The sequence below is a fragment of the Aulostomus chinensis genome, chromosome 20, assembly GCF_037954235.1.
Source record: "Aulostomus chinensis isolate RoL2024-O1b breed Wild chromosome 20, RoL_Achi_v1.0, whole genome shotgun sequence".
In the NCBI taxonomy this organism is placed as follows: domain Eukaryota; kingdom Metazoa; phylum Chordata; class Actinopteri; order Syngnathiformes; family Aulostomidae; genus Aulostomus; species Aulostomus chinensis.
Window position 1 is genome coordinate 3,545,350 of NC_141339.1, and position 144,179 is coordinate 3,689,528.

The 144,179-nt window shown below is 44.2% G+C and overlaps 8 protein-coding genes and 3 pseudogenes across 12 annotated transcripts; 9 read left to right on the forward strand and 2 right to left on the reverse strand.

Annotated features, from left to right (window-relative positions):
- Positions 1–3,914: 3,914 nt before the first annotated feature.
- Positions 3,915–36,086, reverse strand: LOC147242251 (adhesion G protein-coupled receptor F5-like). Of its 3 annotated transcripts, none has more exons than XR_015110674.1 (21): positions 36,015–36,086; positions 21,866–21,962; positions 19,321–19,369; positions 19,075–19,221; positions 18,808–18,981; positions 17,707–17,856; positions 17,461–17,628; positions 16,477–17,108; positions 16,305–16,366; positions 13,560–13,681; positions 13,217–13,432; positions 11,753–11,956; positions 11,467–11,595; positions 11,195–11,376; positions 10,084–10,260; positions 8,609–9,982; positions 8,364–8,405; positions 7,657–7,707; positions 7,506–7,569; positions 6,519–6,638; positions 3,915–5,884 (listed from the first exon to the last, which is right to left on the reverse strand). XR_015110674.1 is itself a non-coding variant. In XM_086189929.1 (21 exons), the coding sequence occupies exons 3-21, from the start codon at positions 21,959–21,961 to the stop codon at positions 6,580–6,582; spliced, it is 4,098 nt and encodes a 1,365-aa protein (XP_086046055.1). In that variant the 5' UTR covers position 21,962; positions 22,211–22,374; positions 36,015–36,045; the 3' UTR covers positions 3,915–6,579. The 3 variants fall into 3 exon arrangements, 2 of the variants coding, with proteins under 2 accessions (XP_086046055.1, XP_086046054.1); XM_086189929.1 differs by adding an exon at positions 22,211–22,374 and having other exon boundaries at positions 3,915–6,638; positions 36,015–36,045; XM_086189928.1 differs by having other exon boundaries at positions 3,915–6,638.
- Positions 36,087–43,960: 7,874 nt separating this feature from the next.
- LOC147242252 (trace amine-associated receptor 1-like) lies at positions 43,961–46,989 on the forward strand. Of its 2 annotated transcripts, XM_086189529.1 has the most exons (2): positions 43,961–43,988; positions 46,019–46,989. In XM_086189529.1, the coding sequence occupies exons 1-2, from the start codon at positions 43,961–43,963 to the stop codon at positions 46,987–46,989; spliced, it is 999 nt and encodes a 332-aa protein (XP_086045655.1). The 2 variants fall into 2 exon arrangements, with proteins under 2 accessions (XP_086045655.1, XP_086045657.1); XM_086189531.1 differs by lacking the exon at positions 43,961–43,988 and having other exon boundaries at positions 46,006–46,989.
- Positions 46,990–50,026: 3,037 nt separating this feature from the next.
- Positions 50,027–50,648, forward strand: LOC147242253 (trace amine-associated receptor 1-like; annotated as a pseudogene).
- An 11,224-nt stretch (positions 50,649–61,872) lies between these two features.
- Positions 61,873–62,859, reverse strand: LOC147242254 (trace amine-associated receptor 1-like). The gene has a single exon (XM_086189570.1). It carries the CDS (start codon positions 62,857–62,859, stop codon positions 61,873–61,875), a length of 987 nt encoding a protein of 328 aa, XP_086045696.1.
- A 21,507-nt stretch (positions 62,860–84,366) lies between these two features.
- LOC147242255 (trace amine-associated receptor 1-like) lies at positions 84,367–87,270 on the forward strand. 2 transcript variants are annotated; one of them, XM_086189527.1, is made up of 2 exons: positions 84,367–84,394; positions 86,300–87,270. In XM_086189527.1, exons 1-2 carry the CDS (start codon positions 84,367–84,369, stop codon positions 87,268–87,270), a joined length of 999 nt encoding a protein of 332 aa, XP_086045653.1. The 2 variants fall into 2 exon arrangements, with proteins under 2 accessions (XP_086045653.1, XP_086045654.1); XM_086189528.1 differs by lacking the exon at positions 84,367–84,394 and having other exon boundaries at positions 86,287–87,270.
- Positions 87,271–90,300: 3,030 nt separating this feature from the next.
- LOC147242256 (trace amine-associated receptor 1-like) lies at positions 90,301–90,927 on the forward strand (annotated as a pseudogene).
- Positions 90,928–105,085: 14,158 nt separating this feature from the next.
- On the forward strand, positions 105,086–106,069 carry LOC147242257 (trace amine-associated receptor 1-like). The gene has a single exon (XM_086189533.1). It carries the CDS (start codon positions 105,086–105,088, stop codon positions 106,067–106,069), a length of 984 nt encoding a protein of 327 aa, XP_086045659.1.
- A 6,249-nt stretch (positions 106,070–112,318) lies between these two features.
- On the forward strand, positions 112,319–113,305 carry LOC147242258 (trace amine-associated receptor 4-like). The gene has a single exon (XM_086189532.1). The coding sequence runs from the start codon at positions 112,319–112,321 to the stop codon at positions 113,303–113,305; it is 987 nt and encodes a 328-aa protein (XP_086045658.1).
- A 7,049-nt stretch (positions 113,306–120,354) lies between these two features.
- On the forward strand, positions 120,355–121,347 carry LOC147242259 (trace amine-associated receptor 1-like). The gene has a single exon (XM_086190476.1). The coding sequence runs from the start codon at positions 120,355–120,357 to the stop codon at positions 121,345–121,347; it is 993 nt and encodes a 330-aa protein (XP_086046602.1).
- Positions 121,348–128,317: 6,970 nt separating this feature from the next.
- Positions 128,318–129,304, forward strand: LOC147242260 (trace amine-associated receptor 1-like). Its single transcript, XM_086189534.1, has one exon. The coding sequence runs from the start codon at positions 128,318–128,320 to the stop codon at positions 129,302–129,304; it is 987 nt and encodes a 328-aa protein (XP_086045660.1).
- Positions 129,305–136,584: 7,280 nt separating this feature from the next.
- On the forward strand, positions 136,585–137,987 carry LOC147242261 (trace amine-associated receptor 4-like; annotated as a pseudogene).
- The last annotated feature ends 6,192 nt before the right edge of the window (positions 137,988–144,179 follow it).

Consider the following 144,179-nt stretch of genomic DNA (forward strand, 5'->3'; position numbering starts at 1 on the left):
TCAGACGTACATGACGAAGTTGTGTCGGGTTTACTTTGATGTATCGTAAGACAGAAGATAAGAAGTCCTTTTCAGATTCACTCAAAAAAGACTGCAGATGCACAGCTTGTGCACATCCCATCACCATCGACCATCAGGGGCGCCAGAGAGCTGAGACGTCTGAAGAGATCTGCGAGAAAGATCTGATCACTTTTGATTCCTTGTGTGAAAACACGTCTTTTTCTGTCACGATGAAAGGAAATTGGCAGGAGTTTTTCTGAGAAGCCAAGTGATCAAAAGTCCTTGTCAAGCTGTTGGAATTGTTACCGGTTAAACCACCAACAATTGCTCACTGCCTAGAAACCAGATCAAATCAAAAGCCAAACACATTTACTTCCTGAGATGATGTGACAGAGGTAAAGGATCTGTTTTTCCTGTTCAGCAGGTCATTGATGGAGGTCTGCCATCATCCGCTCTCTGCCCCATCCTCTTAACAAGGAGTCGCACACGGACTCTGACACAGTGATGCGGGAGACCCTTCCAGTGAGAAGCACATTGACGCGTCTTCTTCCACAAACTGAGCTGGACGGAGCAACACAAGTTGGAGGGATGCACATGACAAACAATCACTGAAGACAACACAAATAACAGTTTCTGGTATTTTCACCAGTTTGTCCAGGTTACAGAACCCAGCTGAAGCAAAGCAAGGTGGCGGCGTGGCTCAGAGGTAGAGCGACCGTCTGGTAACCCAAGGGTCACTGGTTTGACCCTCACTTCCCCCGGTGACCACGTCCAAGTGTCCTTGACCAAGATACTGAACCCCTCATTGCTTCTGATGGCCCTGCAATGGACTGGTGACCCGTCCAGGGTGAGCCCCGCCTCTCACCCAATGTCAGCTGGGATAGGCTCCAGTGAGGCCACAGTGCTGACCACTGCTCCACCGTGCTGACCACTGCTCCACCGTGCTGCCTTGAGTTGTTATTCGTAATTTAGAACAACTCAGCGCTTCTCTTAAGCATTAAAAAAATCATTCTAGAATAATGGAACTCTGTTAGAACAGCAAATGTTTACTGTACAACACTTCACGTGTCTCCGTTATACGCCCTCATCAGTGACAAGACAGAGCGCCAGCCGTCTTTGAAGGAAAGCCCAAACCCTGTTGATCTTATCTTAATTAATTGCACTCATCAAGAGTAGCACTGAAAACAAGCACTTAAAGGTTTGTACAAGAATGGCGTGTTAGAGGAGGTTTTTCTCGGGTTTATAGAGGAAAAACTCGGCATCTTTTCACATACCTTTTCTCATTAAATGTAAAAAAAACAGTCTCACCTCAGCTTTGCTAGACAGAGAGTTGATGACCAGCCTTTCAACCGGACTTCATTTAGCGACTAAATTTCTCCACATCGGCGAGGTGGAGTGGATGAGGGTAAGTGTGGCGATGGCGGCTGAGGATGAGGGCTGTTGATGAAGCACCATTTGCATTGATTGCGTTGATCCATGCAAGCTGAACCAGACTTACAGCCTTTCAGCTTTCCATACATATTTGTCTACCAAATCCACAGTTGTCCTTCAGAAGGTCACAGAGAAGCCGCCGCCTCATGGAACCAGTTGGGTTTTTGCACAAAGAACTGTGGGGAGCAGTCTTCCCTCCATCTCGGACCTCTACACCTCATGATGCAAGGGGAGGGCCCTACGCATCATGAAGGACTCCACCCATCCCGCACACAGTTTGTTTTGTCCTCTCCCCTCTGGCAGGCGGTTGAGGAGCATCCAGAGCATCCAGAGCAGGACCACCAGGCTCAGGAACAGTTCCTTCCCTGCAGCTGTCAGACTGCTGAACTTGAGCCGTGCTCTGTAGTCTCCCACCCTCTCCCATCCACAGTGCAATATCTCGCCCCTCGTCCTCTAAGTGCAGTATCCCTCAACTTGATACTTGTACATATACCTTCTTCTTTCTATTTATATATTTAATTCATATATATACATATATATTGTATATATATATATATACTCAATATATATATGTGTATATATATATATATATGTGTGTATATATATATATCTCCAAATTTTAGTGACTGGTTATGAAATGGTTAACGCCTGCAAAAGCACAGCGACAGTGATGGAACTGAAGCCTCAAACTACAATAAAGCATCAGAATGTGATGACCAACCTGTCGCTGGTAATCCACACCCGCGTTGTGTCCGTGACATCATCCGCGGGCTGTTCACGGAATTCACCTGAGCATCGCCAGGAGTCAAAATGATACTTTTGGGAGTATTTCTTACCTCTGTCCGCACAATGGAAACTTTTAAAATACTTTTTTTCTGAATTGAGATTGACACAGACAACAAGTTTTGTTGTAAGTTATTCAATAATGGACCAAGTGACTTTAATTATCTACAAAAAAAGTTTTTTATTCAGTTGCACTTGCAGATGTTCTTCAATTTGTACAAAAATAAAAACGAAGACCTCTCATGAAAAGAGAACTAACATTGTCTCATTCTTTCCCTGTCATCAGTTTGAGTTTGTAAAATGCCATGAGATCAGTTGAAGCTGTGACCACTCGTCATCGATGGGTTTTTTCCGTCTCTGTTTGTATCAAAAGTGAGTTGGGAAAGGTTGAAGACCTCAGACAGTTCAGAAAAAAAACCTATCAAACCTTTCACCTTTCTAATCCCTGGACAAGTCAGAGCACACAGAATCCTTCACTGATCATCATACAACTCATGTTATACTCTGTAGGTACAGCAGTGGCGTGGTTTCACCTCTCAGTCGTGTAGAGAGTCGATCATACCAACCACCTGTGACATCAAATGGCGTATTACAATCAAAAATACTAAATAATATGACTCATAAAGAAGAAATATACAGGCACTATTGTACACTGACATTTGTGACATTGAATTTTCTTAATTCTCTTCATATTTGCCACAGTTGGTTGGCAGGAGGTGAGACGGAGGAAAGCAAAGGCCTCCACGAGGCTCCCTAAACTGCAGCTGAACGCCGATGAGCAAATCTGAAGGTACGCGTAGCAGATAATCTGACAAATCTAGCACTTCATGGTTCACACTACAAATTAGCACAATCCACAATCATAAAAGGCCACAGGGCTGCTGGTCCGATGTAATCTGGATACCCTGAGGCCTCGACGGGCCTCATAGCGTCCTATCTGAGAGCGGCAGGCTAAAAACACGGCTTTGGGGTTGTTTTTCTAAACAACTTTATTAACATGTCGCCCAACATTCCATCGGCACGAGGGAGAGTCGATAATGAATGCATTTTCATTTGTGGTCTTGGCAGAGGCGGCAAGAACGAGTACAACCTGAAATTCCAGCTGCCATCAGTAAACTGCAGGAGCAACACTGAAGAGAGGAAGGACGCTGTGACGTTTCCATGTGGAGGATGAAGGCCAGACTGTTGTGGAGGAAGCAGAGGAAGGCTCGCGCTGAACTGGAAACATGCATGGATGAGGGCTCAGGGTCTGGGTGAGTACTGGGTGAGTAGTGTGTGTGTGTCTCTCTCTCTCTCTCTCTCTCTCTCAGGGTATGAGGGTCACGGGCGAGAGGCGGGTTCACCCTGGACAGGTCGCCAGTCCATCACAGGACCAACACATATAGACAGACAACCATTGGCTCTCCCAGCCACGCCTACGGTCAATTTAGAGTCTGGATTAACCTGATCCCCTCTTGATGTCTTTGGACTGTGGAGGAAGCTGGAGTACCAGAGAGAACCCAGCAGGAACAGGGAGAACATGGAGACTCACCCAGAAAGACCCTGAGCTGGAGCCGGGGCTCCACCCACAACCTTCTTGCTGGGGGGCCACAGTGCTGACCACTGCTCCACCGTGCCGCCCACATACAAACTGAAACACTGAAATTTTAAAAAGCCTTTACGGCAGTTTTGCACAAATTTGTACTTCGACTAATCACGTTAGCAAAGTACATTTATTTGCATAGAGAACAATTCAGCCACACAACTGTGCATTACATGGAACGTCAGTTGTGAAAGCAATACAAGGCAGTAGGGAATGACATCTATACAACTAAAGGAGTCAAGTAGCAATGAAGATAAGCTGAAACAGGACAAGGATGATCAAACCAGGCAGCGGCAGCAGGACACGTCTTCAGATTGGATTGAAGAAAACTGAGAGTTCCAGCTGAGTGTTGAAATAACTGCCAAGTAAAATCTCAATGTTTAGAAAACAAAAACTCAACGGTCAGCAGGACATTGAACTGAGTTTGCAGTGCATTGCATTTGAATTTGAATTGGAGGAGCATTATTGTGAATCATTTGCCTACTTCTATATCATTTATTGTAATTATTTTATAATTTGTGCAGAAAAAAATCTGTGTGTAAAATTACTCAACGGTCCCACAAAGCGTTATGTGTCATTGATACCTCCCAACGGTAGAAGTCAAGGGAGGCAGTCTTTTTGTTGAAATTCTATTAATAAGCAATTTTAATGAAGTTTTCAATCATTTCTGGTTCGTTTAAGCATGTAGATTTGCAATCAGTCAATATAAATCCAGTCAAGGCTGTCAGACAGGACAACCTGCTCTCACACTGCTGAGGACAACACCGGTGATGAACTGACACTAGCTGGAACAAGCGTGGTGCGTTTTGGAGACACAATCCTTTCATCCATGGTCTGTACCTGTGGGGGGGCTCAGCTGACATCAGGTGAGAGGCGGGGTCACCTCTCGCATAAGGAGACGGACAACCACTCACACATCTATGGATAATTTAGAGTCTCCAGTTAACCTAACGAGCATGTTTTTGGAGTGTGGGAGGAACCAGGAGAGAACCCAACAAGGTTCATGCAGGGACCACGTCAGATCTGAACCAGGACCTTCACTGCTTACCAGTCCAACACTGGGGCACCCATGTAGACCCTTTTAACATGAACGGTCCAATAATTTCCCCTCTAGGTGGTGCAAAATGCATTTTTCTGTTCAGTTCCAGGTCACCAGTCTGCCAGCAGTAGTGGATTATGAGGCTGTGAGGTGTACGTGGTGCGTGAGTAGGCTGGAGGTGTCTAACGCAGCAGCAGTGTGTGAGGGAGGAGCTGGTGGGACCAGATCCGCCTCGTTTTCCAATCAAACACGGATTCTTGGAGATCTGCTGACTTCTTCCTGAACAGAACACTCACTGTATTGACTGGATTTGACCTGGTTACCTGACCTGGTCACCCCACCTGGTTACCTGACCTGGTCACTCGACCTGGTTACCTGACCTGGTCACCCCACCTGGTTACCTGACCTGGTCACTCGACCTGGTTACCTGACCTGGTCACCCGACCTGGTTACCCGACCTGGCTACCTGACCTGGTTACCCGACCTGGCTACCTGACCTGGTTACCCGACCTGGCTACCTGACCTGGTCACCCGACCTGGCTACCTGACCTGGTCACTCGACCTGGTGACCTGACCTGGCAAATAAATAACAAGTAAAGCATCTGCGGGCTTTGAGCCGTGTGAAAGTGCTCTTTCTTTTAGTTTCACTCTTGAACAGAAATCATTTTATGTTGATAAAACAAAGTGCATAAAACAACTTACGTACAGATCGACTCTATGCTGTAATATACTGTACAGATAATATCAAATACAAATATACATTTTTTTACACTTGCTGATTTGTAAGTATTAAGTACTTACTGGTATTACATCATCATGTCACAGTGGAAAACAACAACAACAACACAAGCAATGAATAAACAGAATGCATTCCATGACTGTAGTTGTCCTCTGCCTGTCACGGCACATCGCACGGTGGACGCTCGATGAGGTTCTGCCAGTCGTAACTGATCCTGCGATGAAATCAGGCTGCTGCGAAAGCCTGCACCAGCAGTAAAAGCGGATTCTGATGGTTTGTCATTCTTGCTCTGATTTGCCTGATGGGAATTCTATTTGCACAAGGCAATTTGTCAGTGTTATAAGTTCACTGATCTGTGGGAGGCAGCCTTGCCAGTCAAACTGCTTTGATTGGCAAAGTAAACCCAAACAAGTTTTGCATTCCGCATGTACTTTTGTTAGAGGACAGAGATGGAATGACACACACACACAATGGAGCTATCATGTGTTCAGGTCTCAGTCTTGAGACCGTATCTCAGGAGTGCCGTGAGGAATGTTCATAACACCTGGCAAATAATTCAACTGCTGAAGATAATTCATGATTTTGTGGCAGGCAGAGACTGCATTGTAAGATACTATACGTCCTGAGACATCAGGCCTAATTAAAAAGACCTTGTTAAAAAGACAAATTCTTATTTAGCTAAATCTACATATTAATTACATTAGGACAGACGTCACAGAGGCATCAACCATGGTGCAGGATTTGTAGTTTTATAGGAAATACTGAAAAAGCCAAACTAAGTTACATTTTTATTTGGTGAATTGCAGTTACTGCAAAAAATATAGTAAACACTTCACATCCACCACAGTCTAAGTCCGACTCAAGAGAAGCTTTGGATTATATCGCAGAAGTCCAGCATGTTTCTCCCCCGGATGTTTCATGATGTGCTACAGGGTACATCTCACCTTCATGCATGGAAAGTGCCACCGCAGCAGTGGAGACAGCGTTTGCTGTGTGCACCGATCATCAAGTGTTGCTGAAGGACTGAGCTTCTCTGGACATATTAGATGACACATTGTAACCATCTGAAAAACACGTCAGAGAGAAAGTAAATTTACCCTCAGACTGTAAGCTGAGCGCTCTGGTTGGCGGTGGATTCACTGATTAGCAAGTTGCTAAAAGTAGCGAAGCTTGACAGTTTCATTGTGGGTTTCCAAAGTCATGAGCAACAAGTTTCTTGTGGCACATAAACACTCTTGACCTGACTTCCACTTTTGGTTGAACTTTTCTGTCTCTCTTTTGTGTTGTTGACTGTGAGTTCTGACGGTGTGGTGAACAGAAGCTGGAAGCGGTAACAAAATGCCAGAAAGAGTCTTGTTTCAGTTTCTACGCGGTCAAGTCACGTGGCGGTTTAAATGTGAGATGTTACCAGAGGTGTTAGCTACTGCTAGCAGGACCAGCTCAGCTAACCACCGCGCCCGAAGGGCTGTAGGGCATGACCGCTAAGACGACACTGTCCACGGGCAACTGTCCAATCCAGCATCAGCAAATTTCAAGCATCATCTAGATTAAAAAAGCACAGAGTAAATTTGGAAACAAATGCAGCACTGCTGTTACCCACTTACCAGTTGACCGATGCAAAAGTAAAAGGGCTTTGGAACCACCGTGGCGTACACTCGCACAATAAGCGTCAAGCAAGAGTAACGGAGAGTAAATTCATTATCAGTGGCTGTGAGTGTTCGTGTGCATAAAGATGTAGGGAACAATCTGCCTGGTTGGGGTTGTGATATTCATGTTGTGTCATTAAGAGCCTCTGTACAGACGTGGAACTGAATTTCCTGAACAGGCCAACCAAGTCATTCATTTAACACATCTGGCGGGTGGGTGGGTGCTCATGTCAAGCCCTGCGCACGTGTTAAGAATGTCGGCATGGAATTTGTTTCCTCATTTACCTCTTCTTCTTTTCAAGTTCTGCAAAAAACCCAATCCACTCGATGATGCGTTTCCACTGGTGGTCTAAAGAGAGGCAAAAAGTAACACAGTAATTGAAGAAGAGTTCACGAGTACAAGTACGAGACCATTACAGTAGATAATTCCACGTACCCTTGTCCCCGCACCAGAGCTCTGTGACATCATTGCGATTTCTGACCGCACCTGAAAAGTTCACTCTCAAATATTAGCGCACTGTTACACAGCATTTTTATATCCTATCAGGGTAGTTTGTTCATACCAAAGACTTCATGTAGGAATTCTCATCAAAATTCTGACCTCTACAAACAACTTTTTCATTACTAACAGGGAGAGATGGCAAACTGCAGCGACAGCACGATTTAGTAGCCACCGACTAAACAGTTGCCTACATCCATTAAAACAGAAGCACCTGAGCATATTCACCAACGCATGGCGGCATGCTCCTGCCGCAAGATTATAATCCAGTTATTCAGCATTTAAAAGAAATCACAAGCAGACAACGAAGCTAAATGTTATTAACTGTAATTATAAGTAAAAGGCAGACTCCTGACTCAGGTTGGAGAACCTGAGCATGGCTCAGGAAGCCTGTGTTCAATTTTCTTCTGTAAACACATCATTTTTTGGGAGATAATCCATTATGTGAAAGTACACATTCTTGGTAGAGTGCTCTTTACGATGAGTGCAGTAAATCTGAGATACATTTTAAATTGTGTATTTAATTTTATTCTACTAAGGCCAAGAATAGAAGATTTGTAGAGAAATGACAAAGAATAATTGTAATTAAGGTGGATTTTTCTTTCAATAGGCCATTTAAAATATCGGTCTTTAGACAAACATACCTTTCTGTCCAACAGTGTTCCAAAAACTAAGATGAAGAAACCCTATATGAAGACAAAGATAAGCTTCAAGTAAGGCAGCAAAAGTTATAACTCACATTCAAAACTAACCTAGCATTCTCATGTCCATTTCTATATTTCTGAGTTCACCTCATGTGTCATCAATCAGTACAGATTCCAGTACTTTGGGAGGTCTAACTTGAACTGAAGTCAACATCGTTAAAAACTATAAGAACAGAAAAAAATACCTGCAGTGAATTGAAGAATGCAAATGCAATATGGATTCCTCTATCATTCGGGTTGGTCATGGTTCCCACTCCGAGACCCCACGTTAATCCAAAGAACGGCGTGAGGACGGCCAAGCTTCTTGCTATGACCACAAGTGCGTGCTTCTGCTCTGACTGTGCAGCATCTGACACCACTCTACTCCTCAGCATCTTATACAGGACCACCAGGAGGATCAGGAAGTTTATCACCACTATCAGCAGTGCAGGGATCACAAATGCCAGGAGGGCTTTGGACTTGTCCAAGTTCAGCCAGCAGACCCCACTTTCTCGGGTGTAGCTGTCAGTGGGAGCAGTGACGGCTATCGTTATGACTGCGATGATTAGGGGAACTCCATAGCCGAGAGAGAATCCAATAGCCATCATTGAAGCTTTGGACAAACCTCCATCAAAGACGCTGACTGTGCGGTAGAGCAAGAGCAGAGCCGAGGCAAACATCCAGAAGAAGAGTGCCAAGTAGAAAAAATGGATGAAAAAAGTAGCCGCGGTACAGGCTGGTGGGTTTTCTTCCTTTGCATCTGAGATCGCTGCTCCAATAATAAACCAAATGTCTGCGATCAGGAGTGACACTGCAATGTTCACAATGGAAACATGGCGCAAATATGATGTCTTGTTCTTTCTTATTTTTCTCCAGATGACAGCTTCAATGATGAGACATATGACCAATGAGCCCATGGATATGCCAACACCAATGTAGGTTATAAAATCCAACACCGGGTCTCTACGACTGTTGGGGGACATCAGGATGGAGAACGAGGTCAGATGGTTGCATTGGCAGGAGGCAGTGTCATTTACCAAGGATACCAGTTGGCAGCCCTCATCGTCCCATCCTCCAAGACCGTTGAAGAGGCTGAAGTTCCAGAAGACGCAATGAGAGTTCCCCGTATTATTATTCAAAATGTCGAAGGTGAAGGAGACATTATTGACGCGGTCACTCGACTGAACCAGAACGACTCTTCCACCGATGACTCTGAGGGTTGAATTGTTTTCATCCCTTGGAGGCAGAACGTTGTCCATTGAGGCAAATGTCATCAGGGAAATGCTCTTGATCCCTCCAGCAGCCTCCAGTATGTCTATCTCAACTGATGAATTCAAGTCAGCATTGAAAGTGTCTTCAAATGTAGTTTTATTCAAAAGAATAAACGGTGTGCCAATGTTAAAAGAGCCATTGGTAAGACTACGCGTTAGAGCCTCCAGTGAAAACAATAAGGATGAGCTGGCAGCTTTGGGTTGGACACTCTTGGCATCTGACATCGCCATGCTGTTTTTAAAATTCAGAATGTCCCACGACTCCTTCGCATCATCTGTGGTCAGGACACCCGCAGTGAAGAGAATATTCTACATGAAAATAAAAGACAGGTATCAGATTATTAGAGAAGCAGTCCATGTTTTTAAGCAACATGTATTGTTTTAAATAGGGGGGAGCCCAAAGGCCGTACCTCCATAGATGCTGGATTTATTATAATTGACAGGGAGGATGACGCGTTTGCTACATTGCTGAGAATTTCAACAATGGCGTTGATGTTGTTGGAGGAGTTCACCACCTGATCAGCTAAACTGACAGTGGTATCATTCAGTTCCTTCAAGAAGTCTGGCAATGTATTGTTGCTCAGTGACTGTGAAATTAAAACAAAAAAACAGCGTTAGCATTTCGAGATGTACATATAGAAAGAGACAGGAATATATTGTTCCCAAACCTGTGCTCTGTTGTCAAATTCGTGTGTACGTTTACAGACCGGCACAAATTTGTAGTCCAACCTCATTGAAATCCAAGTCTCCCACAGCACCCAATCTATGGTTATGAGTTTGCAATCTGGTTTTGCAAGCGTTGTGAACAGTACGCATGTCCATGCAATAAAAGATGGCAACCGTACCAATAAAACGCATTCAGTTTACCAAGATTTAAGGTTAGAATTACTGTTTCATTGGGGTTTGTTTTGGATGTTCACAAAAAAATTCAAGCAATCTTAGTGAAATATGTTCCACTGAATTCCAGTGAAGAAGTACACGGGTGTGACAAACTCGGCTTTGATGGCCCTGTTAACCTTCAGTGCGAATCGGTGTGAGAGCAAGCACACAGTGTGATACAGCCTTTCTCATCCACCTCTTAAATAAACCAATTACATTTCACAAAAGGACCAATGAAAGTGTCTTGAAGAAAAATGTCCAGGCAAAAAAACAACAACAAAAAAACAGCTTGAATGCATGATTGCTGTCGGAACTCTTTCATTTCACTCATTGAAAAAATCCACAATCTCAAATGCAAAGTCCACTGTGTATGAACCGCGAGTGCCTCGAACTTGTGATGTCACAAACCGAGTCCTAAATATCAGCAGATTCTGTCTTGTTCCAAAGCCCCCATGAGAGGCCTGGCGGTGCAACAAGCACCGAAGCTGTGGAACATTTATGACGCGCAGGCATGACCAATGGAATGGAGCCAAAGGAAAAAAAGATGAAAAAATAGAAGATTTTTCACGTTGAACTTTTTAAATGTTACGCACACACACACACACACACACACACACACAAAATGTCTTCTATGTTCATCACCTGAGACTGGCTGAGCAGATCCTGGACCACCTGCAGGATGCACGTGTCGGTTTGATTCACCCATTCGCCGCTCTCGGCACAGTCTGCCGTCTTCTCTCCCACCTCGTCCGATCCACAGGGAGCTCTGCCCTTATCGCCCACGAAGCCACTGCCAAAGACTTCATCATCCACACATCTGAAACCTGGAGACAATGTAGATTCTGATCTTAGTAGTGACGCAGAAACATCCTCAGTTGTACTACGTATTGTTTCACATGTGGATTGACACTTACTGTCTGTAGATAATGACAGTGTAATAATTTTGTTGAATCGCCTCTGGTTTATCACTTGACAAGTGACAGTTACTGTTGTTGTTGTTGCTGCACAGTTGTTGATTTGGAAGTTATATGTGACATTATTACCTGTAAAAAACAAAAAAACAAATCAGAACATAAAAGCAACCAGTCAACCTGGTGAAAGAGTATCACAATGCAGCAATGACCTGGAATCCACATTAGGGCTAAGCCATACATACCAAAACAGCTGCTGGAGCTGTGGGGCTGGTTGGTGCTGTCTTACCTTCAGCGTCACTGTCCGTAAACTCAACCTTGTAGGGGCTTTGGACTGAGCACTTCAGTGCAACTGTTTTGCCAACTTCACACTCGACACTCCGATGGAGCGGTTCCACTTCAATCCGGGGGGCTTCCTTCAAACTGAATATGCCATCAGATGTCTGTCGGAAAACTGATTTGGTTTCTGAAATCAGTTTGCAATCGTAACGCCCTGTAATTGAAAAGCAATCATGAATTGAGACATGAAGCCATGCTGTCAAACATATACACTGACATGATGTGTCTACGATGATGAGGCTACTAAATTGGTTGGGCCAGGGAAGCCACCAGCAGGTGATAGAGAGGGCAAAACTTAAACCACATCTTGGGTTTGTGTTAGAACCCCACCCACACACACCCACCTACCCACCCCACATTGTCCAGTTACCAGATCCCAATGCAGTAAGGGATCATTACAGCCTCCACAGAGGTCATGTGACTGTGACATTTTTTTCTTGTCTATTAACAGAAGTATGTAAGAACTATGAGGCCAACTTTCCCCAAACTTGGGGGAAGAGTGGAGCTGGGGCCTCGTACCTTAAAAGAGGAGAAGGAGGAAGAAGAAGAAGGAGAAGAAGAAGAAGAGCTCATAACGAGCCCAGATCTGTTTTGGAAAAATCACATTTGTTAAAAGTAACTCCCACGTTAGCATACCAAGTCATCAACCTCACTAGGGTTGAATACGTCCATGGACTGGAAAACACAAACATTGTGTAGAATGTGTACTTTTATTTTTGATACTGAAGTAAACTCAAAAACAAATATTTTCACTTTAGTTAAATTTTTGAATGGAGACATTTACCAGAGTACTATTTCATCTGGGTATTTGTACATTTACTTAAGCAAAGGAACTGTGTACTTTTCCAGCCACTGCATGAAGCGCCATGTGCTGAACAGTGGTAAAGGTTCCCACAGGAGAGGGCTCAGGGGCTGGTGACCTGCCTGACAACAGGATCAGCCCCAGGATTACAGTACTGCTCTGCCCCTGGCTGTTACAGGGGAGAAAAAAAGCCCCAATTTAAAAAAATTAAGTTGCTTTGTCAGCGTTCAGCAGTGTCTACCTATGAATACTGGACTTCAAGCAAACAGGCTGCACTGTCGTAAGGTCTATTGAGGCCTTTGCCAGTAGAGAAAGACTACAAGTTTTAATTTTATCCAGGCCTTTATGCCGCTGATCAAGTTAGACCGCGTCTGTCTCCTATGGTTGAATGACACACCAAGGTCACGTACATTTTACGGTATTGGTGTATCACCCCCCCCCCCAAAAAAAACCCCAAAACAAAACATAGTGCATAGTGTTTCTGCCACTGTGAGACATTTTTTCCCCTCCTTTCAAGCTGAACTCTATTCAGTCACACAACGTCCTGCACAGCGCCAACACGTAAACCAACATGATTGAGACTGGGATCGCAGCACCAGTAGAGTGTCTTACCGTTGTCAGTGGTAAAGAACCTCGACACCGTGAGCACTGACTTATTCAACTCAGCTGTGATATCGTGGTCGCTGTCAGGCAATATTGACTTGCTGTCACGTCTCCACTCCGCACTCACCACTGCAAAACTGAGGTCTCCTGGTGGGGGTCCACACGTTACAGTCACTTTGTCCCCCAAAAACACTTCATTTGGTGCAAAGTTTAGGAAAGTTGAGCCTTAAAAAAAAAAAAACGGCAAAAAAATCCGATGATTAATACACAACCATGTCTGTACAGTGACAGCCTTTGCAAATATGAATGTGAAAATTAGAAAATAAACCACTTGAAAGTGAAACTGTCTTACTATCGTATATCATTGGGTAGAATTTCTCCAGCTGTGTGAATATCCCTGATTTCACTGCTCGAACGTCCTCGTCGTTAAAAGACAGTGCTGAGACAGAGTAGTCTACAATGGTGCTGCCGGACCTGTGAAGTAACATCTAATCCAGATCAACATGCGGACGAAGTGCAGTAGCCTCAGCAGTGACAGTAGAGGAAGAAAAGGAAATTTTCGATATCTTAAATAAACTTTAAAACAAAACATCTACTGACCACAAAGAAGTTGAATTAAAACTGGTGACCAAAGGTCATCGAGGGGATCTCAGAGCCACTCACACACATTCATTGTTTTCACATTTCAAACCACGACATTTTTAAACAAAATGAAAACAGCTGAAGTTGTACTTCTGTGTAAGACGACACAAATTACTGGCCTGTTTTCTCTACTTCCAAAATTCTCCAAAATTCTGGAAAGACTATTAAACAACAGATTTATCAAGTTCTTAGATAAGCATTAATTACTTTCTGCACGGTGGTGCAGTGGTCAGCACTGTCACTTCACTGCTAGAAGGTTTCGGGTTCAAGTCCCAGCTCGGGCGTGGGATCTTTCTGTGTGGAGGCTCCATGTTTTCCCTGTACCTGCGTGGGTTCTCTCTGGTACTCAGGCTTGCTCCCACAATTGGGGACGAGGCTGATTGATACTCTTAATTGACTGTAGGTGTGACTGAGTGTGAATGGTTGACTGTCTATATGTGTTGGTCCTGTGATGGACTGGTGACCTGTCCAGGGGGAACCCCGCCTCTTGCCTGTAGACGCTGGGATAGGCTCCACCCCCCGTGACCCTTAACAGGACTAAGTGGAAGAAAATGGATGGTCTTTCTGACAGTCAGTCAGGCTTTAGATCAGTCAGTTCAACATTAGTGGGACTGACTGATTGAATTGAGGAGATCACAAATGCGGCTGGAGTATTCTTCCATATTTAACAAGTCACTAAATATTATTGACTGTATGGGGGAAATCTGCTCTGGGTGAAAAATGTAGGAATTGACTTAATAGATAGGTCAGAGGTCAGAGGTAGTAGTCTCAGGAAGTATTTTATGAGTTCCTGTGGCCACCCTGACCTCAAGGCACAAAAGGGCAATAGACCAGGATGAAGAGGGGAGCTGAGAAGCAAATATTTAACAGGTGTTATTTCCTATACCCTATAGTCATTGCTTTGATGTGGAAATCATCTGCCCCTTTGTTGTTAATGGTATAAAAGGTTGGGTCATTGTACATATCGAGAGAGAACAGTCAGCAGTCTTCTCTCCATGCTGCATGCACTAAAGAGACTTGCTTCATCACACAGAGTCTGTAATTCTTCAGAGAATTAGCAACTCTCAACGGTCTACAAGGATTATTTCCCTTTCAAAAACTACTTAAGACAGAGGAAACAATTTGTGGAGTTGGGACTGCACGTAGGGCGGCACGGTTCTACAGTGGTTAGCACTGTCTCCTCACAGCAAGAAGGTTCCAGGTTTGAGCCCCGGCTGGAGCACGGGGTCTTTCTGGGTGAGTCTGCATGTTCTCCCTGTTCCTGCGTGGGTTCTCTCTGGTACTCCAGTTTCCTCCCACAGTCCAAAGACATCAAGAGGGGACCAGGTTAATCCAGACTCTAAATTGACCGTAGGCGTGGCTGGGAGAGCCAGTGGTTGTCTGTCTATATGTGTTGGCCCTGCCATGGACTGAACCCCGCCTCTCACCTGAAGGCTGCTGGGATAGGCTCCACACCCACCACCTTTAACAGGATAAGAAGAAGAAAATGGATGGTGTCCTGTCTCCTGTTCGGTGTAATTATTACTGACTCCTTGTGGAAATTTCTAGTGTTGCTTCTTTTCTGCCAGTACTTTTCCACTCATTTCTGTCAGTAGTGTTCAATTAGTTCTACACAGCTTGTGCTCATTAGTGCAGTGGGCACCAAGCACTGTACATGTCAAGACGTTTTCTCCAGTAAAGCCATGCTCTTTGGAAGAAAATGGTTTGCTGGAGTTTGTTGTTAGCTATCTGTCAAGCTGTTGTCCGGCTACACAACCGCGATGACAGAATAGATGGATGGGACTATATGTAATGTCATGCTTGGACATCGCTTGTGGTGTCCCCCAGGGGACAGTTTTGGGTCTAAAAATGTTCATTCATTCTGGGGTGAATTTAAGGGAGCAACTGGAGATGGTTACTCCAGACACATGCAAATTAAAAATGTGAATTGACGGAAACTAATTATAATTTAAATTCACTTTAAAATCACTTTATTTTATAATTGTAAAAGAACTAACATAAGTAGATGGTGTGGACATTATAAGAGTTGACGGAAGCAAGTTTCTTGCTGTGACACCAGATGATAGAATACGCTGGAAATCTCACAGAAATCATTGACACACATTCAAGAGGCATTTCAGTCGTGGGTAAGGTGAAGCGAGCTCGCCACCATAAACCACTCCTCCTTCTCCACTGGTTTACCCTGCTTAGCTTACTGTGCAGGACCTATAAATGGACTTTATCATCAATATTCCCCCAAAAAAAAAAAGAAAAAAAGAGCCACTACGATAATTCATTATGCTGGTTGTGGGGATGACACAAATAAATTATTCTTAAAATCAACCTCTGCAAAACACACACACACACACACACACACTTAAAGTGTACATATGAAAGTACGTTTCCAATTGACAACTGCTGTCAGTAGACATGAAATAATGCAAGAACAAATCACAGCAAATCAAATGTAACTCACCTGATGTTAATGATTTCTGCTGATATTAGATTTTTGATGTGTTTCTTACATTGTTCCTGGATCTGTTTGACACACATAATGACCTGTTATTATTTTCACAGTCAAATCAAGATCAAATATTACATCCTTCGATAAGACAGACAGACAGACAGACCAAAGACCCAAGACTTACGGCCTCACGACAGTTTTGGTAAACGGGGTTGTCTGTGTCATTGTATGAAGAATTAAAAACAATGTCCATGGAAAAATGGAGGTTCCTCTTTAGTTGTGTTTGAGTTGCTGGACTTCGAGTTGTTGTCACAGCTGGAGCTAATGTCACTTTTGTTACTTTTTTTGTTGAAGTTGGAGGTGATGTCACTTTTGCTGTCACAGCTGGAGCTAATGTCACTTTTGTTACTTTTGTTGTCACAGCTGGAGTTGATGTCACTTTTGTTGTCACAGCTGGAGTTGATGTCACTATTTCTGTCACAGCTGGAGTTGATGTCACTATTTCTGTCACAGCTGGAGTTGATGTCACTATTTCTGTCACAGCTGGAGTTGATGTCACTATTTCTGTCACAGCTGGAGTTGATGTCACTATTTCTGTCACAGCTGGAGTTGATGTCACTATTTCTGTCACAGCTGGAGTTGATGTCACTATTTCTGTCACAGCTGGAGTTGATGTCACTATTTCTGTCACAGCTGGAGTTGATGTCACTTTTGTTGTCACAGCTGGAGTTGATGTCACTTTTATTGCCAGGGTTGGTGTTGATGTCACTTTTGTTGCCAGGGTTGGTGTTGATGTTGGAGGTAGAGTTGATGTCCCTGTGAGGAGAACAAAGTCCACGTCACTAATTCATCAGTAACCTTTGTACTTCCCACAGCAGCGCTGGTAGTTTCTACAGAATCTGTCCAAGTTGAAGCAGTTGTCCTCCTTTACTGGATGGTGTCGGACAATGCAGGATACCTGGGGTGGAGAACTGGAGACTCAATAAAACAACCGTGGTTTTCAGTTAAACAGCATCTGATCAAGTGATGAAGTCACGATGAGATTAAGATCTGACTGAAAGTGAGACCTGACTACACACACACACACACATATTTTTTACACTGCCATCCCCCAACGGTTAGTATTGAACACAGTTTGGATGTGGATGTGTTGCTACTACACACTTACTTGTGATTGGTGTACAGAACTGTCCATCAGGAGGAAGTCCATTTATGCAGCTGCAGGCTCGTGTGCTAGCATTGCTGCACGAACCATAGGTGGAACACTTGTCACTTGACCATTCAAAGTCCTCCTCACACTGACACTGAAGAATTCCAGTGGCGTTCGGTCGACACTCTTGAATGAACGTACAACATGTTACAACATGACGACAGCGTTGGAAGTTGGCTAGAGAAGGAGACAAGAACTCCTCACCTGTGGTCAGACTTATGCTGTGCACCATCAGTGTTTCAGTGATGGCAGTTGGGAAGGCGATATTTCCGAGAGTCTCCCTTAATAGATCCATGATGTCTGTCAGGACACTGCCAGCTAGAAAGCGCACCTCGATGACTAAATCGATGTCCACTGTGGAGCAGCACAGGAGAGTCGGTCACACTCACAGAACTGAGGGTGTTCATATTTCCAGACCCCGGCTATCATAAATGACATCACATCCTTTTCTGAGTTTTTAATTTGTGGGCATGCAGCAAGTGTGTGTGTATAGAGAAACTAACTGATTAGAATTAATGCAAAAGTATCTGAGTGTGATCGTTAATAAGTTAGTGGGAGATGGGTCAAGGCTTAATACTGACAAACACGCAGACGCTCAGACAAGTACAGACACACACACACACAATCAGACACAGACAGACACAAACACCCACACGCTCAGACACAGACACTCACTCACACTCAAGCAGACAGACACAAACACACACCCACACCCACGCTCAGACACTTTTGCCTGTCAAATGTTTCTCCTTTCATATCTCTAGAATCTGTGACTTGTCATTTACCAGGTGAATTATCTGACTCTCCTTTCATCAAGTTGCCACAATTGGATGATTAAAAATGGCTGAATGGACCCAATAATTTCTTATTTAAAAAAAAAAAAAAGGAATTAAAAAAAAAAAGTTTCCATAATGAAACTGCCGCTCATAGCACGCATGGTTGGAGGAGCTGATGGATGCAAACACCACCTGCTGGTAGAATAATGCCATTACCATAAAATTGTTTCACTAACAGACGCAGTCCTGCTGAACTCAGCCTCGTCAGTTCTTCATTCATACTAGGATGGAGATTGAGAAGTCAGCTACGAGGCACTAAAGCACATCCAGACTGTTGCAGCTGGATTGCAGGTCATGAATAAACGTCTCGTCTTCTTAATGTTGGTTGCGTAGTAGAAGCCTCTGAGCTCTGTATTTTCTGTTATTCACTGACTGTTTCCATCAGAAACATTGCGTGTGTGGGATAATGAACAGCATTTGCACAGTATTAGAAAACTAACTTCCCACTGGGGATCGGATGATGACCCACCTGCCCTACTGGTTTGTAACTGACAGTGCTGGTTCCCAGTTGGACGAGCATTAATGCAACCGCATGTGTCGTCAACGATGGCATCACAGTTCTCATACGTGATACAGCTGGATTTCGGCCAAGCAAAGCCCTCCTCACATCTGCACTGGTAGCCAGTCTCCTGTGGTGAACACACTGTGGCACAACACATTGACTCTCACAAAAAAAAAAAAAAAACAACAACACACGTTTGACTGTGGATGACTTCTGGTAAACGGCGGGTCCGACCTGTCGTGATCAAGACGCTTTGGATGTCAAGACCGTTGCTGTTGACTGGGAAGTTGTCCTCAATTATGCTTGTGAGCATTTGGCGCTCCTCAGTGGTAGAGATTTCTACTTCAACCTCGATGATGTATTCTGTAGGACTGATGGCAGCTGTGAAGACATAGAGCACAGTTAACCCTTGACCCTTTCACAGCAAGACACATGTGACTACATATGTACGTGGTTAGAAACGGCGTAGTCTTGTCTCACCCTCACTTAGAACGTTAGAAACATACGGTGGAAGTGTACCCATGGAATCCTGGGGGGGGAAGCACAACAATTATATTTAAATTATTTCTAGATGATTTATAATGATGTGTATCAGACATGTTATTAATCATCACTGTAAATGTCATGAACTGATCAGTTAGCTTACTGTAACATCTGATTAATGATGCAGTCAAATCCCAGCTGATGTCCTACATACAGAAGGGCCCTGCTGATCATGGATTTTTGGGCCTGAGATTGATTGAGGAAAAAAATCACCAATACAGTGAATTTTTGTCCCGGTCTGATAAAAGACCTTTTCTATGTTCACTGTGCACTGGTTTTGAATCACTATGGCAATGTAATATGAACAGAGCAGCGTTTATCCCACACACGTAACACCCTCATCCAGTTATCTGTATTCACCCTTCCTAGCACGCCTCAACATGCTAGCAGGGATTAGCATACCTCGGCAAATCATCTCGATATTTGCAGCGAGATCAAATATCATAGCATGATTTTATTGCAATAACATTTCAAAGATTTGAAAGCATAACTACACTTAGTACTCTTTATTTTGCGACTGAATACCCATTTAAACTGAGGTTAAAGACCCCCAGGACACAGACCGCTGTGCTGTCTTCAGTCCAGTCCAAAGTAAATACATCCTTCTCAGAAGCTGCCTGACTTTAGTTCCTTAGGAGCTGACCAGACGACTACGCTTCCAGGATGCAGGGTTACTTGTAGTCTCTAAAAGTAGAATACATTTAAGAGTAGGCTTAAAACCTTCCTTTTTGATAAAGCTTATAGTTCAGGCCGGTCGGGCTGATCCTGGACCAGCTCCTAGTTTATGATGCTCTAGACTTAGACTACCGGTGGACTCCCATGATGCACTGAGCTTTCTCCTCCTCTCTGTTTCTATCAATCTTTATCCACAACATCCACATGTATCAGTGTATCCATTAATCCCAACTTCTTTCCTGGAGTTGTCTGTGCTCTCTCAGCCAGCAGGTCACCTGGGGCTGTAGATGTTGGGGCTGTAGATGTTGGGTTGAGTTCTTCCTGTCCTGGACTACCCTCTCTCTCTTTTCAACTTCCACAGTTCTCTCTCCTCTTATCCCCCTGCTCCCCTAACCCACCCCTTTCTCTACCCTCCACCCCAGCCCCATCTCTCTCCTCTCCCTGTCAACCTCCAACCGGTAAAGGTGGACGGCCGCCCACTCCGAGCCTGGTTCTGCCTGAGGTTTCTTCCTGTTAAAAGGATATTTTTTTCTCACCACCATGGCCGAGTGCTGGCTCACGTGGGAATGTTGGGTCTCTTTCATCTGAGTTAAAGAGGAAGGTTCTCGACCTGCTCTTTGTGAAAAGTGCCCTGAGATGGCGTTTGTTGTGATTTGTGTCCAAGGGAGGACGTGCTTGTGCCTCCTTTTCGGGCTGGGCCCAGCTGGGCCCCACGAACCAAGGCCCGGCCACCAGGCGCCTGCCATCAAGCCCCTACCCCAGGCCTGGCTCCAGGGCGGGGCTCCGGTGCCCCTCTGGGCAGGGTACACATCGCACTTGCTGCTTTTTCCATGAGGGGTCTGTTGAACCGTTCTTTGTCTGGCCCTTCGCCTAGGACCAGTCTGCCTTGGGTGACCCTACCAGGGGCAAAATGCCCCCGACAGCATAGCTCCTAGGGTCACTAGGGCACTCAAACTCCTCCACCACGATAAGGTGATGGAATCAGCACCTCCAAGTCTGAGGCCATGGTCCTCAGCCGGAAAAGGGTGGTTTGCCCACTCCGGGTCGGGGGGGAGGTCTTTCCTCAGGTGGAGGAATTTAAGTATCTAGGGGGAGATTGTCAGGCAGATTGGGGCAGCATCTACAGTGATGCGGGTGCTAAACCAGTCTGTTGTGGTGAAGAGGGAGCTTAGCCAAAAGGCGAGGCTCTTGATTTACCGGTCAATCTAGGTTCCAACCCTCACCTACGGTCATGAGCTCTGGGTAATGACCGAAAGAACAACATCGCGAATTCAAGCGGCCGAAATGAGTTTCCTCCTCAGGGTGGCTGGGCTCTCCCTTAGAGATACGGTGAGAAGCTCAGTCATTCGGGAGGGACTCAGAGTAGAACAGCTGCTCCTCCATGTAGAGGAGTCAGTTGAGGTGGTTCGGTCATCTGGTGAGGATGCCTCCTGGATGCCTCCCTCAGGAGGTTTTCCAGGCATGCCCAACCGGGAGGAGGCCCCGAGGCCGACCCAGGACACGCTGGAGGGATTATATCTCTCGGCTGGCCTGGGAATGCCTCGGGATCCCCCCCGGAAGAGCTGGTGGAAGTGGCTGGGGAGAGGACAGTCTGGGCTTCCTCGCTGAGGCTGCTGCCCCCACGACCCGGACCCACCGGATAATGCGGAGGAAGACGACGACAATTGATTGATAACAGCGGAAATTTGTCATTGACCTCTTAAATGGTAGGACAACATGTGTATATGTACAGTATGTGTACATATACATATACAAAATTACCCATCAGTGGTAATACTGCGTCTGCAACCACCATGTTCATTCTTACCTCTAGGAACACTCCTTCCTGACTGTATCCTACAGTCAGCAGAGACCAGCATACAACCAGAACACTGATGAATCTTGATGACTTTGGGAACACCATTCTGGACAGAGAGACAGAGAGAGAGCGAGCGAGAGAGAGAGAGAGACAGAGACAGAGACAGAGAGAATTACATCGGTGCAATATTTGTTCTCTAATGTTTTTTTTCAATCTGACTCTGCACAAAAAAATAAAAAATAAAAAACAGCATGTAAAAGTTCCTAATCCTTGACATTTCTCAGGCTGTTATTTTGCATTACACAGCAACATTGCCCTCTGGTGGAGATCAGGTAGTACTCAGGAGAAGCAGACCATTCCATGTCTGGGGTGGGGTGGGAGGGAGTCCAGGCAAGAGAGCCATCCTGATCATTCGGAACATCCGTCCCACCCATGTCATCCTGAGAGTTCAGAGTCTCCTGAGTGTCCTGAGGTTCCTCTTCCTCTCCATCACGTGGCACTGCGGGAAAAAGGTGATGCTGTTGAGAGAGGACAGATCGACGAGAGTTAACCGTGGTGGAAGTGAGAGAGGGCTGATCAGGGTTCTTCTGGTGAAAGTCAGCAATGAGTTGAGGGTCAACAATAAAAGAGGCAGGAACCCAAGACCTTTCTTCAGGGCCATAACCTTCCCAGTCAACCAAATACTGTATGCCTCGCCCTCGGCAGCGAGAACGAAGGAGGCGACGGACAGCATACACAGGGCCACCTTCAATGATGCGAGGAGGGGGAGGAGGACGTGTTGGAGGAACCAAGGGACTTTCTGGAGCAGGCTTGATTTTGGAAACATGGAAGGTGGGATGAATGCGCATAGACCGAGGGAGCGTAAGTCTCACTGCTACGGGGTTTATTATCCTTTCGATGGGGAATGGACCAATGAACCTGGGTGCCAACTTATTGGATTCGACACGGAGAGGCAGGTCTCTTGTGGAAAGCCAAACCTTTTGTCCAACCCGGTAAGCAGGGGCTTGTGATCGATGACGGTTGGCAGAAGTGGAGTAGCGATCGGCAGAGCGTTGGAGGGAACTGCGGGCTTGTGTCCAGGTGCGTTGGCAGCGCTGAATGAAAGTGGTCACAGAAGGGCAAGAAGCCTCTTTTTCAAGGGCAGGGAACAGAGGAGGCTGATACCCATATGAACATTGAAAAGGGGAGAGACCGGTGGCTGAACTGACCAGGGTGTTGTGGGCAAATTCTACCCAAACCAATTGTCTAGACCAGGATGAGGGATTTGATGACACCAGACAGCGGAGAGTGGTTTCCATATCTTGGTTCATTCGTTTGTATTGGCCATTAGACTGGGGGTGGAAACCTGAGGACAGGCTAACAGAGGCCCCCAACAAACTACAGAACTCTCGCCAAAAAATGGATGTGAACTGGGGGCCTCGATCAGAAACTACATCGGCAGGGATTCCGTGAAGGCGAACAACATGCTGAAGGAGGAGTTCCGCAGTCTCTTTAGCAGCGGGGAGTTTGGGAAGGGGAATGAAATGTGCCATCTTACTGAACCTATCAACTATGGTGAGGACGGTGGTGTTACCTTCAGAGGGAGGAAGACCAGTTACAAAATCCAGGGATATATGTGACCAGGGCCGATGGGGTATGGGGAGTGGATGAAGGTGACCAGCAGGAGCTTGATGAGATGGTTTGTGTTGATTACAAATAGGACAGGCTTTGACAAACTCACACACATCCTCATCCATAGTGGCCCACCAGAACCGTCGAGACAGGAACTCCTTGGTTCTGTGTGCCCCAGGGTGACAGGTGAGCTTGGATGCATGTGCCCACTGTAAGACCTCTGACCTTAATGTAGCGGGTACAAAAAGACGATCAGGGGGGCAAGCACTTGGTCCAGGTTGGTTGACTGAAGCGGCTTTGACTCTCTCTTCAATGTCCCAGGAAAGGGAGGCAACAAGACAGGAAGGGGGCAGAAGAGGGGCGGTCTCAACAGGGGAATTGTCTTTAGAAAATTGGCGGGACAGAGCATCGGGCTTGACATTTCTGGACCCTGGGCGGTAGGAGAGAGAAAAGTTGAAGCGTGTAAAAAAGAGTGACCAGCGGGCTTGACGTGAATTTAGGCGTTTGGCTGTGCGGATGTACTCCAGGTTTTTATGATCTGTCCAGACAAGGAACGGAACCTTGGTTCCCTCCAGCCAATGCCGCCATTCCTCCAAAGCTAGTTTTACTGCTAGCAATTCTCTGTTACCAATGTCGTAGTTCTGTTCTGCAGGGTTCAGTCGACGAGAGAAGAAGGCACATGGGTGGAGCTTCTGGTCAGATGCTGAGCGTTGAGACAACACTGCCCCCACTCCAACATCAGAGGCATCCACTTCAACCACAAACTGTCTTTCAGGGTCAGGGACATGCAGAATGGGAGCGGTGGTGAAGCGTGCCTTCAAAGCCCTATTGGCTGCAGGGGTCCAGGAGAATGGGATTTTGGATGAGGTAAGGGCTGTGAGGGGGGAAGCTACCGTGCTGTAACCACGAATGAAGCGACGATAAAAGTTAGCAAAACCCAGGAAGCGCTGTAGCTGTTTTCGATTCTCAGGGGCGGGCCAGGCTGTTACAGCTGAAATCTTATCGGGGTCCATTTGTAGACTACCCTGGGCCACAATGTACCCAAGGAAGGTGACCGAGGATTCATGGAACTCACACTTCTCAGCTTTGACAAACAAGGAGTTTTCCAGAAGTCGTCGCAAGACTGCCCTTACATGATGAATATACTCCTCCAAAGACTTGGAGAAAATCAAAATATCGTCTAGATAAACGAAAACAGAGTGGTTCAGCATATCTCTCAGGACATCATTAACTAAAGCCTGGAAGACAGCAGGGGCATTCGTTAAACCAAAAGGCATGACAAGATACTCATAATGGCCTGTGGGGGTGTTGAACGCTGTTTTCCACTCATCCCCCTCCCTGATGCGGACCAAATGGTATGCGTTGCGTAGATCCAGTTTAGTGAAGACCCTGGCCCCCTGGAGTATTTCGAAAGCTGATGACATGAGTGGCAAAGGGTACCTGTTCTTTATGGTTATCTCATTGAGGCCTCTGTAATCGATGCAAGGTCTGAGGGTTTTGTCCTTCTTTTCCACAAAAAAGAAGCCAGCGCCAGCAGGAGATGAAGATGGTCGAATGAGACCAGCTGCCAGGGAGTCCTTGATGTAGGTCTCCATGGCCCCCCTTTCAGGGCCAGAAAGGGGGTAGAGGCGCCCCTTGGGAGGGGTGGTGCCCGGCAGAAGGTCAATGGCGCAATCATAGGGATGATGAGGGGGTAGAGACATGGCTTTAACCTTGCTGAATACCTCACGAAGGTCATGATACTGGGCTGGGACCCCAGAGAGATCGGGCTGGCCACAGGGAGGTGGAGAGCGGAGCAGTGCAGCCGCCTGCTTCAGGCAGACCTGATGGCAGGCAGAACTCCAACCACGGATGACCCCTGCCGACCAGTCAATATGGGGGTTATGGTGGCGAAGCCATGAGTAGCCCAGTATAAGAGGGAGTCGAGGTGAGGGCAGGACATAAAACTGGATGGTTTCGTGGTGATTTCCAGACATGAGTAGGTGGACCGGTGTGGTCTGATGAGTGACCATCCCTAGCAGATGACCATCCAGAGCCCTGGCAGGCACAGAACAAGGAAGGGGTAACAAACTAATTCCCAGCTGAAGAGCTAACTCCTTGTCAATTATATTCACATCTGCTCCAGAATCAATAAAAGTGGACAGGACTTGAGAGGCTTCCGGCAGAAGGAGCTTGGCTATAAACAAGGGACGATCAAAAACAGAGGAGGCCTTAAAAGAGGATGGACTCACCAGTAACTCCTCCACTACTGATGAGCCCTCCCCTTTTACTCGACAGTGTGAGATGAAGTGGCCTGGTCGACCACAGTACAGACAGAGATTTGACTTGCGGCGCCGCTCACGTTCCTCAGGGGACAGACTGGTGCGGCCCAACTGCATGGGTTCAAGGCTGTTGGTTAAGGGCTCAGGAGTGGCTGTAGAGTGGGCCAAGTTGGAAGCAGAGCCTCGTGATGCATGAGCAGATACATGAGCGGGAGGTGTCTTTTGCTTCTCTCTCCTGCGAGCCTGGATGCGAAGGTCAATGTTTATAGCAAGAGCAATGACATCATCGAGAGAAAGGGGTAGGGGGTAAGACACAAGTTCATCCTTGATGTAATCAGCTAGCCCATGCAGAAAAGCATCACGAAGAGCACTCCCATTCCAGCCACTAGCATGGGCCTTCGTGCGGAAATCAATAGAAAAATCACACACAGACTGACCCTTCTGACATAGACTCAGGAGACCCCCTGCATCCGTTGAATGGACACCCTGCCCAAATACTTTCTTCGTTTTAACGTAGAAAACAGAGTGCCAGCTCATGCTAACCATGATTCTGCAGTCTCATCATCACTTGAGTGAGCGGGAACCAATGTGAAGCCTTAAATCCAGGCTAAATGTAGACACTGACCTCTGTTGGAATCACATGCAGTAACAAAACAGACTCACGCCAGCCATTCACCGAGAAATTCATGAAACCCTGAATTTGCACCAGACATCGGCTAGGCTGCATCGCACCAGTTCCTAGTTTGATTCAGCTTGAGTGACAGAGCGACTCTGTTTGGGTATAGTTTTCAACGCTTGGTTTGGATATGCGTTCATTTTGGAGGAAATGATCAAAAGCAACAGGGAAAAAAAACAACTTATGCTCAATCAGCCTGAGGTCGCTCGCATGGAGTCCAGATGGGAATCCATGTGAGCAGAAGGCAGCTATTCTAGAGGTGCTGTGGCGTGTTCCAGGGGAGGCTCTGCTCCATGGAGAAGATGTGTGATGTATATTAAGTGGAGGCCGCATCAAGCTGTACAGTTCAGACTGAACCCAGACTGTCCTGGCAATGTGAATTAGTGATGGGTCGGTCGCGAATGAGACGGCTTAAAGATCGAGAGAAGAAGAGAGAGAAGTGAACGACGGGAGCCGGCTCCTTGTTGGGAGCCGGCTCCTTGTTGGGAGCCGGCTCCTTGTTGGGAGCCGGCTCCTTGTTGGGAGCCGGCTCCTTTTTTCTCCGCTCTCTCTCTCTCTCTCTCTCTCTCTCTCTCTCTCACACACACACACTTTTTTTCTCTTTACGCAGCACGTGATTGGTCAATATGTGTATGTGTCTTGTGTTTGCGCTGAGCAGAGGGGGGAGGGGCGGTAGTTACACTCGCACCACAGCACACGAACAGAACACGAGGGAGAGAGAGAAAAAAGGCAACAGGACATAAAAAAAGGTAAAGAAAATGAGTGACACAAGGAAAAAGAGCAAAATCTGGAACCATTTCAATGTTATTGATAATACAAAGGCAGAGTGTCGACTCTGTAAGAAAAGAATATCCTATAGAGCCGGCTCCACAAATAACCTCCACAGGCACCTGAGAAGTGTCCACCCATCAGTACAATGGGAAGAAAAAACACAGTCAGTTGAGGGTGAGATTAATGAAGGTGCCAGTGTGTCTTCTCCAGCTGCTGCTGCTTCTGCTTCTGCTGCAGTTTCTACAGCATCACCACCACAACCACCTAAATCAACACAGAGCTCTATGAGACAGTTTTTGCATACAACTGTGACCCCAGCAAGACAGAGTTATATTGACGAAGAACTAGCAAAAATGATTGCACTGGATTTTCAGCCTTTTTCAGTCGTGGATGATAAAGGATTCAGCAAGTTCATTCATGCATTGAATCCTATGTATATAATTCCAAGCAGGAAAACATTCTCACAAAAAATCATCCCAGGCCTATATGACAGAGAACGTGCATCACTGCAAGAGAGGGTTAAAAAAGCCACAGCAGTCTGTCTCACAACTGACAGCTGGACATCCCAGACCACCACATCCTTCTTATCACGTACATGTCACTTCATCGAAAATTATCAAATGGTGTCCAGTCTTCTCGACTGTTTCGAGTTCAGTGATAGACACACGTCTGAGAACCTAGCAGAAGAGCTGCTCAAAGTGGCAAAAGAGTGGGGTGTGGAGGACAAAGTGGTTTGCCGACAATGCAGCCAACATGACTAAAGCAATAAAAATCCTGAAATGGACCCACCACCCATGTCTTGCTCATACAGTTAACCTAATTGTAAGAGATGGTTTGAAGATTATAAAGCCAGCTGTAGAAAAAGTGAAGACAATTGTGGAATTTTTCCACAGAAGTACCACAGCCACACACAAGCTGAAATCCACTCAACAACAAATGGGAATGCCTGAGCTAAAGCGTAAGCAAGAATGTGCGACAAGGTGGAACTCCACCTTTCATATGCTGAAGCGGATTTTGGATTCCAAGGATGCAGTAGTATCTACCTTGGCCATTGTCAATGCTCCAGTCGACCCTCTGAGCCAAGAGGACTGGGAGGTACTGCAGGAGGTGTGCACTGTTTTGTAGCCATTTGAGCAAGTCACTGTGGAAATCAGTGCAGACAGGCGAGTGTGCAAATGCTATTGCATTATTATTATTAGCAGTAGTAGGAATAGTAGTAGCAGTAGTTGTTGTTGTTACATTACTGGTATGAAAAGCAGATTAGACAGAATGTCAGCCATTTTTAGCTGCATATCTACAAAAATGGAGATTGGAAACATTGGTATATGGAGGATAGATTGTTCATGCTGCTTCAGCCTAGTTTATAAAGAGAGAAAAATCTGAACTTCAGCAAACAAGCACTGAATCTTAGACAGAAGAAGGTTGAGTCATCTTAGGTAAGCTGAAACTTGCTTGGTTTTGTTTTTGTGTTGTGGGTCGTTAGGTGCTTGGCACTGGAGTTTCTCTCTGCAACAATAGGTGAGGTCAGCTGACGCGGATCACACCCTCTGTTGCTTGCTTCCCAAGTGAGAGCTAATAGGGGCGGTTCAGCCGGGCGCGATTAGTCAAGCTGGAAACAGCTGTGACTGTGGTCAGGGATCTAACAGCACAGACTGCGCTTGAGCGTCAGCCCACAAAGCGTTTAAGACCACAAAAGGTAAAGACCTGCGAGTCTACCTGCGCGAGTCTATCGAGCTAGGACACCGACTACCGCTGCCGCCTGTCCGACTTAAGTTTATTGCACAATGTGTCTCACACACATCCCGGTCATTGTTGGCAATCGGAAAAAACGCACAGTCTACCGCAAACGCAATCCGCAAAACCTGTCTGCACTCCCAGAAAGTGGTCCCAGCCCACACTTGGTCACGTTTGGTCTTTGGAACTGTCAGTCCGCAGTCAATAAGACAGAATTAATCAGTTCACTGATGAAACTCTCAGACATTCATGTCCTAGCCCTGACTGAGACATGGATCCGCCCAGAAAACACAGCTACCCCAGCTGCACTCTTTGAGTCCGCCACACTAAGCCACACCCCTCGCTCTACTGGACGAGGAGGCGGTGCTGGCGTGCTCATTCCTGAGAACTGGTCTTTTTCTGCACTTTGCCCGTCGAACAGCGAGACAACATTTGAATATCATGCTTTAAGTGCCACTGCTCCCATCAAAGCATATGTTCTGGTTGTGTACCGCCCACCAGGAGGTAATCTGGATGGCTTTGTCTCTGAGATGGACATGTTACTCTCTGACATCCCTGACGATGGCACACCACTGATTGTCATGGGAGACATGAACATCCACCTTGACAGAACTCTGGCAAACGACTTCCTGGCACTCATCTCCTCCTTTGCACTTGAACTAGCTCCTTCTCCTCCCACCCACAAAGCTGGTCAAGTCCTTGACTTGGTGCTGACTCGTAACTGCTCCATAACAGATGTGACAGTTACCCCACTCCACCTGTCAGACCATTTCTAGGTCAAATTTGCGGCTGCCTTTGCGCAATTGCAGACACCCACACAGATGGTTTCCTTCCGCAGAAACCTGAAATTCCTCACAGCAGCACAGCTGTCTGATGAGGTGAACTCCGTCATGCCTGACCACTCGCACTACTCCTCACTTTCTGTTCATGAGGTTAAAAAAACACTCTGTTCCTCTCTGGCATCCTCTCTGGACAAACTCTGCCCCCTGGTGTCCAAACCAGCCAAGAAAAAACAACCAAGTCCATGGCTCTCTGAAGTTCTGAGAGAACAAAGAGCTGGACTCAGGGCAGCAGAAAGAAAGTGGCGTAAATCCCAAGAACCCACTGACTTGTCCTTATACAAACAGAAACTTGCTTCCTTCACCTCATGCTTACAGTCTGCTAAGAAAGCCTTCTATCAGAACAAGATCTGTGCCACTTCTGATTCCAGAAAACTGTTTATGGTGTTTAACTCCTTGCTTTCTCCTCCAGTTGCTCAGCCTTCCACTGCGCTGACTTCAGACATGTTTGCCTCCTTTTTTTCTGAAAAGGTTGCTGCAATCAGCAACCAGTTCTCTGAGCCTGACCAGTCCAGTCAGCAGCAACCTGCCACTGCTGCTTCACTCTTCTCCTTTGATCCCCTGAGCGAAGATGAAGTCTCCAGACTTCTCCTGAGCTCAAAACCGACAACTTGTCCTCTCGATCCAATACCCACCAGCATCCTGCAGACCATTTTGCCCACTATCAAACCTGCAGTCACACACATTGTCAATTCCTCCCTGGAAACCGGCATTTTTCCTGCTACTTTTAAGCAGGCCCGTGTCACCCCACTGCTCAAAAAGCCTAATCTCAACCCCGCCAAGGTTGAAAACTACAGGCCAGTATCACTTCTGCCATTCCTGTCAAAAATACTGGAGCGCTCCGTATTTAACCAGGTCTCTGAACATCTGCGGAACAACAACCAATTGACTCTTTTCGGTCTGGCTTCAGGTGTGAACACTCCACTGAGACTGCACTCCTGTCAGTCACTGAGTCACTGAGACGAGCTCGAGCTGCTGGTCAGTGCTCTGTCCTACTTCTGCTGGACCTGTCTGCTGCCTTCGACTCGGTGAACCATCACATTCTCCTCTCCACACTCTCTGAGCTCGGCATATCTGGTTCTGCCTTGTTGTGGTTCAAGTCCTACCTCACAGACAGATCCTTCAGAGTGTCATGGCGAGGAAAGGTGTCTAGGTCACACGGCCTATCGACTGGGGTTCCTCAGGGGTCAGTGCTTGGTCCCCTTCTCTTCTCTCTGTACGCCACCTCACTTGGTGCAGTGATCCGCTCCCATGGCTTCTGCTACCACTGTTATGCTGACGACACTCAGCTTTTTCTCTCTTTTCCACCTGATGACAGAACGGTCTGAGATTGTATATCAGCGTGTCTGGCTGATATCTCCACATGGATGAAGGAACACCACCTTCAACTGAATCTCTCTAAGACTGAACTTATGGTCTTTCCAGCTTGTCCATCTGTTCAGCCTCAGGTCACTGTCCAGCTTGACTCGAGCCTACTTGCGCCCACAAACTCAGCCAGAAACCTTGGTGTCATGATTGATGACCAGCTGACCTTTAAGGTTCATGTGGCCTCAGTTTCTCGGTCTTGCCGTTATGCCCTTTACAACATCAGGAAGATCAGACCCTTCCTGACCCAACAGACCACACAGCTTCTGGTTCAGGCTCTTGTCATCTCATGCATTGATTACTGCAACTCTCTTCTGGCAGGCCTCCCTGCATGCTCATTCAAGCCTCTGCAGATGATCCAGAATGCAGCAGCACGTCTGGTCTTCAACCAGCCCAAAAGGGCACATGTCACCCCGCTGCTGGTTTCTCTTCACTGGCTTCCAGTGGCAGCCAGGATCAAATTCAAGGCACTTCTCTTGGCTTACAAAACAATCACAAGAACGGCTCCAGCCTACCTGGAATCCCTGATCCAGGTCTACTCTCCTTCTCGCCCACTACGCTCTGCATGCGAAAGACGCCTGGTGCTTCCAGCCCAGCGCTGCTCCAAATCCCTAGCCAGACTCTTCTCTTCTGTTGTTCCCAAATGGTGGAACGAACTACCGAACTCTGTGCGTTCTGCTGAGTCCCTTTCTACTTTTAAGAGACAATTGAAGACAATTGTTCAGAGAGCACCGAGGCACTTAACCTGACTCTTCTCCTCTTTGTCCTGTGGGGTAGAATAAGTCAGAGGGTCCAAGACCCAGCACTTAGTGACTATGTAGCACTAACTGTGTTGTGTGATGTTGTATGTTTGTCAAAAAAAAAAAAAAAAAGGGGAGGGGGGGCGGCACTTCTTCTGCCACTAGATGGCAGTACCTGTGACCAAATCACAACTGAAGCACTTTTGCGCTTCCTATGGACTTTTCCTTAATTAAGTCTAAATTCTTGCTTGTGTTGTACGTCGCTTTGGACAAAAGCGTCTGCTAAATGGCTGGAGCCTATCCCAGCAGCCTTCCCCCTGGACGGGTCACCAGTCCATCACAGGGCCAACACATATAGACAGACAACCATTGGCTCTCCCAGTCACGCCTACGGTCAATTTAGAGTCTGGATTAACCTGGTCCCCTCTTGATGTCTTTGGACTGTGGAGGAAGCTGGAGTACCAGAGAGAACCCACACAGGAACAGGGAGAACATGGAGACTCCACCCAGAAAGACCCCGTGCTCCAGCCGGGGCTCCACCCACAACCTTCTTGCTGGGGGGCCACAGTGAGGGACCACTGCACCTCCGGGCCCAGTCAGGATTTAATGTGTTTATTCATGAACACACTAAATAAACACTTAAATCCTGACTGAGTGTGGATTATGTGCTGTGATTTTATCAAAGTAAATACAAGTGTGATTTTTTTTTTGTGGTAAAACCACAGCGCATGAGCGGCACTCAGTCAGGATTTAAGTGTTTATTCATGAGCCCTCTTTCTCCAAGACGAGGCTCACTGACGCAACCCAGGCTGTCAGCTGTGAATGAAAGTGTGTCTCTGCAGACTGACCCTACTGAGCAGCTCTTCTTTTCTCTTACTTTTTTGTTTTAAATTAATTCGTTAAAAATTCCTTACTTCAAACATTAGAAATAGATTTGAAAAATAACTATAAAGTTTGTGAAATGATTCATGGTGTCAAGAACTGGTTGTGTAAAAAAAAAATTAAAGAAAACATAAAATTATGTTTGGAAGCCATTTTTTTTTTAAACCTTACAGAGATATACTTTGTCTTGTCATGGATGTGATTGTGAGGCTGACAATTGGTGTACGACCATGAAAGCAGTCAAAGCTAGTAAGAATACGTGTGATACTGCTTTCTACCAGGTTCTTGTAGGCCTAAAGTACACAGGTCGACAGTAAGATTGTGGTTCTTTCAATAAATCTAAAATACTACTCATTTATCATTCTGTCAAAGGGCATAAAGAGTGCAAGGAGCAGGTGCTGGGAGTGGATAGAGATAGAGGGGAGTGGGTGGGAATGGGTGGCACTCAGGTGTGAAATTGGCTTAAAAGTCTTGCCAGAACTGTACGCATACGCACACGGGAGGAAGACAGAGTACCAGAGAGAACCCACGCAGGCACAGGGAGAACATGGAGACTCACACAGAAAGACCCCGTGCTCCAGCCGGGACTTGAACTCACAACCTTCTTGCTGTGAGGCGACAGTGCCACAGGCTGACGTGAAGCACCCCCTTGTGCACCCTCCGTTGGACTTGATGTCATAGAGAATTGTTTGTTTCAAATTAACAACAATGTTTTCTGGCGGCAGGATTCTACCTCAAGTTCATTACTGTGTAAAGAAGTTGTCCAGATGTGTTTTTTTTAGAACGGTTGACACATACAAGTTAAATGTATCTTTAGAAAATAAATGTATGTCCGTGGGTTTATTGGCTCCCAAAGAGCGTGACGATGGAAGAGATCCCCTTTTACAATCCTCCTACCCAAGGCCACTTCCTCTTTTTAAGATTACAGCGTCAGTGGCTGAAGTTCTCAGCCATAAACTTGACATTCTGCTATGACATACGAGGACAGATAGCAACAGTTTTTACATTTGAACCGATGTAAAGATTCAATCCTACTAAAGAAGTTAAAGTATGATAGAGGACCATCAAGCCCCGACTGAGGAGGCATGCTGCTGGGGAAAGGAGTTCTTTAATACCCTGGATATTCTCGACAAGGAACTAGACTGTAGTTTTCAGGGGAAGGATGACTCATCTCTGGTCTGCCCTGCCTCACCATCTGGAGTCGCTGGAGAGGTGACAGGAGTTCTCTGAGTCAGAGATGGTGGTCAGTTTTATGACGAGGAGGAAGAAAATGTCCCTGAACTCAAGGTCTTCTCCTCATCCTAAACTCCAGAACAACATGGCAGCTATGCTAAGCTACATGCCAGGACCATCAGCTCAGGACCAGATTTAGGGAAGACGGGTTCTCCCATGCCGCCATCTCTCAGAGAGACAAGCAAGGTCCTGGATACCTTCAGTCACATGACCAAGAGAAGAACTCTGGTTCCTCAAACCTGACTGAGCACCTCAGGGTGCAGCTCAGTCTCCTGACAGCATCGCCTGTGTAACTTTGTGTGGTTCATCAGGGGTCAGAGAGTTCATAGTTCCATGTGTTTTATTGCAGAGGTGCAGAAGTTAAACACGGAATCAAAATGTCTGATCTTAACCACAGTTTGAAAACGTTTCATTTGAAATATCTGACGTCTTAGGTGCCCCTTTTTACTGTTTTGGTCCCTCAAACATCTTCACTCTATCAGATGTGGAAATGCTTCGTCAGATATTTGGAAGAGAAACATCCCCTATTGACTGGCTGCATGGTGGTGCAGTGGTTAGCACTGTGGCCTCACAGCAAGAAGGTTCTGGGTTCGAGTTCCCCGTGTCTGCGTGGGTTCTCTCCGGGTACTCCGGCTTCCTCCCACAGTCCATGGCGATGGACTGGCGACCTGTCCAGGGTGTACCCTGCCTCTCGCCCGTTGACGCTGGGATAGACTCCAACCCCCCCGCAACCCTTAATGTGTAGGAATAAGCGGAAGATGATGATGGATGGACATCCCCTATTGTTTCTGGGTGAGGTCAGCAACACACAGCAGTATTGAGATAATTATCAAAAGCAGTATCAAGTAACACCAAGGCTTCAGGTTTCACAGCACTTCCAGTCAGAAACTCTACTCTTCCTAATACTCTGTCCTGCTGTCTATCAGGAGCGAAACACCAGAGCTTTGTTTTCCATCACTGCATCATCAGTGAGCGTGTAAAACAATGATCTCTGGGTTATTCTGGTGGTTTTTTTCTGCATTCTAAGTGAATCTCTTGCTTTGTTGTTATTTTTATTTATTTATTTAATTTTTTACATATCCTCTCTCAGTTTAGGTCCTGCTCACTGGACTGACTGGACCTGGATGCAAAACTTTTTAGATTAGCAACCAAAAACTTCTCAGTATCCAGTGTGGCTTTTTCACTCATTACCTGAAGAGTTTAAAAACTTTAAACTGATCACAAATTCATGAAAAGTGATTGCGGAGTGGAGTAATTTGCACAAAATCCTTCGTTTTTTTTTTTTTTTGGATCGCAGTGTGGAAAAGTGTGTTGCTCTGAAATCCGGGATTCACCTTGGAACTCAGAGGCGAGAACCGTGTGTGATGTCACAGATGAGTCAGTGTTACTGTTCTCTAATTTAGGAGCTGTGCTATACATCATTCAGGAGCGGGGCCACACACACGGTTTGGTTGCAACTGCAGTAACAATTAGGGTCCTGCAAATAGATATGAACAGATGAACTGCCTTCAGAATATATTAGTTTGAATTTGAAGAATGGGATTAAAGCTTAAAAAAAGTACTGAAACATTATAAATACTCAAATCTCCAGTTATTAGTTATCCATTCGTGTACTAAGTGCGTTATGAAGAGGATTCTGGCCTAAACATCTATAACTAGCGATAGGAGCTCGCTTATCTGACACTGGGACAATTTACAAAGAAAACAGACAGTGTTGTCTACCGAAAAAAGATTGATGAGTTAAGCAGGCAGTAATCAAAGGTGAGAATCGATGTATTGATAAGAAAATATTAAAATCAAGTTTCAGTTTTTTCTGGTTACACATATTAAGGTCCCAAGTATAAAGAGTTCATCATCAGCTGTTGTATCACATGAGAAAAGGCTACTGACCAAACTGTGGCTAATTTTTTTTCTAATTTTCTAATTTTTTTATGAAGCAATGAAGCAATTTTATTTTATCAGTGATTTTTTTTGTGTTAAATAACAATGAATTAACATGTCCATGGAATAAGTCAAAAGCAGGTTGTAAAGGAAGTTAATATCTACCTCTCATTGTTGTCTGGTATCCAAACCGAGCCGCTGTCACCAGGGACACTAATTTCACTGCACATCTACCAGGAGACAAAATACGCTAGCATTCAACAAGAACACTTCCTTGAGAGCTCCGTCTGAGTCACACACCCGTCTGGCAAGTTGCGCAGTGCACAATTGCAGATCCACATCTGATAGTTTTGCATCTGATAATCTTCCTGGTGCATGAAGATGTGTTTTAGTGGTTTTGGTTCAGCATCTAAGTGGTTGGGACAGATTGAAGAAGGTCATTATAATCGCCCATTTTTGTGGTGTTTTTGAGTAATTTTTTCCACACTGAAATTCATCTGGGAATTCACGTGTCCGAGTCCACAAACAAAATGTTGTGTTTCCTTCATTGTACGTGCCCACAAGCAATCTTCACGCTGTAAGACAGCACATAGCTCACATACTCCTCTGCAGACTTGTCTGTCATTTTTTTCTCTCGGTTCAGCTCTTTATCATCCCTCAAGGGGAAATTTGGTTTGCAGTGCAATTCAACGTACAATCAAGACAATGACATCAAGAGTCACAACCACAACAACCATGGATAAGATGGATAAACTAGATACAATAGATGAGATCAAGCAGTCGATAGAAAAATACATCTACAAAGGAATAAAAGACAGTTGAGTTTCAGGACCATGTGGAGTGCTTATAGAGTGCAGGCAACCTGAATCCATCAAGACGCAGTGCAAATTCAGAACGTTAATTCCACTTGGAATAAAAGACAATTTAAACTTTTTGCTTCGACTGTGCCTTGCGCCAGACTTATAGGTTGTAGATGTCTGACAGAGAAAGCTGCTGTGTTCCAGTTATCTCACTGGCTACCTTGACAATGTCAGGAAGACAGGGTTTTTTTTTGTTCTGCACTGTGAGGCTTCCATGCCAGCTAATAATAGAGAACGCTGAAATAGACTCAATAAAAGACTTGTAAAAAAAGACCATCAGTGTTTTGTCCACATTAAAAGCGTTCAGTCTGCAAAGAAAATAAAGTCTCTGGAGGCCCTTTTTGCAGATTGCAGCCATGCTGAGGTCACGATTCAAGTTTTACCCAGGTATTTATGTACCCAGGTTTTTATGTACCCAGGTATTTATGTACCCAGGTTTTTATGTACCCAGGTATTTATATACCCAGGGATTTATGTACCCAGGTTTTTATGTACTCAGGGATTCATGTACCCAGGTATTTATGTACCCAGGGATTTATGTACCCAGGGATTTATGTACCCAGGTTTTTATGTACCCAGGTATTTATGTACCCAGGTTTTTATGTACCCAGGTATTTATGTACCCAGGTTTTTATGTACCCAGGTATTCATGTACCCAGGTATTTATGTACCCAGGTATTTATATACCCAGGGATTTATGTACCCAGGTTTTTATGTACTCAGGTATTTATGTACCCAGGTTTTTATGTACCCAGGGATTCATGTACCCAGGTATTTATGTACCCAGGGATTTATGTACCCAGGGATTTATGTACCCAGGGATTTATGTACCCAGGGATTTATGTACCCAGGTACAGAGGGGAAACTCTGCCCTACTTCACTTTTAGCCGGGTGCTGAAGATGCTGAGAGAATGTCTGTGATGATGTCATATCAAATGTTCAGGGTTCATATCTATTTGAGTGACCAACAACAATTTAAATTGGCACAGATAAAAAAATTAACAAAATAAATTAGATCACAAAACACAGGCCACCAAGATGTGAAAACCCCAAACACGCACACTCACACACACACACACACACACACACACACACACACACACACACACACACACACACACACACACACACACACACAGGACTGTTTAATTAAACAACACACTGCAAAGATTTCCTCATGCTAAGACAATGCAACAATGCAAGATGTGACATAACACTTGACTCACAAGATTATAAAATCAGTTTCTGTTTGAGGTGATTGACAGGCAGGAGTGAGATATCTGTGGAGCAGCTCTGTCACTCAGGAGCTCATCCAAGACTTCTGAGTCAACCTGTACGGTGAATCATTCACATCACTACAGCTGGTCTTGCATTCAGGGGGATGCAGATGAACTCCCGAATGAAAGAATGAATGTCTGGAATGTCCTGGTGCAGTAAGACAGGGGTTGTTTGGTCAGGAGTGCTGAGAACACACAGCTAAAATCAAAAGTAACCTTGATGTGTTGAGTAAATGTTTTGGCTTGTAGTTACAGCCCCTCAACAGCAGGGGGTACTGCAGCCCCCTCAACGCCTCTACTTCTCCCTGACTGCTCCTGTTGCAACACATCACACATTCACAATATGACTCCTTTCACGATGAAGGTCTGGATCCAGTTGGTCTCATAACATTCCAAGTCTACTGGAGCCTCAGTCAGGACCGCAGAGGGCCAAGCAGGAGCACGCATACATGAACAGCATCCAGAGGAAAGTACAGAGATTCTCAGCCAGCATTGGGTTTGATGAGCATTGTGTGAGCTCATTTGGTGAGTGCCTGAATGTACAGGCTGCTCATCTGTATAAAAATGTGATCCACTTCAGCTTTAACATGTGATCTATAACCCAGAAGATGGTGACATTTCCTGCCAAACCGAGAAGAGTGAGTGAATTGACTGGTGCACTGCTGCAAGCTCACACATGAGGTTCACAGTCGACTCAGCTCAACTTTATCAATGTGGAAAAGAAGCAGCAAGTAAAACAAACATTACAGTGACAACAAGTAAAAACATGAAAATAAACTGGAGTTGAGAACTACAAGCAAAGGCATAAGAGGGTCGAAGAGTTCGATGCACACGTTCTAATTTTGTTGCACACACGTGTTAGGATTGACATGACGGGTCATGGTAACAGGAACAATGTGCAGTTTATCTTTCCTTGGTCATTCAGACAAACTGTGTGTGGTTTGAGCACCATTTGCCTCATGCAATGTAACACACCTCCTTCACATTGTTCCTTGTTGTTTGAGGCCTGTGAAAGGTTTGTCCGTTCCACCTTAACGGCAGTGCCAAATTCCAGATTAATTCCTGTGAACGCTGACACAGAGCAGACCTGACCTGCTCAGTGGCAGTCATGTCAGGTGAGCATGCAGCCATGCAACAACGAGCATGATTCCAGTTTGGAAAGATCCTTGCATCATGGATTACGATGCTGCAACATGGATTACCATGCAGGACATGGATTACCATGCTGCAACATGGATTACGATGCTGCAACATGGATTACGATGCTGCAACATGGATTATTATGCTGCAACATGGATTACGATGCTGCTGCATGGATTACTATGCGGTGACATGGATTACGATGCTGCTGCATGGATTACTATGCGGCGACATGGATTACGATGCTGCAACATGGATTATTATGCTGCAACATGGATTACAATGCTGCTGCATGGATTACTATGCTGCAACATGGATTGCGATGCTGCAACATGGATTACGATGTTGCAACATGGATTACGATGCTGCAGCATGGATTACGATGCTGCAACATGGATTACTATGCTGCAACATGGATTATGATGCTGCAACATGGATTATGATGCTGCAACATGGATTACGATGCTGCAACATGGATTACGATGCTGCAACATGGATTACGATGCTGCAACATGGATTATGACGCTGGACATGGATTACGATGCTGCAACATGGATTATGACGCTGGACATGGATTATGATGCTGCAACATGGATTATGATGCTGCAACATGGATTATGATGCTGCAACATGGATTACGATGCTGCAACATGGATTATGATGCTGCAACATGGATTATGATGCTGCAACATGGATTACGATGCTGCAACATGGATTATGACGCTGGACATGGATTATGATGCTGCAACATGGATTATGATGCTGCAACATGGATTACGATGCTACAACATGATGTGATGTCAAATGACACTCAGGATCTTGTCACTGCATCTGCAGGCCTTAAACTTGCCGTCAGTTAAATGTGGATGTGTTCTTTCTGCTTAGCTCTTGCCTGCATGGATCATTTTGTGTTCATGTTGACGAGGTACAGAAAAGACACCAGGAGACAGGAGCAACAAACCCAAGAGCCTGAGACCTGAAAAAATTCCACTTGTGTATAAGAATCCAGTGTATCATGTCACAGGTTCCCTTTTTTCAGACTGGGGATCTCGCAGGATCCCTGCAGGGTCTGTGCCTCCAAGAACTCACGTAGGTCCATTTAGGTACTATTTGAATGTTTGTGCACCTGGACTGCTGGTTCCTGTGTGGTGCTAGAGAGCGCATAACTATGTTCACGTGACTGAACTAATTGCACGAGCAAAGAAAAAAAAAATCATAAATAAGAACGATGTTTGATTTAATGGGAATGGCAAGACAAGGAAAGCACTGAACAGCTCAATTCTCCTGGTTTTCTTCCAATGCTGCATGTTTGTGAAAGGAAAGTTGCTTGAACGTGTGTTTGGTTAGCTAGCTAAAAGCAGCAGCCCGATGCCACAACATGTCAGAGACAGGTCTCATATCGCCAGATGAGGGGTCACGTTGGTTGTAGCTTTTCACAATAAAATAGAATCCTGATGGCAGCTGGCTGATTCGGCTTGATGTGCACTGTGTTATATCATTAAAAACACATGCAATCAATTTAATGTTAAATTTACTGACAAAACCAGCGCCTATCTTGGTGTTTACCTGCTGCCTGCCTGTGTTTACTTCTTTTCACGCTTGCCTGAATTTAGACAGCTAGATTATTTACCCAATACATAACTTTTTTACGCAGGTTACCAGTTGGGTACCGGACCTGCGGCAGGACTCTGAACTCGAGTCCCTCTGAGATGATTTTCCACCCTGCTGTGATTAAAATGGACAAAAGGAGTAGACAATGAATCTGAAGAGGCGTTTCTGAGCTTTAAAAGGTTTAATACATGAAATAGAGGATGTTTGGGTGCACTTTTGGATGTTTCTCTGTTACTTTCTTCTTGATGAAATGAAAGTTTAATCTTGCAGGATGATGACGATGATGATAGTTCAAACTTTTAAAAGAGTCACTTGAGTTTTGTTTGTTGTGTCATCATGGCAACGACATGAAACACTATGGTATTCAGAGACGACTCCATGAACACTACCTAGACTGTAACAAGGGCTACTCTCATGTTTGTTGCGTGTTCTTTGCTCCTCATTAACTGGATACTTTTTTACCAGAGGGCCTGATGTGTCAATTCTGAGATCATTAAATGCCCTTGTTTTGATCCATTTAATGGGAACAATGAAGCCCCAGGTTGAAGAAGTGAGATGATGCAGGCAGGGGAGTGTGTGTGTGTGTGTGTGTGTGTGTGTGTGTGTGACAGAGGTAGCACAGAGCCCAATAACCATGCTGTACTTTCACACTTCTATGTTAAGGCTCTTGCATCATGGCACTGCACTAATGAACACAAACATGTAGCAATACGACCTCAGAGTTAAGCAAATGTTAAAAGTCTTTGTAATATGATGAAGTGATGAAACCGAACCGGAGAAACAAATTGTGGAGTCTTACAATAAAATAGAAAACAAAAATACAAATAAAACAATAGCAGTAGATGTGAAGTTGCACGAATAAGGAAACATTTGTCACCCACTAGATGACATCATTTCATTTGTTTCTAGCTGAATGATCCCTTCAAACACACACCAATAAATATCGTCAAGTGTTTTTCAGGACGTGATGTTTCTGACAATCTTCAGCATGTTTCAGCTGTTTCAAATAGAAGTTGTCATTGAGTTCATAGCAGAATTAGGTTGAAAAAGATAGTTCTCTTCAAAGGAGTTCCATGCTCTCACACATGAAAATGAACTAAATTTTACTGAGCTTTGTGAGTCCATAGCCTTGATGGTGGTGCTACTCCAGTCGTCCATCCATCTATCCATTTTCTTCCGCGTATTCTTTTTCAGGGTCGTGGGGGGCTGGAGCCTTTCCCAGCGGCGACAGGCGTGAGGCGGGTGTCACCCTGGATCAGTCACCATTCCATCGCAGGGCCCACATCTCTAGACAGACAGCCATTCACACTCACTGCGTGGGTTGTCTTTGGGTGCTCCGGCTTCTTCCCGTCATCCAAAGACATGCAATTGGGGACTAGACTAATTTAATTCTCTAAATTGACTGTAGGTATTTTCACACCAGGAATAGCCAGGCACAGGGAGAACATGCAAACTCCACACAGAATGATCCTGTGCACAAGCTGGGACTTGAAGCCGGAACTTTCTTGCTGTGAGGCGACAATGCTAACCACTGCACCACCATGTCGCCCATATGTCACTGTGTATTTGACTAATATTTTTATGTCTGGTGCTTCATTGCTGCTTGACAATGCCGCCTACTCCAGTCGTATACATCTTAAATATGCATTTGCTTGATGACATGGACTTCCTCCCTTAGGTTCGCATGAGGATGGCATGTAGCTCAGGAGATAGTGCAGCTATCTGGTAATAAGAATTTCCCTGGTTCAGCTTCCCCAGGCTTTTTGTCTTCTGGTCGATGCAGAGAAAGATTTTCACCTCATAGATCCCAATAAATCCTCATTTATTCATTTGATTAATGTTGTGTATCCGGTTTTCATTCTTTTATTGAAATAAATCACCACACTGGCTTAAAGTCTGGTGTCAAATCTTGATAACTTGTACTGTGTGGCAAAGATTAAATACGATCATTTCAGTTGAGGCCTTGTGAAGAGACACAACCTCAAGGTTGAGTGATGACCAGCTCTGCTGATGGACCCTTCTCTAATTCACCTTTGACCTCTTCCTTCTTTTTGTTCCTCCTCCGAAAGTGACCACATATGGAAATGCCTGGTTATTGTGCATCTTTATTTCCATCCATCCGTCCGTCCATTTTCTACCGCTAATCCTGTTAAGGGTCGCAGGGGGTGGAGCCTATCCCAGCTGCCTTCGGGCGAGAGGTGGGGTTGAAGAGGGAGGGGGAGTGAGGTCGGGAGGGTGGGAGGTAGGGGGGTGGAGAGGGAGAGGGAGGTGGACGGTTTGGTACCTGGGATCTGCTGGCCTTGGACACTGCCTGCACCTCTGGGGGGTCTCGCCCACATTTGAGAGGGGTGCGCTTACCTTGGCCCTGTCCTCGGGCAGGCTGACCTCCTTTGTGCTGATCACACAGGGTGCCCTGACCATGGGCAACTGGCTGGGGGTCCCGCTGTGCACGGTGGGCCTGGGTCCTCCCTGCCCTTGCACGGCGGGGTGGTGGACCCTCTGCCCGGATCTCCGGACAGTGCCCCTTGGCACTCCAGTTTGGCCCCTGGACCAGGTAGGCTAGACTCCTTGTCGGCTGGTTGCAGCGGTGACGGGGGTGGTCAGCGGAGCTGGCCCCCTGCCTGTCTGGCCCATCGGCTCCCTGTGTCCTGAGGGTTTCTGGGTGCCCTGGTGGCTTGGTCCTGACCTGCCTGCTGTCCTGGACTGGGGGCGTGATGTTCTTGTCCCCCACATCAGCTACAGTCAGCTACCCACAGCATCCAAAGACAGACCGTAGCACACACATACACTCACATACACACGCGCATACACACAACTGATACATAATCACACACTCAGACATATATTCTAAAATTATATTAAACCAAATGTTCAATTTGCACTGGAAATTCTGCAACCAATTTTTTCTTTTTTTTCGTTTTTTTTTTTTTTGTTGCTATTGTTGTTTTTGATGAGAACGTTTTCTGCAACGTTCTCATCAATGGGATTTACGTCTTGGAGATACGCCGCGAGACACTGGAGACACTTGACATTCTTAAAATGCCTTTTAACGACATGATTGTGCTCATTGAGAACAAAGAAGAGCCCGCAGCCAAGCCCACAGCTGACTTGCCACCTGGCCCCAGGCCCGTCTGATGCAGCGAGACAAGCCTTCAACTATGCCCCCTCTCCCTCAGGGTCGGCGAACAACATGTCACTGGGACTACCGGGCGTGCCTGATGCCATGGAGCTGGCACTTATAGCTTCCATCAGTAGCGATGCTTCGGAGCTCTGCGCCATCTCCTGGTCCCTTCTTGCGCAGTAGATGGCAGCTGATGCCTGCCACTTGATTGCACATGAAGACAGAGTTGACATGGGAGACCCTGCCCTGGCGATTCTGTTGCCGGTCTTTGACTCTATCTCTGTGCAAGATGGTGTCCTGCTGTATGGCGACTGTGTTGTGGTTCCCCTGTCCTTTGGCACCTCCATGCAGCCCACCAGGGGGTCTTGCCAATGGAGCAGCATGCACGGGCCATAGTCAACTGCCCTTTGGTGTCAGAGGACATCCGTGCTGTCAGGCATGGGTGCGTGGACTGCAACCACAGTGCCCCGTCACGGCAGCCATTCCCCCACTGCCGTTTCCGTCACGGTCCACCCCATTTGAGGTGGTGACTGCTGACTTCTTTTACTATGGAGGCTGCCACTACCTGGTTGTTGGAGATCGTCTCTCAGGCAGGGTGGAGTTCCTGAGCTTCAGCTGGGACTGATGTGGGGGGGTGCGGCTGGCCTGTTTCGCCATCTGGGTTCATTCTTCCATCGCACCTTTGGCATACTAGAGGAGCTTTTGAGCGATGGTGGTCCGAAGTTCTTGCCGGGCCTCACTCAGGACTTCCTCTGCTTGTGACAGGTCAAGCATCGTGTGCCCATCGTGTTTCAGTTTCCCACAGTCAAACGGGAGGGCGAAGGTCACTTTCAAGAATACAAAGCACCTTCTCTTGTTCAACACTGGCCCGACTGGTGGTCTTGACGAGGACCGCTTTCTGTGCACGATGATACAGTTGTGCAACACACACGACCCGGACTGCAACCTCACACCAGCGCAGATCATCTTTGGTCGCCCCCTTCGAGGCTCGCTGTCTTTCATCAACAGACTTGAGAAGTTCTCGAACCCACATGTCCATCTGCTCTGGTGTCAGGTGTGGGTGGCAAAGGAGGATGCCCTTTGGACATGGATGTCCCATACTAGGAGTTTCTGAGGCCTCTGTGATGGACTGGTGACCCTATCCAGGGTGAACCCTTCCTCTCACCCCGATGCCAGCTGGGATAGGCTCCAGCCCCGCTCCTGTGACCCTTTTTGATAAGCGGTATAGAAAATATTATGTCATTAAAATCCATCATTCATCTCCAACATTGAGGAAATTTTAAATGTAAAGATTTATAAACTGAGGCATGCGTGTTTGTGCGCAGGCACTTGCATTTGCTGGGTTATTTCATTCATCCATTTTTTGGCCTAGTGAGCTGGCCCATGTAACTGGAGCACCAGTAAACACTGAACTGCTTTCAAATAAAACAATTTAATGAATTTAGTCTTTTAGAAGCAAAGGAACGATTTTTTTCTCATCAGTACTATGAATGTGAAACAAAGCCAAAAGCACAAATATGTAAAACACAGGTTTGCGCATGTCTCCTTTTAAGGAATTCCAATAACTTCCATTGATATGAACATCGTAACCCAAACCTTACTCTTAATCCTAACCCTAACCTTTGCCCAACCTCAATTCACACTTTAACTCTCACTTCAACCAGAAATTATGTTACACCGCATCAGGACCAGCCTTTGATCCTAATAAGGTCAGTGTATACCAGAAAAAGGTCTCCAATGGGTATCAAAAAACAGTTACACACACACACACATACACACACACACACACACACACACACACACACACACACACACACACACACACATACACTCACAAAGTCAATTTTTTTTGTGACCTTTTCCTGTGTCTTCTGCTTGCCAACAGGATGTTTTGTCACAATCCTGAGAAGATAAAAGTTGCGCTAAAGGGGAAACAGGCTGATAAATATCAAGGTTCTGCACAGAAGTGTGTGTGTGAGACGCGCATGGATGGACTTAAAGGCTCAACAGGTTTGTTTGTTTTTTTTTTCAAATGGAAAACCCTTGTTTTTAACATTGGATATTGCTTGTCTTTATATATTTTATACACGCAATTGTCTGTATTTTAATATTCATAGGATTTGTTTTGAGTTCTAGGAACCTGCAACATGAAAAGAGAAGTCAATGGGACGGCTGTTGTGACTGACATACATCCCTGCTACCAAATAGATCATTTCAGTTACATCCTGACAAGTACCCCTTCTTTCATATGTCTATCATTATATTCTTTCCTATTGTTATTATCTGTTGTCACAGTTTGTGGAAACCTCCTTGTAATAATGTCCATCATTTACTTCAAACAGCTCCATACTCCTACTAACTACCTTATCGTCTCTCTGGCTGGTGCTGACCTGCTGGTAGGGATGATAGTTTTTCCTTTCAGCATGGCGTTCTCTCTCAGCTCATGCATGTATCATGAAGATTTATTTTGCAAAATACGAGGAAGTTTGGACATATCATTAAGCACATGTTCTATTCTGAACCTTTGCTGTATCTCCATTGACAGATATTATGCAGTGTGTCAACCTTTGACTTACAGCTCTAAAATAAATCACTGTGTTGTTGTGATCATGATCATGGCAAGTTGGGGGGTTTCTGCTCTGATTGGAATTGGAGTCATAATTGCCGGATTGAATCAAGGCAAATGTGAGGAAATGTGTTTTATTGAGGTTCTCATGGCAAACACTCTTGGTCCTATTTTGTCTTTTTACCTCCCGGTGATCATAATCCTCTGTGTCTACCTGAAGATTTTCCTTGTTGCACAGAAGCAAGCACGCATCATCTACAATGCAACAAAGACTGGATCGACTGTCAGTAGAACTGAGAGGAAGGCCACTAAAACTTTGGCCACTGTTTTAGGAGTTTTTCTCATTTGCTGGACTCCCTTCTTTATTTGTATTACCTTTCTGCCTTTTAGCAAAGCTTTAGTACCATTTCATGTGATTGAAACACTAAACTGGCTTACACTGTCCAATTCAATGCTCAATCCATTTATTTATGCTTTCTTTTACAGCTGGTTTCGATCTGCTTTCAGAATGATAGTTTCTGGAAAGGTATTTCTGGGTGATTATGCTGACTCAGCATTGGCTTGATTTCCTGTTTTGTGCACAGAAACAGACTATAAAAATGTCGGTAATGTGATAGAGACATTGACACAATAAATCTGAACGTATCAAAACAGGTATTGCAGCAATGTGCTGGGCCTACTTAAGAGCTAACTACTCATCAGTAAAGGAACACATAAAAGAAGTGTGAGGTTTTTTTTTGTGCATATCGGGATGCTTTAACATTTCACTGAGCACAGCAAGTTAACAGCTCAAGACCATGTTGACATGTATTGTTTCCTTCCATCTACAGTCCACAGTGATAAAACCAGGCTGTTTAGCTAAATATGTTGTGATATCTTAGGAATTAGGAATTACCAGAATAAAGTCAGGTATCTTTCAAGTCCACTGTCCAAATTAGCTAGATTAGGTACATTAAAAATGATGTTTTCAGTCTTATTGCATTTTTATAGTGAGCTCTTCCCAAAAATGTTGAACTACTGTTGCAAAAATGATGATTGTCCTTTTAATATTTATTCCACACAATCAGGCTGTTGCAGATAGCCAGCCTGTTTTAGGTGAGAGGGGTGGTATAACATGATATCAACCCATTACCTGTTTGGCCCATCATCAAATCTCATTATCATGATCACCCGTTACGGATTTGTCACAGGCAATTATGTGAAATATTGGAGACAACCAGCTAGATGTCTCCCAGGAGTATAGCATTCAAAATCTGTCCAAGCTTTTCTGCAAAGCACTCCTGTCATCTACCACTTCATTTTACAATATCTCCAGAGACGAGACACTTAGGCCTTACTTAAACCATTTCAGGCACACAGTCTATGTGTGACCCGTGTGTCTGGGGTGTGTTGAGCCTCATTTTAGTATTTAGAGGGCATGTAATGAGTGGTGTCACCATGTGTGTTGTGCTATTTTGAAGCAACAGAAAACATTTGCATCATAGACCAAGACGAGGCTGGTCTTTGGTCAAAGCCGTTACGTGTGAAGTGCTTAAAGGGCTCGTCAGTCAGGCAAGCAGATGTGCAATGCTGCTATTGATGGCAGACAACATGAAAGCATTGGTTTCTTCCTCATCCCAGGCCTGCTTCATCTCTAACACTGCGGTGGGTGCCTGCTACTCCCATATACATTCAAGCATAAGACATGCGCACCCATCTTCACCTGGTGCATGAGAAGATCCACTTCTTCAGAGCAGAAGTGCTACCTTCTCCTGAGTTGGAATGCATGGGCCACTGAAATAGCAACATGCAAAGGCCTGGTGAACACTGGTCTTCAAAGGGGATGACATGAGGTAGTCTGATTGGTTTGTGATCTCACACCCAAAACATTCTCAAAAAATGAAATGCACCTGAAAAATGTCAACTACCTCTTTGCACCCTGGCCATGATTTATTTTGTTTGTGCTCGCCAGCTTGTGGAATTTGCACGATTGGGCCAATGCACTCTCTTTGTAAGGCACCAGTCTGGGGCAAATGTGGTGTGGTGGTCTACTTCCTCTCGGACACATTATTTGGAGAACACTCGATTAATTGTCACGGCTATGGAGACGACACGCAGCTGTACTTATTAATGCATTCACATGAAACGAATTAGCTGACTAAACTGGAGGCCTGTCTAAAGGAGATAAAAACTTGGATGACCCATAATTTCCTTTTATTAAACTCTGATAAAACTGAAGTCATTGTCCTGGGCCCAGAACATCTTAGAGACACCCTATCTACTGAGATAGGTACCCTGGAAGGCATTACTTTGGCCCCCAGCACGTAAGGAACCCAGGGGTTCTCTTTGATCAGGATCTGTCCTTTAACACCCACATTAAGCAAATTTCTAGGACTGCTTTCTTTCATTTATGAAACATTGCTAAGATTAGACACATCCTGTGTCAAAAAGATGGAGAAAAACTAGTCCATGCTTTTGTCTCTTCCAGGCTGGATTACTGCAATTCCCTCCTATCAGGCTGCACCAGTAGGTCCCTAAAGACTCTCCAGCTGATCCAAAGTGCTGCTGCCCGCATGTTGATGAGAACTAGTAGAAGAGACCATGTCTCTCATGTACTGGCCTCTCTGCATGGCTCCCTGTCAAATTCAAAACAGAATTCAAATTTCTCTTTCTAACATACAAAGTCCTCAACAGTCAGGCACCTTCATACCTGACAGAGCTCATAGTCCCCTATTACCCAGCTAGAACCCTTCGCTCCCAGGATTCAGGGTTACTGGTGGTTCCTGGAGTTTCTAAAAGTAGAATGGGAGCCAGAGCCTTCAGCTGTCAGGCTCCCCTCCTTTGGAACCGTCTCCCAGTTTCGGTCCGGGATGCAGACACCCTCTCCACCTTTAAGAGCAGACTAAAGACCTTCCTTTTTGATCAGGCTTATAGTTGGGCTGCTTAGGCTGGCCCTTAGATATGCTGCTATAGGCTTAGACTGCTGGGGGATCTCCCATGGTGGAATTGGGCTTCTCTCTCCTCCTCTCTTTCCTCTCTGTCCAATATGTGTCATACATAAATTTTACTCATACATATTACTAACTCCCCTTCTTCTCCGGAGCCGTCAGGCTCCCTGCTTCCTAGATCCCGGGTGCTGCTGGAGGAGGGAACAGACCTGAAGAGGCTCAAGCTGCCACCCCTAGCTCCACCTGCTCATGTCCCCATCTGTCCATCAGTCTCTTCCCTTTATCGCTCTCTTTCTCTCTGTCCCACTCTTTCCTTTTGTATATCTGTTGTCCTCCATTATCTAACCCTGTCTCTACCCGCTCTCCTGCTCTCTTTCCCCCCAACCGATCAAAGCAGAAGTCGGTCCCCATTGAGCCTGGATTTGCTCAGTGTTCCTGCCTGTTAAAGGAAGGTTTATGTTGCTGCTGTTGTAGGATGTGTTTGCTGATGGAGAATTGTTGGGTATAAATTCACTGAAGGAGTGTGGTACTAGACCTGCTCTACCTGTAACGTCATGAGATAACTTTTGTTGTGATTTGGCGCCGTACAAATAAAATTGACTTGACTTGATTTGGTAGAAAGTGCAGTTCAGGGACAAAATAAAAATAAAAACAATTCAAACAACATGTTATTTCATGCGAGAAATCTTTGACGTCGCTCTGATCACAGCTTCTATTTTGAATCTCTGTTGCATTTCCATTGAAAGATATTTTGTAGTGTGTCATCCTCTGAGATACAGAACTACAATCACTAGTAATGTGGTTGTGATCATGATCCTGGTCATCTGGAGTGTCTCTGCTCTAGTTGCCATTGGCTTTATACTTGCAGAGTTGGGCCGTGAACAATGTGGAGAAAAGTGTTACATTGATATTTTACTTGCAAATATTTCGGGACCTACCAGTGATCATCATGGTCTGCATGTGAAGATTTTCCTTGTGGCACAGAAACAGGCACGCAGCATCCAGGACACAACCAGGAAGTCTGGAGCGACGGTCAGTAAGAATGAGAGGAAGGCCACCAAAACTCTGGCTATAGTTATGTTTTTTTTTTTCTCATCATTGTTTTTATTTTCAATGTTAAAATCCTGTGACAGTACCACTGCCACTGTCTGAAGCTCTTATTTGGCTGGCCCTGTCAAATTCAATGCTCAATCCATTTATCTATGCTATCTTTTACAGTTGGTTCAGGTCTGCTTTTAGAATGATCATATGTGGAAAAATATTTATCAGTGATTATAAGAACACAAAACTTAAATAAAGTGTTTTTCTCACATTAAGCACCATCAATTTATGCAATCACATCCCACTCATTTCAGACATGTTCTTCTCCACATTTCTTTTCATATACTCTGGGACTGTTTTTAATCTTCATTTTTTTCCGTGAGGTAGGACAGAAAGATTACTTTTTTCCATCTCACCTTTGACATCAACATCTCTTTTCCCATTAAAGGTTTATCAAGCCAGGGTGAGGGCCCATTACTAGTGTTACAAATAGGCATCAGGCTTTGTTTCCTGTCTATAAACTAAATTTAAAGCAAGTGTAACAACCAATTTGCATGTTAGAACATTTCTTGAATGAGGCCCATATAATGTTAGTCTTTCAGCAGGTTTATCATTTTCCTGCTGTGTAGAGGAGATGGGGAGTAAACTAATACACAAATGGACATGAGTGTGTTGAAATGCATGAGAGGTAATGTAGCTACATAGCTAGCTGTGACCAGCCAGACCACCTGTTGACCGCTCCTACATGGGAGAGAGAGACTGCTTGGATCACAGTCCTCATCTGGCTGATTAAATTCTGGTAGGTTAGGACATCATATGTTGCTGTATAAATGACTAATATTTGTATGCCTAGTGCTTCATTGCTCCTGGAGCTATTAATTGGGTCGGTGCTAACAGCAGAGCTAATGCTGCTGTGTCTAAAAATAATGAAGTTATTATTTAAAATAATTTTGTTTTTAATCTTGTTTTTGTAAATGAAGAGGATTTTTATGGTAGTCAGTGTCTGGACAGTAAATGAAGGGTCACAATTACTGTTGTGAAAATGATGTCAGGGGACAGTTACTGTTTGGATAGCGCTAATGGTGGACATACCAGTCTGTATTAGAGAAATAAGTATATAAAACATTTAATTACTGCTGTATTTGTCTTTTTCAAATGTCCAAAAATAACACAGTTTCCTTGATAGACTACCAAGCCCCTCCATGTTTTATAAGATCAGAATAGAGTTCTTCAGAACCCTGCAGGACAATATTACAAGTAAGTCTGTTACAGAGAAGATAATAAAAGTAGCAAGACAGCGTGGGTGAAAGAAAAACTGAAAGAAAATTGGACACCATGGGAGTCACAATTTCCAGCTATGGTGCAGAAAGATTTGGCTTAAAACGCAAGGCACAGAGGCAGCAGACAGGCACTCCAAAACAGCCAAAGTCCGGGAGGCAGCGGAAAATAGAAAGGTTGGTGAAAGAAAGAAGGCAATTGAGACAACTGTGGAAAAAGGCTACAGAGACAGAAAGAGAGGGAACTGAAGTCCTGCAGGGTGAAATAAAGTAGCACCTGAAAAAGTTGCACAGAGCGGAGCACCTCAGATGACAACGCAAGAGGAAAGAATGCACAAGAACCCTCTTCTTTAGCTATCCCTACAGTTTTGTTCAAGCCCTTTTTGAACAAGAGAAGAGTGGTAGCCTCAAAGTGCTCATAAAAGACCTGGAAGAGCACCTGCGTCAGACCTACTCTGATGATCAGAAGCATGAACCAGTCACTATCCTGAATGACATGCCACCAATTCATGAACCTGAGCACCAAATGGACATAAGACCCCCCACGTGCAGAAAGCTGGGATCCAGGATTTCTCAGGATGTGTGGAGCACGCCAATTTGATCTGGCACCAGATACAAACTGCAAAGAAGGCACGGAGAGATCTACATGTGTTCTTCCTAAACCTCACCAATGCCTTTGGGTCAGTCCCTCACAAGATCTTGTGGATGGCCTTCAACTTCTTTGGCGTACCAAACCATTTACATTCCTCATCTGGCTGATTAAATTCTGGTAGGTTAGGACATCATATGTTGCTGTCCATCCATCCGTTTTCTTCCGCTTATCCTGTTAAGAGTCTTGGGGGGGGGGGGGGGCTGGAGCCTATCCCAGAGGCATTCGGGCGAGAGATGGGGGTACACCCTGGACAGGTCCCTAGTCCAACGCAGGGCCAACACAAATACACAGATGTGTATTTTTGTGTATATGTCCGGTGCTTCATTGCTGTTTGAGCTCTTAATAGGGTCGTGCTAGTTGCAGAGCTAACGTCACTGTGTCTGAAAATACTTAAGTTGTCATTTAAAATATTTTTTTATTTTTAGTCTTGTTTCTGTAAATAAAGAGGATTTTTACAGTCTCAGTGTCTGGCCAGCAAATTAAGTTAGTTCACAATTACTTTATTGAAAATGATGTCAGGGGACAGTTACTGTTTGGATTGCGCTAATTGTGGACATATTAGTCTTTATCAAATAAATAAGTATATAAAACATTGAATCACTGCTGTATTTATCTTTTGCAAATGTCCAAAAATAACACAGTTTCCTTGATAGACTACCAAGCCCCTTTGATGGTTTATAAGTTCAGAATAGAGTGCTTCAGGACCCTGCAGGACAATATTACAAGTAAGTCTGTTACAGAGAAGATAATAAAAGTAGCAAGACTGCGTGGCTGAGCGTAGAAAAGGTATGAGAAACTTAGGGGTTAATATCATGCACTTTGGTCTAAATGAAGAAGGTCTGGCAACATGGAAAACCCAAAAATCTGTTGTTGCTTGCATGCTATGCCCCGCTCTCAGTCCCACACACTCACACTGATTGAATCAATGAACTGAACCCATTTAATTTCCTTCAGGCAGGATACTGATATCACTGCAAGGAGGAAGGTCACTCCTACAGGTCTCATTCTCAATGTGGGAGAATTGCTGATATGATCAAAGAATCCCTGTTGAGGCAAAATTTTTTAAGTGTTTCGAATACACTGTATATTCCAAATATCCAAATTCACATCTATGAACAATTTCATCCATCCATCCATTTATCCAGTGTCTACCAATTGTCTTGTTAAGGGTCGCGGGGTGGGGGGGTGGAGCCTATCCCAGCAGCCTTCAGGTGAGAGGCGGGGTTCACCCTCGACAGGTCGCCAGTCCATGGCAGGGCCAACACATAGAGACAGACAACCATTGGCTCTCCCAGCCACGCCTACGGTCAATTTAGAGTCTGGATTAACCTGGTCTCCCCTTGATGTCTTTGGACTTTGGGAGAAAGCCTGAGTAACGGAAAGAACCTACACAGGAGCACGGAGAACATGCAGACTCACACAGAATAATGCCGTGCTCGAGCAGGGGCTTGAACCCAGAACCTTCTTGCTATGAGGCAAAAGCGCTAACCACTGCACCACTGTGCCGCCCGTACAGTTTCACTGATATCATTTTATCATGAGAATTATTGATGTATGTTTTCTGGCAGCCTCAGTCTGTGTGCAGTTCCTTCACCTCTCATTTCTTGCAATTCTCCACCAGAGGGCCTCATAGAGCAGCAGCCCTGCAGGAAGATGGACCTCGGCAGGTGTCTCCGACAAGGCCCTAAGATGGGCAGAGGCCCATTTCCAGGATCGTTCTAGCTTTGGTTACACCTTTAAGGAATTCATTTAAGAATACAAACAAACCTTGAGAGAGGATTCTAATCACACTGCCCTGTCCAGAAATCTTGGGGTGATTAAACAAGGTCAGAAAACTGTTTCTGAATTTTCCATTGAGTTTAGAACACCTGCTGCTGCATCTGGTTGGAACTCCCCTGCGCTTAAGAACACCTTTTTTCACACCCTCATTGACTTCTTGAAGGATGAATTAGCTCCCTTGGATGAACCTAAGACCCTCAATGAACTTATATCTTTGGCTATCTGCCTTGATAATCATCTGAGAGAGCGAAACAAGAAAAGAAGAAAACGACAGGTCATACACAGAACTAACTATTCATCTTCTCCTGGACCCTTTCAGAACAAGTACCTCACCCCGGTTCGTACTCCCTGCCACACTTATTTTCAACAATGACTCTCTAAGCCTCGAGCAAAACTTTATTGACCCCTCTCTAGTCCTACAATCCAACATTGAAACCATACCTCTGTCCACTCCATCGAATGTCTCTGCTGGGAACGGCAGAGCATTACCACAGATCACCCACAAAACCAAGCCCCTACAGTCAATAATTTCTGGAAACAAACCACCATGAACAAATCTCTTTCTATGTCTTCCCCATGCCTCACTCATCCATCGTCCTTGGTTTTGACTGGCTCCACCACCACAATCCGCATCTTAACTGGTCAGAACTCAAAATCGAATCCTGGTCTTCTAACTGCTTTTCTTGCTGCTTACAGAGTGTCCTCCCTCCAGCAAACCTTGAAGATGCCAACCCGGCTGATCTGTTTCTCATTCCTGAAGAATATCATGATTTCAGCCAAGTCTTTAGAAAGCACAAAGCTCTATCTCTACCATGTCACTGTCCCTATGATTTTGCAATAAATCTTCTCCCTGGTGCACCACTACTCTCCAGTGGGCTCTTTAATATCTCCCATCCAGAAAGGGAGGCCATGGAGAAGCACATTCATGAATCACTCTGTGCAGGTATTATTCGCCATTCATCATCTTCCCTGGTGGCAGGCTTCTTCTTTGTCAGCAGGAAAGACGGTTCTCTCCGACCTTTCAACAGCTACAGTTGATGTAACCAAATCACCATCAAAAATAAATATCCTTTACATTACTTCAGCTTTTGAACTTACTCAAGCGGCCACCATTTTTTTCCAAACTCGACCTCCGCAATGCCTACCATCTTGTCTGGATCCGCCAGGGAGATGAGTGGAAAACAGCCTTCAAAACCCCCATTGGACGTTTTGAATACCTAGTCATGCCTCTCACACTCTGCAATGCCCCAGCTGTGTTTCAAGCCCTGGTAAATGTTGTACTATGCGACTTCCTGAAAATCTTTTGTATTTGTTTACCTGGATGACATTCTTATTTAATCCAAGACCCTAGCTGACCATCAGAAACATGTCCACCTGGTCTTCCAATGGCTCTTGGAAAATCACTTCTACGTCAAAGCTGAAATGTAGTACCACAAGTCTTCTGTTTCATTCCACTGCACTAAGAGCTGGTTCTCAAATGGGGGTACGCGGGCCCCTGGTGGTACGTAGAGGTACTCCAGGGGGTACTTGAAGCTTTACAAATATATATATATTTTAAAAAAAGCAGTAATCCTAATAATAAAGTCTTGAGAAACAATTATATCATAAAAAGTTCTATAAAATACAAATGTATGTCCATACACTGAATTCTATATTCAGTATTGATTTTGATATCCTTAAAAAAAACGGACTCTCCCAAAGCCAGTTAGTTTGACCCAGTGATCCAGCATCACTCGTCAATAACCTGCCATTGCCATGACGATGTGCTGTAATGATGGAGATGTGGCTAAAGCGCAGCAGCGATGCTGCTGAAAATACGGAGAAACAAGTGAAAAAGAATGCGAAACCAGAGCCGACAAAGTATCGAAAGTAGGCACCCAAGGCACTGTGTTTTTTTGTGGGGAGAAATTAGCTTACACTAGCAGATCATTGATATAGATTGTTTAACTTTAATAAATCAGACACTGATGGCACAGCACTGTACCTCTTTATTTTCTTCCAAAATGTTTTGCATGTGTCAGGGAGTACTTGACTAAAAATTATTTCAAAGGGGGTACATCACTGAAAAAGATTGAGAACCACTGTCCTGGAGAGAGGACAGCTTCGTACAGATCCAGAGAAAATGAAAGCGCTCCTGGATTGCCAGTTCCACAAACACGCAAACAGCTCCAAAGATTCTTAGGTTTTGCTAACTCCTACCACCGTTTCATAAGAAATTACAGCCAGACTGCTTCCCCACTGACTGCTCTCCCCTCCACCAAAACCACCTTCTCATGGACCCCTGAAGCCAACTCAGCTTTCCTAGACCTAAAGAAGAGGTTCCACCAAGCACCCGTCCTCATCCAGCCCAACCCCCACAAACAGTTAAACGGGGGTTGGTGCCGTCCTATCACAACGCTCAGACCCTGATGAAAAAGTTCACCCTTGTATCCAGTATGAGCTGGGCCCGGGAGGGCCCCATAGGTAAAGGCCCGGCCACCAGGCATAGGTGCTTGCCCATGGGCCCCTACCCCAGGCCAGAGTAGGACCCTAACCCTCCAGGCTGGGTACTCTTCAGCTATTTCTCTGGTTAATCCAACACATAAACATTTTGAACTCCACAAAATATGTTTGATAATTATTCCAGCACTTCGGCAACTTTGTGAAAGTTATGTGAATGTTTTCTTTAATCAACTGTGTTCTTAAAATTGTTGTGTATTATACCTTTAAATGTGTATATGCGTTTGTGCTAAGACAGGATATGACAAAACATGGTAGGGTGCAGAAAAAAAGGTGGACATCCTAAAATCCTACCATCACTAATTGATTACATCGTCCAACAAATGTTGAACAATAATGACAATCTGAAAGAGTTTGAAAGTGGGGGGTAAAAGGAGCAATTTAGGTGAGAAATCATATTCTAATTTTATATTTCTTCATGTCTCTGAAAGAGGGATTTAACATAGTTATTGACATGTTAAATCTCTATGATGACATAGGAGCACTGTTAACATCAGGTTTTTGTTTTTGCTGTGCTCTACACTGAAAAACAACTGAATTAAGTCACAACCGGGAAGATGGAATTACATAAGAAAATCAAGTGCTACTGCATTAAGTTTATTTTAGTAGTATGGTTGTGTTCAGGAGTGACATGGTGGTGCGGTGACTGTTGGGAGATCTCCCACGGTGCAGTGGGATTCTCTCGCCTCCTCTTTTCCTCTCTGTCGTCCTGTATGTGTTATACATAAATCATACTCATATGTGTTACTAAGGCGGCACAGTGGTGCAGTGGTCAGCACTGTCTCCTCACAGCAAGAAGGTTCCGGGTTTGAGCCCAGGCTCGAGCACGGGGTCTTTCTGTGTGAATCTGCACGTTCTCCCTGTGCCTGCGTGTGTTCTCTCCAGGTACTACAGTTTCCTCCCACAGTCCAAAGACATCAAGAGGGGACCAGGTTAATCCAGACTCTAAATTGACCGTAGGCTGGATGTGAGTGTGAATGGTTGTCTGTCTATATGTGCTGGCCCTGTGATGGACTGGTGACCTGTCAAGGGTGAACCCTGCCTCTCACCTGAATGCTGCTGGGATATGATCAAGCCCTCGCGACCCTTCACAGGAAAAGAAGTACACAATGGATGGATGAAGTTGTCCATAGATGTGAATTTAGATAGTGTCTATTGAATATACAGGGTATTCGAAACACTTCAAAAATTTTGTCTCACCTGGGGCCTCATGTATCAACGCTGTTTATGCAAGAAACACTTGTGTACACCAGGATCGGCGCTCACGTATCAATGTATCAATGTGAAAATTCGACGATTCTTGCACTGTTTCACGCCAACACTGGAGGTGCCGTAGAAGTTGGCGGAAAGCCGATTCTTGCATTGACTGCACTTTGGTCCATTGGCGACACTGTGTGGCAGTGTTTGGTAACTGACTTTATTTGATAACTGCACATACATTGGGCACAAAAAAGCCATCAACACAAACACAAACACCTGTCGGCATTACGTAAGCGGTTATAAAAGAGCCTTCATGATTGTGCTGAATGTGCAACTTTCAACAATGGCAGACTTGCGCTGTTGGAGGACATGGCAAATGGTGCAATAAGACAGGAGCGACATTTCAGGGAGCGGGAGGACTTGCTCCACAATTCTGATGAGTGGCTGATGAGCCGGTTCCAGCTACCGCGGGCCATCCTCCTGCAAATTTGTGAGGAGCTGTGACCGGCCCTCCAGCGCAGAACTGCCAGGAGCTGAGCTGTGACATTGCCGACACTGGTGCTGAGCATGCTCGGCTTCTTGGCCACTGGCTCTATCCAGCGGGAGATGGCGGACAGTTATGGGGTGAGCCAGTCAACTCTCAGCCGGGCCACGCCCTTGTTGGTGGACCTGATCATCCGCCTCTCCCACAGGTACATTAAATTCCCTTACGGTGCAGTTGCACAGGCCAATATTAAAGCGCTATTTGCAGCAATAGCCGGATTCTCTAATGTAATCGGAGCCATTGCCTGCACTCATGTTGCCATAAAAGCGCCGTCCCATGAGGAATACACTTTTGTTAACTGTAAGGGTTTCCTCTCCATCAATGTGCTGATTCATCTGCGATGTGCAGATGAATTTGCTCAACATTGTTGCGAGGTGGCCTGGTTCAATGCACGACTCGCATATTTTGTACAGGTACAACAACCCCCACTCCCGCACTCGGTCAGTGGTGGAGAGGGCCATCGGCCAGCTGAAGGGTTGGTGGCCTGTCTGGACTGGAGTGGGTTCGGGCTGCTCTATTGCCCAGAAAAGGTGTGCCTCATTGTGATGATCCATCACAATGTGGCCAACCTTCATGGCGTCCCCCCAGGCCGAGCAGTATGTCCCCCCATGAGATGACCCAGAAGCTGGAGGGATGGATGCCGATCCCGGCAGGGCAGCCATCCTTGCACGCCAGAATTTCATTTCCATGATATGAATGGGGAAGAAGCGATTCCACGATTCATGAAGCCAGATTAATTTTTTTTGTCCACTAAAAGTTCCAGAACAATTCTCAGACGGTGGAACCACTCATTGATTACCGTTATTTCCCTAATAATGTCCTCCTGCAACTGCAGGACCGCCTGTGTGAGGACCCTCCATCTGGATCCATGTGGGTCATAAGATGCGCCGCTGGGTCCAGCTGGGCTGGAGGGCTATCCGCCGCTTTTCAACCTGGTGCTGGTGCTGGGGCCGGGGTACAGGCTGGCCCAACTGCCGCTGGTCCTGGCGGATGACTCTGAGCCAGTGGATGGGCTGGCGCAGGAGCCGGCAAGTTTGCTGCACGTCGGCGGTGTGGCTGTTGTATCAATTTCTGTTAAACATGAAAGATATTGGTTTATTTAAATGTCTGATTCTGTGTATTTGTTGCCTTTACATCTGTGGCAAAGCATGTGGACATGATGTGTAAGAAATGGAGTTGCCACTTACCCTCCAGGCTCTCGGAGTCAGCGTGGGTGGCGGCGACAATACCGCCCACAGAGGTGCTGCCCATGACTGCTGCCAACAGCTGATCAAATTCCGTCATGTGGACCTCTCCCTGACCCCCACCTGTCTGGCCGGCACTCCTCCAGGGGGCAGCTGTACGCCGCTTGACCTCCACCTTGAGGTGCGACCACTTTTTTTTAATCCCAGCGGGGGTGCGTTGCTCCGAACCCACCGCGTTCACCCTCTCACACACCTAATCCGACTCACCACTTTTTTTTTGTACTGATACCACTGGACAGGCTAGCAAAAAAAAAATCTGCTGTCTCTCCCCCCCCCCCACCTCTTTTTCTTTGAAATTGTTTTGCGAGCGCAGACAGCGGAGACCATATTTAAATACATTTGCGTATTTATAGGTTAGTGTAACAAGGGGGGGGGGGGGGTCCGGTCACTCCGACATCAGCGTTCAATTCCACGCTGATTGGGAGTATCAAGGAAACGTGCGTGGATTCCGGCGCTTGCACAGATTGAAACATCCGGATTTTTTTTCTGCGTGCGCAACTTTCGGGATTCTTACCGCCCTTTTTTTAGTATGAGATCCACGCAAATATTGATACAAGAGGCCCCAGGGATTCTTTGATCATATCAGCAATTCTCCCACATTGAGGATGAGACCTGTAGGAGTGACCTTCCTCCTTGCAGTGATATCAGTATCCTGCCTGAAGGAAATTAAATGGGTTCAGTTCATTGATTCAATCAGTGTGAGTGTGTGGGACTGAGAGCGGGGCATAGCATGCAAGCAACAACAGATTTTTGGGTTTTCCATGTTGCCAGACCTTCTTCATTTAGACCAAAGTGCATGATATTAACCCCTAAGTTTCTCATACCTTTTCTACGCTCAGCCACGCAGTCTTGCTACTTTTATTATCTTCTCTGTAACAGACTTACTTGTAATATTGTCCTGCAGGGTCCTGAAGCACTCTATTCTGAACTTATAAACCATCAAAGGGGCTTGGTAGTCTATCAAGGAAACTTTTTGGACATTTGCAAAAGATAAATACAGCAGTGATTAAATGTTTGATATATTATTTATTTAATAAAGACTGATATGTCCACCATTAGGGGGCTGCACGGTGGTACAGTGGTTAGCACTGTGGCCTCACAGCAAGAAGGTTCCGGGTTCGAGTCCCGGCTCGGGCGCGGGATCTTTCTGTGTGGAGTTTGCATGTTCTCCCCGTGCCTGCGTGGGTTCTCTCTGGGTACTCTGGCTTCCTCCCACCATCCAACAACGTGCAATTTGGGGACGAGGCTGATTGAATTCTCTAAATTGACCGTAGGTATGAATGTGAGTGTGTTGTTGAATGGTTGTTCATCTCTGTATGTTGGCCCTGCGATGGACTGGCGACCTGTCCAGGGTGAACCCCGCTTCTCGCCTGTAGATGCTGGGATAGGCTCCAGCCCCCCCGCGACCCTTACTAGTAAGGAATAAGCGGAAGACGATGAATGAATGAATGTCCACCATTTGTCCATCCAAACAGTAACTGTCCCCTGACATCATTTTCACAACAGTAATTGTGACCTAACTTAATTTAATTTCCAGCCAGTGACCACCGTTAAAATCCTCTTTATCTTACAGAAACAAGACTAAAAATAAGATTATTTTAAATAATAACTTCATTATTTTTAGACACAGCGGCATTAGCTCTGCTGTTAACAGCGACCCTATTAAGAGCTCCAGGAGCAATGAAGCACTAGACATACAAATATTAGTCATTTATACAGCAACATATGATGTCCGAACCTACCAGAATTTAATCAGCCAGATGAGGACTGTGATCCAAGCAGTCTCTCTCTCCCATGTAGGAGCGGTCAACAGGTGGTCTGGCTGGTCACAGCTAGCTATGTAGCTACATTACCTCTCATGCATTTCCACACACTCATGTCCATTTGTGTATTAGTTTACTCCCCATCTCCTCTACACTGCAGGAAAATGATAAACCTGCTGAAAGACTAACATTATATGGGCCTCATTCAAGAAATGTTCTAACATGCAAATTGGTTGTTACACTTGCTTTAAATTTAGTTTATAGACAGGAAACAAAGCCTGATGCCTATTTGTAACACTAGTAATGGGCCCTCACCCTGGCTTGATAAACCTTTAATGGGAAAAGAGATGTTGATGTCAAAGGTGAGATGGAAAAAAGTAATCTTTCTGTCCTACCTCACGGAAAAAAATGATGATTAAAAGCAGTCCCAGAGTATATGAAAAGAAATGTGTAGAAGAACATGTCTGAAATGAGTGGGATGTGATTGCATAAATTGATGGTGCTTAATGTGAGAAAAACACTTTATTTAAGTTTTGTGTTCTTATAATCACTGATAAATATTTTTCCACATATGATCATTCTAAAAGCAGACCTGAACCAACTGTAAAAGAAAGCATAGATAAATGGATTGAGCATTGAATTTGACAGTGCCAGCCAAATAAGAGCTTCAAACAGTGGCAGTGGTACTGTCACAGGATTAAGAAGTTGAAAATAAAAACATAGAAAGAAGGGGGTCCAACAGATGAGAAAAACCCCCATAACTATAGCCAGAGTTTTGGTGGCCTTCCTCTCACTCTTACTGACCGTCGCTCCAGACTTCCTGGTTGTGTTCTGGATGCTGCGTGCCTGTTTCTGTGCCACAAGGAAAATCTTCACATAGATACAGACCATGATGATCAAAGGTAGGTAAAAGGAGAAAACAGGTCCCACAGTATTTGCAAGTAAAACATCAATATTACACTTCTCTCCACATTGTTCACGGTCCAACTCTGCAATAATAAAGCCAATGGCAACTAGAACAGAAACACTCCAGATGACCAGGATCATGATCACAACCACATTACGAGTGATTGTAGTTCTGTATCTCAGAGGCTGACACACTACAAAATATCTGTCAATGGAAATACAGCAGAGATTCAAAACAGAAGCTGTGCTCAGAGTAACGTCAAAGATTTCTCGCACGTTACAAAAAACATCATATTTATACAAACAAGAACTTATTGTGAATTTCATGCCAACAGGAAAAGCTACAACACCAACCAGCAGATCAGTCACAGCCAGAGACAGAATAAGATAGTTAGTAGGAGTGTGGAGCTGTTTGAAGTAAATGATGGAGATTAATATCAGGAGGTTCCCACATACTGTGATAACAGATACTGAGCCAAGAAGAAGATTCAATAAAACACACATTGTGGAGGTGGTTCTTGTTACTACAGAGAAATGATCTGTTTTATAACAGGGATGTATGACACTGACATGAGTGTGGTTGAAAAAGACCTCTGCTGCCATGCTTTTGAGTTCCCGCAAATCAGTTTTCTGTAATTGATATGCAACATTAACAATACTAGAAATGTATTTGAAAACATTTTTGAATAGTTCACTGCGACAAGGAGTCTAAATATTTATCAGATATTTTCAGGTTTTCATACCTCAAATGCTGGATCACTTCAGGTATCAGTTGCGTTGCATTGTTCAAGATCTTGCCATGATGCACAGCCCTCATTATTTCAGTGTGTATCTAATTACCATATTCAAAACATTCTTTGGTCGTCCAATCAAACGTGAGATTTTAATTTGATGGTGCTGAACAGAGACCCTGACAAGCACATGAGAAATTCAGGTTTTGTTTTGTTTTTGTTTATTTGTTGTTGTTTTTTTTACCGGACAGTTTTTTTCCCCATCTATTCTGTGGATGGAATATTTGAGTGAAATAACATGGTGTTTAAATTGTCTTTCATTTTTATTTTGTTCCCTGAACTGGACTTTCTACCACATCTACCAGACTGGTGCATTACAAAAAGAATGCATTGGCCGAAATTACAAATGGCACAAGCTGCTGAGCACAAACCAAATAAATCACAGCCGGTTTGCAATGAGGCAGTTGACGATTTTCAGGTTTTTTTTTTTTTGGAATGTTTTGGGTGTGAGATCACAAACCAATCAGACTACCTCATGTCATCGTCTATGTCGTCCTCCTTCCCTGCTTATCCAGTTGGTCCGGGTCGTGGGGGCAGCAGCCTCAGCAAGGAAGCCCAGACTGTCCTCTCCCCAGCCACTTCCACCAGCTCTTTCGGGGGAATCCTGAGGTGTTCCCAGGCCAGCCGAGAGATATAATCCCTCCAGCGTGTCCTGGGTCAGCCTCGAGGCCTCCTCCTGGTCAGACTTGTCTGGAAATCCTCCCAAGGGAGGCATCCAGGAGGCATCCTAACCAGATACCCAAATCGCCTCAGCTGACTCCTCTTGACATGGAGGAGCAGCAGCTCTACTCTGAGCACCTCCCGAATGACCAAGCATCTCAGCCTTTCTCTAAGGGAGAGCCCAGCCACCCTGAGGAGGAAACTCATTTCGGCCGCTTGTATTATGATCTTGTTTTGGTCATTACCAAAAGCTCTTGACCATAGGTGAGGGCTGGAACCTAGATTGACCAGTAAAGCTCCCTCTTCACCACAACGGATTGGTTTAGTAGCCGCATCACTGCAGATGCCGCCCCAATCGCCCTGTCAATCTCCCGCTCCATCCTACCCTCAATCGTGAACAAGATCCCGAGATACTTACACTCCTCCACCTGAGGTAGGACCTGGAGTGGGCAGGCCACCCTTTTCTGGCTAAGAACCATGGCCTCAGACTTGGAGGTTCTGATTCTCATCCCAGCCGCTTCACATTAAACCGCAAACTGTCCCAGCTAGAGCTGGAGGTGGTGCCTTTATGGAGCTAAGATGACCACATCATCTGCAAAAAGCAGAGATGACATCCTCCCGCCACCAAACTCGACCCCATCCTCCAGCCAGCTGCATGGAGAAATTCAGTCCATAAAAGTTATGAACAGAACTGGTGACAAAGGGCAGCCTTGGCCGAGTGATGACCAGCTCTGATGATGGACCCTTCTCTAATTTGCCTTTGACCTATACCTTCTTTTTTTCCTCCTCCTAAAGTGACCACATATGCAAATGCCTGGTTATTGTGCATCTTTATTTCCATCCATTCATTCCTCCTCGCCCTCTACATTCAGGTGAGAGGTGGGGTTCACCCTGGACGGGTCGCAGGGCCAACACATATAGACAGACAACCACTGGCACTCACAGCCACACCTATGGTCAATTTCGAGTATCAATTAGCTTCGTCCCCTCTTGATGTCTTTGGATTGTGGGAGGAAGCTGGAGAACCAGAGAGAACCCATGCAGGCACAGGGAGAACATGGAGACTCCACACAGAAAGACCCTGTGCTCCAGCCGAGGCTCAAAACCGGAACCTTCCCACTGTGAGGCGACAGTGCTGACCACTGCTCCACCGTGCCGTCCCCATCTTTATTTCCATTGATATTGTATTTTATTATCTTTTTCTAGGGTGACAGCATGAGGTCATAGTTACTGACTCATGTCTGGGTCAGAGTCTTTCAGATTTGTGAATGCAAATGTATCCTGAGCCAGGTAAAAGGGCGGACAAGTATGTTCTGACCTGTGTGAGAACAGCTTGAGAAGACTATCTTTACATGGCACGTGAAAGATGAAACATTCCCGATGAGATATTTACACTTTGCCTGGAACATGTGAAGACGTAGACATAGGTTCAGACGTACACCAGCGCAGGACAGGCAGTCTGCAGAGAGATTATTAGAAGATATAAACACATATGTCATCAGATATAACACAGGGGTCGTGTTTGGCTGATATAAATATAAAGACTGCTCTACTTCATTTATTGATATTTTCTTTTTTCAAACTGGTTTATATTTGACATGCAGTTTTGTTTTTTGAGAAATGTGAAAAAAACTATTTCTATCCCTCCACAATGAGTGTCTGACATATTGACCTTTGATTATAATTTTTTTTGTTTTTGAAGACATTTTCCAAAGGTGTTACTGAGATATTGTGTTTAAGTGAGGTGACCTTGACCTTTCACAAATGCATACTTTTGCGGTCTTCCTTCTTTCAAAGGTTCAGGGGTCCGATGATCCCACCCACTCCAGGACAAGTTAGACCAGCCACATAGGTCATTCAAGTCAGGCCACTCAGACCACTGGATTACACACACACACACACACACACACACGCATGATCTCCTGAAAAACTTGTTGGTGCAGCTCAGTTAGGAAAAGCATTGTTAAGTGTGGGGGGGGGGGGGGGGAAGTAGACCCAAGGCGCAGACAATTAGGGTGGTGCACAAAAGGTTTTACTGGAGACGGGGAGACTTGAGTTGTGATGGGGAGGCTTGGCGATGTGACTTGTGACGGGGAGGCTTGGCGACGTGACTTGTGACGGGGAGGCTTGGCGACGTGACTTGTAACGGGGAGGCTTGGCGACGTGACTAGGTTTGTGCCAACTCTAACAAAGACATGCAACACACGACAACCTAAACGCACATCACAAAACTTAATGGAACCAGGAAGAACATGAGAAAACATAGGGGTTAAATACAAGAGGGGAACAAGACACAGGTGGTGCAATCACCCAGGTGAGACACATGAGGTAATCACAGGAGGGAGGACAGGAAGACAGAACATGACTACAAAATAAAACAGGAAGCACGAGACAGGGATCGTGACAAGCGTTGCATATTTGAAACTATTCAGTGTCAAGGGAGGATCCATTGTGATGACAGCTCTGGGCGTTCTTTGGATGATGCAGTTTGACTACAAACTACAAAATAAGACATGAAACAGCATACATGCCCAAAACTCTGACAAGTATTGTTAAAGAGAAATGAATGTGTTCTCGCTTGGAGCAGCATTTAGCTTCAGGAAAAGTTGCCCAGGATTTGTTCCTGTCTTTGAGGAGTGGAATCATCCTGGTCCAAACGGTCACTGCAGGCCTGAGGGGGGTACAGGGTATTGGCAGGAATGTTAGCATCCATTTGGAGCACAATTAGCAACAATGTCAGCATGTCCCTGTCAACAGCTCAACTCTCTCTGTGAGTGAGAACAATGTCCACTCCTTTCCAGTATCTTCTCAGACAATTCTAATAATCTCAGCCTGGAAAAAGGGCCTTTTACTGGGTGTTAGCTGACTGTAGCCAGTTGCCCGATTGGATTACATTATAGTTGCTGTGGGGCTGCAGGCGTCTCTGATCATCTCCACACTGGAGCCATGTGCCTTGGTTATTGACATCATTCACTCATTCACACGATAAAAGTGAAGAAAATTGGGTCCAGATTAAAAAGAACTGAGGTGACCCTTTAAGATGTCTCAACTGCTTGTCTGTCTGCTTGACTTCCATCACTGTCCCTTTAAATGTTCAGGCACCGTTTGCTACATATGTAAAGACAGATTTTTCTTTCCTAAAAAAATGAAGAGTTGAGTCTCATTTTTAGTGAATGTTTCTATGATTTGCATAAAAATCTGATCATGTTTTGGTTGTGTTCAGCCAACCAGGTAAAACCACATTTAAACACCCTGTACCCACCAAATCCCAACAGAAGTCACAATCACTTTTCTGAAGGAATAGGTGCTCTTTTATTAACTAAATTAAAGGCCTTTTGTATCTATTTCATGTATGTGCACGTTTGTGTTGCAGTCGTTTATATTTGCTCAGCTACTGCGACTCATTTGAGTTGCATTCAGAGTGCTAGCAGCTCTCCTGCTGTTGGTCCACACTGTTCGTTCTGACTGGAGGACTTAAGCTGCCAGATCTGCTGCTATTTGGTCAATGGTGAGGACTGGAATACGTATTTAACCAACAGAGTGAGGACACTTACTCATGGACTCTATGAAGCAAGTACAAGAACACACACACACACACACGCGCACACACACACACACACACACACACGCGCACACACACACACACACACACACACACACACACACACACACACTCCCGTCTGCATTATCTCATATATTCAACCTTGTTTTTTTCAAGCAATTACAGTGTGTGTATGTCTGTGTTTGTCTCTCACACACAAACACAAACACATACACACACACACGACTGTTTAATTAAAGAACACACTGCAAAGATTTCCTCATGCTAAGACAATACAACAATGCAAGATGTGACATAACACTTGACTCACAAGATTAAAAAATCAGTTCCTGTTTGAGGTGATTGACAGGCAGGAGTGAGATATCTGTGTAGCAGCTCTGTCACTCAGGAGCTCATCCAAGACTTCTGAGTCAACCTGTACGGTGAATCATTCCCATCACCACAGCTGGTCTTGCATTCAGGGGGATGCAGATGAACTCCCGAATGAAAGCATGAATGTCTGGAATGTCCTGGTGCAGTAAGACAGGGGTTGTTTGGTCAGGAGTGCTGAGAACACACAGCTAAAATCAAACCTAACCTTGATGTGTTGAGTAAATGTTTTGGCATGTAGTTACAGCCCCTCAACAGCAGGGGGTACTGCAGCCCCCTCAGCACCTCTACTTCTCCCTGACTGCTCCTGTTGCAACACATCACACATTCACAATATGACTCCTTTCACGATGAAGGTCTGGATCCAGTTGGTCTCATAACATTCCAAGTCTACTGGAGCCTCAGTCAGGACCGCAGAGGGCCAAGCAGGAGCACGCATACATGAACAGCATCCAGAGGAAAGTACAGAGATTCTCAGCCAGCATTGGGTTTGATGAGCATTGTGTGAGCTCATTTGGTGAGTGCCTGAATGTACAGGCTGCTCATCTGTATAAAAATGTGATCCACTTCAGCTTTAACATGTGATCTATAACCCAGAAGATGGTGACATTTCCTGCCAAACCGAGAAGAGTGAGTGAATTGACTGGTGCACTGCTGCAAGCTCACACATGAGGTTCACAGTCGACTCAGCTCAACTTTATCAATGTGGAAAAGAAGCAGCAAGTAAAACAAACATTACAGTGACAACAAGTAAAAACATGAAAAGAAACTGGAGTTGAGAACTACAAGCAAAGGCAGAAGAGGGTCGAAGAGTTCGATGCACACGTTCTAATTTTGTTGCACACACGTGTTAGAATTGACATGACGGGTCATGGTAACAGGAACAATGTGCAGTTTATCTTTCCTTGGTCATTCAGACAAACTGTGTGTGGTTTGAGCACCATTTGCCTCATGCAATGTAACACACCTCCTTCACATTGTTCCTTGTTGTTTGAGGCCTGTGAAAGGTTTGTCCGTTCCACCTTAACGGCAGTGCCAAATTCCAGATTAATTCCTGTGAACGCTGACACAGAGCAGACCTGACCTGCTCAGTGGCAGCCATGTCAGGTGAGCATGCAGTCATGCAACAACGAGCATGATTCCAGGTTGGAAAGATCCTTGCATCATGGATAACTATGCTGCAACATGGATTACCATGCAGGACATGGATTACCATTCTGCAACATGGATTGCGATACTTGACGTGGATTATGATGTTGCAACATGGTTTACTATGCTGCCAAATGGATTGTTATGCTGCAACATGGATTACGATGTTACGACATGGATTACAATGTCGCCACATGGATTACGATGCTGCAACATGGATTACAATGTTGCCACAAGGATTACGATGCTGCAACATGGATTACGATGCTGCAACATGGATTACAATGCTGCGAAATGGATTGTTATGCTGCAACATGGATTACGATGTTACGACATGGATTACAATGTCGCCACATGGATTACGATGCTGCAACATGGATTACAATGTTGCCACAAGGATTACGATGCTGCAACATGGATTACGATGCTGCAACATGGATTACTATGCTGCAACATGGATTACTTTGCTGCGACATTGATTACTATGATGAAAATAGGTTACGATGCTACAACATGGATTATTATGGTGCGACATGGATTGTTATGCTGCAACATGGATAACGATGATACAACATGAATTACAATGTCGCCAAATTGATTACTGTGCTGTGACATGGATTACGATGCTGCAACATGGATTACTACGTTGCATTGTGGATTCCAGTGCTGCAACATGGATTATGATGCTGTGACATGAATTACTATGCTGCAACATGGATTACGATGCTGCAACATGGATTATGACGCTGGACATGGATTATGATGCCGCAACATGGATTACTATGCTGCAACATGGATTACGATGCTGAAACATGGATAACGATGCTGCAACATGGATTATGACGCTGGACATGGATTATGACGCTGGACATGGATTATGATGCTGCAGCATGGATTACTATGCTGCAACATGGATTACGATGCTGCAACATGGATTATGACGCTGGACATGGATTATGATGCCGCAAAATGGATTACTATGCTGCAACATGGATTACGATGCTGAAACATGGATTACGATGCTGCAACATGGATTATGATGCTGTGACATGAATTACTATGCTGCAACATGGATTACGATGCTGCAACATGGATTATGACGCTGGACATGGATTATGATGCCGCAACATGGATTACTATGCTGCAACATGGATTACGATGCTGAAACATGGATAACGATGCTGCAACATGGATTATGACGCTGGACATGGATTATGATGCCGTAACATGGATTACTATGCTGCAACATGGATTACGATGCTGAAACATGGATAACGATGCTGCAACATGGATTATGACGCTGGACATGGATTATGACGCTGGACATGGATTATGATGCTGCAGCATGGATTACTATGCTGCAACATGGATTACGATGCTGCAACATGGATTATGACGCTGGACATGGATTATGATGCCGCAAAATGGATTACTATGCTGCAACATGGATTACGATGCTGAAACATGGATTACGATGCTGCAACATGGATTACGATGCTGCAACATGGATTATGTTGCTGCAACATGGATTATGACGCTGGATATGGATTACTATGATGCAACATGGATTACGATGCTGCGACATGGATTATGACGCTGGACAAGGATTATGACCATGGACATGGATTATGACGCTGCAACATGGATTATGATGCTGCAACATGGATTATGATGCTGGACATGGATTATGATGCTGCAACATGGATTATGATGCTGCAACATGGATTATGACGCTGGACATGGATTATGATGCCGCAACATGGATTACTATGCTGCAACATGGATTACGATGCTGAAACATGGATTACGATGCTGCAACATGGATTATGTTGCTGCAACATGGATTATGACGCTGGACATGGATTATGACGCTGGATATGGATTACTATGATGCAACATAGATTACGAAGCTGCAACATGTATTACTTTGCTGTGACATGGATTACGATGCTGCAACATGGATTACTACGTTGCATTGTGGATTCCAGTGCTGCAACATGGATTATGATGCTGTGACATGAATTACTATGCTGCAACATGGATTACGATGCTGCAACATGGATTATGACGCTGGACATGGATTATGATGCCGCAACATGGATTACTATGCTGCAACATGGATTACGATGCTGAAACATGGATAACGATGCTGCAACATGGATTATGACGCTGGACATGGATTATGACGCTGGACATGGATTATGATGCTGCAGCACGGATTACTATGCTGCAACATGGATTACGATGCTGCAACATGGATTATGACGCTGGACATGGATTATGATGCCGCAAAATGGATTACTATGCTGCAACATGGATTACGATGCTGAAACATGGATTACGATGCTGCAACATGGATTACGATGCTGCAACATGGATTATGTTGCTGCAACATGGATTATGACGCTGGATATGGATTACTATGATGCAACATGGATTACGATGCTGCAACATGGATTATGACGCTGGACAAGGATTATGACCATGGACATGGATTATGACGCTGCAACATGGATTATGATGCTGCAACATGGATTATGATGCTGGACATGGATTATGATGCTGCAACATGGATTATGATGCTGCAACATGGATTATGACGCTGGACATGGATTATGATGCCGCAACATGGATTACTATGCTGCAACATGGATTACGATGCTGAAACATGGATTACGATGCTGCAACATGGATTATGTTGCTGCAACATGGATTATGACGCTTGACATGGATTATGACGCTGGATATGGATTACTATGATGCAACATAGATTACGAAGCTGCAACATGTATTACTTTGCTGCGACATGGATTACTATGATGAACATAGATTCTGACACTGCAACATGGATTATTATGATACAACATGGATTACGATGCTGCATGGTGGATTCCATGCTGCGACATGGATTATGATACTGGATATGGAATCCTATGATGAACAAGGATAACAATACTGCAACACAAATTACGATGCTGCAACACGGATTATTATGCTGCAACATGGATTACGATGCTGCAACATGGATTATGACGCTGGACATGGATTATGATGCTGCAACATGGATTACTATGATGCAACATGGATTACGATGCTGCAACATGGATTATGACGCTGGACAAGGATTATGACGATGGACATGGATTATGACGCTGCAACATGGATTATGATGCTGCAACATGGATTATGATGCTGCAACATGGATTATGATGCTGCAACACGGATTATGACACTGGACATGGATTATAATGCTGGACATGGATTATGATGCTGCAACATGGATTATGATGCTGCAACATGGATTATGACACTGGACATGGATTATGATGCTGCAAAAAGGATTATGACGCTGGATATGGATTATGATGCTGCAACATGGATTATGACGCTTGACATGGATTATGATGCTACAACATGGATTATGACGCTGGACATGGATTATGACTCTTGACATGGATTATGATGCTGGACATGGATTACTATGCTGCAACATAGATTATGATGCTGCAACACGGATTATGACGCTGGACATGGATTATTATCTGGACATGGATTATGACGCTGGACATGGATTATGATGCTGAAACACGGATTATGACGCTGGACATGGATTATGACGCTGGACATGGATTACAATGCTTTAACATGGATTATGACGCCTGAAATGGATTATGATGCTGGAGAAGGATTACGATGCTGCAACATGGATTATGACACTGGACATGGATTATTACGCTGGACATGGATTATGATGCTGCAACATGGATTAAGATGCTGCAACATGGATTATGATGCTGCAACATAGATTATGATGCTGGACATGGATTATGATGCTGCATCATGGATTATGTTGCTGCAACATGGATTATGACGCTGGACATGGATAATGACGCTGGATATGCATTACTATGCTTCAACATAGATTACGATGCTGCAGAATGGATTACTTTGCTGCGACATGGATTACTATGATGAACATAGATTCTGATACTGCAACATGGATTATTATGATACAACATGGATTAGGATGCTGCATGGTGGATTCCATGCTGTGACATGGATTATAATACTAGACATGGATTCCTATGATTAACAAGGATAACAATACTGCAACACAAATGACGATGCTGCAACACGGATTACTATGCTGCGACATGGATTACAAAACTTTGACATGAATTACTATGCTGCAACATGGATTACGATGCTGCAACATGGATTATGACGCTGGACATGGATTATGATGCTGCAACATGGATTACTATGCTGCAAAATGGATTACGATGCTGCAACATGGATTATGACGCTGGACATGGATTATGACGATGGACATGGATTATGACACTGCAACATGGATTATGATGCTGCAACATGGATTATGACGCTGGACATGGATAATGACGCTGGATATGCATTACTATGCTTCAACATAGATTACGATGCTGCAGAATGGATTACTTTGCTGCGACATGGATTACTATGATGAACATAGATTCTGATACTGCAACATGGATTATTATGATACAACATGGATTACGATGCTGCATGGTGGATTCCATGCTGTGACATGGATTATAATACTGGACATGGATTCCTATGATTAACAAGGATAACAATACTGCAACACAAATGACGATGCTGCAACACGGATTACTATGCTGCGACATGGATTACAAAACTTTGACATGAATTACTATGCTGCAACATGGATTACGATGCTGCAACATGGATTATGACGCTGGACATGGATTATGATGCTGCAACATGGATTACTATGCTGCAAAATGGATTACGATGCTGCAACATGGATTATGACGCTGGACATGGATTATGACGATGGACATGGATTATGACGCTGCAACATGGATTATGATGCTGCAACATAGATTATGATGCTGCAACACGGATTATGACGCTGGACATGGATTATAATGCTGGACATGGATTATGATGCTGCAACATGGATTATGATGCTGCAACATGGATTATGATGCTGCAACATGGATTATGATGCTGCAACATGGATTATGACGCTGCAACATGGATTATGACGCTGCAACATGGATTATGATGCTGCAACATAGATTATGATGCTGCAACACGGATTATGACGCTGGACATGGATTATAATGCTGGACATGGATTATGATGCTGCAACATGGATTAAGATGCTGCAACATGGATTATGATGCTGCAACATGGATTATGACGCTGGACATAGATTATGATCCTGCAACATGGATTATGTTGCTGCAACATGGATTATGACGCTGGACATGGATTATGACGCTGGATATGGATTACTATGCTGCTACATAGATTACGATGCTGCAACATGGATTACTTTGCTGCGACAAGGATTACTATGATGAACATAGATTCTGATACTGCAACATGGATTATTATGATACAACATGGATTACGATGCTGCATGGTGGATTCCATGCTGCGACATGGATTATGATACTGGACATGGATTCCTATGATGAACAAGGATAACAATACTGCAACACAAATGACGATGCTGCAACACGGATTACTATGCTGCGATATGGATTACAAAACTTTGACACAAATTACTATGCTGCAACATGGATTACGATGCTGCAACATGGATTATGACGCTGGACATGGATTATGATGCTGCAACATGGATTATGACGCTGGACATGGATTATGACGATGGACATGGATTATGACGCTGCAACATGGATTATGATGCTGCAACATAGATTATGATGCTGCAACACGGATTATGACGCTGGACATGGATTATAATGCTGGACATGGATTATGATGCTGCAACATGGATTATGATGCTGCAACATGGATTATGACACTGGACATGGATTATGATGCTGCAACATGGATTATGACGCTGCAACATGGATTATGATGCTGCAACATGGATTATGATGCTGCAACATGGATTATGATGCTGCAACATTGATTATGACGCTGGACATGGATTATGACGCTGAACATTGATTATGATGCTGCAACATGGATTATGACTCTAGACATGGATTATGACGCTGAACATTGATTATGATGCTGCAACATGGATTATGACTCTGGACATGGATTATGACGCTGGACATGGATAACTATGCTGCAACATAGATTATGATGCTGCAACACGGATTATGACGCTGGACATGGATTATTACGCTGGACATGGATTATGACGCTGGACATGGATTATGATGCTGGACAAGGATTACGATGCTGCAACATGGATTAAGACGCTGGACATGGATTTTGACGCTGGACATGGATTATGATGCTGCAACATGCATTAAGATGCTGCAACATGGATTATGATGCTGCAACATGGATTATGACGCTGGACATGGATTATGATCCTGCAACATGGATTATGTTGCTGCAACATGGATTATGACGCTGGACATGGATTATGACGCTGGATATGGATTACTATGCTGCTACATAGATTACGATGCTGCAACATGGATTACTTTGCTGCGACAAGGATTACTATGATGAACATAGATTCTGATACTGCAACATGGATTATTATGATACAACATGGATTACGATGCTGCATGGTGGATTCCATGCTGTGACATGGATTATAATACTGGACATGGATTCCTATGATTAACAAGGATAACAATACTGCAACACAAATGACGATGCTGCAACACGGATTACTATGCTGCGACATGGATTACAAAACTTTGACATGAATTACTATGCTGCAACATGGATTACGATGCTGCAACATGGATTATGACGCTGGAAATGGATTATGATGCTGCAACATGGATTACTATGCTGCAAAATGGATTACGATGCTGCAACATGGATTATGACGCTGGACATGGATTATGACGATGGACATGGATTATGACGCTGCAACATGGATTATGATGCTGCAACATAGATTATGATGCTGCAACACGGATTATGACGCTGGACATGGATTATAATGCTGGACATGGATTATGATGCTGCAACATGGATTATGATGCTGCAACATGGATTATGACACTGGACATGGATTATGATGCTGCAACATGGATTATGACGCTGCAACATGGATTATGATGCTGCAACATGGATTATGACACTGGACATGGATTATGATGCTGCAACATGGATTATGACGCTGCAACATGGATTATGATGCTGCAACATTGATTATGACGCTGGACATGGATTATGACGCTGAACATTGATTATGATGCTGCAACATGGATTATGACTCTGGACATGGATTATGACGCTGGACATGGATTACTATGCTGCAACATAGATTATGATGCTGCAACACGGATTATGACGCTGGACATGGATTATTACGCTGGACATGGATTATGACGCTGGACATGGATTATGACGCTGGACATGGATTATGATGCTGGACAAGGATTACGATGCTGCAACATGGATTATGACGCTGGACATGGATTATGACGCTGGACATGGATTATGATGCTGCAACATGGATTAAGATGCTGCAACATGGATTATGATGCTGCAACATGGATTATGACGCTGGACATGGATTATGATCCTGCAACATGGATTATGTTGCTGCAACATGGATTATGACGCTGGACATGGATTATGACGCTGGATATGGATTACTATGCTGCTACATAGATTACGATGCTGCAACATGGATTACTTTGCTGCGACAAGGATTACTATGATGAACATAGATTCTGATACTGCAACATGGATTATTATGATACAACATGGATTACGATGCTGCATGGTGGATTCCATGCTGCGACATGGATTATGATACTGGACATGGATTCCTATGATGAACAAGGATAACAATAATGCAACACAAATGACGATGCTGCAACACGGATTACTATGCTGCGATATGGATTACAAAACTTTGACACAAATTACTATGCTGCAACATGGATTACGATGCTGCAACATGGATTATGACGCTGGACATGGATTATGATGCTGCAACATGGATTATGACGCTGGACATGGATTATGACGATGGACATGGATTATGACGCTGCAACATGGATTATGATGCTGCAACATAGATTATGATGCTGCAACACGGATTATGACGCTGGACATGGATTATAATGCTGGACATGGATTATGATGCTGCAACATGGATTATGATGCTGCAACATGGATTATGACACTGGACATGGATTATGATGCTGCAACATGGATTATGACGCTGCAACATGGATTATGATGCTGCAACATGGATTATGACACTGGACATGGATTATGATGCTGCAACATGGATTATGATGCTGCAACATGGATTATGATGCTGCAACATTGATTATGACGCTGGACATGGATTATGACGCTGAAAATTGATTATGATGCTGCAACATGGATTATGACTCTGGACATGGATTATGACGCTGAACATTGATTATGATGCTGCAACATGGATTATGACTCTGGACATGGATTATGACGCTGGACATGGATAACTATGCTGCAACATAGATTATGATGCTGCAACACGGATTATGACGCTGGACATGGATTATTACGCTGGACATGGATTATGACGCTGGACATGGATTATGATGCTGGACAAGGATTACGATGCTGCAACATGGATTAAGACGCTGGACATGGATTATGACGCTGGACATGGATTATGATGCTGCAACATGCATTAAGATGCTGCAACATGGATTATGATGCTGCAACATGGATTATGACGCTGGACATGGATTATGATCCTGCAACATGGATTATGTTGCTGCAACATGGATTATGACGCTGGACATGAATTATGACGCTGGATATGGATTACTATACTGCTACATAGATTATGATGCTGCAACATGGATTACTTTGCTGCGACAAGGATTACTATGATGAACATAGATTCTGATACTGCAACATGGATTATTATGATACAACATGGATTATGATGCTGCATGGTGGATTCCATGCTGCGACATGGATTGTGATACTGGACATGGATTCCTATGATGAACAAGGATAACAATACTGCAACACAAATGACGATGCTGCAACACGGATTACTATGCTGCGACATGGATTACAAAACTTTGACACAAATTACTATGCTGCAACATGGATTACGATGCTGCAACATGGATTATGACGCTGGACATGGATTATGATGCTGCAACATGGATAACTATGCTGCAACATGGATTACGATGCTGCAACATGGATTATGACGCTGGACATGGATTATGACGATGGACATGGATTATGACGCTGCAACATGGATTATGATGCTGCAACATAGATTATGATGCTGCAACATGGATTATGATGCTGCAACACGGATTATGACGCTGGACATGGATTATAACGCTGGACATGGATTATGATGCTGCAACATGGATTATGATGCTGCAACATGGATTATGACGCTGGACATGGATTTTGATGCTGCAACATGGATTATGATGCTGCAACATGGATTATGACGCTGGACATGTATTATGATGCTGCAACATGGATTACGATACTGCAACATGGATTATGACGCTGGACATGGATTATGACGCTGGACATGGATTACTATGCTGCAACATGGATTATGATGCTGGACATGGATTATGACGCTGGACATGGATTATGGTGCTGCAACATGGATTATGACGCTGAACATGGATTATGACGCTGGACATGGATTATGATGCTGCAACATGGATTATGATGCTGCAACATGGATTATGATGCTGCAACATGGATTATGACGCTGGACATGTATTATGATGCTGCAACATGGAATACGATACTGCAACATGGATTATGACGCTGGACATGGATTATGACGCTGGACATGGATTACTATGCTACAACATAGATTATGATGCTGCAACATGGATTATGACGCTGGACATGGATTATGACGCTGGACATGGATTATGATGCTGAAACATGGATTATGACGCTGGACATGGATGATGACGCTGGACATGGATGATGACGCTGGACATGGATTATAATGCTGGACATGGATTATGATGCTGCAACATGGATTACGATGCTGGACATGGATTATGACGCTGGACATGGATTATGACGCTGGACATGGATTACGATGCTGCAACATTGATTATGAAGCTGGACATGGATTACGATGCTCCAACATAGATTATGAAGCTGGACATGGATTATGATGCTGCAACATGAATTATGATGCTGCAACATGGATTACTCTCTTTCAACATTGATTATGATGCTGCAACATGTATTATGATGCTGCAACATGGATTACGATGCTACAACATAATGTGATGTCAAATGACACTCAGGATCTTGTCACTGCATCTGCAGGCCTTAAACTTGCCGTCAGTTAAATGTGGATGTGTTCTTTCTGCTTAGCTCTTGCCTGCATGGACCATTTTGTTTTCATGTTGACGAGGTACAGAAAAGACACCAGGAGACAGGAGCAAATAACCCAAGAGCCTGAGACCTGAAAAAATTCCACTTGTGTGTAAGAATCCAGTGTATCATGTCACAGGTTCCAATTTTTCAGACTGGGGATCTCGCAGGATCCTTGCAGGGTCTGTGCCTCCAAGAACTCACGTAGGTCCATTTAGGTACTATTTGAATGTTTGTGCACCTGGACTGCTGGTTCCTGTGTGGTGCTAGAGAGCGCACAACTATGTTCACGTGACTGAATGTCACTAATTGCACGAGCAAAGAAAAAAAAAATCATAAATAAGAACGATGTTTGATTTAATGGGAATGGCAAGACAAGGAAAGCACTGAACAGCTCAATTCTCCTGGTTTTCTTCCAATGCTGCATGTTTGTGAAAGGAAAATTGCTTGAACGTGTGTTTGGTTAGCTAGCTAAAAGCAGCAGCCCGATGCCACAACATGTCAGTGACAGGTCTCATATCGCCAGATGAGGGGTCACGTTGGTTGTAGCTTTTCACAATAAAATAGAATCCTGAAGGCAGCTGGCTGATTTGGCTTGATGTGCACTGTGTTATATCATTAAAAACACATGCAATCAATTTAATGTTAAAATTACTTACAAAACCAGCGCCTATCTTGGTGTTTACCTGCTGCCTGCCTGTATTTACTTCTTTTCATGCTTGCCTGAATTTAGACAGCTAGATTATTTACCCAATACATAACTTTTTTATGCAGGTTACCAGTTGGGTACCGGACCTGCGGCAGGACTCTGAACTCGAGTCCCTCTGAGATGATTTTCCACCCTGCTGTGATTAAAATGGACAAAAGGAGTAGACAATGAGTCTGAAGCAGCTCAGCCTCTGCTACCCAAACAGAAACAGCTATAATTGTACAACTTTGATGTGCTTCTCTTCTCTATCATAGGAGGATGCCTCAGAGTTCTTCACTCCACACCTGCATCGGTTTCCCCAGTCCAGGAGAAGAGAGAATTCAGATGCATCCAAACTATTACCTTCATGTATGTGAGCATGTACTTTGATACCTCAGTAACCTCCAATACCTTTAGATAGAAGAACACCACCTCATGGGGTGGGGACATCAAGATGGTTCTTTGTTTACTCCTGTTTTTCCCGATCACCTCCACCCCAGCTACTAAACCTGGACCACTTTAGCACTGTGACTGAAACCTGAAGTTAATGTTACTGCACGGGTTTAAACTCTGCTTCTCCTCCCAGTCAAAAGTATTTGAACAGAGGCATTTCTTAACTCTAAAAGGTTTAATACATGAAATAGAGGATGTTTGGGTGCACTTTTGGATGTTTCTGTTACTTTCCTCTTGATGAAATTAAAGTTTAATCTTGCAGGATGATGATGACGATGATGATAGATCAAACTTTTAAAAGAGTCACTTGAGTTTTGTTTGTTGTGTCATCATGGCAACGACATGAAACACTATGGTATTCAGAGACGACTCCATGAACACTACCTAGACTGTAACAAGGGCTACTCTCATGTTTGTTGCGTGTTCTTTGCTCCTCATTAACTGGATACTTTTTTACCAGAGGGCCTGATGTGTCAATTCTGAGATCATTAAATTTCCTTGTTTTGATCCATTTAATGGGAACAATGAAGCCCCAGGTTGAAGAAGTGAGATGATGCAGGCAGGGGAATGTGTGTGTGTGTGTGTGTGTGTGTGTGTGTGTGTGTGAGAGAGAGAGAGACAGAGGTAGCACAGAGACCAATAACCATGCTGTACTTTCACACCTCTATGTTAAGGCTCTTGCATCATGGCACTGCACTAATGAACACAAACATGTAGCAATACGACCTCAGAGTTAAGCAAATGTTAAAAGTCTTTGTAATATGATGAAGTGATGAAACCGAACCGGAGAAACAAATTGTGGAGTCTTACAATAAAATAGAAAACAAAAATACAAATAAAACAATAGCAGTAGATGTGAAGTTGCACGAATAAGGAAACATTTGTCGCCCACTAGATGACATCATTTCATTTGTTTCTAGCTGAATGATCCCTTCAAACACACACCAATAAATGTCGTCAAGTGTTTTTCAGGACGTGATGTTTCTGACAATCTTCAGCATGTTTCAGCTGTTTCAAATAGAAGTTGTCATTGAGTTCATTGCAGAATTAGGTTGAAAAAGATAGTTCTCTTCAAAGGAGTTCCATGCTCTCACACATGAAAATGAACTAAACTTTACTGAGCTTTGTGAGTCCATAGCCTTGATGGTGGTGCTACTCCAGTCGTCCATCCATCCATCCATTTTCTTCCGCATATTCCTGTTAAGGGTCGCGGGGGGCTGGAGTCTTTCCCAGCACCTACAGGCAAGATGCGGGTTTCACCCTGGACAGGTCACCAGTCCATCGCAAGGCCCACATCTCTCGGCACAGGGAGAACATGCAAACTCCACACAGAAAGATCCTGTGCCTGAGCCGGGACTCGAACCCGGAACCTTCTTGCTGTGAGGCCACAGTGCTATCCACTGCACCACCATGCAGCCTTGAGATCTCTCTTATCTGGTTATAAGAATTTCCCTGGTTCAGCTTCCCCAGGCTTTTTGTCTTCTGGTCGATGCAGAGAAAGATTTTCACCTCATCGATTCCAATAAATCCTCATTTATTCATTTGATTAATGTTGTGTATCCGGTTTTCATTCTTTTATTGAAATAAATCACCACACTGGCTTAAAGTCTGGTGTCAAATCTTGATAACTTGTCCTGTGTGGCAAAGATTAAATACGATCATTTCAGTTGAGGCCTTGTGAAGAGACACAAACTCAAGGTTGAGTGATGACCAGCTCTGCTGATGGACCCTTCTCTAATTCACATTTGACCTCTTCCTTCTTTTTGTTCCTCCTCCTAAAGTGACCACATATGGAAATGCCTGGTTATTGTGCATCTTTATTTCCATCCATCCGTCTGTCCATTTTCTACTGCTAACCCTGTTAAGGGTTGCAAGGGGTGGAGCCTATCCCAGCTGCCTTCGGGCGAGAGGTGGCGTTGAAGAGGGAGGGGGAGTGGGGTCGGGAGGGGGGGTGGAGTGAGAGAGGGAGGTGGATGGTTTGGTACCTGGGATCTGCTGGCCTTGGACACTGCCCGCACCCCCGGGGGGTCTCTCCCACATTTCGGAGGGGTGCGCTTACCTCGGCCCTGTCCTCGGGCGGGCTGAGCCCTGGCGTAGCGTCTTGGGCTGCCGTCACTCCCAGACAATGGGAGGATGTGGGGGGACATAGGAGAGTTGAGGGCTGACCTCCTTTGTGCTGATCACACAGGGTGCCCTGACCATGGGCAAATGGCTGGGGGTCCCGCAATGCACGGTGGCCCTGTGTCCTCCCTGCTCTTGCACAGCGGGGTGGTGGACCCTCTTCCCGGTTGTCCGGACAGTGCCCCTTGGCGCTCCAGTTTGGCTCTTGGACCAGGTAGGCGAGACTCCCCGTCGGCTGGTTGCAGTCGCCCCCTCTTATAGCCTCTCTGTCCCATCACACCACATCTCATGTGACACTCGGCCTTGAGGGGCTTGACCCCCCAATTTTAATCATATAGTAGACATTGAGGGCTTGGGGGAGTGCATGGGGATGTACTGGGAGACTCTGCCGTCTGCAAATGGCGGGGCTTCCATGCCCTGGGTGCCTCCCTCAATGTTAATTACATTCTAGTCATCCACATCATCACATCTACACTCCCATGCACAACACGCACCCTGCACCCATGTTGGGATGGGGGGAAGCTGGGGCGAGGAGTGGGTCCATTGCAACCCCTTTTGCTAACTGCACCAACACGGGCCTGGAGGCCTGACTGGCGTTCTTGGGATGGGTGGTCTGCCTCCAAGTATGGCTGTTGGGCTGAGGTTGGTCACAGGCCTTGCCGTTGTGTGGTGGATCCCTTGCTGGCGGTTTTACTAGGTCTGAGGAGCCCCGAACTACATCTGCATCTATTGAGAGCCTGGCCCCTGCATGGGCGGAGGAAGATGAGGGTATGATTTATTGATTTATTTTGTCTGGGGGTGGCGGTCCCTGACGTGGGTGCCTTTGGCTCACCCCGGCAGGCGGGCATGTGCCTCTCGGGTTAGTGGGGGGTCCCTTTCCCTTTTTTTGGGGGTGGGGGGGTGGGTTGCTGGCTGGTGGTGCCTTATGGCCTGAAGCATGGCCTGCTCTGGGGGGAGGGGGAGAACAAGGGATTGGTGGATGGGATGGGGGTGGAGGGTTGGGGGGATGCTCTATCAGCTCTGGGTAGTGGGCCTGGTCATTGTAGTGGGCAGTGGTTTGCCCCGTCTGGGCGTGGGGTGTGGGCGGGTGTCGGCCTTGCTGGTGGCGGGCCCTTATGGGGCTCTGGCTGGCTCTTGGGCTGGAGGGGCTCCATGCCCATGGGCTCAGCTCATGCTGCAGGGGGGTGCCCGTGGCCCGGGGTCCTCTGTCTCCCCTGTCTCTCTGTGGGCAAAGGGGTTGCTGCTCCTATGCTTTCCTGCTGGTCCTGACATGGGTGTGGCCTGTTTCCTGGGGGGGGGGGGGGGCAGCCTTCGGCTCCCTGTGTCCTGAGGGTTTCTGGGTGCCCTGGTGGCTTGGTCCTGACCTGCCTGCTGTCCTGGACTGGGGGCGTGTTGTTCTTGTCCCCCACATCAGCTGCAGTCAGCTACCCACAGCATCCAAAGACAAACCGTCGTTGCTTTGGACAAAAGCGTCTGCTAAATGAAATTGTAGAATTGTAGAATTATAAACCGTAGCACACACATACACTCACATACACGCGGTGCACAACTGATACATAATCACACACTCAGACATTTATTCTAAAATTATATTAAACCAAATGTTCAATTTGCACTGGAAATTCTGCAACCAATGTTTTACTTTTTTTCTGTTGTTTTTTTTTTTTTTGTTTTTTTTTTGCTATTGTTGTTTTTGATGAGAACGTTGCAGAAAACGTTCTCATCAATGGGATTTACGTCTTGGAGATACGCTGCGAGACGCTGGAGACACTTGACATTCTTAAAATGCCTTTTAACGACATGATTGTGCTCACTGACAACAAAGAAGAGCCCGCAGCCAAGCCCACAGCTGACTTGCCACCTGGCCCCAGGCCCATCTGATGCAGCGAGACAAGCCTTCGTGCAACTATGCCCCCTCTCCCTCAGGGTCGGCGAATAGCATGTCACTGGGACTACCGGGCGTGCCTGACGCCATGGAGCTGGCACTTATAGCTTCCATCAGTAGCGATGCTTCGGAGCTCTGCGCCATCTCCTGGTCCCTTCTTGCGCAGTAGATGGCAGCTGATGCCTGCCCTGGGAGACCCTGCCCTGGTGATTCTGTGGCCGGTCTTTGACTCTATCTCCATGCAAGATGGTGTCCTGCTGCATCGCGACTGTGTTGTGGTTCCCCTGTCCCTCCATGACAGAGTCCTTCGGCACCTCCATGCAGCCCACCAGGGGGTCTTGCCGATGGAGCATCATGCACGGGCCATAGTCTACTGGCCTGGGATGTCAGAGGACATCCGTGCTGTCAGGCATGGGTGCGCGGACTGCAACCACAGTGCCCCGTCATGGCGGCCATTCCCCCACTGCCATTTCCGTCACGGTCCACCCCATTTGAGGTGGTGAATGCTGACTTCTTTTACTATGGAGGCTGCCTCTACCTGGTTGTTGGAGATCGTCTCTCCGGCAGGGTGGAGTTCCTGAGCGCTTCAGCTGGGACTGATGTGGGGCCTGGTTCGCCATCTGCGTTCATTCTTCCATCGCACCTTCGGCATACTAGAGGAGCTTTCGAGCGATGGTGGTCCGAAGTTCTTGCCGGGCCTCACTCAGGACTTCCTCTGCTTGTGACAGGTCAAGCATCGTGTGCCCATCGTGTGTCAGTTTCCCACAGTCAAACGGGAGGGCGAAGGTCACTTTCAAGAATACAAAGCACCTTCTTTTTTTCAACACTGGCCCGACTGGTGGTCTTGATGAGGACCGCTTTCTGTGCACGATGATACAGTTGTGCAACACACACGACCCGGACTGCAACCTCTCACCAGCACAGATCATCTTTGGTCGCCCCCTTCGAGGCTCGCTGTCTTTTGTCAACAGACTTGAGAAGTTCTCGAACCCACATGTCCATCTGCTCTGGCGTCAGGTGTGGGTGGCAAAGGAGGATGCCCTTCGGACATGGATGTCCCATACTAGGAGTTTCTGAGGCCTCTGTGATGGACTGGTGACCCTATCCAGGGTGAACCCTTCCTCTCACCCCGATGCCAGCTGGGATAGGCTCCAGCCCCGCTCCTGTCACCCTTTTTGATAAGCGGTATAGAAAATATTATGTCATCAAAATCCATCATTCATCTCCAACATTGAGGAAATTTTGAATATAAAGATTTATAAACTGAGGCATGCATGTTTGTGCGCAGGCACTTGCATTTGCTGGGTATTTTCATTCATCCATTTTTCGGCCTAGTGAGCTGGCCCATGTAACTGGAGCACCAGTAAACACTGAACTGCTTTCAAATAAAACAATTTAACGAAATTAGTCTTTGCAGAAGCAAAGGAACGATTTTTTTCTCATCAGTACTATGAATGTGAAACAAAGCCAAAAGCACAAATATGTAAAACACAGGTTTGCGCATTTCTCCTTTTAAGGAATTCCAACCTCAATTCACACTTTAACTCTCACTTCAACCAGAAATTATGTTACACCGCATCAGGACCAGCCTTTGATCCTAATAAGGTCAGTGTATACCAGAAAAAGGTCTCCAATGGGTATCAAAAAACAGTGACACACACACACACACACACACACACACACACACACACACACTCACAAAGTCAATTTTTTTTGTGACCTTTTCCTGTGTCTTCAGCTTGCCAACAGGATGTTTTGTCACAATCCTGAGAAGATAAAAGTTGCGCTAAAGGGGAAACAGGCTGATAAATATCAAGGTTCTGCACAGAAGTGTGTGTGAGACGCGCATGGATGGACTTAAAGGCTCAACAGGTTTGATTTTTTGTTTTTCAAATGGAAAACACTTGTTTTTAACATTGTATATTGCTTGTCTTTATATATTTTATACACGCAATTGTCTGTATTTTAATATTCATAGGATTTGTTTTGAGTTCTAGGAACCTGCAACATGAAAAGAGAAGTCAATGGGACGGCTGTTGTGACTGACATACATCCCTGCTACCAAATAGATCATTTCAGTTACATCCTGACAAGTACCCCTTCTTTCATATGTCTATCAGTATATTCTTTCCTATTGTTATTATCTGTTGTCACAGTTTGTGGAAACCTCCTTGTACTAATGTCCATCATTTACTTCAAACAGCTCCATACTCCTACTAACTACCTTATCGTCTCTCTGGCTGGTGCTGACCTGCTGGTAGGGATGATAGTTTTTCCTTTCAGCATGGCGTTCTCTCTCAGCTCATGCATGTATCATGAAGATTTATTTTGCAAAATACGAGGAAGTTTGGACATATCATTAAGCACATGTTCTATTCTGAACCTTTGCTGTATCTCCATTGACAGATATTATGCAGTGTGTCAACCTTTGACTTACAGCTCTAAAATAAATCACTGTGTTGTTGTGATCATGATCATGGCAAGTTGGGGGGTTTCTGCTCTGATTGGAATTGGAGTCATAATTGCCGGATTGAATCAAGGCAAATGTGAGGAAATGTGTTTTATTGAGGTTCTCATGGCAAACACTCTTGGTCCTATTTTGTCTTTTTACCTCCCGGTGATCATAATCCTCTGTGTCTACCTGAAGATTTTCCTTGTTGCACAGAAGCAAGCACGCATCATCTACAATGCAACAAAGACTGGATCGACTGTCAGTAGAACTGAGAGGAAGGCCACTAAAACTTTGGCCACTGTTTTAGGAGTTTTTCTCATTTGCTGGACTCCCTTCTTTATTTGTATTACCTTTCTGCCTTTTAGCAAAGCTTTACTACCATTTCATGTGATTGAAACACTAAACTGGCTTGCACTGTCCAATTCAATGCTCAATCCATTTATTTATGCTTTCTTTTACAGCTGGTTTCGATCTGCTTTCAGAATGATAGTTTCTGGAAAGGTATTTCTGGGTGATTATGCTGACTCAGCATTGGCTTGATTTCCTGTTTTGTGCACAGAAACAGACTATAAAAATGTCGGTAATGTGATAGGAGACGTTGACACAATAAATCTGAACGTATCAAAACAGGTATTGCAGCAATGTGCTGGGCCTACTTAAGAGCTAACTACTCATCAGTAAAGGAACACATAAAAGAAGTGTGAGGTTTTTTTTGTGCATATCGGGATGCTTTGACATTTCACTGAGCACAGCAAGTTAACAGCTCAAGACCATGTTGACATGTATTGTTTCCTTCCATCTACAGTCCACAGTGATAAAACCAGGCTGTTTAGCTAAATATGTTGTGATATCTTAGGAATTAGGAATTACCAGAATAAAGTCAGGTATCTTTCAAGTCCACTGTCCAAATTAGCTAGATTAGGTACATTAAAAATGATGTTTTCAGTCTTATTGCATTTTTATAGTGAGCTCTTCCCAAAAATGTTGAACTACTGTTGCAAAAATGATGATTGTCCTTTTAATATTTATTCCACACGATCAGGCTGTTGCAGATAGCCAGCCTGTTTTAGGTGAGAGGGGTGGTATAACATGATATCAACCCATTACCTGTTTGGCCCATCATCAAATCTCATTATCATGATCACCCGTTACGGATTTGTCACAGGCAATTATGTGAAATATTGGAGACAACCAGCTAGATGTCTCCCAGGAGTATAGCATTCAAAATCTGTCCAAGCTTTTCTGCAAAGCACTCCTGTCATCTACCACTTCATTTTACAATATCTCCAGAGACGAGACACTTAGGCCTTACTTAAACCATTTCAGGCACACAGTCTATGTGTGACCCGTGTGTCTGGGGTTTTTTGAGCCTCATTTTAGTATTTAGAGGGCATGCAATGAGTGGTGTCACCATGTGTGTTGTGCTATTTTGAAGCAACAGAAAACATTTGCATCATAGACCAAGACGAGGCTGGTCTTTGGTCAAAGCCGTTACGTGTGAAGTGCTTAAAGGGCTCGTCAGTCAGGCAAGCAGATGTGCAATGCTGCTATTGATGGCAGACAACATGGAAGCATTGGTTGCTTCCTCATCCCAGGCCTGCTTCATCTCTAACACTGCGGTGGGTGCCTGCTCCTCCCATATACATTCAAGCATAAGACATGCGCACCCATCTTCACCTGGTGCATGAGAAGATCCACTTCTTCAGAGCAGAAGTGCTACCTTCTCCGGAGTTGGAATGCATGGGCCACTGAAATAGCAACATGCAAAGGCCTGGTGAACACTGGTCTTCAAAGGGGATGACATGAGGTAGTCTGATTGGTTTGTGATCTCACACCCAAAACATTCTAAAAAAATGAAATGCACCTGAAAAATGTCAACTGCCTCTTTGCACCCTGGCCATGATTTATTTTGTTTGTGCTCGCCAGCTTGTGGAATTTGCACGATTGGGCCAATGCACTCTCTTTGTAAGGCACCAGTCTGGGGCAAATGTGGTGTGGTGGTCTACTTCCTCTCAGTCACATTATTTGGAGAACACTTGATTAATTGTCACGGCTATGGAGACGACACGCAGCTGTACTTATTAATGCATTCACATGAAACGAATTAGCTGACTAAACTGGAGGCCTGTCTAAAGGAGATAAAAACTTGGATGACCCATAATTTCCTTTTATTAAACTCTGATAAAACTGAAATCATTGTCCTGGGCCCAGAACATCTTAGAGACACCCTATCTACTGAGATAGGTACCCTGGAAGGCATTACCTTGGCCCCCAGCACTACCGTAAGGAACCCAGGGGTTCTCTTTGATCAGGATCTGTCCTTTAATGCCCACATTAAGCAAATTTCTAGGACTGCTTTCTTTCATTTATGAAACATTGCTAAGATCAGACACATCCTGTCTCAAAAAGATGCAGAAAAATTAGTCCATGCCTTTGTCACTTCCAGGCTGGATTACTGCAATTCCCTCCTATCAGGCTGCACCAGTAGGTCCCTAAAGACTCTCCAGCTGGTCCAAAGTTCTGCTGCCCGCATGTTGATTAGAACTAGTAGAAGAGACCATGTCTCTCCTGTACTGGCTTCTCTGCATGGCTCCCTGTCAAATTTAGAATAGAATTCAAAATTCTCCTTCTAACATACAAAGTCCTCAACAGTCAGGCTCCTTCATACCTGACAGAGCTCATAGTCCCTTATTACCCAGCTAGAACCCTTCGCTCCCAGGATGCAGGGTTACTGGTGGTTCCTGGAGTTTCTAAAAGTAGAATGGGAGTCAGAGCCTTCAGCTATCAGGCTCCCCTCCTGTGGAACCGTCTCCCAGTTTCGGTCCGGGATGCAGACACCCTCTCTACCTTTAAGAGCAGACTTAAGACCTTCCTTTTTGATCAGGCTTCTTGTTGGGCTGCTTCGGCTGGCCCTTAGATATGCTGCTATAGGCTTAGACTGCTGGGGGATCTCCCATGGTGCACTGGGCTTCTCTCTTTCCTCTCTGTCCAATATGTGTCATACATAAATTTTACTCATACATATTACTGACTCGTCTTCTTCTCCGGAGCCTTCAGGCTCCCTGCTTCCGAGATCCCGGGTGCTGCTGGAGGAGGGAACAGACCTGAAGAGGCTCAAGCTGCCACCCGTAGCTCCACCTGCTCATGTCCCCATCTGTCCATCAGTCTCTTCCCTTTATCGCTCTCTTTCTCTCTGTCCCACTCTTTCCTTTTGTATATCTGTTGTCCTCCATTATCTATCCCTGTCTCTGCCCGCTCTCCTTCTCTCTTTCCCCCCAACCGATCAAAGCAGAAGTCGGTCCCCATTGAGCCTGGATTTGCTCAGTGTTCCTGCCTGTTAAAGGAAGGTTTATGTTGCTGCTGTTGTAGGATGTGTTTGCTGATGGAGAATTGTTGGGTATAAATTCACTGAAGGAGTGTGGTACTAGACCTGCTCTACCTGTAACGTCATGAGATAACTTTTGTTGTAATTTGGCGCCGTACAAATAAAATTGACTTGACTTGATTTGGTAGAAAGTGCAGTTCAGGGACAAAATAAAAATAAAAACAATTCAAACAACATGTTATTTCATGCGAGAAATCTTTGACGTCGCTCTGATCACAGCTTCTATTTTGAATCTCTGTTGCATTTCCATTGACAGATATTTTGTAGTGTGTCATCCTCTGAGATACAGAACTACAATCACTCGTAATGTGGTTGTGATCATGATCCTGGTCATCTGGAGTGTCTCTGTTCTAGTTGCCATTGGCTTTATACTTGCAGAGTTGGGTCGTGAACAATGTGGAGAAAAGTGTTACATTGATATTTTACTAGCAAATATTTCGGGACCTACCAGTGATCATCATGGTCTGTATCTATGTGAAGATTTTCCTTGTGGCACAGAAACAGGCACCCAGCATCCAGGACACAACCAGGAAGTCTGGAGCGACGGTCAGTAAGAATGAGAGGAAGGCCACCAAAACTCTGGCTATAGTTATGGGTTTTTTTTTTCTCATCATTGTTTTTATTTTCAACTTCTTAATCCTGTGACAGTACCACTGCCACTGTCTGAAGCTCTTATTTGGCTGGCCCTGTCAAATTCAATGCTCAATCCATTTATCTATGCTATCTTTTACAGTTGGTTCAGGTCTGCTTTTAGAATGATCATATGTGGAAAAATATTTATCAGTGATTATAAGAACACAAAACTTAAATAAAGTGTTTTTCTCACATTAAGCACCATCAATTTATGCAATCACATCCCCCTCATTTCAGACATGTTCTTCTACACATTTCTTTTCATATACTCTGGGACTGTTTTTAATCTTCATTTTTTTCCGTGAGGTAGGACAGAGAGATTACTTTTTTCCATCTCACCTTTGACATCAACACCTCTTTTCCCATTAAAGGTCTATAAACTAAATTTAAAGCAAGTGTAACAACCAATTTGCATGTGAGAACATTTCTTGAATGAGGCCCATATAATGTTAGTCTTTCAGCAGGTTTATCATTTTCCTGCTGTGTAGAGGAGATGGGGAGTAAACTAATACACAAATGGACATGAGTGTGTGGAAATGCATGAGAGGTAATGTAGCTACATAGCTAGCTGTGACCAGCCAGACCACCTGTTGACCGCTGCTACATGGGAGAGAGAGACTGCTTGGATCACAGTCCTCATCTGGCTGATTAAATTCTGGTAGGTTAGGACATCATATGTTGCTGTATAAATGACTAATATTTTTATGCCTTGTGCTTCATTGCTCCTGGAGCTATTAATTGGGTCGGTGCTAACAGCAGAGCTAATGCTGCTGTGTCTAAAAATAATGAAGTTATTATTTAAAATAATCTTATTTTTAGTTTTGTTTCTGTGAATGAAGAGGATTTTAACGGTGGTCAGTGGCTGGACAATAAATGAAGTTAGAAAATGATGTCAGGGGACAGTTACTGTTTGGATTGCGCTAATGGTGGACATAGTAGTCTTTATTAAATAAATAAGTATATCAAACATTTAATCAGTGCTGTATTTATCTTTTGCAACTGTCCAAAAATAACACAGTTACTTGATAGACTACCAAGCCCCTTTGATGGTTTATAAGTTCAGAATAGAGTGCTTCAGGACCCTGCAGGACAACATGACAAGTAAGTCTGTTACAGAGAAGATGTTAAAAGTAGCAAGACTGCGTGGGTGAGCGTAGAAAAGTTATGAGAATAAAGACTTCTCTACTTCATTTATTGATATTTTCTATTTTCAAACTGGTTCACATTTGACATGCACTTTTGTTTTTTTGAGAAATGTGAAAAAAAAACAATTTCTATCCCTCCACAATGAGTGTCTGACATACTGACCTTGACCTTTGATCAAAATTGACAAAACCATGACAAATTGACAAAACCTTTTGTTTTTGAAGACATATTCGAAAGGTGTTACTGAGATATTGTGTTAAAGTGAGGTGACCTTGACCTCTAAAATTTGACCTTTCACAAATGCAAATTTTTTCGGTCTTCTTTCTTTCAAAGGTACAGGGGTCCGATATGATCCCACCCACTCCAGGACAAGTTAGTCCAGCCACATAGGTCATTCAAGTCAGGCCACTCAGACCCCTGGATTCCACACACACACACACACACACACACACACACACACACACACATGCATGATCTCCTGAAAAACTTGGTGCAGCTCAGTTAGGAAAAGCGTTGCATATTTGAATCTATTCAGTGTCAAGGGAGGATCCATTGTGATGACGGCTCTGGGCGTTCTTTGGATGATGCAGTTTGACTACAAACTACAAAATAAGACATTAAACAGCATACATGCCCAAAACTCTGACAAGTATTGTTAAAGAGAAATGAATGTGTTCTCGCTTGGAGCAGCATTTAGCTTCAGGAAAAGTTGCTCAGGATTTGTTCCTGTCTTTGAGGAGTGGAATCATCCTGGTCCAAACGGTCACTGCAGGCCTGAGGGGGGTACAGAGTATTGGCAGGAATGTTAACATCCATTTGGAGCACAATTAGCAACAATGTCAGCATGTCCCTGTCAACAGCTCAACTCTCTCTGTGAGTGAGAACAATGTCCACTCCTTTCCAGTATCTTCTCAGACAATTCTAATAATCTCAGCCTGGAAAAAGGGCCTTTTACTGGGTGTTAGCTGACTGTAGCCAGTTGCCCCATTGGATTACATTATAGTTGCTGTGGGGCTGCAGGCGTCTCTGATCGTCTCTTGTCTTGTCTTGTCTCTTGTGTTCAGCCAACCAGGTAAAACCACATTTAAACACCCTGTACCCACCAAATCCCACCAGAAGTCACAATCACTTTTCTGAAGGAACAGGTGCTTTTTTATTAACTAAATTAAAGGCCTTTTGTATCTATTTCATGTATGTGCACGTTCGTGTTCGTTCCCTGACTGCTCCTGTTGCAACACATCACACATTCACAATATGACTCCTTTCACGATGAAGGTCTGGATCCAGTTGGTCTCATAACATTCCAAGTCTACTGGAGCCTCAGTCAGGACCGCAGAGGGCCAAGCAGGAGCACGCATACATGAACAGCATCCAGAGGAAAGTACAGAGATTCTCAGCCAGCATTGGGTTTGATGAGCATTGTGTGAGCTCATTTGGTGAGTGCCTGAATGTACAGGCTGCTCATCTGTATAAAAATGTGATCCACTTCAGCTTTAACATGTGATCTATAACCCAGAAGATGGTGACATTTCCTGCCAAACCGAGAAGAGTGAGTGAATTGACTGGTGCACTGCTGCAAGCTCACACATGAGGTTCACAGTCGACTCAGCTCAACTTTATCAATGTGGAAAAGAAGCAGCAAGTAAAACAAACATTACAGTGACAACAAGTAAAAACATGAAAAGAAACTGGAGTTGAGAACTACAAGCAAAGGCATAAGAGGGTCGAAGAGTTCGATGCACACGTTCTAATTTTGTTGCACACACGTGTTAGGATTGACATGACGGGTCATGGTAACAGGAACAATGTGCAGTTTATCTTTCCTTGGTCATTCAGACAAACTGTGTGTGGTTTGAGCACCATTTGCCTCATGCAATGTAACACACCTCCTTCACATTGTTCCTTGTTTTTTGAGGCCTGTGAAAGGTTTGTCCGTTCCACCTTAACGGCAGTGCCAAATTCCAGATTAATTCCTGTGAACGCTGACACAGAGCAGACCTGACCTGCTCAGTGGCAGTCATGTCAGGTGAGCATGCAGCCATGCAACAACGAGCATGATTCCAGGTTGGAAAGATCCTTGCATCATGGATTATGATGCTGCAACATGGATTACCATGCAGGACATGGATTACCATGCAGGACATGGATTACCATGCTGCAACATGGATTGCGATACTTGACGTGGATTATGATGTTGCAACATGGTTTACTATGCTGGAACATGGATTACAATGTTGCCACATGGATTACGATGCTGCAACATGGATTACGATGTTACAACATGGATTACTATGATGAAAATAGGTTACGATGCTGCAACATGGATTACGATGCTGCAACATGGATTACGATGTTACGACATGGATTACAATGTCGCCACATGGATTACTATGCTGTGACATGAATTAGGATGCTGCAACATGGATTACGATGCTGCAACATGGATTACGATGCTGCAACATGGATTATGATGCCGCAACATGGATTATGATGCTGGACATGGATTATGATGCTGCAAAATGGATTATGATGCTGGACATGGATTATTATGCTGCAACATGGATTACGATGCTGCATGGATTACTATGCGGCGACATGGATTACGATGCTGCTTCATGGATTATTATGCTGCAACATGGATTACGATGCTGCAACATGGATTATTATGCTGCAACATGGATTACAATGCTGCTGCATGGATTACTATGCTGCAACATGGATTACGATGCTGCAACATGGATTACGATGTTGCAACATGGATTACGATGCTGCTGCATGGATTACTATGCTGCAACATGGATTACGATGCTGCAACATGGATTACGATGTTGCAACATGGATTACGATGCTGCAGCATGGATTACGATGCTGCAACATGGATTACTATGCTGCAACATGGATTACGATGCTGCAGCATTGATTACGATGCTGCAACATGGATTACTATGCTGCAACATGGATTATGATGCTGCAACATGGATTACGATGCTGCAACATGGATTATGACGCTGGACATGGATTATGATGCTGCAACATGGATTATGATGCTGCAACATGGATTACGATGCTACAACATGATGTGATGTCAAATGACACTCAGGATCTTGTCACTGCATCTGCAGGCCTTAAACTTGCCGTCAGTTAAATGTGGATGTGTTCTTTCTGCTTAGCTCTTGCCTGCATGGACCATTTTGTGTTCATGTTGACGAGGTACAGAAAAGACACCAGGAGACAGGAGCAACAAACCCGAGAGCCTGAGACCTGAAAAAATTCCACTTGTGTATAAGAATCCAGTGTATCATGTCACAGGTCCCAATTTTTCAGACTGGGGATCTCGCAGGATCCCTGCAGGGTCTGTGCCTCCAAGAACTCACAGAGGTCCATTTAGGTACTATTTGAATGTTTGTGCTCCTGGACTGCTGGTTCCTGTGTGGTGCTAGAGAGCGCACAACTATGTTCACGTGACTGAACGTCACTAATTGCACGAGCAAAGAAAAAAAATCAAAAATAAGAACGATGTTTTATTTAATGGGAATGGCAAGACAAGGAAAGCACTGAACAGCTCAATTCTCCTGGTTTTCTTCCAATGCTGCATGTTTGTGAAAGGAAAGTTGCTTGAACGTGTGTTTGGTTAGCTAGCTAAAAGCAGCAGCCCGATGCCACAACATGTCAGAGACAGGTCTCACATCGCCAGATGAGGGGTCACGTTGATTGTAGCTTTTCACAATAAAATAGAATCCTGATGGCAGCTGGCTGATTCGGCTTGATGTGCACTGTGTTATATCATTAAAAACACATGCAATCAATTTAATGTTAAATTTACTGACAAAACCAGCACCTATCTTGGTGTTTACCTGCTGCCTGCCTGTGTTTACTTCTTTTCATGCTTGCCTGAATTTAGACAGCTAGATTATTTACCCAATACATAACTTTTTAACGCAGGTTACCAGTTGGGTACCGGACCTACGGCAGGACTCTGAACTCGAGTCCCTCTGAGATGATTTCCCACCCTGCTGTGATTAAAATGGACAAAAGGAGTAGACAATGAATCTGAAGAGGCGTTTCTGAGCTTTAAAAGGTTTAATACATGAAATAGAGGATGTTTGGGTGCACTTTTGGATGTTTCTCTGTTACTTTCTTCTTGATGAAATGAAAGTTTAATCTTGCAGGATGATGACGATGATGATAGTTCAAACTTTTAAAAGAGTCACTTGAGTTTTGTTTGTTGTGTCATCATGGCAACGACATGAAACACTATGGTATTCAGAGACGACTCCATGAACACTACCTAGACTGTAACAAGGGCTACTCTCATGTTTGTTGCGTGTTCTTTGCTCCTCATTAACTGGATACTTTTTTACCAGAGGGCCTGATGTGTCAATTCTGAGATCATTAAATGCCCTTGTTTTGATCCATTTAATGGGAACAATGAAGCCCCAGGTTGAAGAAGTGAGATGATGCAGGCAGGGGAATGTGTGTGTGTGTGTGTGTGTGTGTGTGTGTGTGTGTGAGAGAGAGAGAGACAGAGGTAGCACAGAGACCAATAACCATGCTGTACTTTCACACCTCTATGTTAAGGCTCTTGCATCATGGCACTGCACTAATGAACACAAACATGTAGCAATACGACCTCAGAGTTAAGCAAATGTTAAAAGTCTTTGTAATATGATGAAGTGATGAAACCGAACCGGAGAAACAAATTGTGGAGTCTTACAATAAAATAGAAAACAAAAATACAAATAAAACAATAGCAGTAGATGTGAAGTTGCACGAATAAGGAAACATTTGTCACCCACTAGATGACATCATTTCATTTGTTTCTAGCTGAATGATCCCTTCAAACACACACCAATAAATGTCGTCAAGTGTTTTTCAGGACGTGATGTTTCTGACAATCTTCAGCATGTTTCAGCTGTTTCAAATAGAAGTTGTCATTGAGTTCATAGCAGAATTAGAATGAAAAAGATAGTTCTCTTCAAAGGAGTTCCATGCTCTCACACATGAAAATGAACTAAATTTTACTGAGCTTTGTGAGTCCATAGCCTTGATGGTGGTGCTACTCCAGTCGTATACATCCTAAATATGCACTTGCTTGATGACATGGACTTCCTCCTTAGGTGGCATGTAGCTCAGAAGATAGTGCAGCTATCTGGAAATAAGAAGTGCCCTGGTTCAGCTTCCCCAGGATTTTTGTCTTCTGGTCGATGCAAAGATTTTCACCTCATCGATCCCAATAAATCCTCATTTATTCATTTGATTAATGTTGTGTATCAGGTTTTCATTCTTTTATTGAAATAAATCACCACACTGGCTTAAAGTCTGGTGTCAAATCTTGATAACTTGTACTGTGTGGCAAAGATTAAATACGATCATTTCGGTTGAGGCCTTGTGAAGAGACACAAACTCAAGGTTGAGTGATGACCAGCTCTGCTGATGGACCCTTCTCTAATTCACCTTTGACCTCTTCCTTCTTTTTGTTCCTCTTCCTAAAGTGACCACATATGGAAATGCTTGGTTATTGTGCATCTTTATTTCCATCCATCCATCCGTCCATTTTCAAATGCTTATTGTGTTGATGGTTGCGGGGAGGTTGAAGGCTTCCAGCAGCTTTCAGGTGAGAGGCGGGGTTCACCCTGGACAGGTCACCAGTCCATCACAGGGCCAACACATACAGACAGACAACTATTGGCTCTCACAGCCACACCTACGGTCAATTTAGAGTCTGGATTAACCTGGTCCCCTCTTGATGTCTTTGGACTGTGGGAGGAAGCTGGAGTACCAGAGAGAACCCACACACGCATAGGGACAACATGCAGACTCACACAGAAAGACCCTGTGCTCCAGCCGGGGTTCGAAACCGGAACCTTCCCACTGCAAGGCGACAGTGCTGACCACTGCTCCACCGTGCCGTCCCCATCTTTATTTCCATTGATCTTGTATTTTATTATCTTTTTCTAGGGTGACAGCATGAGGTCATAGTTACTGACTCATGTCTGGGTCAGAGTCTTTCAGATTTGTGAATGCAAATGTATCCTGAGCCAGGTAAAAGGGCGGACAAGTATGTTCTGACCTGTGTGAGAACAGCTTGAGAAGACTATCTTTACATGGCACGTGAAAGATGAAACATTCCCGATGAGATATTTACACTTTGCCTGGAACATGTGAAGAAGTAGACATAGGTTCAGACGTACACCAACGCAGGATAGGCAGTCTGCAGAGAGATTATTAGAAGATATAAACACATATGTCATCAGATATAACCAGCGCTGTGCAATATTACTTTGTGGAGTAATAAGTTACGTATTACATAGTACTCTTTAGAAAAGTAATATAGCTATATTACTTATTACTTAGAATCAAGAGAAATAATATTACTTAAATTGTATATTACATATTACTCCCCCCCCACCCGCAAAAAGATGGACAATACCACAATCGATTTTGCCAGCTCCTTTTTGAACTGAATCCAATTTAATGGAATAATAATGTCAATAATGATAAAGTGAATAATTGAAAAGGCGGCACGGTGGTGCAGTGGTCAGCACTGTGGCCTCACAGCAAGAAGGTTCCGGGTTTGAGTCCCAGCTCGGGCACGGGATCTTTCTGTGTGAGTCTGCATGGTTTCCCTGTTGCTGTGTGGGTTCTCTCTGGTACTCCAGCTTCCTCCCACAGTCCAAAGACATCAAGAGGGGACGAGGCTGATTGATACTCTAAATTGACCGTAGGTGTGGCTGTAAGTGTGAATGGTATTTTGTCTCTCTGTGTTGGCCCTGTGATAGACTGGTGACCTGTCCACGGTGAACCCCGTGTCTCGCCTGTTGACGCTGGGATAGGCTCCAGCCCTCCCGCGACCCTTAACAGGAATAAGTGGGAGACAATGGATGGATGGATGGATAGAATAATTGCAAACTGAACAATTGCAAAAACAAAATAGTCAGTTTCTTCTTTTAAAGTCAAAATAATGGCGACACTTCCTGCCGTGGAAAGTAAATGTGCCGACTCCGAGTTGTTGTCTGTCCTCCACGCTTTGATTTACTTGCTGTTTGTTTGTAGCAGGCAGCTGCTGCACGCGTCGCATTACAGTATACTAACGTGACGTCATAGCGGTGCGCAGGTGACGGCACGTTGGAACAGATCTTCAAGCTACTATGCATTGCTCATCATGGTGTGTTGATAGCTTGTCGATCTGTTCTATTTGCGAACGCAACAACCCAGCAGAAATTATACGTTTAACAGCCATTGTAACGAGTAACGAGGCCCTTATTTGGCGGAATAACAAGGCACAATATTACCTTTTGGCATAGTAGTCTATATTACTATTTTATATTACTATATTACTCGTTACTGGGTAAAGTAATAATATTAGAGTAATATATTAGTAAATGACGTGTTACTGCCCAGCACTAGATATAGCACAGGGGTCGTGATTGGCTGATATAAATTTTAACACTGCTCTACTTCATTGATTGATAATTTCTATTTTCAAACTGGTTCATGTTTGACATTCACTTTTGTTTTTTGAGAAATGTTAAAAAAACAACCAATTTCTATCCCTCCACAATGAGTGACCTTGACAAAACTTTTTTTTTTCATTTTCAAAAGGTGTTACTGAGATATTTTGTTTAAATGAGGTGACCTTGACCTCTAAACCTTAACCTTTCACAAATGCAAACTTTTCTGGTTATTGGTCTTTTCTTCTTTTCTGATCCCACCCACACCAGGACAAGTGAATTCAGCCACATAGGTCTTTCAAGTCACTCAGACCACTGGTCTCTCACACACACACACACACACACACACACACACACACACACTCCAATGTTTTTAAATATATATTATAGAAAATCACTTTTGATGGGACCTCGTATGATCCTGCAAAACTTGTTGGTGCAGCTCAGTTAGGAAAAGCATTGCATATTTGAAACTATTCAGTGTCAAGGGAGGATCCATTATGATGACGGCTCTGGGCGTTCTTTGGATGATGCAGTTTGACAACAAACTACAAAATAAGACATTAAACAGCATACATGCCCAAAACTCTGACAAGTATTGTTAAAGAGAAATGAATGTATGCAGAAGGTCTCCACTCACTTGGAGCAGCATTGAGCTTTAGGAAAAGGTGCTCAGGCTTTGTTCCTGTCTTGAAAGAGTGGAACAATCCTGGTCCAAACAGTCACTACAGGCCTGAGGGGGGTGCAGGGTCTTGTCAGACAATTCTCATCATCTGAGCCTGACTGTGTGGAAAAAAAGGCCTTTTACTGGGCGATAGCTGAGCCTATCCCAGCTGACATTGGGCGAGAGGCAGGGTCACCCTGGATGGGTCGCCAGTCCATGACAGGAACAAAAAAGTGTTTTAATTTTCTTTCTTTTTTTGGAAGGGTGCTCAAAATAGCCTGTCCCTTTGCAAATTTTTATGGTCTTGTAACATCTGAACAAGGAGAGTGGTGTGAAATTTTGTGGACACAAACACAAACAGACACACACACACACACACACACACAAACTCAGTCATCTCACTTCTTCAACCTGGGGCTGATATAAGATAAGAAAAGATAAACCTTTAATTGTCCCACAGTGGGGAAATTTAACATCGTTACAGCAGCAAGAACAAAGGAGAATTTAACATAAATAGTATGTGAAGATAAATAAGAGGGGTGTGCAAATGTACAAAAATAAGTTTACAAATATACAAAAATTAGTAATATATAAAGGTAATACACAAAAGTAAAAGAGGAAGAAGTATGGACAGGAGTGGAGTATGTACAGTCTTAAATATATGTGTATGTACAGTGATATTGCACTTTGAAAAAGTTCTGGTGGGTGTGTGGTCTGCTGGTTCTGCAGCTGCTGGTTGTAAAGTCTGACAGCTGCAGGAAGGAAGGACCTGCGATATCGCTCCGTCACACACTTTGGTGAAGGAGCCTTTCGCTGAAGGAGCTCCTCAGTGCTGTTAGCACGTCCTGCATGGGGTGGGAGTCACTGTTCAACATGGATGACGGCTTAGCCGTCATCATCCTCCCTCCTACCACCCCCACTGAGTCCAGGGTTGCATCCCAGGACAGATCAGGCCATCTTGACCAGTTTGATAAGCCTCTTCCTGTCAGCAGTCGAGATGCTGCTCCCCCAGCAGACCACTCAAAAGAAGATGGCTGATGCCCCCACAGTGTCATAAAAGGTCTTTCGGAGTACCCCCTGCACCCCAAAGATCTCAGCCTCCTGAGCAGATAAGAGTCTGCTCTGTCCTTTCTTATAGAGTGCGGTTGTGTTTGTTGTCCAGTCCAGTTTATTGTTGAGGTGAAAACCAAGGTACTTATAAGATGTCACCCTCTCAATGTTGGATGGATGTTCACCAGTGTCAAAGGGCAGGGTGCTCGTCTGCGTCTTGTCATGATATGTATCACGATACATATAAATACATACAGGATTGTACTGATAGATGTATCTAATATTTCACCACATTCATAAGAATGCAACTGACATTTGGAACACATTCCAATTCAAGCCTATAAAGTTAAGCACCACCACCAACTATGCAGGGTTTACCTCCTGTCCACTAGGGGGCAGTGCAGTATCAATTCTGTTTTAATGTGAAGTCCGAGTGAGTGTCGGCCATTTTTGGGGTAAACATTGTCTGTTTACATTTCACACCGGCTTGTCTGAGTTCAATCGTTAAGTATGTAGTTACTTCATTCATGTAAGTATGCTCTTCCTTATATGTTCATGTTGAGTTCATGATATTGATTTTATATTCGTTTAAACAGTATCCATTTTTGTTGTGTTGCCTGCAGAGCTTCTACATTGCTGTCATTAAAGCAAGTGAAGTGACATCAAGGAGTTTTTTCTTCATGTAGAAGCCATGGTTGTTGTTGAATGCCCCGCCCCTGGCTGCGACTTTGATACCGGTGATGTCTCCGAAGATCTTGCCACCGCTTTAATGACAATTTACAGACTTTCCCATCAAGAGGCAGCTCCTGCCATGGCTGCGCAAGGCCCCAAAACTGGAACGACCTGGAGTTGATGTTGGCATATCGACAGAGCAATGGAACGTGTTCGTCCGTCAATGGGATGTCTACTGCACCATCTTGGGAATAGGAGCAGCCCAGGCCCCTTTCCAGCTGTTTCAGTGTGCTGTTGGTGACAGCCTGTTTTAAGCCGACCCGAACAATGTGTCTGGGACTTTGCTTGACCTACTCTATGCCTTTGCTGGCAGTCATCACAGTCGCCACATGAGTCCTACACACTGAGCTGCTTCAGTTGCGCCAGGAACGTGACGAGACATTCTGCACCTTTTCTGCCAGAGTGCGTGGGAAGATGGAGACGTGTGCCTACATTGCTGTGTGCCGGTGCGGCGAGAACGTGGACTACAACGATCACATCATGCGCGACGTTCTCATCAATGGGATTCACGACTCAGACATACGCTGTGAGGCACTTGGGGCACTTGACATTCTCAAGATGCCTGTTAATGACATGATTGCTCTCGTTGAGAACAAAGAGATGTCCCGTCATCCGCCCGTATCGGCTGTCTCCTCGTTCCAGCCCGCAGCCGAGCTCACAGCTGACTCGCCCCTCAGCCCCAGGCCCGGTTGATGCGGCGAAACAAACTGTGCCTGGGGTGTGGGAGCACCCTTCATGTCTTCACAGAGAGTTGACTGTTTTAGGGCCCGCCGATGCAAGAGGCAGCCACAGCAGCCATCTGACAGTCAACAAGCCACCATGGGGTCAGAGCCGATCTCCCAGCTTTCGTCCATTCAGTCTGATGTGCAGCCTGGTCGGCGTTGCAAGGACAGACTCAAGCACCATATCTTCTCAAAGGGTGAATGGAGACGGGCCAAAATGAGGGACCACTCCTGGACGCTAATCACCATCTCACTCAACTGCCGGATGAAGGCGTGGCTGCTCGAGAGGTATGCCTCATCTACATTTAACACTTGCCCTCATCGGGCACTGCCTTGTATGGAAGGGCTGCCTATCGAGATTCATGTGGACCCTGCCGCCACACCGAAAATGTGCCACACCACAGCCGGTTTTCCTCTGTACTAGCAGCAAAGAGTCCATGACGACCTTCTCCAGGACAAGGCCCTTGGCGTCATCGAATGTGTGCTGTATGGCGAGCCAGTAAAATTGTGCCACCATATGGTGGTCACCCAGAAGCACGACGGGTCCCCCTGAAGGACTGTGGACCTTTCACCTCCCGATAAGTTCTGCCAGTGTGAGACTTTTCGCCACTGAATCGCCGTTCTGCCGTTTTGACGGACTGACAGATTACTTTATTACATTTTACATTACATTATTATTTTGATGCTGTCCTCTTGGTCTTTGAGCGCAAAGAATGTTGTGTGGATGACACTATCCACTACGACACTTACCTGGACCAAAAACGCACCTGTCTCCGCCCTGACTGGCCCAGGCATGGTATTGGATACTTCCTCCTCCAACAGCTTTACAGCTGCACCTTAGGCATACCGGACTGTTGCCCGGGAGGTTGGAGGATCACCCCCGCTGGCTCGCGCTTCCTGTCGGCAGAGTAACCCTCTGCAGCCATCGAAGGAGAGGCCCTGGTTGTGGCCTAGGGTCTTGAGCAGACACGATACTTCATACAGGGGTGCGACAACCTCATTGTGGTCACCGACCACAAGACCCTGGTGAAGATCTTCAGCGACCGTACACTGGATGAGATATTGAGCTCTCGCCTGGTTAGACTCAAACAGCGCACTCTCCCATGGCGCTTTGACATTGTGCACCTGCCCGGTACGAGCAACTATGCCCCCTCTCCCTCTGGCTCGGAGAACAGCCTGTCACTGGGACTACTGTGTGTGCCTGACGCCGTGGAGCTGGACTTATAGCTTCCATCAGTAGCAATGCTCAGGAGCTCGGTGCCATCTCCTGGTCCCTTCTTGCGCAGGAGACCCTGCTGTACTTAATCAAACATGAAGACAGGGTTGACGTGGGAGACCCTGCCCTGGCGAGTGTGTTACCAGACTGTGACTCTATCTACTCGCAAGATGGTGTCCTGCTTTATCGGGACCGCGTTGTAGTTCCCCTATGCCCTTCCCCTAGGTCCTTTGGCACCACCATGCGGCCCACCAGGGGGGTCTCAGCTGTGGAGCAGCAGGCCCAGGCCATAGTCTACTGGCCTGGAATGTTGGAGGACATCCACACCATCAGGCATGGGTGCGTGGACTGCAAACGCAATGCCGTGTCACAGGTGGCCCCGCCTCCTCTGCTGTTTCTGCCGCCATCCACCCCATTTGAGGCAATGTTTGCTAACTTCTTTGATTATGGAGGGCGCAACTACCTGGTTGTTGGAGATCGTCTCTTGGGCTGGGTGGAGGTCCTGAGTGCTTCGGCCGGGACTGATGCAGAGGTGGCTGGCCAGGTTTTCCATCTCCGTTCATTCTTCCACACCTTTGGCGTACCAGAGGAGCTTTCCAGTGATGGTGGTCTGGAGTTCTCGGCGGGCCTCACTCAGGACTTCCTTCGCTTGTGACAGGTCAAGCATTGCGTGTCCGCTGTTAAGACTGCAATGTGCCTTCTTTTGTTCAACACTGGCCCCACTGGACCGCTTTCTGCGCTCGAAGGAATTAGAATGACTTCCATTCATATGAACAGCCTAACCCAAACTTTAATTGTAATCCTAACCCTAACCTTCGCCCAACCTCAATTCACACTTTAACTCTAACTTCAACCAGGGACTCAGAAATTATGTTACACTGCATCAGGACCCGTCTTTGATCCTAATAAGGTCAGTTTATTCCAGAAAAAGTCTCCAATGGGTATCAAAAACCAGTTACATACTCATGCACGCACGCATGCACGCACGCACGCACACACACACACACACACACACACACACACACACACACACACACACACACACACAAAGTTAATTTTTTTGTGACCTTTTCCTGTGTCTTCTGCTTGCCAACAGGATGTTTTGTCACAATCCTGATAGGATAAGTGTTGCGCTAAAGGGGAAACAGGCTGATAAATATCAAGGTTCTGCACAGAAGTGTGTGTGAGATGCACATGGATGGACTTAAAGGTTCAACAGGTTTGATTTTTTTGTTTTTCAAATGGAAAGCCCATGTTTTTAACATTGTATATTGCTTGTCTTTATATATTTTATACACAAAATTGTCTGTATGTCAATTTTCATAGGATTTGTTTTGAGTTCTAGGAAACTGCAACATGAAAAGAGAAGTCAATGGGACGGCTGTTGTGACTGACATACATCCCTGCTACCAAATAGATCATTTCAGTTACATCCTGACAAGTACCCCTTCTTTCATATGTCTATCATTATATTCTTTCCTATTTTTATTATCTGTTGTCACAGTTTGTGGAAACCTCCTTGTACTAATGTCCATCATTTACTTCAAACAGCTCCATACTCCTACTAACTACCTTATCGTCTCTCTGGCTGGTGCTGACCTGCTGGTAGGGATGATAGTTTTTCCTTTCAGCATGGCGTTCTCTCTCAGCTCATGCATGTATCATGAAGATTTATTTTGCAAAATACGAGGAAGTTTGGACATATCATTAAGCACATGTTCTATTCTGAACCTTTGCTGTATCTCCATTGACAGATATTATGCAGTGTGTCAACCTTTGACTTACAGCTCTAAAATAAATCACTGTGTTGTTGTGATCATGATCATGGCAAGTTGGGGGGTTTCTGCTCTGATTGGAATTGGAGTCATAATTGCCGGATTGAATCAAGGCAAATGTGAGGAAATGTGTTTTATTGAGGTTCTCATGGCTAACACTCTTGGTCTTATTTTGTCTTTTTACCTCCCGGTGATCATAATCCTCTGTGTCTACCTGAAGATTTTCCTTGTTGCACAGAAGCAAGCACGCATCATCTACAATGCAACAAAGACTGGATCGACTGTCAGTAGAACTGAGAGGAAAGCCACTAAAACTTTGGCCACTGTTTTAGGAGTTTTTCTCATTTGCTGGACTCCCTTCTTTATTTGTATTACCTTTCTGCCTTTTAGCAAAGCTTTAGTACCATTTCATGTGATTGAAACACTAAACTGGCTTGCACTGTCCAATTCAATGCTCAATCCATTTATTTATGCTTTCTTTTACAGCTGGTTTCGATCTGCTTTCAGAATGATAGTTTCTGGAAAGGTATTTCTGGGTGATTATGCTGACTCAGCATTGGCTTGATTTCCTGTTTTGTGCACAGAAACAGACTATAAAAATGTCGGAAATGTGATAGAGACATTGACACAATAAATCTGAACGTATTAAAACAGATATTGCAGCAATGTGCTGGGCCTACTTAAGAGCTAACTACTCATCAGGAAAGGAACACATAAAAGAAGTGTGAGGTTTTTTTTGTGCATATCGGGATGCTTTAACATTTCACTGAGCACAGCAAGTTAACAGCTCAAGACCATGTTGACATGTATTGTTTCCTTCCATCTACAGTCCACAGTGATAAAACCAGGCTGTTTAGCTAAATATGTTGTGATATCTTAGGAATTAGGAATTACAAGAATAAAGTCAGGTATCTTTCAAGTCCACTGTCCAAATTAGCTAGATTAGGTACATTAAAAATGATGTTTTCAGTCTGATTGCATTTTTATAGTGAGCTCTTCCCAAAAATGTTGAACTACTGTTGCAAAAATGAGGATTGTCCTTTTAATATTTATTCCACACGATCAGGCTGTTGCAGATAGCATTCCTGTTTTAGGTGAGAGGGGTGGTATAACATGATATCAACCCATTACCTGTTTGGCCCATCATCAAATCTCATTATCATGATTACCCGTTACGGATTTGTCACAGGCAATTATGTGAAATATTGTAGACAGCCCGCTAGATGTCTCCCAGGAGTATCCATTGTGAGCAGTTGCTCTAATGCTAATGAACATGCTTTCCTGACAACGACACAGTTAGAGATGATAATACTGCACGGAGACAGAAGACACAGAGAAAAGTATTCTTCATTTGTTCCAGCTGACCTGGTTGATTTAGTGCACCACTCATGAGAAGAATGAAGACTTTGAATCAAATTTCTTATAAGAAACTGGGCTATGTCTACAGTATGTGGCTCATACAAATATGGCACCTTTGGGGATGTACTGTCAAATGGGGAAGCACTTGAATTGTGACTGGTACTGTGTGGAGAGACGTCTCTCTGACGGTGAAGAAAAGGACTGGATAGAAGACACTGTGATGGCATTCATGAGGTGTCGTAATAATCTGGTGTTCTAAAATGGGAAATGCAATGGAAGGAAGTTCTTTTACGCTTACATCTATCAAGATGACATTTAGAAGCTCTTAAGCTGTATAATCATACCATGCAAAGTGAAATATTAACGTTGTTAAATTACATTATAAAGTCAATGCAAAGACACGTGGTGAAGCAAGAAACTGGTTTGAATGCACAAAATTGGAAAGCCAAATGACGGTTTTATCACAGCATATTTTTCAAGTTAAAAATATTGAAATTGAGCAACAAAAAAACAATCGCCAGAAGTTAGGTCACAAAAGCCCATCAGTGTAAAACTCCCTGATGTCCTCTCACTGAAGTGCTGTTCAGTCAGACATTGGACACTTGAATTTGGTCGTGGACTTGCAGATTTCAGTGACTTTGGTCAGGAAATAGTTTCATATCTGAGTATGCTATTATAGCAAATCAACTCACGGTTCTACGAAAGTAACCATATTTCACCAGAAACATGTGAAGAATGGCTCCATGGTGGTGCAGTGGTTAGCACTGTGGCCTCACAGCAAGAAGGTTCCGGGTTTGAGTCCCGGCTCGGTTGCGGGATCTTTCTGTGTGGAGTTTGCATGTTCTCCCCGTGCCTGCGTGGGTTCTCTCCGGGTACTCCGGCTTCCTCCCACCGTCCAAAGACATGCAATTTGGGGACTAGGCTGATTGGATTCTCTAAATTGACCGTAGGTGTGAATGGTTTTTCGTCTCTCTATGTTGGCCCTGCGATGGACTAGCGACCAGTCCAAGTTTCTTGTAAAATACTGGCAGGTTCTGATGTTGCTCTGAGCACAGCTTCAATTTTGAATCTCTGCTGTATTTCCATTGACACATATTATGTAGTGTGTTATCCTCTGAGATACAGAACTACAATCACTCGTAATGTGGTTGTGATCATGATCCTGGTCATCTGGAGTGTCTCTGTTCTAGTTGCCATTGGCTTTATACTTGCAGAGTTGGACCGTGAACAATGATCATCATGGTCTGTATCTATGTGAAGATTTTCCTTGTGGCACAGAAACAGGCACGCAGCATCCAGGACACAACCAGGAAGTCTGGAGTGACGGTCAGTAAGAGTGAGAGGAAGGCCACCAAAACTCTGGCTATCGTTATGGGGGTTTTTCTGATCTGTTGGACCCCCTTCTTTCTATGTTTTTGTTCTCAACGTCTAAATCCTGTGACAGTACCACTGCCATTGTTTGAAGCTCTTATTTGGCTGGCACTGTCAAACTCAATGCTCAATCCCGCAACATGGAACCCATCTCTGAGCAGTTGGCCGCCCTGCGAAGAGAGTGATGTTGAAGACCAGAAAATATAATTTTACGATTTGCATTGGACTGAAAGAGAAGACGGACTGGAATGTGAGCTCCTCTGCCACAGCTTCCTTGTCTGCTGCCAAAGGTCGGCTGCCCCATTGTTTATCCTCCAGGAGAACACCATCTGCCTTGGTGACGCAAATGGCATGTACTATCTTCCCTCCCCCGTGTTTTCCTGACCCCTGCCTCTGCCCTCTCCACCTCCCTTGGGGTATCAGTGCCGACCTTGTAGTCTGGCTGCAGGCCTCACTCCCACTTGCCTCCATTGGGACAACAGACTGGCGTATTGGACCACCTAATTCAAGGGTTCCCTGTATGACCAGTGCCAGAGCATTGTCCGCATTGCTGGCAGTAAGTCGGACTTGTTTCTGGTGAGGGTTGGACTGCTCCAGGAGTGCCATATCCGGATCAAGGACGAGAGAGGAGGAGTTCAAGTACCCCTGGGTCTTGTTCAGGAGTGTGGGAAAGATGGATTTTGAGATCGACAGGCATTTTGGTGCAGACTCTGCATCTGTCTGTTGTGGTGAAGAGGGAGCTGAGCTTAAAGGCAAAGCTCTCAATTAACCGGTTGAGCAAAGTTCCTACCCTCACCTACGGTCATGATCTTTGGAAAGGACGAGATTGTGGGTACAAGCGGTGGAAATGATTTTCCTCCCAAGGTTAGATCTCCCTGAGAGATTGTGTGAGAAGCTCCACCATCCGGGTTGAGCTCAGAGTAGAAGCGCTGCTCCTTCACACCAAGAGGAGTCAGATGAGGTGGCTCAGGCATCTGGGGCCTCATGTATCAATACTTACGTGGATCTCATAATAAAAATCTGCGGTCGCAAGAATTGTGAAAGATGCGTAGGCACAAAAAAATCTGGATGTATCAATATGTGCACGTGCCGGAATCCATGCTCGTTTCCTTGATACATCCCTATCAGCATGGAATTGAGCGCAGATGTCGGAGCGACTGGGCTCGCCCCCGTTACGCCCACCTCTAAATACGCAAATTTATTTAAAGAGGGTCTCCGCTGTCGGCGCTCGCAAAATAATGTTGAAGAAAAAGAGGTTCACGGCGTGTGAACTTGTTGGGGAGGTGGAAGAGAGACAGTAGATTTTGTTTGGCAGCCTGTCCAGTGGTGTCAGGATAAACAAGAAACGTTGGATAAGAAGTGCGAGAGGGTGAATGCGGTGGGTTCAGAGCAATGCACCCCCGCAGAGAAAAAGTTAAAAAAAGTGATCGGACCTGTTATTGGCTAAAGTTCCCTTCTCATCACCAATGTTGTTTATCATCACGTTCATACATCTTCACTGCTTCTAATGACGGAGAATGAACGAGTCGCTACATCTGTTTCAAGTTTTATGGTGATGGTAGAAAAGTGTTCGTTCTGTCCTTTACTGAATGAACAAAGTGATACAAAGCACAGTTTTCCTCACGAAACCTTCGCAAGCATCACTACGTCATAAGCTTGCACCGCTGCTAGTACTCTGAAAGATTTCCTATCTCTATTTCTAATGCATGTCTGCAATTCTAACTTCCTAAACAATGCAAGCCAAAAGTATGACTAAATTCAACACTGCGCAATCACTAAATGCAACAACTACAATAATCAATGGACTTCAAGGTGGAGGTCAAGCGGCGTAAAGCTGCCGGCCAGACAGGTGGGGGTCAGGGAGAGGGGCACCTGACAGAATTTGAGCAGCAGGTGGTGGCAGTCATGGGCAGCACCTCTGTGTGTGTGTGTGGGGGGGGATTGTCGCTGCCACCCATGCTGTCATTCAGAGCCTGGAGGGTAAGTGGCAACTCCTTTTCATACACAACATTTCGACATGCTTTGCCACAGACGTAAATGCAACAAATACACAGAATCAGCCATTTAAGTAAACTAACATGTTTAATAGAAATGGATTCATCAGCCATGCCGCTACGGGTCGCACCCCTGCCGGCTCCCGTGCCAGCCTGTCCACCGGCTCAGAATCATCTGTCAGGACCAGTGGCATTCCGTCCCCGGGCCCCAGCACAAACATCAGGCCGACCCAGCGGCGCATCTTCTGGCCCACACGGATCCAGTGGGAGGATCCTCACTCAGGTGGTCCTGCTGTCACAGGAAGACATTATTAGGGGAATAACGGGGATCAATGAGAGGTTCGATCGCCTGATAAATGTTCTGGAACGTTTCGTCGACAAAATAAATTCATCCGGCTTCATGAATTGTGTACTCGCTTCTTACCCATTCACATTGTGGAAATGAAATTCTGGTGTGCGAGGACGGCTGCCCGGCCAGGATCAACGTCCATCCCTCCAGCCTCTGCACATCGATGATCTGCACATTGATGGAGTGGAAACCCTTACGATGAATGTAAGCATGTTCCTCATTGGACGGCGCTTTTATGGCAACATGAGTGCAGTCAATGGCTGCGATTACGTAGAGAATCCGGCTATTGCTGCAAATTGCACTTTGATATTGACCTGTTCAACCGCACCATAAGGGAATTTAATGTACCTGCTGGAGCGGCGGATGATCCGGTCCATCACCCAGGGCATGACCCGGCTGAGGGTCGACTGACTCACCCCGAAACGGTCCGCCATCTCCCGCTGGAAGGCTTTTTTTGTGCCCGATGTATGTGCGGTTATCAAATAATGTCCGTTTCAAAACACCGCCACAGGGTGTCGCCAACAGACCAAAGTGCAGTTGACGCAAGAATCGGCTTTCCGACAACTTCTACGGCACCTCCGGAGTTGGCGTGAAACAGCGCAAGAATCAACAAACTTTTCGCGTTGATACATCTGAACGTGAGCGCTGATTGGCTGTCTTGACGCAAATTTTTTGTTGAATATTTTCAACTTGCGCAAAGGGCGAAATTTCGCCTTGTGAATTTGCGCATTCGCCTCATTGAAAATTTGCGTCATTCGCACGTTTGCATAGACTTTGAATGGAAACTGTTCGCGCGAATGTGCAAATTTGTATTTGGTGTGAACACAAAGTGAACCTGTCGACCAGGAACATTATGATGCCACATTAAAATGGACCTTTCACCTAACTGGTACAGAATGTCACCATTCTGTCATGTCACCTCTTAGACACTGGTGTGAAAGTTCTTCTGAAATCTGTGTGTTCTGGTTGTGTCAATCGTTTGATTCTACAGTCATTATTATTATTATAATCATGATAATCAACATTTTTTTTTTTTTTTTACAAAGACACTATGACCTTTGACCTTAAACCATCAAAAGTGGCTACAATTTAATCGTTCATTACAGGTAAAGATTTTTACCATCTTTGAAGAAAATCCCTCAGTGTGTTTCTGAGACATTGCATTAGTGTGAAAACACGTTGACCTTGACCTTTGAATTTAATTCATCAGTTAACCCCAGTGCACATTTTTGACAACATTGAGAACGTTGTGACTGTTGCAGGCATGGAGACACCAATTAAATTTAGAATGAATAATATATATATATTTTTTTATCTGTTTAATTTTCATAAATTAAATTGTCTGATTAAAAACTTAAACAACTTTGAAAAAACTTTTCTTAAACTATGAATAGAGGAGAGTCAGTGTCAAACCACCTGTATGTTTTTTTCCTCACGTGCCTCTCAGGGCTTCCATACTTGTTACCTTGACACCTACTTTTGTCAAACTATAGTTCCACTTTTGATTGGACAACAAAGATATATTTGTAATATGGTCTTCAGATAAACATTAATAAAAATCAAGACTTCACAGTGACAAGTTACTCAAGAACAGAATTACACAATGACGCACAAAGTGTGAGTATTTTAGGTAAGAAAATATTAAATTCTTTGTCACATTCAGATTGTTATTTAATGAATTTCTTGTGTTATCAATGTTTCATGTCACTAACAGAAAACTGGTTTGCAGGAACTCAGAAGCATGGCAGCAGAGGTCTTTTTCAACCACACTCATGTCAATGTCATACATCCCTGTTATCAAGTGGATCATTTCTCTGTAGTAACAAGAACCTCCTCCACAATGTGTGTTTTATTCAATCTTCTCCTTGGCTCATTATCTGTTATCACAGTATGTGGGAACCTCCTGATAATAATCTCCATCATTTACTTCAAACAGCTCCACACTCCTACTAACTATCTTATTCTGTCTCTGGCTGTGACTGATCTGCTGGTTGGTGTTGTAGCTTTTCCTCTCAGCATTGAATTTACAATAAGTTCTTGTTTGTATCAACACAATGTTTTTTGTAACGTGCGGGAAATCTTTGATGTCGCTCTCATCACAGCTTCTATTTTGAATCTCTGCTGTATTTCCATTGACAGATATTTTGTAGTGTGTCATCCTCTGAGATACAGAACTACAATCACTCGTAATGTGGTTGTGATCATGATCCTGGTCATCTGGAGTGTTTCTGTTCTAGTTGCCATTGGCCTTATAATTGCTGGGATAAACCTTGGGCAATGTGGAGAAAAGTGCAATATTGATGGTTTAATTGCAAATATTTCAGGACCTGTTTTCTCCTTTTACCTACCAATGATCATCATGGTCTGTATCTATGTGAAGATTTTCCTTGTGGCACAGAAACAGGCACGCAGCATCCAGAACACAACCAGGAAGTCTGGAGCGACGGTCAGTAAGAGTGAGAGGAAGGCCACCAAAACTCTGGCTATAGTTATGGGGGTTTTTCTCATCTGTTGGACCCCCCTCTTTATGTGTTTTTATTTCCAACTTCTAAGTCTTCTGGCAGTGCCACTGCCTTTGTTTGAAAGTCTTTTCTGGCTGGCAATGTTAAACTCAATGCTCAATCCCTTTATCTATGCTTTCTTTTACAGCTGGTTCCGATCTGCTTTCAGAATGATCATATCTGGAAAAATATTTGTCAGTGATTATACTAATTCAGAACTTAGATGATATTTATCTTTCATTAAACCTTGCAGTTTAGTCCTGAGCATCACATATGTAAGTTCTTTTCAAAATGGTTGTATGTTTTCTTACCAGGTTGATATGCTACACTTTTCCTGCTGTATAGAAGAGCTTCCAACTAAGTTTTGCATCTTCGTGCAACTTCACCAAACACCTTTGATTCTGTCATCCTGTCTTGAAAAAGTCCACGGCTTAATACATCACCTGAATGGCATACAGAATTGTGAATTGAAATCTGTCGACTAAGGTGTAGTTGTTGAACTACTTGGTCATCTCCAGGGGCTGAAATCCAGACCAAATCAACCAAACAAGCCAAAATCAATGATCTGTTTTCCACTGTTTTCCTCTGTGGTGATTTCTAAAAACACAGACAGTTGGAGCAAAATCAAAATAAAACACCTTTTGATGAACATATCAGCACTCCAGTAAAACAAAACAGAGATTCTGCTAATCATGAAAATATTCAAAATCTGAGCCAATAGTGAGCTGACCCTTGTGATTGGAGTTGATTTAGTCATGCTAGTTCTCTGTGCCTCTCCGTTTTCCTGACCTACATTTTGCTAGTGTTTTGAGTTTGACTTTTTCAGATTTTGAAGTCTTCAAGTTATTCACACCATTCCTACCTCTGTGTTTTGCTTCACCTTTTTCCACTATCACCAACAGACTCCAGCGGAGGACAGATTGCTCTCTTCCAGTATTATCAGAGACGGATTAAAGACTGTTGCATGGAGGTGCTGGTTGATAAAATGAAACACAGTCAGTGACACCTGCACTATACATTAATTAGAGCACTTATAGTCCAGATCAACATTGAGTTATAGTTTTTCACGATATGACTGAAGACATATTGACAGGCCTTTTTCCTGAACGTAGAGGGATTTTGTGTGATGAGAGAATTCGTCAGATACAACAGACAAATTGGAGACTCAGATGCTTCCACTGGACACTTTACTAGATATATTCAATACAGATGTGCAAGGTTCGCTGTGAGAGCTCCCCCTGAGCATCTGAATTCCAGCCCTCTTAAACAGTCATCCTAGCAATGTTGGGCCCTACCAGTCAACAAATGTGACCTTTCACGTAGTCTAAACACAGCAATGCATCTGGACAATGCTGGCGTCGTAAGCGTCAGCTTTATTATCAGTAAGTGTTCTCACTACAAAGTTACTACTATAAGAGAATGGATGGAAGACAGCACAGGTTCACTCCAAGCCCCGGGTCAAGGCCCAGGGGTCAGATGAGTAGGGATGAGGCCCAAGAAAGTTTCAACAGAGGACACCAGATGAAATTCATCATCATCACTTATTATCTAATTGTAACAAAATCTGTTTTCTTTCAATGTAAGAAATCAAATTTGTGTTGCTGCTGTTGTTGTTGCTGCTATTTTTGTTTTAAATTGTGAAGAAACCTATATGGGTATGTGGTTAATACATTTAATGAAAAGATTAAAGTGACATCACTGACTATGTGTCCTAGTGCATCCAGGAGGTGTGTCTTCAGTGGCAGTTTAATGCCTAGGGTAGCATCTGAACTGGGGGAGGCACGAGCTGTCGCAAAAAAAAAAAAAAGAGCTGGTGTGAAACGTTTTCTATTATCTATCATGATACTGTGTGGGAAATTGGCAAATAGGTGCCCCCTGCAGCTGCAGTGCGCTCCTGCTTGCTGAGAAGGGGGAAGGGGAGGGGGCGCGTGGGAAGACTCACTTCTGGGTCGTGGACAAAGCCGGGGAAGGGAGATGCAATGGATAAAGAGCAATACTTTCATGGAATTAATGGGCAAATTCATTCACACCGAAACTTTCTTCCAAATAATGCACATTTAATTCATACCTTTATAAGTACAGGCCTATAATTCCTGCACATTTTTGTTTAACTGCATTGTGAGTGAAATGACTAATAAGAATACACGATAAAACAAATTGATTAGTCTTGACTTCTGGTCATGAGGGTGTAACAGTGACAGAATTGAGGGAATGTGAAATTAGTTGTTGTTTCGTTGAGTGCGATATAAACATATCATCATGGACAGAAAACGGGTAAGCCATGAGGTGTACAATTTAGGAGAAAAGGAAAGAAGAAGAGGAAAATGTAAGCTCATGTTACAGCTGCGGCGGACTGATACGCTACTGATGTTACTTCCCAGCCATATTTAAATAGGCCTAGCACAGTTTGTTGACTTCCTTTAGTTGTACTAAAGTGTTGATGTTGAAGCAGACGCAGTTTTCAAGACAGGCCTACAACTATCTACATCACATGTAAGTTTAGAAACTGCCAAACTAAAGACTCCCAAAGGCAAAGGCAAAGTAAAAGTTTCCACCGTTTTCTAGTTTCTGGACCAACAAAGGAAGAAAATGTGGGTGGTTGCGTCTGGCATGGATCTGAAACAGCCCAGATGTGACTTATGAGATTGGCTGTTATGCAGTGATCATTTTAAACCAGAGGAGTTTCAAAAGCCATATCTATTCAACGTTCAGTTATTGAAAAGGACAGCAGTGCCGTTTGCCCACCTTGACGCACGGAGCGCTAGAGACGTACAGGTTGTGTACTGTTCTAAACCTACTTTCTAGCTAGCCTGCCTGTCGTGGGGCGAGTCTAAACATGGCTAGTTGCCTATTTGGGTTTTGTAAAGTTTAGCATTTAACAGAACTTAACAGGCCAAGTGTTTTTTGAGTGACAATTAAAACTAACGTTAGTTACACTCTTGGTATATTCTAAGCCCAGTTTGTGTCCTGTTGACCAACTTTAGATCGGATTCTGTCAACGGGGCACATGAATACAATTACAAGTTACACTGATGTGCTGTATCCCAAAGTGTGGCTCCGACCAAAAATGGAATTTGTCAAACCTGTCCGGCCTCGCGGGCTCTGTTCACATCCATTTCCCTGAGTTTGACATCTGCGTATTTGGTATATATAGGGTTGGTTGCTCAACACAAAATCTTCCTCCCCGTCTTCAAAATCGGACACATCACTATCTCTGCCAACAGTAGCCGAACACCAAGTAGTTAGCTTCTTTTCCTATTGCTGTGCAGGCTACAGTTACGTGACTACTTCCTGACTAGTGGTCAGCACTGTTGCTTCACAGCAAGAAGGTTTCAGGTTTGAGTCCTGGCTCGGGCACAGGATCTTTCTGTGTGAGTCTCCATGTTCTCCCTGTTCGTGCGTGGGTTCTCTCTGGTACTCCGGCTTCCTCCCACAGTCCAAAGACATGCAAATGGAGACTAGGCTAATTGGAGACTCTAAATTGACCGTAGGTATGAATGTGAGTGTGAATGGTTGTCTGTCTGTATGTGTTGTAACCAGATGGACTGGTGACCTGTCCAGGGTGAACCCCGCCTCTCGCCCAAAAGCCACTGGGATAGGCTCCAGTCCCCACCCCCTGCGACCCTTAACAGGATAAATGAAAGAAAATGGATGGATGGATGGATGGGTGGATGGAGACTGCAATAGATCCAGGCATTGCAATCCTTGTGCAAGATGCTACCCCCATGGAAGACCTCTGTTTTACTCTCCTGTTTTACTCTATTTTTTGTTATTTTATTGTCCACATTGAACATACAGCCGAGGCGAAAAAGAGGGAAGGGGGCGGCCTGCATGCAAGCTAGAGCTACCAGGCCACTGCTACCAAGCCTGCTGCTAGCCACCGTCTGCTATCTTGAAAACAAGATGGACGAGCTGAGAGCAAGGATTACAACACAACATAAGATCAGAGAGTGTTCTGTGCACCTTCACAGAAACCTGGCTGATGGAGGATGTACTGAACTCGGCGATCGATTTGGAAATGCATGCTACTTTCCGAGGAGACTGGACATCGGCATCGGGTAAACACAGAGGTGGTGGCGTCTGTGTTTATGGAAACAAACGGTGGTGTTCCGATGTACAAACTATCGAAAACACTGCTCACCAGACATTGAGCTGCTGATGGTGAAATGCAGACATTTTTATTTGCCTCATGAGTTCAGCGCCAGGTTTTTAACAGCTGTTTACATACCACCATGCTGAAGCCCCTTGAGCACTGGGACACTTGCATGACGTCATCGGTAAACAAAAGACCTAACAACCAGATGCTGTATTCATCATAGCTGGTGATTTCATCCACTTAAACCTCAGGACTGTGCTCCCCAAATACTCCCAGCACGTAAGCTTTCCAACGAGGGAAAAAACATCCTTAACCAAGTCTTGAGCAACATGAAAGGTGCTTTTAAGGCTGTCCCAAGACCTCATTTTTGAAAAGCTGACCACATCTCCATATTCCTGTGTCCAACCTACAGACAACTCCTCAAGCAGGCTCCCCCAGTAAGTATAGCAATTAAAGTGTGGAATGAAGAAACTGATCTAGTACCTCAGGACTGCTTTGGCTGTACAAATTTGGATGTGTTTCGAACTGCAGCTGGAAGGGAAGACTGTACTGTTAATCTGGATGAATATGCTTATGCGGTTACTGACCACATTAGCACATGCATAGAGGCTGTCACCACCACAAAGCACCACAGAAAATACCCCAATAAAAAACCTTGGATTAACTGTGATGTAAGGGCCAAGCTACATGCACGTTCGTCTGCATTTGTCATGGGCACCACTGAGGACTACACAAAGGCCAGATATGACCTTTGGAGAGCCATTAGAGAGGCCAAAAGACAGAACAGACAGAAGTGAGAGGGCTACTATTCCACCTTAGACCCTCGAGGCATGTGGGTGGAGGTTCAGCACATCACAGAGTATCAGCAGAGGAGCAGCGCAGTTACATCCAGCCAAACCACACTGCCAGATGAGCTGAATGAGATCCAGGCCTGCTTTGAAGCCCAAAATCCTGACCAGCCGAGAGGGACACGCAGGACTCTGAGTAAAACAAACCCACGAAAAGCAGTAGGCCTAGAAAACATCCTAGGCCATGCACTCAGGGTTTGCTCATCAGAGCTAGCTGATGAGCTTGCTGACATGTTCAACCTATCTCTTGCCCAAGCCTCTGTACCCACCTGCTTTAAATCCACCACTATAATGCCCTTACAAAAAAAGCAATGTGACCTGCTTAAATAACTGTCACCCTGTAGCACTCACTCCTATCACAATGAAGTGCTTTGAAAGGATAGTTATGACCCACATCAAAACGAGCATCCTGGACAATGTGAACCCTCTACAGTTTGCATACTGCCAAAACCGGTCCACTGATGAGGCAGTCAACACTGCCATCCACACAGCCCTTTTGCACCGAGAGGGCCAGGACACATATTTCAGAATGCTATTTATAGACTATAGCTCTGCATTTAACACAGTTATTTACGGGGGGGGGGGGGGGGGGGGGGGGCTGTCAGTCCAAGTGTGAGGAGCTTGTCTGTGAGTTTGTGGGTGCTGAGTGCTGAACTTCCTAACAGGCAGACCCCAGTCAGTCAGAGTCCACAACCACACATCCAGCTTAAGAACTGTAAGCACTGGGATCCCACAGGGGTGTGTGTGTGTAATGGTTAAAAATAAGATACCTTAGGTGAGTTCAAACTTATGTAAATATAAAGGCTTTAATTCATAAATTACATGGTTTAAAAACTAAACAGTTAATTCTAAAGGTTAAAAAAAGAGAAAGCTGATTCAGTTGAAATTCATTGTAATCTGCTGATGTAGTTATCTGTCACCTGCTACTTTGGTCTCCTAGGCTGTGTCCGAATTGCCAAGTGGCACCCTACGTCCTACTGCTAGTTGAGAGTGGTTTGCCTTGAATGGCCAAAAAAATAGGAGCTCATATTGAGTTAGAAAAATTATATTTTAAGGCCACACATCAACAATACAATACCACCAACATACAAAACAACCTCACCACCTCCCCGAGCATCCAGTGTCTCTGGGCTCGTCTCCTCATCACTGACAGCTGACAAAATATAACAGGAACTAAACACTAATAAACTACAACCAAACGAGCTCAAAACCTTCAGTCGAACAAAACTCAGCATGGCCCCGATGGGAACTTGACACTGAGAGTCCTGAGGGGTTTTTAAGTATCAAAAGGTTATCAATAAATAAGCTGTAGTTTCCCTTCACAGTGCCTGCAAGTGATGGGTTGAAATCACCAGTTTTATGACATACATAAAATGATAGAAGAAGCCTCTGTTGGAATATGGAAACTGTTGGAAGCTGATAAAAGACAAGCTGATTAACTTCAGTAATAACACCATTTTAAAATGTTCTGAGGTTTTCACACTGGGATTATCTTTGTTTCACCACGTTCACAAAATTTGTGTTTCTAAATCCTCAGAAAGGAACGTAGCTATTGGCTGTCCTCAAAGTTGCTACGTGATGTCATCAGCTAATTTGCATAATTTTTCAACAAAACCATTAATGCCAAAAAAAGAGCAAAAACATGAATGAAAATACCATTTATCTTTAGACCTAAGAATGCACTCTTGTTCTGTTAATCCTTGTTATATATTTTTGTCACAATGTATCAAAACAGAACTTGAAACACAAAGCAAAATTGAACAAACTGTGCTTTTCATTTTTCAGTCAAAATATCTCACTTTTCAAAACAACTTCATGACCCCTCCGTAATGTATTTTTTGAAATATTTTCAGGATTTTTCTTAACAATCTTGATTGAAACTCTCCTCTACTCCAACTGCAGCTGGGACTGCAGCACTGCTGTACAGTGAGACTGACCACCAGAGTGCTTTGCCATAAACGGGGAGAAAATGCCAGTCAGACCACCTAGTTTTTTTTTGTGTTTTTTTTAAACTCACGTGCCTTTGAGCTGCAATACATGTCACAGTGGGACCTATTTTCAACCTCTAGTTTTCATTGGACAACTGGAATATATCTGAAATATGTTAATGAGAGAGAAACTTTTATAAAAATCAAGGCAGTGTACAGTGACACAGCACTGAAGAACAGAAATCAGCACTGATCCATGTGACGCTGTGAGCATTTTAGGTAAGGAAACCAGAAACTGTATAGACTTATCAAATTCTTTGTGGTATTAGATAATGACAACTATTTTAAGTGTTGTCAATGTTTCATGTCAGTAACAGAAAACTGGTTTGCAGGAACTCAGAAGCATGGCAGCAGAGGTCTTTTTCAACCGCACTCATGTCAATGTCATACATCCCTGTTATCAAGTGGATCATTTCTCTGTAGTAACAAGAACCTCCTCCACAATGTGTGTTTTATTCAATCTTCTCCTTGGCTCAGTATCTGTTATCACAGTATGTGGGAACCTCCTGATAATAATCTCCATCATTTACTTCAAACAGCTCCACACTCCTACTAACTATCTTATTCTGTCTCTGGCTGTGACTGATCTGCTGGTTGGTGTTGTAGTTTTTCCTCTCAGTATGGAATTCACTGTAAGTTCTTGTATGTACCAAAATGACGTTTTTTGTAAAATACGAGAAAATGCTGACGTTACTCTGAGCACAGCTTCTATTTTGAATCTCTGCTGTATTTCCATTGACAGATATTTTGTAGTGTGTCATCCTCTGACATACAGATTAACAATCACTAGTAATGTGGTTGTGATCATGATCCTGGTCATCTGGAGTGTCTCTGCTCTAGTTGCCATTGGCTTTATAATTGCAGGGTTGAACCATGAACAATGTGGAGAAAAGTGTCACATGGATATTTTGATTGCAAATATTTCAGGACCTGTTTTCTCCTTTTACCTACCAATGATCATCATGGTCTGTATCTATGTGAAGATTTTCCTTGTGGCACAGAAACAGGCACGCAGCATCCAGGACACAACCAGGAAGTCTGGAGCGACGGACAGTAAGAGTGACAGGAAGGCCACCAAAACTCTGGCTATAGTTATGGGAGTTTTTCTCATCTGTTGGAGCCCCTTCTTTCTATGTTTTTATTTTCAACTTCTAAATCCTGTGACAGTACCACTGCCACTGTTTGAAGCTCTTATTTGGCTGGCACTGTCAAACTCAATGCTTAATCCCTTTATCTACGCTTTCTTTTATCACTGGTTTCGATCTGCTTTTAGAATGGTCATATCTGGAAAAATATTTATTGGTGATTATAAGAACACAAAGCTTATAGTACAGTAGTTTTGTAGCCTGATGGCCTGTTATTAGACTCTGGGTCTGGACTTAGTGGTCCAGGATGGGTAACATTCCTTCCCACCGGCCATCAGTAGTTCAGTAGCATGATGGCTTGTGTGTAGACACTGGGTCTGACCCTGTTGTCCGTCTTTTCTTCCGGCATCACCTCTGTATTGGTAACCATAGTGAGCTCAGTTTCACCGGTGGAAAGTCCATCAATGCATTCCCAGAGTTTGGCCTGAGGCAGGGGTACAGCTTTCCAGTGTTGTGGAGATGCAGAAAAAATGTTGCTGCCCCCCCAAAGAAAACAAGAATAGTAATGATAATTAAATAACAATGCTGGATATCATGTATTTGCTTTAAAATATCAAGGGTTTATTTTAAAGTTTTAACCCTTGTAACATGAAAAAAAATCTCACTGTATTGCAAATTACATGTGAAACTGAACTTGAAGTCGAACAAACATGTAGCTTACGTAACAATTTTGCATCAGATGGAAGTAAAGAATAGTAATAATAAGTAAATAAGTGTCTGCCAGCTATCTAAATAATAAGGTCTTCTTTTAAATTATATTAGGCCAGAACTCACAGGTTCAAGTTGCTCCACTGTCACGTCTCCTTGGTTCTACATGGGGCAGCCGCTTCTTTCCCTCTCACTTGCTCTCTCTGTGACTCTGAGCCGCAACAAACAGAGATGCAGCTCAACACACACAAGAAACCAGTATTACAAGAAAATTGGAACTGTAGAATACCGTGGAGTTTTTGTACTGCCATTTTATTTTATTTTTTTACATCCCTACCAGGAATTTATTCATGTTATTAAAATAAAGCACCCCCACACAGAGAGGGCGCTTTCTAATATGAGGCATAAAGGGCAAGGGGCTCAAGCACCCCTAGGGCCCTATGTGTGCACATGCCCGCTACAGAGGCAACTGTTATAGGCATTGTCAGGAACAGGAAAGACCAAATCAAGGTTCACCTGCAGGAGGAAATTTAATCTATCTAGAGCCTTTTCATGACCCTTCAATAGATGGCTTGCTAGATGAATTTCCTGAATGACATCCCTTGAAACATCATTGGTAGCCAGGGCAAACCTGGTCACTGACTACTCCAACTCAGCTTTTGTCATGTCTTCCACTTTAATGGAAAATTTAAACTTTTTGGACTCAAGCTGACAGTTGCAAAATCTGTCAGACAACTCTTGAATGACTGTGTCAATGATTTCATTGAAAACCATGCACGTAAAATGTCTCAGGTTCACCCACACAGAAACAGGGAGAACATGCAAACTCCACACAGAAAGATCCAGGGCTGAGCCGAAACTCGAACCCAGAACTTCCTTGCTGTGGAGTGACAGTGCTGAGCACTGCACCACTGTGCAGGCTACAGTCTGAAATTGAATCTAAAAAATTCATTTTGAGTGAACCAGGAAAGATATCCTGTTATTTCTTTCGAGGCTACCTTACTAAGATGCTCTGCTCCTGTGACATCTTATCGTGCTATGACAAATAGGAAAATAATGTGCAGTCGTTCAGTCTTGGTGCAACCCTTTGTGACGACATGCCGCTGCAGTTGTTACAATCAGAATAAGGCAACCCAAAATGGGTCTGGACCCAGGTAGCACAACCACAGACAGACAGAACACAGGGAGCCAGATTAAACCACCCGAAGGCTGTTTACTGGATGGAGGGAAAGGGGAAGGAAAAAAATCTACACGAACTTAGGGACCTAAAAAATGGGGGGAATGTGGTGCGTAGCTGTGTGAGAATGAGATGTGTAATGTAACTATGTGTATGCGTGGGTGTGCGTTGTGAAATGTTGCGTGTACTAACCAGTCCGTGGGGAAGGGAACCCTACCGTTAGGGAAGGAGGGCACGAGAGTCCAGAGGAGGGGAGGCAAAGGCAGGGAGTGGGATTCGTCCAGGAGACAGAGATGGGGGGGGGGGGGGGGGTGAAGGTGAGGGTTTTGGATAGGGAATGGTTCAGGAGTATGGCGTGGAGTCGTGGAGGGTCGAGGAGGCAGACGAGGGACGCGGAGGAAATCACGGAGGGGTTCTCGGAGGCAGCTGGGAGCCAGGGGGAATCACGTGGGGTCAGTACGATCAAGCCCGGGTTGAAGGTCCTGGATTCCTTTTATAGCTGGCCCGGCAATTGCCTGCAGGCATGGCTGATTGCTGATAGGTGGCACCTGTGCTGGAATCAGCCTGAGGAGGGCCATGGAGAGCATGAGAGGGAGGATCCCAAACAGGACCCCCCCTCCTACGGGAGACACTGGGCGACCGTCCGATGGCGCCAGGGTGGGTCCGGTAGAACTCTTCCAGGAGGGCAGGGTCCGCCAGGTAAGTGCGTGGAACCCAGCTGCGATCCTTGGGTCCATACCCCACCCAGTCCACTAGGAACTGGTAGCCCCGTCCACGACGCTGGACAGCAAGGAGTTTGTTCACCTCTCAGACCATGTCACCCCCATTCAGGACCCTAGGAGGTGGAGGATTAGGGGTCGGGGGAGACAGGGCACTGGACATTGCGGGCTTGAAGTTTGTAAAGATTACTAAGAACATTAAACTGCAAAAACGGTGGTGTGTGTAAGTGTGCTTTGTTACCAGTACAATGTTTTAACAGATGAGGGAATGTTTTAGAAAAATGGCGCGTGTTGAAAACGCGAGTGATGAAACAAAAAAAATAAATGTGTTGAACATGCAGGTTGGCCACCCCTGCACACTCTAACACATGCTGGTGAGATTGTATGGGAAACGGTGTAGTGTGGAACGTGAAAACCAGGTAAACCAAGACAGAAACTGAATGTAGATGAAGTGCTACTCACAGCAGTTGGTCAGCTGGTGTTTTTAATGTGCCGGCAGATAGCTGCCTATGCGCCTATGCGCTTGCGTGAGTGGCTAGGTGCGCGCATTTGGTGCAAGCGTCACGACTCACTCCGTGACACAGGGGTTAACCAAAATCTAAACGGAGCTATCAGCAACATTCGTTTGCATCCATGCTAGTTATAAACTCGTCTTCAGTTGTCAGCGTTAGCACTTTAAATCATCCTACCTGTTGCCTTTCCCCATCCACTGGTTCAAGTTTTGTTGCATCCCTTCAAAAGCCATCTCCTTTTCTCTCCTTCTTTTTCTGTTTTCTGCCCCAGACAGCTTTTTTCCTTTATCCATCTTGACATTGTGGACGCAACCTCATTGCTCACTCTAGTCTCACGGTGGTACCCCGCTCTTCTATGTCAAAATTCTATGATGGAATTTTATGAGATAGGGCACCCTTCTCTAGCATGTTAGTCCTCTAAAATATGACACAAGCTTCAAGAAATGCAGAAAATATTTCAAAAACACACAACAGATATGGAAAGAAAATACAAATTTCATTTGAAAATTGACTTTACTCAATTATGTAATTACTACAACTAAGATACAATACTACTACTGCTACTACTACTAATAATAATCATAATAATAATTAAATTAAAAAGGAAATGAATCATTTCCTGAGACACCAAAATGTTCATTCAAAAATATCTTGAAAAAATAATTTTCATGAATGGCTGAAGCTGAAAAGAGTGTGTAAACCAGGGGTCCCCAAACTTTTTTCTGTGAGGGCCACATAACTTTCCCCTTCTCTGATGGGGGGCCGGGGTCAGTTTGTAACAGAAAAAGTGTGACAATCATGGGGTTGCCTAAACATAAAAATGTATTTTTTTCCAGAAAGCCACACTACCAAATAACCCTCTCTGGGTTTGGGTCCAGGATTTTTTTCTGGGGGTTGCCAGATAGGAGCACAGACTGCAGAAGGGTGGACTAGAATGTCACGTTCTATGCGTGTATGAAATAGTTACTAACTGACTGTGTTCACACCAAACGGCAATGTGAATTTTCACGTCGCTTTATTCACGAATATAAACATATTGATACAGCGATCAAATTCGCACGAATAAAGTGACGTGAAAATTCACGTTGCGTTTGGTGTGAACATTCGGGCTGCAACTAACGACTATTTTAATAGTCGACTAGTCACCGACTATTGAAACGATTAGTCGACTAATCGGATAATTATAATTTTTTTCTTAAATTTAGCATGAAGTTGATTTAATTATGTTGCAAATGATAATAAACAAGAAAGATGGGTACAATGAAAAATCCATCTCAGGCACAGTCTGGCATAACGCTAGAGCTCTCTTTTTTGGCGAGAATACGCTTATAAAATGTACAATCTATGTCATAAAAACCGTATTGGCTTGAATGTAACTTGAATCTCACCGAGGCGAGTCAGACTCCGTTTTGTTCAACTGCCCGACGGGCTTCTTTAAATGTTCGTGCATCACCGCCATGACTCCAGGGTCTGCTTTGCGAACTTTCCAAGTAGTCTTTTTATTCGCCGTATCCAGGCAAAATGCCACCAAACTTTAGAAGTTTTGGTACGCGTACCTGATGTTGATGCCGCCTTCTTGTACGAATGACTCAGTGGCGGTGGGGCTCATTCGACCCTCATCCTCTCCAGTTGGAGCAGGATTTTTCTTTGTTGAAAAGACAGACAAGACATTGCGCCCCTGTATTGACTACACTGGACTGAATGAAATTACTGTGAAAACCAAATATCCACTTCCCCTCATAAACTCCGCCTTTAACCCTCTTCATAATGCCAGCATTTTCACCAAGCTAGATCTGAGAAACGCTTACCACTTGGTTCTCAGAGAGGGCAATGAGTGGAAGATTGCATTCAACACCCCCCTGGACACTTTTAACACCTGGCATGGTGAACTGGATTATCACTGGACGAGTGCTCCTGTCCTCCCGGGAGCGGCCGGTCCGGTGGACGGTGTCGATGAGGAAACCCATCTTGTCTTTTTCATCAGGAGCGATGTGGGCGAGGATGTCGAAGACTTGCTTTCTGGTGTCTTCTGCTGTCTCGTTAATGGTTTCAGGGAGGTTGAATAACTTTAAGTTCCAGCGCCGACTGTAACGTTTGGCTTCTTCGATCTTCATCTCTTGGTCAGAGACCCGCCGGTCAACAGCATGCACTTTTTCATCTGTCGTCTTCATCAGGTAATCCATCTCTTCAACCTTTTCCTTGATAGTCACAATGTCTGTTGTATTCTTATTTATTTTATTTTCAAGTGCAGAAAGCATATGGGACAGCTCCTGTATGGCTTTCAGTATGTATGCATTAGACACATCTTCCTGTTGTTTGCCCAAACAGGGTTTCTTGGGAAGTGGGCTCAGCACGGGGGATTCAGGCAGAGGTGAGCATAGGGTAAGCGTGTGATCATCTTCGAACTCCATTAGCAGATTCCCTCTCCTGTCCCTGTCTGGTTTCTTCATGTTTAATACGCGGCAACGGGAGGCTAGCAAAAGCTAGCGGGTAGTCGGCCTAAGTTGCAAGCAACTATCAAAGTCTGTGAAAACTCTGTGAATATCAGTTCTTTGTTGAACTAGTGTTCTCACCAAAGTTTTCTCTTTCATACCAGGCCCTTAGGTCGTCGTTGTGGTTCTCTTGTTTGTTGCTACATCCATTGGTACTCAAAACTTTTGGGAGCTCAGCATAACACAACCGCACTGGTCGCCATCTTGGCCCAGCCTCAAATACCCTCAACTGATGAAAAAACAAGAACCAGGTGTGAGAACATAGGGGCAGGGAAGGAGCTGATAGGTCGAGAAACACCAGGAGCAGGGTTGTGACTGACGAGGAGAAAATGTGGGAAACTGATAAAGAAAGGAAGTGATGAGCACACAACGACACAAGAGAGAAGAGCTGACAAAATAAAACAGGAACTAAAGTCTAATGAACTAAAACCAAACAAGAGCCTGTGAAAAAACAAGAAACCCATGAGAACTTCTAAAATTTAACAGTCCAAAATTTTCAGTCGAACAAAACTCAGCATGGCCCCAATGCAAACTTAACACTGAGAGTCCTGAGGGGTTTTTAAGTATCAAAAAATTATCAATAAATGTGCTGTAGTTTCCCTTCACAATGCCAGCAAGTGATGGGTTGAAATCACCAGTTTTATGACATACATAAAATGATAGAAGAAGCCTCTGTTGGAATATGGAAACTGTTGGAAGCTGATAAAAGACAAGCTTATTAACTTCAGTAATAACACCATTTTAAAATGTTCTGAGGTTTTCACACTGGGATTATCTTTGTTTCACCACGTTCACAAAATTTGTGTTTCTAAATCCTCAGAAAGGAACGTAGCTGTTGGCTGTCCTCAAAGTTGCTAGGTGATGTCATCAGCTAATTTGCATAATTTTTAACAAAACGATTTATGCCAAAAAAAAGAGCCAAAATGTGAATGAAAATACCATTTATCTTTAGACCTAAGAATGCACTCTTGTTCTGTTAATCCTTGTTGTATATTTTTGTCACAATGTATCAAACCGGAACTTGAAACACAGAGCAAAACTGAAATAACTGTGCTTTTCATATTACAGTTAAAATATCTCACTTTTCAAAACAACTTCATGACCCCTCCGTAATGTATTTTTTGAAATATTTTCAGGATTTTTCTTAATAATCTTTATTGAAACTCTCCTCTACTCCAACTGCAGCTGGGACTGCAGCACTGCTGTACAGTGAGACTGACCACCAGAGTGCTTAGCCATAAACGGGGAGAAAATGCCAGTCAGACCACCTAGTTTTTTTTTGTTTTTTTTTTAACTCACGTGCCTTTGAGCTGCAATACATGTCACAGTGGGACCTACTTTCAACCTCTAGTTTTCATTGGACAACTGGAATATATCTGAAATATGTTAATGAGAGAGAAACTTTTATAAAAATCAAGGCAGTGTACAGTGACACAGCACTGAAGAACAGAAATCAGCACTGATCCATGGGACGCTGTGAGCATTTTAGGTAAGGAAACCAGAAACTGTATAGACTTATCAAATTCTTTGTGGTATTAGATAATGACAACTATTTTAAGTGTTATAAATGTTTCATGTCAGTAACAGAAAACTGGTTTGCAGGAACTCAGAAGCATGGCAGCAGAGGTCTTTTTCAACCGCACTCATGTCAATGTCATACATCCCTGTTATCAAGTGGATCATTTCTCTGTAGTAACAAGAACCTCCTCCACAATGTGTGTTTTATTGAATCTTCTCCTTGGCTCAGTATCTGTTATCACAGTATATGGGAACCTCCTGATATTAATCTCCATCATTTACTTCCAACAGCTCCACACTCCTACTAACTATCTTATTCTGTCTCTGGCTGTGACTGATCTGCTGGTTGGTGTTGTAGTTTTTCCTCTCAGTATGGAATTCACTGTAAGTTCTTGTATGTACCAAAATGACGTTTTTTGTAAAATACGAGAAAATGCTGATGTTACTCTGAGCACAGCTTCTGTTTTGAATCTCTGCTGTATTTCCATTGACAGATATTTTGTAGTGTGTCATCCTCTGACATACAGATTAACAATCACTCGTAATGTGGTTGTGATCATGATCCTGGTCATCTGGAGTGTCTCTGCTCTAGTTGCCATTGGCTTTATTATTGCAGGGTTGAACCATGAACAATGTGGAGAAAAGTGTTACCTGGATATTTTGATTGCAAATATTTCAGGACCTGTTTTCTCTTTTTACCTGCCAATGATCATCATGGTCTGTATCTATGTGAAGATTTTCCTTGTGGCACAGAAACAGGCACGCAGCATCCAGGACACAACCAGGAATTCTGGAGTGACGGTCAGTAAGAGTGAGAGGAAGGCCACCAAAACTCTGGCTATAGTTATGGGGGTTTTTCTCATCTGTTGGACCCCCCTCTTTATGTGTTTTTATTTTCAACTTCTAAATCCTGTGACAGTACCACTGCCACTGTTTGAAGCTCTTAATTGGCTGGCACTGTCAAACTCAATGCTCAATCCCTTTATCTATGCTTTCTTTTATCACTGGTTTCGATCTGCTTTTAAAATGATCATATCTGGAAAAATATTTATTGGTGATTATAAGAACACAAAGCTTAAATAAAGATGGATTTTCAACATATATGTATATATACATATATATATATATTTACACACATACACACACATACACATATATATACACATATAATATATATATATACACATATATGTATATATATACACACATACCTATATATATACACACACACAATATATATATATATATATATATACACACATATAATATGTATATATATATACACACACACATATATATATACACACACACATATATATATATATATATATACACACACACACATATATATATAAATATATTCAATAATTTATTCTCAACAAAACCATCTTCATGGATTAATGAAAACTGATTGAAGAATCCAGTTTGTATATAGGGTTTCGGAATGAATATGGAAACCTAAGTGTAGTTGTGGTTTTCTTTTTTTTTCCTTGTGTGGAGCAGGTACATGTCGAGATAGGCCCTAGGCCCCACAATTGCATTGTGAGCCCCCGCCCGTCCCCCTCATGCTTCACTTCACACAGCACCTTCGTGCACCAACTGTGGTTCCAGTCTCATTCCCTTCAAGTCGTGACAGTGCAAAGAAGCAAAACATAAGTACAGTCAGGAAGACTACATGTTGCTCTCAGCCTCACAGCCTGTCATCTCTCCTTCATTCTGTCTTTCCTTTTCTCACACATGCTCACTCAGGTCCTTGTTTTCAAGTTCATGGGGGTGTTGTTGAATTCCTACTGCCTCCAGTTGATCTCTTCTACCCTTTAGTGCGCCAACTCATTCTCATTGCTGGCCAATCATGTTGCTGATCTTTTTTTTTGTCGTAAAATTTTTTTGTCACCTCTTGTTGTCACAGGAACTTCAAGATTCAAGATTTTTAAAGTCATATTTATTAATGACCCAAGCAGTGTTACCTGTTATAAATTTCTTTGCCTCTTTATTGGAAGAGAAATAAGACATTATATGCAATATTCTAACAATTACTGGTGCATCTACAGAACTCTCTGAACTGCAAAGTACTTTCATGAAAATTGCAATTTTACTCTGTACATACTTAAACACAGCCTCTGTTTTGGTATTTAAATGCTGTTCTTTGCTCTTCTGGAACTGCTTTTTATTGGCCCTGTGCTTTTACGCTGCTAAATGACGAAGCTCATTACAGTACAGTACAGTTCTATTTACATACACAACATATTCCCTTGTGGAAGATTACTGTGCGGCAAGGTAATCTAAAACAAATGCGTCCTTACAAGGCATGCTAACAGCTAACGCCTTTAGCCACTTGTGCCTGTAGAACTAGTTGCTAACACAGCAGGTTTGTGAAGAGATGTTGCCTGAACTACATAACATTAGTAGAATTTTCTATACATACTATACACATGGACATAGAATTCACATGGCTGACCAAACTTACCTTTAATTTAGAGGAGTTGCTCTTCCTTGTAATCTTAAAAATCAATGCGTTCATATAGCAGATGGACAATCGTAAGGTGTTCCTCACCACAGTGATGCAGGTTGAGAAGTTGTGTGTGTCTGTGCTTGATTCTTACCACCTACCTGATCTGTTCTGCGCATGCAGAATGCCCGTGCAAACTATTGTTGTATGTGTTTTACCGCATTTTCGAAAGCACCCGATCAGTTCTACGCCTGCGTGGAACATTCATCGAAGAAGCAAACACTCAATCCCATGTCAAGAACCAATCATATTCAAGCTGTTGAAGGAATGCCTTTTAGTGCACATTTAATGCTGTTGAAGGCCTATCAGATGACTCTGTTGCATGAGACTCTGATAATATTTCAATTATAAAATTGTATCCAGTAATAAATAGGTAAAACAAATTTAAATAGACATTGGACATAGCTAGTAAATGCATATACATTAAAAGTGCAATGGTTATGATGGGCTGCTACTTCAAATGGCAAATTCATTGTTTGTTGCTAACGGAAAGACTTGTTCTCTCCCTAAAAATGTAAACTTACAAACCACCATGAAGAAACATGCAAAATACACATGTAGTGCTGTGATGAGAACGAGCCAACATTGGACATTGGATAGAGTTGCAGATCATGACTATGTTGGGCTGCTCCGTACATCACCAATTCTGGACATCGATTCGACGTCCTAACTAGGTCCACTTTTTGGACATCCAACCATGAACCAACTTGGATGTCACATCTCTGTTCAACATTTGACCTTCGAACTGGATACAGTTTTTAATGCAAATGTGACATCTTTGACAGGTGTAGGAATGTGATCCAAATAAGGACATTTCCTCTCTGTCACATTTCGCAATGGAACAGCAGGGAGCTTGAGAATGTAGCGTTGATGGATATCAAATACTGTGAGCAGTATTGTACGTGGTGTTAGGAGGCATTACACCTTTGGGAAACACCTTCGAATTCCTCTTGACGAGCTAGTGGAAGTGGCTGGGGAGAGGATAGTTTGGGCTGCTTTGCTGAGGCTGCTGCACCCAGGACCTGGACCGACTGGATAAGTGGAGGACAATGAGGTTACGAAACATAAGAATGCTGGCTTTTGGGGAATTTAGGGGAAATCTAATGTCACGAGGAAGCAAATTTTAATAAAAACACCCCCTAAATGAGTAATTTGCATGTTTCTATATGGTAGTTGGAAAGTATACATGTTTAGGGAGAGAACAAGCCAAAAAATTCAAGTTTTACCAGAGCATGAAACGTGTTGTGTTTTTGCCATACTGTGTCTTGCATGAATTTCCTGCACCTGTCATAGATGTCATAGATTAGCGTCCAAAATTTGCCCAGTTCAAAGGTCAAATGTTGAACATCAATATGACGTCCAAGTTGGGTCATCATTGGTTGTCAAAAATTGGACCCAATTTGGACGTCGATGGACTGACCGACCCAACATAGACATGATCAGCACTTCTATACAACGTCCAATGTTTCGTGGGGTCTTGCTGCCATTATGATCAGAGGTCAAGTAATAAATCCCAAACCTCAAATAAATTTGAATTTATTTGAAAGCCTTTTTCTCATTCTTTCACATTCAGCCTAGAAAACTCTGCATACCTGTATTTGTTATTGTGTAACACCCTCCTGGTCCATATTCTGAATTCTTATCTGAGTTCTCAGAGTTTATATCCAGTTTAGCCCTTGAAACAGATGAATTCATTATTAATCCTGGTACCCCAAACAAGAGTTGTTTTCTTACTTGGAGAGGCTGTTGTAACTGTCACAAACACATTCTTTGTACGTCAGTGTGAGTTTCCTTTTTTTTTTTTTCCTTGCGATATAAGTTGCAGGAAAAAATCCCCAACAAATTACAGCACACCAGTACATTTGTTTTGGTATGAAATATTTTTTTCAAATACCTTTGTGGGGTGATACAGCTGGAGCATGATTTGTGAAAGAAGCAACAACGGAAGTATGCGATCTGTGAATATAACATGCAAATAAATAAATAAAACTTTTAACTCATAGAATTGTTTTGAAATTCTATAATCTGCAGATGCATTAAAATCTCCAAAAATAAAACCAGGAGGCCAGCCCCCACCCCTCCTATGTTACCACACATCCTCCCATCGTCCAGGAGTGGTGACCGTCCAAGACGCTGTGCCAGGGCTCAGCCCAACCAAGGACAAGGCTGAGGCAAGTGCACCCCACTCGAATGCAGCAGACCCCCTGGGGGTGCGGGTAGTGTCCCAGGACAGCAGGTCCCAGGTCCCGACTTCCCTCTCTACCCCCCCTCCGCCCCCCCAATCGCCTCCTTCCTCTCCACCCCCTCCTAACCCTCCCTCACTACCCTCCCTTCCTCCTCCCAGCATCCGGGGGCAATCGTGTCCCGAGCCGCCACAGTGGGCCCTGGTACGCCCCGCCAACACACAGGGACTGGGCCGGCGCTGCACCCCCCAGTGCAGGACCCCGCTGGGAGACAGCATGCACACCAGCCTCTGGGGTGAAGTCCATAGCCACCCGCACCAGGGCCAAGGTCACAAAGCCCGGCCCAGCCCCCTCCCCCCCCATTGAAACTACGTGATGGATTTAATTATCGGGGACCAGATTTGGACGGACCAAAGTGCATTTAACGCAAGAATCGGCTTTCCGCCATCTTCTACGGCACCTCCAGAATTGGCATGAAACAGTGCAAGAACTTTTCGCGTTAATACATCTGAACGTGAGTGTCGATCCTGGCATACGCACGTTTTTCTTGCATAAACCACGTTGATACATGAGGCCCCGGGTCCGCTGACGGCAAGGTTTCTTTTGCTACTTACTGTGATTTTAAACGCAAGTTGTTGTTCACAATGTATGGTTTTTCATGGGAAAAATGAGGTGTGTCCCTGGGACACGCGGATAGTGAATTTACTGCGTCCTTTCATATTTTAATGCGTCAGGGACGCAGGACGCGTACCTAACAACATCACTGCTACAGTGTCCCAGTCTCAAGCCTCCAGTGTCCCCGTCTCAAGTCTCCAGTTTCAATAATCCTCTTTTGTGCACCGTCCCTCTCTGTCTGCTCGTGGGTCTACTTCCCTCCCTCCTCCCTCCACACGTAACAGAATGGACCAACCAGCACAGACCCAGCGTATTGCTCCCCTCCCACGTCAGATGAACCTCCAACAGTTCTTTGCCAACATGGCTCATATGATGGAAGAGAGGGAGTCAAAAAGAGAGGAGGACTTTTCGGGCACTTGGGGGGTCCTCACTTGGTGCAGAGAGCCCTCGGGTCAGCTCGGCCCCCATCCGGGAGACCAAGGAGCTCCCAGCCAAAGGGCAATAAAAAGGCTGGCCGCCCTCATGCTCCTAGGTGGTCAAATCCAGCCCTCACCCAAGCTACACAACTGCGACCCACGGACACCACTCCTGTCTTGGCATCAGGGGTCCCGGCGGACGCCACTCCTGTCTCGGCGTCGGGGGTCCCAGCGGACGCCACTCCTGTCTCGGCGTCGGGGTTCTGGCTGTAGGTAATCCTGCTTCACCAAGGCACTTGGCAAGCATCACCACAGTCCCAGCGGCCGCTACACCTGTTTCGCCGCCAAGAGTGTTTGTATATTTTCCCGTGATTAACAGAGTATTGAAAGGAAAAAACAATGAATAAGAGAAGTTGATGTTACCTTCATCCGTTAGCTTAACCATACTATTACCATACTCGGGTGAATCTGGTGAATCTCGGGTGGAGAGAGGAGACTTTAATAGATCCAAGGGGTGATCTCTGATCACAGAACAGCTGGCTGTTAACATATAGTTTGTCCACTGGAATGACAGTGTGGGATCCTCCATCGATGAACTTTTTCCTGACAGGGAACAGGCATTTGCGGCGCTCCAGCATCTTCTTAGGGAATTGATTGTTCACACTGAAGTCCATGCCTCTCAGCTCCCTTCCCCCGCTCTTCACCAGCTCCTTCTGCTTGAAGTGTTCAAACTTCACAACGATGGGTCTGGGCCGCCGGTTGTCCAGTCTCTTCCCTGCAAGGCGATGCACCTGGTGGAAGGCAATGTTCTTCACGGTCTCCATCAGAAGTTTCAGCTCTTTGTGGAGGAAATTTTTGATGGACATCTCAGGGTGTTCCCCCGTCTGCTCTGGTATGCCGAAAAATACCCGTTTGTTCTTTGCTGTGATCTTGTTGCCCCCTCGGGTGATGAGGGTGCGCTGGACGGTTGGCTTCTTTTGGAAAGTGGGGACGCCGTGCTACCGGTCTTCCCCATGACGAGTCGGTGGTAGCACTTGTCAACATACTCCTGCAGACTTTCGATGGTCTCTTCTTCCAGATTTTACTGATGGGGATTTTGGATAAATGATTTTTTTTCTTTTAGTTTGAGGTTTGGATAATTCAAACTGTGTAGATTGGCGTTTAAAAAGTTAGCTTGTTTGGTTACGTTCAGGTATGTGCCGCCACGTTGAATCGTGCACAGGTATGACGTTCACCCTGACATGCTTTCAACCTTCCAGTTGTAGTCAACCATGTCCTACTCAGAAGACAGAAAAATATTTCTGAAGAATCCAAAATTGTGAGTATCCAACAGCACTTTTTTTTAGTTCCCTGACTCAACAAGAGGCAATGCAGGGTGTCGTGTTTGGAACTAAGCCATACAGGATCCCATTGACATAACATACTTTCACTGAGAAAGACAGGACAATGTACCCCTAATAATAAAAGTAATGTAAGTTTGAATTCTTCAATAAATGAAACCATTCAGCAGTTTGTACCAGAGGAGTTGCAAATGTTAGCCAGTCAATCAGGAACACTATAATGCCACATTGAAGTTGACCTTTCACCTCTCAGATTTGGAATGTCATCACTTCATCAGGTCATCATGTTTCATGGTTGAATGTGTAACCATGTGAAGGTTAGAGTTATGACCCAAAGCACTTTTTAAACAGACGGTGATCTTTGACCCTGAAACTGTTAGGGAGTGTAGCAAAGGACCCACTTGCAGGCTACAATTCACAATCCAAGATGTTTAATGAACAGCCAAAAAGGTACAAGAAACGCAGGCAAAGTGAAAAACAGGGACAGGCAAGATTCAAGCGTCGCAGACTGTACTGGCACGATCTGGCAAGGACTGAACAGAGCCCTGGGCTTAAATACCCACAAGAAATAATTATCAAAGCAAAACAGGTGTGCTGTCAAAAATGGCGGGAAACTGAACAAAGGACTGGGCGGGGCACAGCCACAACACAGCAGCACATGTGGGCCTGTAAAACAAAGCACACATGAAGCAGAATCAAAACAAAAGCACATTTTGCAGGGAACTAGAACAAAAGCACAACAGAGCACTAACAGACACACTGAAAAGTGATCACTTTGTACTTTAGTACAAGTAAAGATTTGTACACAGTGACCTTGAACTTCAACCACCAAAACAATTAAATTCATCTATCAAACTGAATGAACATTATGGCACATGTGAGGAAGTTCTGGATGTTGTAGACATTGAGAGAATAAATTTGGTATGAATATAATTATTTTCCATTTTTTCTCATTTGTTACAAGTAGAAACTAAACTGATTGAAACATAATTAATCTACTTTGACATTTGAACACAGGAGAGAAAATTAAAGAGTCAGACCAACTGGCTTTTGTCCTCAAGTGTCTCTCAGGGCTTCCATACATGTTACCCTGGTAACTACTTTTGTCAACTACAGTTAAATCAGTACTGTGCATGGTGACAAGCCACTGAAGAACAGGAAACAACAATGATGCACAGAGTGTTGGAAGCACTTATGGTATGAAAGCGTTGTTGAGTTCTTTGAGGCATTCAGATACATTTCTAGAATTATAAATGTTTCATGTGAGTAACAGAAAACTGGTTTGCAGGAACTCAGAAGCATGGCAGCAGAGGTCTTTTTCAACCGCACTCATGTCAATGTCATACATCCCTGTTATCAAGTAGATCATTTCTCTGTAGTAACAAGAACCTCCTCCACAATGTGTGTTTTATTCAATCTTCTCCTTGGCGTTAGGGTTTGTAGACTGAACCCAATAGCACGACACAAAACAACAGGGGAGATTGCCAAACTGGCGAGGGTTTAATACTCCGGTGTTCCTTTAAGGTCCAACAACTCAAACGGTTCCAATTGGGGTCTGAAACTCAAAGAGCAATAACTGAATCAGGGGATCGACACCAGGGAACAATATATGAGCAGAGAAGACTGAGGAATACTAATCCGTATTCTTCAGGACAAACTCGCATCTGATGTTGGGGAGGCAACCAAACTTATACTAGCCAGAGGGAGCAGACTAGCTGCAGGTGAGTAACTAGCGGATGAGCTGCAGGTGTGTCATGACCCGCGCTTCAACCGCTCTTGTTGCCGGTTACACATCTACCCAGCGGCGTGCTCCAATGTCTTGGGGAAAGCAGCGCATTCATGTAGGGAAGGTTGAATGGCAGGCCGAGCCGCAACACTTGGCTCATTATCTGTTATCACAGTATGTGGGAAACTCCTGATAATAATCTCCATCATTTACTTCCAACAGCTCCACACTCCTACTAACTATCTTATTCTGTCTCTGGCTGTGACTGATCTGCTGGTTGGTGTTGTAGCTTTTCCTTTTGGCATGAAATTCACTGTAAGTTCTTGTTTATATCAGTATGATGTTTTTTGTAAAATACAAGAGGGTTCTGATGTCGCTCTGATCACAGCTTCTATTTTGAATCTCTGCTGTATTTTCATTGACAGATATTTTGTAGTGTGTCATCCTCTGACATACAGAACTACAATCACTCGTAATGTGGTTGTGATCATGATCCTGGTCATCTGGAGTGTTTCTGTTCTCGTTGCCATTGGCTTTATACTTGCAGAGTTGGACCGTGAACAATGTGGAGAAAAGTGTAATATTGATGTTTTACTAGCAAATACTGTGGGACCTGTTTTCTCCTTTTACCTACCAATGATCATCATGGTCTGTATCTATGTGAAGATTTTCCTTGTGGCATAGAAAGAGGCACGCAGCATCCAGGACACAACAAGGAAGTCTGGAGCGACTGTCAGTAAGAGTGAGAGGAAGGCCACCAAAACTGGCTATAGTTATGTTTTTTTTCTTCTGTTGGAGCCCCTCCCCCTTCTAAGTTTTTATTTTCAACTTTCAAATATTGAGACAGTGCCACTGGCACTGGTTGAAAGTCTCGGCTGGTTGGCACTTTCTTTTAGAGCTGGGTCAGATCTGCTTTTTGTATGATCATATCACGAAAAGTTTTCATCAGTGATTATACGCACATGGAACTTAAGTAAAAACAGTATGTTATTTGTCATCAGATTATACCCAATCATAACGTATTTCTTTTTTCATTTTCAGATTAATCATTTCAGGCACAGTCACCTCATTCATGACAAGTTTTTTCACTCAAATTTATTCATGTACACTGTACAACTTTTTAATCTAGTTTCATTCACAGGAATAATGCTTGATGGATGTGTTTATTTACGGGCATATTACATCTTTTTTGCACCTCTCGTGAATTAAAAGTTTTAAAAGCCTGAGTGACAGCAGGTCAAATGTTACAAATGACCATCAAGCTTTGCCTCCTGTCAATAAAACTGAATGAATGGATTGTAAGTTTCTTTTTAAATGAACAAACAAATTACAAATTTGTACATGGTCCATATTTATGTTATTGATTTTTTCCCTCTGTGAAGGTCAACCTCATGTTAGTTTTACCTTGAACATGCTTGGCCTCACATGCTTGGCCTCACTCATGACATGTTCTTATATATATTTATTCTTTTGATATAAGAGACAGACCCTGACAAACATTAGATTATACATTTTTGCAAGCTTGAGTGAATCCACACTGTGAGTTTGCATCGATAACATTTAGAAACATCATGAATTTGAGTAATACTTTGATTGCAAAATGGTTACAAAAGGGATTTTCAGTTGGAGTGGCACCAACAATTTTACTGCATAAAGTATCCTGTCATTTTCACTGGTGTATCTAGAAAATTGGCTGGAGAGTGGCGCTCTAGTTTTCCATTGTTTTCCTTTGTGATGATCTAAAAAGCACAGACAGCTGGAGCAGAAAAAGAAAAACACACTTTTTTATGATTTTATCAGCACTCCAATGAAACAAAATGAGATCCAGCTAATCATAAAAATGCTGAAAATCTGAGCCAATCATATGTGTAACCTTATGACTGGACTTTCTTTGGTCAGTCATGCTGTCTGTTTTCCTTACCTACATTCTGCCATTGTTTCAAGTTTATTTTTCATGTTCATTTTTGTTTACGTTTATGAATGTAACACCAAGAACTGCAAGGACACCAAAATCCTTCAACTGTGTCAAGAAGTTTGAACCCTCAAGAAGCAGTATAAAAATCCACCAATGGGGAGAGCAGTCATTGGCAGGATTGCAAAATATCCTGCTGAAGAAGCTGATCACCATTCCCTGAGCAGAGTGGTACAGGAGGCAGGGAGGAGCCAGGAAGCAAGTAGCCATCATTGCCAAGCCCCTTGGCTTCATGAAAGAGCTGCATGGCCATTTTGAGTGCTCAACAGAGGACATGTTTGACTTTCTCCAGAACACCTCAAGCTTTCTGTTGAAGGAACAATAACTTGAACCCAACTAAGCTCTCATCATCGCCATGCCCCCATCAATGAGTTGAATTTGAAGGCTGAGTCTGAAAGTGCCTCAGAAGGTCATCAAAGCAGCTTGATCATCTATACCAAGCCCCAGTAGAGTACCCTACCTGGTCTACAAGCACTGTACATAGCTTCTGAACCTAACAAAGACATTGATGGTTATATTGCAATGTGGGGGAGTTGCTGACCAGTGGAGGTGTGCTTAGGGAGTCTGCATCACCAAGGACAGAACTCTGAAAACATCAACCAGAGGAATCCACAGAGGAGACCTAGTTGTGTTGTAGTTTGGCCTGGCCAATGCCTATGGGTCCATACCACACAAACTGGTCTTGCTTCCACTCCACTAGCACCATTTTCACAGCAAGCTCAAGGACCTCATCTGGATTGTTACAATAATTTCAAGTTGGACTGGCATTGCGAAAGGAAAGGAATGATAAAAGCTGTTCATTTTGCCCTTGCCATGAAAATATTACTCAAGTCAGTCAAGGTGGAATGCAGAAAACCCCAGACCAACTCAGGAGTATGACAACTTCCCACTCGAATCTGTATGGATGACCTTTCCATCACAACAACATCGAGCAGGTTGATGTTAAAAGGACATGAGAAACTCTCCACCGTGGCGAGGATCAGTTTTAAGCCCTCCAAGTCAAGTTAAGTCAGTTTTATTTATATAGCGCCAAATCACAACAAAAGTTATCTCGTGACACTTTACTAGTAGAGCAGGTCCAGTACCTCACTCCTTCAATGAATCTACGCCCAACAATTCTCCATCAGCAAACAAATCCAACAACAGCGGCGACGAAAACCTTCCTTTTAACAGGCAGGAACGTGGAGCACATCCAGGATCAGTGGGGCCGGCCTTCTGCTTTGACCGGTTGGGGGGAAAGAGAGCAGGAGAGCGGGGCAGAGACAAAGACAGATAATGGAGGCAGACATTTATGCAGAAGGAAAGTGTTAGTGTTCTGTTGTGCTTTTGTTCTAGTTCCCTGCAAAATGTGCTTTTATGTTGATTCGGCTTCATGTGTGCTTTGTTTTACAGGCTCACATGTGCTGCTGTGCCCCGCCCAGTCCTTTGTTCAGTTTCTCGCCATTTTTGACACACACCTGTTTTGCTTTAATAATTATTTCTTGTGGGTATTTAAGCCCAGGGCTCTGTTCAGTCCTTGCCAGATCGTGCCAGTACAGTCTGCGACGCTTGAATCTTGCCTGTCCCTGTTTTTGACTTTGCCTGCGTTTCTTGTACGTTTTTTTTGCTGTTCATGAAACATCTTGGATTGTGAACTGTAGCCTGTAAGTGGGTCCTTTCCTACACTCCCTAACAGAGTGGGACAGAGATAAAGAGAGAGAGAAAGGGAAGAGACTGATGGACAGACGGGGACGTGAGCAGGTGGAGCTACGGGTGGTAGTCTGAGCCTCCTCAGGTCTGCAGCCTCCTCCAGCAGCACCCGCGATCTGGGATGAGGGGAGCCCGAAGGCTCCTTAGAAGAAGATGAGTTAGTAATACGTATGAGTGTGATTTATGTATGACACATATAGGAGGACAGAGAGGAGCAGGGAGAAGCCCAGTGCACCATGGGAGATCCCCCAGCAGCCTAAGCCTATAGCAGCATATCTAAGGGCCAGCCTAAGCAGCCCTAACTATAAGCCTGATCAAAAAGGAAGGTCTTAAGTCACTGTCCATGGTACTGAAAAGATGGGGGGGGGGGGTATCAGAAAAGTTCTGGTGTTCAAAAGTTTGGGGAAGCATTTTGATTCAAGCCTGAAAGACTTTGTTGCCTTCCAGTATTCCAACCAAGATCTTGGAACTTGGTTTGCCAAGTTTGACAGGTCTGGTCGACCAGGTAGATTTCAGGGACTGCAATATATCATCATCTGGAGCCAAGTGAGAGTGGAGATTAAGGTGCAGGTGGTTGAGTCACGCCTCAGGCAAAAGGGTTTGGTCGATAATTTGGCCTACTTCTCAAAGAACCAGCAAGGCATCGGGAAAAGAGAGACATCGTCTACTGAAGAAAGAGGTTGGAGCGGGACGTGGAGGACAAGCAAGTGAGCAGGGCAGTAAGGGGGCATTGACAAGGTGGGAGAGTAAACTGCACTGGAGGGTTACCGTCATCATACCCAAAAGAAGGCTGTCACCTTAATAAAAACCTGCAAAGGAAAAAACAACAGGTCTCCTCCACACAGGATGTGACTGACAGCTGCAGGCTTGGATGGGAAAGCAGCTTAAGTTCCCACAGCACATTGTTACAAAATTACTTCAGTCAGACTTGATCATCAACTGGAACTGGCAGTGCCCTAGGAACAGTGTTTTGAAGATGGTAATGAGAGGAAATCCACTAACTACCAGGAACTGGGGGCAAAGTGCAGGCACAGAGGCTGGAAGATATCCTGCAAGCCAGCTGAATTTGGCCATAAGGGTTTTGCAGGAATACTAATTCTGCAAAGTTCTCAGAAAAGAACTAAGGAGGAATTGTTCTTCAGTCACAACTTAAAACAGACTCAGAAAAGAATCAAAGATTGTTTTTCTCTTATGCCCCTCCATGTTTCAGTCACATGTTACCTGGGCACCTACTTGCATCAAGCTTTGACTAGAAAACAGAGCAATAGTTGTAATATGGTACTTGGATGAATTGCCCGAGCCGGGACATGAACTCAGAACCTTCTTGCTGTGAGGCCACAGTGGTAACCACTGCGCCACCATGCTGTCTGTGACTAACTTACTAAAATTAAAAACTTTGAAACAGATATTTACATTCGCAGTTTAAATTTGTGGATTCGGATTTTATTTACGTGTTTTATTCCACTGACATTGTATACTTTTACTGGGATGGAAAAGAATCTCTAATTACACAGTTAAATCCTTCAATAAATTAAATCAATACTTTTAGCACCAGTATGAGGGCAAATATTAGCCTGCCGACCAGGAAATTATGATGCCACATTAATTTGACCTTTCACCTCTTGGATATAGAATGCCACCACTTCATCATCTCACCAGTGAATACTCTGTCTAAGTTATTACTGATTTCAAGAGTTGGTCAGTGCAGTGACCCACCTGTCATGCCTGGTATAGCTCAACTACGTTTAGCTAACTTTTAGCTATAGCTAACCCAAGTCCTTGGCGGGCTTACAGCATCACTAGCTAGCTTGAATGTTTGCCACATACGCTGACCAGTTTCTTCAAAAAAGTATCAGAACCAACATAAACACTCCCCATCTACATTTGACAAAGTTTTACCACAATTACGTATGACAAAGATGTCGCTTACCTTCTTTTTGGTCCTGTCGAGGTTTGTTCTTCCTCCATCCCTCCTGCCCACAACTGAATACGTTAGCTGAAGGTATGATGTAAATTAACCAACCATGATGCAGCATTTGAGACTGATGGTGCTCTCTACCAATGAAATCTCGACATTGGGAATTCAAAGTTCATAACTTTGAATTCCCAATGTTGTTGTTTTTGTCTCCCCCCTCCCCCTTGTCTTCCCTATCCTGTCCCTGTTCTCTCTTCCTGTCCACTCCTGAGCCTCAGTCTGGTAGCTTTGTCAATGAACCAATACCATTCCTAATAAAGTTAAACATAAATGGCAATAGGAGGAGTTTATCAGATTCCTCCTATGCAGAATAAAGCTGCTTCAGTACAACAAGGCACCAGGAACCAAATGCAGCCAGTTGACGCATAAAGAAAACAAGGATGCAGTTGTCAAGTTACCAATAAAGGATTTTTAAAAAATGTTTTTAATGTGTTTTTATTTTACAATGCTTTTTATGCGGTTCATGGAAAAAAAACCTCAATTGTGTGTAGTGGAATACTTAAAATTATCCATAGAAAATATAATTAATATAAAAGCAGAAGGTCTCTGCAATTTATAATCATAAATTTTCAATTTATTCTGCATACAGTAATATATAATTTCAAGAATATATCATGTAAATTACAATAAAATCAACAAGATTGAGTGAGAATTATACGAGAGCTTGTTTAAATCTCTTTTGAAATTTAAAAGGAGAATACATTGAAATTTAGTGCATCTTATTGCTCTGGAGAAAAAACGAGACAAAATAAACCTGAGTCTCAATTTGGTGTCACACAGATCTTGAAGTTGTCTAGGAGAAGTAAATGAAACATTTTTGAGATCCCTTTTCTAATTTTGTTTTCCTCTGGGCAGGAACACTTTTTTTCCTTTAACTTGTTTTGCACGTACAGTGACCTTTGACCCTACACCACAAAAATGTAATCACTTCATACTTTAGTTTAGGTCCAGATTTGGACCATCTTTGATGAAATTCTCTTGATGTGTTCCTGAGCTATTGCATCAGGGACAGATCACAGTGAACTTGACCTTTGACTATCAATATATCTAAATTTATCCATCAGTCCCAGTAAACACTTTTGCCAAGTTTGGGGGAAAAAAAACAACCCTCTGGCTATTGTAGGTATAGAGTCAGGGTTAAAGTCAGACCAAATAGAATGCTTACTTAAAAAAAAAAATCCAATCTATGAATCAGGTAGGAAGCAAATTTTCTGATTAAAAAAGTGTTAAACAACTGAGAAAAACTGTTCTTAAGCAATACAAAGAGAAGAGATGATTAAAGAGACAGACCACCTGGATTTTTGCCTCCCGTGCCTCTCAGGGCTTCCATACTTGTTGCCGTGGCAGCTACTTTCAACAAACTCTAGTTCCACTTTCTATTGGATAACTAAAGAGTATATGTAATGTGTTAATTGGAAAGAGGTTTATAAAAATCAAGGTACCAAACCCCGAAATCGACACTGATGTGCAAAGTGTTGTGAGCATTCATGGTAAGAAAACATTGTTAAATTCTGTGTCACGTTCAGATCATTG

Coding starts and splice junctions, on each gene's coding strand:
- LOC147242254 (XM_086189570.1), bottom strand. CDS start 62,859: ATGGCAGCAGAGGTCTTTTTCAACCACACTCATGTCAGTGTCATACAT.
- LOC147242260 (XM_086189534.1), top strand. CDS start 128,318: ATGGCAGCAGAGGTCTTTTTCAACCGCACTCATGTCAATGTCATACAT.
- LOC147242251 (XM_086189928.1), bottom strand. CDS start 36,079: ATGTGCAGTGAAATTAGTGTCCCTGGTGACAGCGGCTCGGTTTGGATA. Junction 11,957..13,216: donor GTTCTTTACCACTGACAACG/GTAAGACACTCT, acceptor TTTCAATTACAG/GGCGTTACGATTGCAAACTG. Junction 7,570..7,656: donor GCTCTGGTGCGGGGACAAGG/GTACGTGGAATT, acceptor GCCTCTCTTTAG/ACCACCAGTGGAAACGCATC.
- LOC147242259 (XM_086190476.1), top strand. CDS start 120,355: ATGGCAGCAGAGGTCTTTTTCAACCGCACTCATGTCAATGTCATACAT.
- LOC147242252 (XM_086189529.1), top strand. CDS start 43,961: ATGGAGCTGGCACTTATAGCTTCCATCA. Junction 43,989..46,018: donor GGCACTTATAGCTTCCATCA/GTAGCGATGCTT, acceptor TGAAAAGAGAAG/TCAATGGGACGGCTGTTGTG.
- LOC147242258 (XM_086189532.1), top strand. CDS start 112,319: ATGGCAGCAGAGGTCTTTTTCAACCACACTCATGTCAATGTCATACAT.
- LOC147242257 (XM_086189533.1), top strand. CDS start 105,086: ATGAAAAGAGAAGTCAATGGGACGGCTGTTGTGACTGACATACATCCC.
- LOC147242255 (XM_086189527.1), top strand. CDS start 84,367: ATGGAGCTGGCACTTATAGCTTCCATCA. Junction 84,395..86,299: donor GGCACTTATAGCTTCCATCA/GTAGCGATGCTT, acceptor TGAAAAGAGAAG/TCAATGGGACGGCTGTTGTG.